This window comes from Perognathus longimembris, chromosome 28 (genome assembly GCF_023159225.1).
Source record: "Perognathus longimembris pacificus isolate PPM17 chromosome 28, ASM2315922v1, whole genome shotgun sequence".
Lineage (NCBI taxonomy): Eukaryota > Metazoa > Chordata > Mammalia > Rodentia > Heteromyidae > Perognathus > Perognathus longimembris.
Genome location: NC_063188.1, coordinates 102,016,581 through 102,160,759, shown reverse-complemented (window position 1 = coordinate 102,160,759; position 144,179 = coordinate 102,016,581). Strand labels below are relative to the sequence as shown.

Genomic DNA, 144,179 nt, shown 5'->3' with positions numbered 1-144,179 from the left:
GGAGTTGTAGGATATGTGCCCTTGAAGAGGCTATTAGGATCCTATCCCTTTCCTGGTGTATTTGCTTTTGTTTTTGCCTTTTAGTTGCCATTAAGTGAACAGCTCACTGAGGCAACAGGCCAAGTGATGGTAGACTGAAGACTATAAACCATGAGCCAAAATAGGTATTTTCACCTGTGATTATTTTGTCACAGAAACAAAAAGCTGAATAATAGACCAGTCCCTCCAGCATTCTCTATACAGCCCCTACTTCTCACTGTCCTTTCCTTTCTCAACATAGAAGGCCTAGTTCTCTCTGTTTAGGAATCATCTCTACATCATATCTGATTTTTGCCTAGTTTTTATTCTGTGTGTGTGTATGTGTGTGTGTGTGTGTGTGTGTTTATCATACTGGGGTTTGAACTGATAGTTTGCGTGCTTGGATTGCATTCTATCACTTGAGCTCTGCCTTCAGTCTGGCCTTTTGTTGCTTCTTTTTTTTTTGAGACAGTCTCATGGACTTTCTGCCTGGTCTACTCTCAAATCCTCTAGATCTCAGCCTCCTGAGTAGCTAGAGCTACACACATGAGCCATCCACACCTGGCTCAATTTATTTTCAATGTAAATATTTGTATACATATATATATTCCTATATATTTATTCTCTTAATATATTCTCTTTATAATTTCCAAAAGTTCAATTCAAATATCACTTCCTCAATGAAACTTTCCCTCTTTTCTATATTACGTTAAGATCTTTGATTATATTTTTTCCTACTGTCTACATTTTTCTCCTTAAGAATCTACTCAATTATATTAATACTTTATGTTTTCTAGAACACCCTAAGCATTTTTAGTGTGGCAACATGCTTGTCTCTTTCACTATCCTTATTACCCAGCCTTGTCTTGGCAACTTGTAAGTCAATAAGTATCTTATGAAGAGAATGATTGACATTGCTTATCTCCATTAGGGCCAAAATAAGGTGATTCTAAGTTCCTATTTGTAAAGTCTGATCTAGGTCAACAAGTTTGTCTTCTACTAGTTAAATTGTACACTACTTCTTTTCTTTTGTTTAAATACTTTAAAATATTTTTTTGTTTTTTTGCCAGTCCTGGGGCTTGAACTCAGGGCCTTGAACTCAGGGCCTGAGCACTGTCCTTGGCTTCTTTTTTGTTCAAGGCTAGCACTCTGCCACTTGAGCCACAGAGCCACTTCTGGCCATTTTTTAATCTATGTGGTGCTGAGGAATCGAACCCAGGGCTTCATGTACAGGAGGCAAGCACTCTTGCCACTAGGCCATATTCCCAGCCCAAAATATTTTCTTTGCATAATAACTCATAGATTATACAATAGATTCATTTAAAACACAATTTGGTGATTTTCAGTTTACTGTATTCATAGTTATCCACCAACCATTACAATCAATTTTAGAACACCACTGAGTCTACAATAAGAGCCTAAATTATCCATTCCTCCATTTGGCCACCATTGTTTTCATTTTCTTATTTGTTTTTTAGCTCAGTGTCATACTTCTTTTCCTTTATGACTCCTATTGCTAAATTTCTGCTATGTTTTTTGGAGATTCTCTTTTGTTTGTATGAAGGAAAAAGTTGTTTTTGTTTTTTGGGGTTTTCTTTTTTGCCAGTCCTGGGCCTTGAACTCAGGGCCTGGGCACTGTCCCTGGGTTCTTTTTGCTCAAGGCTAGCACTCTACCACTTGAGCCACAGTGCTACTTCTGGCCATTTTCTATACATATGGGGTTGAGGAATCGAACCTAGGGCTTCCTGTGTATGAGGCAAGCACTGTTGCCACTAGGCCATGTTCCCAGTCCTGAAGGAAAAAGTTTTATGGTTGGTTTCATCTTGCCACTTTTATCTCAAGATTTTACTAAATATTCTTGGGTCTTCTTAGGTTTTATGTATTATTTACAACCGAGAAAAATAATTATCATTTAATCATCTTTTCCTAAATATAACAGTAGGTTTATAGTTAAGTTTTCCCCAAGTTTGAAAAAGAAAAGTTAAATGCTCCAGCTGAAGAAATACATAAAGACATACAATAGATGATATTCAAGGATAGTAATGGAGATAATTCAACTTAAAGAAAGAATGGTGTTCTAACACATAACAGATAGCCAGTTTGCTATACATTACTTGAAAGGAAATTCTGGCATCAGCAGTAAAGCACTTGCCTAGCCTGTGCAATGCCTTGTGATCCATCTTCAGCACCTCAAATACATACACCACATACCACACACACATTGTGTGTGTGTGTGTGGTGTGTGTGTTGGTCTAGGTACCCTGGTCGCTGTTAACACCTGAACAACACCTCAACCCCTTGTTCTTTAAATGGTTAATTGGAGATAAGAGTTTCACAGGACTTTCCTGCTCAGTCTGGCTTCACATTGTGATCCTCAGATCTCAGATCTCAGATCTCAGCCTTCTGAGTAGAAAGTATTACAAGCATGAGCTACTTGTGCCCAGCTATTTGTTGTTGTTGTTCGTTGTGGGGCTTGAATCACAGCCTGGGCACTGTCCCTGAGCTCTTTTCACTCAATGGTAGCATTCTACCACTTTGAGTCATGGCTCTAGTTCTGGTTTTCTGGTGGTTAATTGTAGATAAGAGTCTCACAGACTTTCCTGCCAGGGCTGTCTTTGAACCACGATCTTCAGATCTCAGGCTCCAGAGTAGCTAGAATTACAGGTGTGAGCCACCAGCGCCCGGCTCTAGTTTTTTTTAAAGAAAAAAAGTTTGGTGGGCTGAGAATATGGCCTAGTGGTAGAGTGCTTGCCTTGTATACATGAAGCCCTGGGTTCAATTCCTCAGTACCACATATACAGAAAAAGCCAGAAGTGACACTGTGGCTCAAGTGCTAGCCTTGAGCAAAAAGAAACCAGGGACAGTGCTCAGACCCTGAGTTCAAGCTCCAGGACTGGCAAAAATACGAAAAAAGTTTGGAGGTTCAGGATTAGTGAAAGGCATTTCAGTATACCCATGATTTTGTGAGCTACTCAAATGTATATCATTTATTTCATAATATATACGATGTTTGTGGAAAATATTCTATTTGGGGAAATCAAATGTTTTAAAGGATTACATACTAAATCATTCCTTATTGAATCAAATCATAGAGTTTAGTAAGTATTTTCAATAATGAATACCAATGTTAGGATACCACACTAGAAAACATTCTGATTGAATTGGCCCAGGATGAGACCATGCCATTGGGAAGTTTTGTAAAGGTCCCAGGTGGTTCTAATTGGCAGCCAAGATTGAGAATCCCTATCATAATGTTACATTTAGCATTTTATTAATACTCCAGAGAATCTACTAAATATATTAGCCCCTTAAGATGACAATGAATAGCAAAAATTGTAAAGTACCTAGACATGTTTGAAGAAACACAATAGTCATAAGGATAAGATTTTGGCCAGGTTTTCAAATGTTTTATACCCTTTTTTCAACCTGTGCAATGCCTTGAAGAGCAAAAAAAGCTATGAAACTTGAAGTTAAATACTGAAAAAAAGATAGTATGTTGTCAGAAATTTTTTAAGTCCAAGATTATCCACAATCAGAATGTAAGCATGTCCAGTTATTTGTCAGGCTGCATGAGCCTTCTACAACAAAATCCTATAGGTGTGTATTTGTTAATACAGGAATCAAAATACATACTTTCTGGGAAAACTGTGTCTCTGGAGTACAAATTAAAACCAATAATATAATTGTAGATCTCTAAAATATTTCAACAAGTAAGCCCCCTCCCTACACACAAGGGCTTGTTTGCAATGGGAACTTAGAGATTATTAGATGTATAAATTACTCTTTTAATAAGTGGATCCTATTGAATAAAAGATCTCTGGAGATCTCTTCAAATTTGATTTAATTATTAAATGTATTTAAAATAATATAGATATATGTTCTAACATAGTTTATATTAATAATATATTACATAAATATGTATGCAACTGTTTGGGGTGCAAATAAACCTAGCTATACAAAAATTTAGAAGAAAAAAACTTTAGAAGTTCAGAAACCGACTTTAGACAATGCTAGATCTAGGGACTCAAACATTGTTATCACAAGTTTGTTTTGTTCTTTCTACTTTTCTTCTGTTTTTCCTCCAAGTAAACTTCATTCCTGGGATGATTATCTCTCTGTGGTAACAAAATGGCTGAAGTAGCTAGCTCTAGGTTTTCCTGCAACTGTTTAGCAATCTCAGCAAAATACTCTTCTATCTTATTCATGAGCGCAAGCAAAAATCATGGAATTGTGTCTTACTGACCCAGATTGACATGACTTTGATTATGTACCAATGTTTGAATCAGTCTCCATATCTACTGTGATCCAATATTCTGATTGGACAGGCCTGCTGTCACATGACCATTCCTCGAACTGGGGTGGGGCTACTGTGCCTGGATTACCTGACTGAAGTTTGAAGAGAGAGCCATTTACCCAAGCAGAAGTTGCTATTGGAAAAATTTTGGAGTGGATACTGAGGGATAAAAAACAAGAGATTCACCCCACTTCAGAAGAAATATTTCAGATTATCCTACCTGGTTGTTCTTGCTTCCAACTTCCCTTTAGCCATAACAACGAGGCTTTATGATACTTTAGGTTGGCTTGGGTAAGAGCCATTCATAAAATTTGGTATATTACCTCTTTATTTGCCTGAACTACAGCTACATTTCATTTAATATTAGAAATGTATGTTTGTATAGAATGGAACGATATAGCTAAAGATACTGCTTTCTAAAAATGCTTTATCCATACAATAAATAAAAAGTAATGTCCGAGTTTCCTGTGAACCAAAAGCAGCTATCTTAAAAATTGTCAAACCAGAAACTGGAACTCCCTGAATGGATGAAGATATAAATATATCCCACTACAGAAACACCATTATCTTCCTAGCTTCCACAGTTCTAAGGTGGGCTGTTAGAAGCAAGTTAGTGACTAGTATTGAAAGAGTTCACAGTTTGTATTGTTGTTAGTCCCAGTCGTCATGGCAACCCACTGGCTCTACATAAAGCCTGAAGCCAGCAGACATGTAATGGAATACATTCCTCTGAGTGAGTCAAAGTCTTGTTGAAAAGGAAGCAATCACAGTGTTATGGAAATAAATTAAAAACTCCTATGAACAGCTCAGGATTGAAATAAGCAACTTCTTTGGAATCACATTTCTCCCTCCCACATATTTTTGATGATAAGTAACTTGATTATGTCTTATTTTGGATGGGTAGGCCAATCACATCTGTAAGAAGTGTCAGGACAAACCCACAGCCTACCTGTCTACCTCATAAGGATCCAGTAAGGATCTGATGAGAAAATTGTGTGACAGAACTGTGAAAACTTAATGAGCTGTAGTAATATGGCTAGTGCTGTTTTCATTAGGAGACCTTAATTCTCAGCAATGAAAGTTCCAGATCTGATTTTAACCCACCCCTGAGCTGTTAGAGACTACTTCCGATGACAACATACTAATACTTTGCTCAGATTTAAAGTCTAAGTGATGAAACTGTGCCTAGTCTCCTGGGACGTCCTACTCTACCACTGAGGAAGGTTATGCCAGTAGAATATAATGTTAAATCACTTGGATTTTGGAATCAAACCAATCCCAATTCAAGTTTCAGCTCTGTTTTGTAGCTATGGGAACTTGGGCATGTTAAAGTCTTTGCATTTCAATTCCCAATAACAAAGGGGAGGTATTGGTATCTACCTCGTAGATCTGTGAGGATAATTCAATAATATAAGGACATTCATGAATGCACTTAATAGTCTCTGGAACACAGGAAGTGGTAAATAAGTGTTAGGTATTCTTGTCATTAGCTTGATTTACTTTGAGGAACCATTGGCATGATTTTCTTGCTAGTTCTTTTTTTTGTTTTGTTTTGTTTTTGCCAGTCCTGGGCCTTGGACTCAGGGCCTGAGCACTGTCCCTGGCTTCTTCCCGCTCAAGGCTAGCACTCTGCCACTTGAGCCACAGCGCCGCTTCTGGCCGTTTTCTGTATATGTGGTGCTGGGGAATCGAACCTAGGGCCTCGTGTATCCGAGGCAGGCACTCTTGCCACTAGGCTATATCCCCAGCCCATTTCTTGCTAGTTCTTATTGAAGTTATATGCTAATATATTAAATTCTTCTTTAATTCTTGATTAACTCTTTTGCTTCCAAATACTACTTTGCTCTCTTAACTTTTACTTCTTGTTATCATTCTTATTGAATAAGAGAGACTATTTATTGGTCAGTAAATAACAATTTAGTTCCATATTGTTCAATGTCATCATTGATACTGCTGGCATATGCTGACACCCCCCCCCCCCCCAATTCCTGACTGTGTTCTCAGGAGGCCTCGTTAGCTTAGAAATGAGAATGTTCTTGAAGGATCAATGGGAGAGCCCATTCTTCCAGGTCAGATAGTTGAGGGTCAGCCATGACAGTCATATCTGTTCCCTGACACCCCCACCTGGCCAGAATCATGGGTAGTCCACAAAAGTTATAGAACTTTAGCAGCAAGTGTTGTCCAGTATTGCTTCACTAATTGGGCAAAGTGGTTAAATTCCTGAAGTTCAAGCCTATCTATGCCCCTCCCCCAATTCACCAGTTCCTGCTTCTGGAAATATTCCTTTAGAGAAGAACAGAAATGTTTTCAGACTATCAAATGCTCTTTTTCCACTCCTGAACTGGTGAGGCTCTTAAACATATTCTTCCAATAGCCTCAGAAGGCCAGTATTTGGAGCTACAGATTTGCATAGGATCTGTTTTTCCAGGAAATATAGTTTTCTCTTAGGATAATTTATTTGGAATAGTTAGCCTTCCCTTCTACCTGTCCAGAGTTGTTCTCTCCATCTTTTTAGAGATTGTCTTTAAAATAGTTTCTCTAGCACCGTCCATTCCAAAGATTTACTATTTCTTTCCAACATCATTATTTTAATGCCAGGCTGATTTTTCTTTGCTACAAAAGGTTTTCAGAGTCTTTATGAGCTTCTTTCTTTCTTTTCTTTTTCTTTTTTATATTTTTGGTAAGTCATGCGGCTTGAACTCTAGGCCTGGGTGCTGTCCCTGAGCTCTTCAGCTCAAGCCTTGTGCTCAACCACTTGAGCCGTAGTGCCACTTCCAGTTTTCTTCTGGTTAATTGAAGATAAGAGACTCGTGGACTTTCTTGCACAGGCTGGCTTTGAGCTACAATCCTCAGATCTCAGCCTCCTGAGCAGCTAGGATTAGAGGGGTGAGCCACCAGTGCCCAGCTTTAATAAGAGTTTCTTGATTTCTACTGAACTTGCTTCTCCAGCACAGAGGAAAACTGAACAAGAGGGAGTCTTATGAGCACATCATATTCCTTAGTGACAAACCAGATAAATAACACACTCTCTTGGTCTCTTTGTTCACCAGAAAACCTCAATCATTGGGGAAGCGTACAATTGCCAATTCCCAGAACAGATATTTTTCTCCTTACTCAAAGACACCTTGAAGACCTCATGTTCAAACCAGAACTATTTTGGGTTGAAATGAAATGAGACATTTGATACCTTTGTGTCTGGTAAAAAAAATCTTTCCCAAATAACACTAGATTCTCTTCTCTTCTTTGCAATTGCTAATGGTAAAGATGCTAATTATACCCCCTTGTTTTGCTCCCCATTCTGAATTGGAGACCACTTCCTTTCAGGCTAAGCATCTCTTAAATTGAAACCACAATCTGAAGGGAAAATACTTTTGATTAGACAGGCAATTTTTTAAAGACCTCATGTGCTCTAAAACTATTTAATTTTGCCCAACTAGCCTGGTTTCTATTTTGAAAAAAAAATCGATTACATATGCCAATAAACTTGCCATTTTCAAAAATGCCACAAATTCTGATGTTTAGTGAGTGATTTATACTGCAACCAAGAAACTAGGGATTCCTAACTTAATTGGAGTGTGGTTTTAAAATTGTGAAGCTATAAACATAATTTAACACTAACTTCCTCACTAATGGAGCTTTAATTTCATACAGAGAAAAAGTTTCTCAACCTTCTCACTACTAGCATTTGGGTCAGATCATTCTTTGTTCAGAGACAGGAGAAGGACTGTCCTATATATTGTGAGGTAATTAAAGAACCCAGTTCCCTCCCCACTAGATGCCAGTAGAATTCTCATTCCAACTGTGACAGCCAAAAATGTCTCTAGACATTGCCAAATGTCCCCTGGGAATACATCCACCCCCTGGTTGAGACACACTGGTGTCTTGCTTTTCTAGACTATAAAAATCTTAGAGACCAATGAAAAAAGAAGAACATTAGGCCTTGGAGTATACTACTTGGAGTCTATTTTTTTTCTAATCCTTTCCTTTTCTCACTTGAGATTTTTAGAAAGACAATTAAATGTCCAAATATAGTTACAATATATAAACATCCATCGCTTGCAGGACTTACCTTTCTGCTGATGGGTCAGTATAAACAAGAACTTTTCAGGAAGTTTTCCAAAAGTTCGTAGGGCCCCTCTCTGGCCTAGTTCACTGAGGGCCAGGGTAAAACTACTCATTATCTGAGTGACTAATCCACAGGCCCATTAGCTGAAATAGTCAGAGAGGGGAAAAGGAGTGTCATGTTTCCTGTGTACTGTTTTCTCTTTTTAAGCATAATACCCAGTACTCTAATGAGTGGCTCCAGCCAAATTGGTTGGACAAATTGGCGAGCTTGGGCTTTGCTGTCCAGTACTTGCTTTTGACCCCACACAGTGCAACCAACCATCGCGTCCACTCCCTGTATCTCAGCATTCATCAATGGAGTCGCAACTAGAAACAAATAGTACATTCAAAATCGATTGCAGAAAGTTTCATGAGGAGAGAATTCACAGGGGTTGTCAGACTTTAAAGAAATCCCAAAGAGTACAATATGGCAGAGCAAGTTGCTGGTACCAGTTCTAAGCCTAAAAGAGCAAAGCAAAGAATGGTAACTGGGAACCTAGAGAGAAGCTGTGGAGGCAGCCATCTTATGGGAGCTAATTTTTGCATCATAAAAAAAACCACCAAGCCATGTTGACCTAGCAAACAGGGGACTTAGAAAATAAGTAGCCCAACTTCACTCTCCCCTGCCCTCCAACTTCCTTCTACTAGCTTGCATTGGCCAAACACAACCAGAAGAGGAAGGACAAGGGAACCTGATGATGCCATCTATGTACAGGACAGCCTCGCTGGGGATAGAGCGGAGTGGGAAAGAATGGAGAATGGACGTGAGGAGCAACCTAGATAGAATCAGCCCACACTGGAACATCAGATTCCATGAGAGTAAGGAAGAATGTTATCTGACTCTCCCCTAGTAACTCCCCCATGTCCCACGGGGCTGAAATGAGCTAGCAAAGCACACTGAACATTTCATAGTTTTCTAATCACCTCCATGGGATTCCATTGCTGAACCACCAAGCCAGACACACATGCTACAATCACGGTTCCATTCTATGCTTTGTCTGCTAACCCATGGCTCTTCTGACATGTGCCTGAGTCCACAGGACAATTGTGTGCCAGTTTGTGTTGTACTCTGTCTGGTGATTGCAGTCATTTCAACTGTATATGATGATTCTATATAAAACAAATACTGTCTTCAGCTTTCTTGAGGTATCATTGACAAAACACAAATATTTCCACTTCCACTTGATAGAAGAAGCCATGAATGTTCCCAGCATGCTTCCAGCATAGGCTGGAGGAAAATGAATTTTTTTAGAATGAGAGGTGGGCAGAAATTAGAGTTAGATTGAATGGAAGGCAAAGCAATGACTTAGGATTTTCACAATCCCATCCTGCTTCTTAGAAAAGTGTGGGCATTACAAGCACTTGAACAAGCATGATAAAAGCTTCTTGGGGTTTTGTTGGTTGTTGGGTTGAGGGGGCATTATTTGGCTTTTTTTTTACTAACATGAAGTCACACTGCCTACCAGAAAAGCTATTATCTAAATCAGTAATACTACAAAAATATGAAACCCTAAAGAACAAAGGGATTCCATTTGGTTTGAATGCCCATTTAAATGTGAAAAGGCATCTGTGAAAATGTCCCATCACTTAAAGATATGAATGACAATATAATTTATGGTTGATGTTATTTCTAAGCTATTTTTTCTTGAATAAGCAGAACCGGTAAATCTCACAAAGAAAATGAAAGTGCTATCTGTATCGTCAAAACACAATTGAGAAGAAAAATTAGGGAGTTGTACAAACTAATCTCCAGTTGACAAAGGCACTTAGTTTGTAATTGTTACATCTAGGATAAGTCCTTAGGGTCCTTTAATAAGTAAAGCATTTATTTCATAGGCTGGCTCAAATTTCACAGCTATTATGTATAAAGCAAGAAGCAAAGTTTAAATAGATTTGATTCTTTGGCTGGGAATATGGCCTACTGGTACAGTGTTTGCCTAGCAGGCATGAAGCCCTGGGTTCTATTCCTCAGCACCACATATACAGAAAAATCCGGAAATGGAGCTGTGGTTCAAGTGGTAGAATGCTAGCCTTGAGCAAAAAGAAGCCAGGGACAGTGCTCAGGCCCTGAGTTCAAGCCCCAGGACTAGAAAAAAAACAGATCTGATTCTTTTAATTGTAAATGAATTCAAATGAACAAGTAATCCTTTTCTATTGGAAGGGATCTGGAAAGCTCATTTATCCTTAGATGCTAATAAATAATGGGCCACATTATAATCTGTTCTTGTGATATTTCCATTTTTGAAAGAAGATAACAAAACCCTCTATGGCCAGCTAAAATGAAGAGAAGTATTTATTGAAGAATCCTAGGGACAGTTTCAAAATCTTGGTTCTTATGACATTAATAGTTCATAAAGAAAATGTTCTCGATTTGGCATTTCTCTTATCTTCCCCTAAGACTAGATTAGGGTCACAGATTGTCCATGGATGCATTATATAAGCTATGTCTCCTCCTTGGAGTGGTGTACTTAGAAGGCCATATGTTCATTACTTCTCACTGTGAACATTAACTTTGACCACCCAGAAAAGACATGGATTTTTCCACTGCATACTGGGGATATAGCCTAGTGGCAAGAGTGCCTGCCTCGGATACACGAGGCCCTAGGTTCGATTCCCCAGCACCACATATACAGAAAACGGCCAGAAGCAGCGCTGTGGCTCAAGTGGCGGAGTGCTAGCCTTGAGCGGGAAGAAGCCAGGGACAGTGCTCAGGCCCTGAGTCCAAGGCCCAGGACTGGCCAAAAAAAAAAAAAAAAAAAAAAAGACAGGTCCCACTATGTGCCCAAAGCTGAAACTCCCAATAGCCTAGATTGGTCTTAAACTTGTGATCTTCCTGTCTCAGCCCCCTGCATGCTGAGCATACAGGCGTGTGCCAGTGTGCTTGGCATAATCACCATTTCTTGACCTTGATGATTGTATTGTTGTTTCATAAGGGAGTGTCCTTGTTTATAAGAAATGAATGTTGAATTATTCAAAATGAAAGGTCATCATGTCTACAACTTATTCTCAAATGGTTCATTAAAAGTTACAAACATGGAGGGGAAAACAAGTAAAATTGTGGCAAATGTTAGCGATATGTGAAACTATGTGAATGGCATAGAAACGGGTTTTTGTCATGTTGTTCTTGTAACTTTTCTGTAGATGTTAAATTTTTCTAAATAAGAAGTTTGAAAAATGAAGAAAAGTAACTTTCCAATAAAATCAAGTTGTGCTTGATTGATTGTGCACAAAATCATAGTTTTTGGGGGGGCAATGTGTAAAAAGAATGACAGAATTTTAATTTCTAACAGATTTATTACTCATTTCATTTTATCACAACACTGGAAAACTATCTTTTCTTGTTTATAGTTAGTATGGTCTATCTACTGAATTTAATAGGAAGGCTTGCTCTATTGGGACCAATTGTAGTTTTCGTAGAATACAACAAAATGTTCTATTATGAAGCATTCAGGGAAGATTTTCAGTCTCATGATCCTTGTTGTCTTATCAATGTTCTAGGAAGGTGGTCAGACTTTATAGGGTACATAATGGACACTTGGTCTCAAAGACAAGGGCTCCAGCATTAGCAGAGTCTCATGATCCAAATGTGTCTTAGAAGCACCAGACTTGTTGGTCATGAAAGGAAGCTAGGACCTGGGATGGAAAAGATTTAGAAACTGAAGTCAACTTTCCTTCAGAATGGGTGCCTCCAAATGGAATTTTAAGTCAAAATAAATAACAAAATCTGATTTTAATGTGTGATTTTTTTTAAAAATCAGAGTCATTTCCATTCCATTAAGCAACATGGATTGAAATGCATGATAGGCTAAGTATTTTATATTGTCGCATTTTATCCTTACAACAATAATACGACTTAGGTAAAATAATTCTCATATTATAAATGGGAAGTGAAGCTTAAAAGAATTGCTTACCTGAAATCACACTGCAAATAGCTAGAGTCAGCATTTGAGCCAGGCAGCATGATTTCTAGGCTTTTAACTCCTCTGCCATGTTTGTGGGTAGTTCCTTACCTTACCTTAAGGCCAGACCTCCCCTCCCCCACTGCAATTCCTACCTCTAGCCCCATGCCTGTGGAACAAGGTCTATGGTTTATTAAAGGAAGATGCTATTCTCTAGTGTGACAGAAGTGGAAGTAGTCTATCCAGGCAAAACAAAACACAGGAAAATCACTCCTTCCATCTTTTCCAATAGGCAGCCAGACTTTCCATATTGCAGATGACTAAAAGATGAGCTGATTGTGCCCAGGAGGGTGGGACTCTCCTGCCAAATTTCCTGGCTGGTGATGTTCTCATCTCCTGCAAAGAGTGAGATTCTTCCAAACACTGGTGTTCTCCATTCCCCCTGTGGATGTGTAACTTAGTCAGGTGAGCTTGCCAAAGTCCGATCCAGAGCCTCATCCAGTGCTCAGATAGAAAGCTAGTCCTGCTCTAACAGCAGTCTGTGAAACATAATTCATTGCAGATTCCTTCTGGAGCTGCTTAAGCTCCTTGATGTCTGAAATGCACGGCCAGCATACAGCTTGCCCTGGCACTGAGGAGCTTGGAGAGGAGGTCCAGATGTCAGAAACCAAGGGCATCAATTCAGACAGAGCTTAAGCTTTCCCAAGACTTGGTGGAGTAGGATCACATACATGAATGAGGCTTCAGGGAGCTTACCCTTTCAACAGATCCAAACCACATCGATCACAAAATTCTATGAGAAGTAATGTCTTCCTCATGAGCGGACTAAACTTTAGCAATACTCTCTGTTTGACTCAATGGTACCTGGGTGGGGAAGTGATATGAAGCGCTTTTTCTCTCAGTACAAAAAGGAGGGCAATGTGGTCAGCAAAAAAAATATGTCCATTATTCTAAAAGATAAGGCTTTCCTCAATTAGCATTTGCTTTCTGTCCAGAGAAGAATCACGGGCTTTGGTTCTGCTACTGTAATGTTTACAATTAATTGGCTATTCTCAAATCACAAAACTAATGTGGATAGTGCTACCTCTAAACTTGATTCCTTGGCAAAACTCTAAGAGGTAGCTGTTAAATAACTCATTTTCAGACATAGCAAAGTTAATAGTCCTAAATCAATATAGTTGTGATCAAGGTCAAATCCGATAACATAGATGAATCCCACTGGTGTTAAATCAAGTGAAAAAAGCCGGACAAGAAAGAGCACAAAGAAGAAGCAAAACTTCTGTGAGGCTCACAATGACTAGAAAGAGGCATGAAAGACCTTTCAGGAATGTGTTGGGTATTGAACTCGGGACCTTGCACATGGTAAATATATGCTGTACCACTGAGGTGAACTCCCAGTCCAGAAATCTTAAAGAAAATTTCCAAAGCTATTTTAAAGCTATTTTCTGCACATTTACATAAAATTGTCTTTAAAAATGCTGGAGTCCATTGGCTTATTCTGTAGTCCCAGATACAGTAAGTGAAAGTGAAAAAGGTCATGTTCCAAGGCCAGCTGGGCAAAAGCATGAAAACTTAAGTGAAGACAAACTAAAAGCAAAAGGGGTAAAGGTGTGATTCAAGTGGTAAAGCCTAGGAAATGTGAGGCCTTGAGTTCAACCCCCAGTAGTGTGTATGTATTTGCAGGGGGTGGAGGTTGGGGTGGGTGTTATGAATGAGGAGGTTGGTAAAAGCCAAGTTCAAGTTCTAACTCTTTGAACTTCATTTGCTACTTTTTTCTTTATGACCCTCACCTAGTTGGTGGTAGTGGACACTTCCATTTGTATTTCCTTTCATTCTTTTCCAAATCTGTAAAAGATGGCAGGGTTAGAGAAAGAGTAAATTTACAAGAGTAAATTGGGGAAAGAAGTAGATGAAGAACAGGAGGAAGATGTGGAGATGAAGAAGATGATTAACCTGGAGTAAAGGTGCAGAACACCAGAGGAGGAGAAAAGTTAATCCTTAATGATTACTGCCTGGGTGTAAATAGGGAAATCAAAGGCCTGAACAATATGTCAGAAGACTCAGAGTTTCTGACTATGGCTAATGAGAAATGAAGTCTACTGGCTCAGCTCCACAACTTAAATTAATGTTGAAAGTTGGAATTTAATGACAATATTATTTTAGAAGGCTTTAATGTCCTAGCAGAGAAAGATCCAAATCTTACTTACATACCTCACTCTAGTGGAAACAATATCAAAGATCTCGGGAGAGATAAAAAAATCTCAAAAGTTTCAAAAGACTTGTTTAACTATGCAGTCAAAAACCTGAAGGATTTCAGAGAAAGCATTTCTGAACTGCCCTAACACATCACATAATGACATCAATTTGGTCAGGTGGATAATGAAACAGCAGACTTGGAACAGGAGGATAAAGATAGAGATGATGATCATATTATATGTAGAAACATTTTTCATTAATCCTCTCTCATTGGGAACTTCTCTAGCAATGTACTTGAAATCTTAATTTTTCTAGTCCAAGCTCACTTTATTAGGCATTTTTAGCCCATAAAGCATGATCACTCTTGGAAGTGGCACTGTGGCTCAAAGGGCTACAGCACTAGCCTTGAGCTCAAGAGCTCAGGGACAGCGCCCAGGCCCAGAGTTCAAGCCCCAGAACCAACAAACAACAAAGCAAACAAAGAACAACAACAACAAGAAACAAAGCATGATCACTCTTACACAGGTATGGTTTGGTTCATTACATCAATAAGGTTTTAAAGTTATTAATTGAAAATAACCAATGTGAAAAAGAGCTATTGGGGTCCCTTAAGTGATTGAGCACCTGCCTAGCAAGTATGGGTTCAACCCCAGTACTGCCAGCAAAAACGGAGACATTTAAAAGGCAAATATTATGATGACATAGATTCACTTGGGGCCAGTTGTAGTGACACTTGCTGTGATCCCAGATACTTGGGAGGCAGAAGTATATGGTTCATAGCTTGAAATCAGTTTAGACAAAAACCATGAGACCCTAGCTGAAGGACAAACTAAAGCTAAAAGGAATGGAGTCCTGGCTTAAGTGGTAGGGCACCTGACTACCAAGTGTAAGGCCCTGAATTCAAACCCCAGTACTGACAAAAAAAGAGAAAAGAAAAAGATGTGCTTCAGTGTAATAAAATTAAATATTAGCAGAAAAAGGAGGCCTTTTTCCCAAGCCCCCAAATTTTTCTCATCTAGAAGCTTAAAACCACATTTCTCATTAATTCTTGGTTTAGAGAAGACCTCAAAGTGGAAACAGTCTGTTTCTAAGTGGACAGGAATGCTACAGAGCAAAATCTATGGGCTATGGGCCAAGAGGACAGTTTTAATAAAGCACAACATTAAAACAACTGGGATTGCATCAAACTGAAACTAACAGGCCTCTATATAGCAAAGGAAATAGTCACTAGGGTAAAGAGACAATCTACAGACTGGGAGAAAATCTTTTCCAGCTCTAATCTGACTAAATATTAGTAACCAGAATTCACAGGAAGCTTAAAAAATATCTTCAACTCTCAAAGAATCAACAATCCACTACATGGGCAAATAAATGAACTGGATATACAATTCTCAAAAGAAGTAAAAGTAGCCAACAAACACATGAAGAAATGCTCAACAACTCTGGCAATAAAGGAAATACAAATCCAAACAACATTGAGACTTCATTTCCCTCTAGATAAAATGGCCATCAATAAGACTACAAACAAAAACAAATGCTAGCAAGGATGTGAGGACAAAGAAACTCCAACACACTGTTCATGGAAATGTAAACTAGTGCAACTACTATGGAAGTCAGTATGGAGGTTCCTCAAACACCTGAAATTAGAGTTACTCTATGATCCACTCCTTGGCATATATCTAAAGGAGTATAAGTCAGGATATAGTAGAGGCTCTTCTACACTCATGTTCACTTGCTACACTACTCATAGTAGTCAAGCTATGAAACAGCCCAGATGCCTCACAACTGATGAATAGACCAAGAAAACGAAGTGCTATTCAGCCATATATATGTATATATGTATATGAAATTGCATGTGTGTATATATATAAAATGATATTTATAACTGTGGGAATGTTTTTTTGCGTACAGGGAGGAAAAGAGGATGTGAGGTAAGCAGTACCAAAATCCATTGCATCTGTGAATGAAGATTGCAAAACAAAACACTGCAAGCTGTTGAACAATAGGGGTAATGAGGATGGGGAAACAGGGAGTAACCTAGAGGGTCGAGATGATTAAAGTGCTATATATGAATGTGTGAAATATCAGAATCCAACTCCTTTGAACAATTAACATACACTAAAAATAATGAATGACAAGAATGTAAAACAGATGTCTGGATAGAAGGTTCTAGTCGGGGGAGGGAGGGCAGATGGAGAGGATGAATATGATCAAAATACTTTAAGTGAAATTGGAACAATGAAGCTTGTTGAGAGTAGGCTAGAAATTGGAAGGAGAGGTAGGAAGAGGGAAAGTGATGGATGGGGTGAGTTTGACCGAGGTACATTGTATGGATAGGAGGACATGTTAAAATTAAACTCCTTTATCCTGGTGCTGATGGCTCATGCCTATAATCCTAGCTACTTAAGGAAGCTGAGATCAGAGGATCATGGTTTGAAGCCAGCCTGGGCAGGAAAGTCCGTGAGATTCTTATCTCCAATTAATCAACCCAAAAAGCCAGAAATGGAGCTGTGGCTCAAGTGGTAGAGTGCTAGCCTCGAGCACAAAAGCTCAGGGACATTACTCGGGCCTTGAGGCCCAGGACCAGTTTACAAAATAAATTAAACCCCCTTGTGAGAGGTATGGCTTAGTGGTAGAATGCTTGACAAGTATATATGAGAGTCTATGTTCTATCTGAGAGAGGGAGAGAGAAAGAGAGAGAGAGAAAGAGAGAGAGAGAGAATTTTTTCTTTTTTCTTGATCGTGGAGCTTGAACTCAGGGCCTGAGCACTGACCTGAGCTTTTCTGAGCCACAGCACCACTTCCCAGAGAGATTTTATACCTTAGCAGAGGTAAAATATTTCTAGTTTTCCTGAAGAAATATAGAAAGCAGTAAAAGTTGAACACAACAAAAGAGGAAATAAACTGAAAATTCAAAACACAAAAAAACTAGGTCTGTGGAAATCCAAACACATGTGATGAAATAAGTCTGCACTAGCATTGCACTGCAGTAGTGATACAAGTATTCCAATTGTATCCGTTATAACACTTTCAATTGCAAAGAAGAAAATCCACCTGGTTTAAAAAAGATATAGAAACAAGGTAACAAACAGTACAAGAAATGTATCCAGGGGCTGGGGATATGGCCTAGTGGCAAGAGTGCTTGTCTCCTATACATGAGGCCCTAGGTTCGATTCCCCAGCACCACATATACAGAAAATGGCCAGAAGTGGCGCTGTGGCTCAAGTGTGGCAGAGTGCTAGCCTTGAGCAAAAAGGAAGCCAGGGACAGTGCTCAGGCCCTGAGTTCAAGCCCCAGGACTGGCCAAAAAAAAAAAAAAAGAAAGAAAAGAAATGTATCCAATGCCTAACGTATGAAACTGTAACCTCTCTGTACATCAGTTTGATAATAAAAATTTGAAAAAAAAAAGATACAGAAAGTATGTTTGCCTTATGTATTCTGGAATATATCTTTATATAGATTTATGTTTATCTTAAGACTTATGGACATGATTATAGAAACTGGCAAGTCCACAATCTGAAGGGTTGGCCAGCATCTAGGAAAGAGCCAATGTTACCTTTCAAGTGTAAAGAGCAGCTGTTGCAAACTAGTCCCTCTGGCTTGGTGGGAGAGGGCCAATCTTTCCTCTACTCAGGCTTTTAGCAGATTGGACAATGTCCACCTACATCACAGAGGATACTCTGTTTTGTTTCAACTCCACTGGTTTAAATGTAAATCGCATCCCAAAGCATCCTTGCATAAACATCCAGAATATTCCACCAACTATTTGAGCACAATGTCACACACAAGTTCACATACAAAAATCTTTTGTGAACTTGGTCCACATACCCATCTCTTTAAGTTGTCCTTAGTCTCCAAATGACAAGGTCATGACCCTGCTAACATGAAATAACCATTCTATACAAAACTGAAACATCACTAATCCTGGACTCAGAAGAGTAACATCTTCAGTATTTACTTTGCTCCTACATGTTAAATACTGTAATATAAAGTTAAGAATGCTTATTTACTATGGATATAAAGTCAACACATCTGATGTTGCATGATAACAGAAGGAATAAAATAAAGATAGTTTGTCTACACACATACTATTTTGAATAAAACTCTTGAGTATTTTTCTGTCTATTTAGCTGATGGCTCCTATCTCAGCAACCACAAACCAGATGTGCAAACAGTGACAGAAATCCACCTGCCAGAATCCCTCACCACCATGTCACCTTGTAAGTGTGACTTCCATGACACAATGACAAGGTGAAAGTTCACGTGCTTTCAGTATATACATCCTCAACCTAGACCAAGCAACCATAGAGGGGCAAACAACAGTCTTCCATTCCAGAATCTAGAGTTTGTTGATCTAGAGTTGAAAAAGTTGTGACACCGAGTTCGTGTAGGGTTAAAGCACAACATATGTGCTGCCTGGACTTTTTTGTTGCCAGTCTTGGGGCTTGAACTCAGGGCCTGAGCACTGTCTTTGGCTTCTTTTTGCTCAAGGCTAGCACTCTACCACTTGAGCCACAGCACCACTTCCGGCTTTTTCTGTGTATGTGGTGCTGAGGAATGGAACCCAGGGCTTCATGCATGCAAGGCAAGCACTCTACCACTAGGCCACCTTCTCAACCCTGCCTGGATTTTTTTGGCAATCTCCCCTGTAAGGTGATGAGGCAGCTGTGGGTGAGAAGCAGGACTGGAGCACTTGGGCCTTGGCAAAGTTCTAGAAGCTGCCAAAAGTTGAACCTCCAGAGAATGAGAGTGACTAATGACAGAGACCATGAATGCCAGGGCCTTGCACACCCATTTTTATTTTTAAATAAGCTTATGACCAGGAAGTAGGGCATTTTGTAACTTCCTTGGGAATCAAAGCCAAGTGGCCCCAAAAGCTTCCAGATTGGCAAATGACACAGCCCACAGGCCCGGCCCGGCCTAGCAGGGGCGAGATTCCTGTCCTCCTCCAGGAAGCCCTCATCGGACTCCACCATTGGAGTTGTCTTTGGGGGTTTAGGTTTTTACTTCAAAACAAAATGCCAATTTCCTTGCCCAAAACAAAAGGTATCAATGGAGACAAGGTCTAAAGGAATAGTGTGACCTGTGAAGTTCAGGGCAGTCAGAAAGAGTGACTAGATAGGACAGAAAATTCAGATTTCCCTCCACAGAGATCTGTAGACTGGGAATGTGGAAGTAAGCGGGGAGAGCCTGTGGGGACCCATTAAATACAGCATGGCTGCCTGGGGCAAGGCACAGGACAGTCGGAAGCAGCCAATTAGGACCAGAAAGAGCAGGCTGGAGGCTTGAAGGCAACAATGATCTCATGGGTATCAGAACCTCACCATCTCCCTGGTTCAGCCTTGGGCAGAGTGGAAAAGGTCTTTTCTAGGATGAACCCCAAAGCACCCAAAAAGCAACTTCCTCAAACTTCTCTGCACGATCATGCCATTTCATGTAAAAAACTAAAATTAAGTTACAGAACAATTACGTTCCTAAAATAGTGGCAGTGATTTGGGAAAGCATAATCAAACCTCATTTCTTCATGAATTGTGTTCTTCTTTTAAAACTCTGCTAAATGTTCCTGTCTCTTAATTCACTGACTTCAATCTCAATTGGAAGGCATTTTAAAGTACCCTCAGTTTTTCAGTCTTAATTGTAATTTCCTCTGAGTTTCACCCTATTTGTCAAACTGTAAGATAAACTGTAAGGAAAAAGCTTTAAAATAATACTTTTTATTTATATTTTTAGTGCTTGTCTTCTTCTTTCCATTCATTAATCTTCTAGGCATATTTATTTGTTATTGAACCTATTTACTAAATATGTATGGAATTCATATCTGCTACTAAAGTAGGCTGAGGATATGAAAAAAAAACGCCTTTTCTGTTTTTCTTCCTCAAGAGGATCTGCCAGTGGTGGCAAAAAAAATGTTCAAACAAGTTATTAAAATACAAAGAATAAAGTCTGGCACTGGTGGCTCATGCTTGTAATCCTAATTACTCAGAAATCTGAGATCTGAAGATCTTGGTTCAGCCAACCCAGGCAGGAAAAAAAAAAACTCTCTGAGATTCTTATCTCCAATTGACCTCCAAAAAGCTAGAAGTGGAGATGTGGCTCACGGGGTAAAATAACAGCTTTGAGCAGAAAAATCACCCAAGTGGCTTTAAGTTCAAGCCTCAGTACCAACACACTGGAAAAAAAAAAGTAAAGAATGAGCACAATAAGTTATATTAAAAGCCCTAAAAATACACTTAAAAGTTAGTTTGTACTTTCATTTAGAAAAGAAATAGCAAGTTCATTATGTTAATATTTGTCTTTTTTTTAATATCAAGAAAATTTGACTGACATAGGCAACTTCTTCCATTTCTTATGTTAAAATGCCATTCAAAGCCAGGCACTGGTGGCTCGTGCCTGTAATTCTAGCTACTCAGGAGGCTGAGATCCGAGAATCACATGGTTCTAAGACAGCCCAAGCAGAAAAGCCCATGAGACTCTTATATCCAATAAACCACCAGAAAACCAGCAATGGAGCTTTGGCTCAAAGAGGTAGAGCACTTCTAGCCTTGAGCAAAAAGAGCTCAGCGACAGCCCAGGCCCTGAGTTCAAGCCCCACGACCGACAAAAATAGATAAGTGTGGGGCTGGGAGTATGGCCTAGTGGCAAGAGTGCTTGCCTTGTATACATGAGGCCCTGGGTTCGATTCCCCAGCACCACATATATAGAAAATGGCCAGAAGTGGCGCTGTGGCTCAAGTGGCAGAGTGCTAGCCTTGAGCAAAAAAGAAGCCAGGGACAGTGCTCAGGCCCTGAGTTCACGGCCTAGGACTGGCAAAAAAAAAAACAAACAAAAAAAATAGATAAGTGTACAAATAAATGAATAAGATACCATTTCATCCAATTTTCACACAATACAGTGAACTTTTTCCAATTTTCATGTTGGATGTCATCTGGTGGAAACATTATATGAGTAGTGCTCAGCTTTCTCATTTCCTGTGTTACACTGCTCTCATGTGGTGATTATGGGTCATTACAAGGCATTTTTTTCCCATTTCTTTGTCAAAGTGATATACAGGGAGGTTAGTTTCATACTTAAGGCAGTGTGTACATTTCTTATCCAACTTGTTACTTCCTCCCTCATTTTCCCCCTGCCTCCCCTCCCCATTTCCTCCCCTCATGAGTTGTACATTGGTTTATACCATATAGTTTTGTAAGTATTGCTGTTGCATTGGTTTGTCTTTTTATCCTTTGTCTCTCGATTTTGGTATTCCCTTTCCCTTCCCTCGTTCCAATACACATATAGACAATATCCAGGGTACTAAAATCAGTTACAGTGGTATCAAAGGGTAAAACCATGGGAAGAAAAGGCAAATGAAAAAGGGCATAATTTCACATGATATGTTGAAAATAACAGTGATAAGCCATTTGTTTCCATAACGTGGGCATTTTATTTCCTGTGTTTTACTGTCATCTTACAACATTTTCTGTAATTGCAGAATCTATTCTTTTTTCCATTTTCTTAAGGTTGACTTGTCACCCTGTGGATGTTTTGAGTAACTGCAAGATAGTTGTTTGTTTGTTTGTTAGTTAATGTTAGAATGCCCCTTGTGGAATTTTTGTGTAATTATAGACCAAATCGTTTTACTATGAATAGATAATAGTACCGATACAAATGTCATACAACTGTACATATATTTTAATTCTTACTCTAGTAACAGTGCTTACCAGCGGCATTTGCTTGTAAATGCACATCAGAGAAATGTTTCCTGTTACCCAGGTGAGAGTATCACCTGTCATAGTCTATGTCATCACAAATCAATTATGTTTTTCCTATTATTCATGTTAGATGCCACCTGGTGAATTATAAATGTAATTACTTTTTTTTTTTTTTTGGCCAGTCCTGGTCCTTGGACTCAGGGCCTGAGCACTGTCCCTGGCTTCTTTTTGCTCAAGGCTAGCACTCTACCACTTGAGCCACAGCGCCACTTCTGGCCATTTTCTATATATGTGGTGCTGGGGAATCGAACCCAGGGCTTCATGTATACGAGGCGAGCACTCTTGCCACTAGGCCATATTCCCAGCCCAATGTAATTACTTTTCACACATGCTTTCCCTACTATAGTTAGAATGCCACTGAGTGGAATTATGTTTTTTCCAGTGGAGATACTCTTTACCTTATTACCTATACAACATAAGTTAAACATGCCATAATGTATTTAGTACATGTGACCTACTAAATAGCCTACCTTAGCAAAACTGTACACTGTAGGATATACGTTACATAGATGCCTGTGAGCTGTGGTTGCTGTAACTAGCCAGTATCAACTACCCAGTATCATAACAGTGTAGATTACTAGCTCAGAAATAGATCAAGGCACCGGGTCCCAGTGGCTCACACCTGTAATCTTAGCTACTCAGGGGGCTGAGATATGAAGATCGTGGTTCAAAGCCAGCCCAGGAAGGAAAGTCCATGAGACTCTTATCTCCAATTAACCCCCAGAAAACTGGAAGTAGCGCTGTGGCTCAAAGCGGTAGAGCTCTAGCCTTGAGGGGAGGAGCTCAGGGATAGCACCCAGGGCCCATGACCGAGTTAAAAAGAACAGAAAAGAAAAAGAAATAGATCAAGCGTTGCAACATGGCTTCTACTAAATCCATATTGATTTTGTGCTGTTATAAATGCAAAAAGTCATAAGCCAATCCATGCTAACTTGACCCCTCTGTACTAGGTTGAGAATTCCACCTGGTGAAATCTCCTGCTATTACAGAACAGGTAGTATTAGAGTAAGATTATCCCGGAATTGCTCAATATGGTGTTCCATTTGAATAATTAATCAATGCTACCTAGTACGTGCAGTTGTCCTTTGTTATAAAGTATGCCTGTGGTTACCAAACTTGGCATCCAAATTACCTGGAGTGCATATTAAAATAAATAGATTCTTATTTTAGGAGGCTTAGGAGAGGGGTCTGTTGAGGATCTGCCTTTGTCTGTCCCTGTTGGTGGTGAGTCTGCTGCACTACACAACTCCTCCTGAAATGTTAGCTTCACACATAACTGTTTTTTGTTTTTTGTTTTTGGCCAGTCCTGGGCCTTGGACTCAGGGCCTGAGCACTGTCCCTGGCTTCTTCCGCTCAAGGCTAGCACTCTGCCACTTGAGCCACAGCGCCCCTTCTGGCCGTTTTCCATATATGTGGTGCTGGGGAATGGAACCGAGACCTTCATGTATATGAGGCAAGCACTCTTGCCACTAGGCCATATTCCCAGCCCCATAACTGTTTTTTTTTAAATATAATTTCTAAAATCATTTCACTTTTGAAGAACTGTAGAGATTTCAAAGAATTCTGTATTTGACCTTTGGGCCAAATGAGGCAGATTTCTTTTGTTTTGTGTTCTTCACCAGTGTTCCCATATAAGGCTGGGAGCCTGAGACTCCTTCTAGCCAGCCCCGTATCTGAACCACTCATGTCACCAACTAGACATTATTCCTAACTCTTACTTCTTCAGTGAGTTACTCCATTCTGTGGTGCAAATTTAGATAGGATATTTGCAAGCTTCTAAAATATGAGCTTCTGATTAGAGGCCTAAAAAGGATGGTGGGTGGTGCTCATAAACTGCATTTTAACAAGCACTTGCCATCAATTGTGATGGCGTCCACCTCTAATCCCAGCATTCAGGTGGCTGGGGTGGGAAGATCACCAGTTCCAGGCTTGTCTGTGCTACAGCAAGACCCTGGCTCAAAACCGAAAAGTACAAGGCCCAGAGATGGTGAGGATGCACCATAGTGAAGGATCAACTTGATTTTTAAGTCAAGTGTGGCTAGGACAACTATTGTTTGGACTCGCTTGATGGTCTCAAAACCAGCAGCAGTAACACTAGAAAGACTGGAATGGGACATGACCCTCATCTTTGCTTAAAATTTCTAGGTAGGAACAGATAAATGGGGCTGGCATTCTTTCCCTTAGCCTCCAGCTCTGCTCAGTTTCTCAGCTCAGCCCTGAACACACTAACAAGGATTAGCCTGGCTCCAAGGCCAGCCCCTGCCACAAATGACAGTGGTGCACGTTATAGAACCATAACTGGGTGATGTGATGACAAGTGGAAGAGATAGTCAATTAAAACCCATGCAGCGGGGCTGGGAATATGGCCTAGTGGTAGAGTGCTTGCCTTGTATACGTGAAGCCCTGGGTTCAATTCCTCAGTACCAAATAAACAGAAAGAGCCAGAAGTGGGGCTGTGGCTCAAGTGGCAGAGTGCTAGCCTTGAGCAAAAGGAAGCCAGGGACAGTGCTCAGGCCCTGAGTTCAAGCCCCAGGACTGGCAAAAAAAAAGAAAAAAGGAAAACATGCAGCTTCATGTTTTGTTCTGGTTTTGAAAGAGGGAGGGGGCATTAGAGGTTAGTTTGGGCTGAGGATGGGGTCAATCACCTCCCTCCTAGCACGAACAAGGTTAGTATTGGTGATTAAGTCCTAGGATTGAAATGAAAAAATGATTTCAGGAGGAAGGGCACATGAAAGGAGGGAAGGAGGGTGAGCAAAGGCAGTCATTGGATTCAATGTACAGTATGTAAAAATTGAACTATGTAACTGAGGGTAGGAATAGTAGGGGGAGGGGAAATGGGGAGAATGCTAGAAGGGGTGACATTGACCAAGAAGCATTGTACTCATAACCTGACTTATGGAATCGTAACCTCTTTATACAAGTTACTCTAGTGATAATGATAATAATAATATGAAGAAGAAGAAGAAGAAGAAGAAGAAGAAGAAGAAGAAGAAGAAGAAGAAGAAGAAGAAGAAGAAGGAGAGAAGAAGAAGGAGAAGAAGTCATTTCCATACCAGATTTGTGGCCCAACAAACCTGTAAATTGACCACTAGCTACGTGAAGCAATGCTCTAGTTCACCAGCAGGGGTCACTAGCATGCCGAAAGAAACCTCACTGGAAACCCTCTACAACCTAAAGCCTAACTGTACCCCCCCAAATCTATAGGTAATATAATCTACAAATACATGTAAGTTGAGATTTTAAAAGGCTGTAACATGTACAATAGGTGAAAATCACTTGTTACTGACAAATGTGTGTGCTCAGACAGGATTCACACCAGAGCCATGGGGGTGGTGAGTTGTACAGAAGCAAAGAATTGCTGTGAGTACAACAGCTGCCATGTAGACTGAACTGGAGTATTAGTTGGTGACTCATACCATCAGAAGTATTGCTGTTGGTGATAGGATTCTTTTCTGCAATGGTAAATAATTCCTAGAAGAGCCTAGAACAAAGCCCATTGTTGACATAATCTTTCTTCCATTTACTTAGCGTGCACCTTTGTCTTCCTAGCTAACCCATAGCAACTGGGTTGAGATCATTAGGTACAGATTGGAGACAGACTTTCTCACCTCTGAGAAAATCCAAGGGCACATTTGAAAGTCACAGGAGATTTATGCTTGGTTTCACTGCCCAGGTTAGCTGGCTTAACTCTGCCAATGGAAGCCCAAAGTGGTTTTATCATTGTGATAGTTCCCCCCGCCCACCCCCCCAAATCCCTTACCTGTAGAAATGGCTTCTGTGGTTTAAGAGCAGACAATGAAGCCAGCTATCACTTTGGCTTCCTTCTTCTTAGCCTGTTGGCACTCTATCACTGGAGCCACAACTCCATTTCTGTTTTTGTGGTGGTTGTTGTTGTTCATTTGTTTTCTGGTGATTATATGGATAGAAGAGTCTCACAGACTTTCCTGCTTCAACTGCCTTCTGACTTAGATCTTCAGATATTAGCCTCTGGAGTAGTTAGGATTAGAGGCATAAGCTCGGGACACCCAATGCTCACATGGCCCCCCAATTATAGTAGTTGAATCTGCCAAATGCCCAACTTCTCAAAAACCATGTAAACGACAGAGGTTTGTAAACTTGGCTTTACTCAGGAGGGTACCATGAGGATTTTTTGGGGGTGCATATTTATTTATGGTCACAAAATTCTAAGAGTATTTATTAAGGGTCAAATGCTAGGCTTGACAAACATTAACCCAAACCATCTTCATGATAGTGCTATGAGAGGGAAACTACCATTCTCATGTTTAAAGGTGAGGAAATGTCCAGAGGAAAGACCAGAGAGACCTTGGTTGACCTTGGCCTACTTGCCAACTAGTAAGTGATTTCCAAAGCCCAGATAGTAGGCTGCTTTAGGAGGACCAGTCCAGAAAATGAGCTATGAACATCAGGCCAGACAAATCAGCCATAAGCCATGTGACTGGAAGCCAGGCCTGACTGAGAGAACTGCAGTGGCAGGAAGTCCTAGGTCTGCCTGAATGGCAGCCAGGGTGGCGGAACCCACACACAGATGGAAAGATTCTGCGCTGCTCTTGGCAGGGAGTGAACAATGGGCCAAAAGTCATACCATGGCTGAGCAAGTAAGAAAGCCCTTACCGGACACAAAGTGCTATTGGCCTTCCAGACTCCAGAACTGAAAAATAAATATATATCCAGCACATATTAAGACACCCCCCCCCAGCCCCTCGCCTTCCTTACACAACTGAAACCTACTAATTATAATAACAGATGTAATGTATCTCCTTTTTGTGTGTGCTGGTACATGGGCTTGAACTCAGGGTCTGAATGCTGTCCCTTAGCATTTTTTCCCCAAGGCTGGTGCTCTACCACTTGAGCCACACACAACTCTTCCGGCATTTTAGTGGTTAATTGGAGATAAGAGTCTCATGCACTTTTCTGCCTGGGCTGGCTTTGAACTACAATCCTCAGATCTCAGCCTCCTGAGTAGCTAGGATTACAGGTGTGAGCCACTAGTCCCTGGCAATAAAACCCTTTTCATATATGATTTTCCCCCACTTCTTGCCTTTTCTTTTTTAATCTTACAATTTGTTTAATAAAAACCAACAGTATATATGCAATGTTCCTGCCAGTTTTCATTGCGAAGGCTGTGGCCTGTAAGCCCATAGGAAAGATAGAAGAAAGTGATTTGTAGATGACGCGATGTTATCTCCTAGGTCTTTCCAGAGGAGATAATTATGAGGGGTGTGTGTGTGTGTGTGTGTGTGTGTGTGTGTGTGTGTGAGAGAGAGAGAGAGAGAGAGAGAGAGAGAAATATGTACATATGTAAGTGACAACCTAAAAGATGCTTTCACTGGACCCTGTGAATTCCTCCAGCTTTGCACCTGTGCCCTTTGATCTGAGCTATTCTCTGCTGTAGTCCCTTTGTAAGCACTTTGGACTCCAAGAAAGACCTGAATTATCGATAAAAAAAAAAAAATCTTGTGTGCAAGACCAACTACTGCTCCGATAGGCAAGGCCTGCTTTTTAGCCTCTCTTTTGAAGAATTCTCCTTAGGGAGGTGTACAAAAGTGTTTCAGTTCAACACATCAGTTTGTGAATACAATACAGTTTGCTCAATGTCTCAGCTTTCTTATCATCTTAAAGGAAACAATAAAAACTCCAGGATCATTGTTAGGTTTTTAAATTAAGTAGCCGGTAAAGGAGAACGCCACGTGGTATTCAGGCAGGAGAGAACGTTTATTACCGAACTGCTGGCCTGTGGCCAAGATGATCCATGGCCAGAGAGAAGGGAGAGAGAGAGAGCGACCCCCACCCAGCCCTGCTTTATTTAGGGCAGGGGCAAGGGGTGTGGCCAGGTGGATTAGGAGGTGACCTCAGGGAAAGGGGAGGTAACTGCCTCCAGGTCTGCAGGTTACCCAGGTAACTGGGTGGAGACTTAATGAGGTGGGGGCATCTGCATGTAGCCCTCAGGGAGAGGACCTAACAATCATCTTGTTCCTGTTGCCATTCCAGTGGCAAACTGATGTCAATTCTGTCCTCCTCAAGGACAAAAGTGGAGGCAACAGTGCTTTGGGAATGGTTTAACGATGCATAAGCATTCTCATTTCCTGCCCCCAATTCTCTTTAACAGGAATCCAATGTCCATCTCTAAAAGCAACTAAGGATGTGCTGAAGTGATATTTTCCCATGGTTGCTATGCAATCAATCTCCTTTCTCTTCCCTTCACCACGTCTCTTTATTTGGTATGGAGGGGAGAGTGGTCGGACCTAACTTGGAATGCATGGAGTTTGGTCCTAGGGTCTAAAAACCTGGTTTCATACATATGTACATACATTTATATATGCGAGATGAATATATATAGCGAGAATGAGAAATATGTGTGTATATGTATATATACACAGAAAAATAGAGATGGCCATTTCTCTGTATCTATGTATGTGTAAATGATAAAGCATTGATTCTTTTATTTTCAGTTCAAATTCAGTACAACTAGGCTTTGACTTATTGGACTTTTTGTTTGTCTGTCTTTTATGCTGAAGATCATGGTTCATAATAAGGTTAAAATAATCATATAGCCAGGCATCAGTGACCCATGCCTTTAATTCTTGGCTACTCAGAAGGCTGAGATCTGAGGATCATGAAAAGTTAGAAGTGGAGCTGTAGCTTAAATGGTAGAGCTCTAGCTTTGAGTGAAAAAGCTAAGGGGCCACACCCAGGCCCTGAATGCAAGCCCCAGGACTTGCAAAAAATGAAAAAAAATTGTCTATTCATTTTGGGAAGGGGTTATGTATGTGTTTGTGATTTCAGATAATTGTAACACGGATTGGACTACGGTGGTCCTGAGTTCAATCTCCAGCATTGAAAATGATACAAGAACACTGCAAACAATTGAACTTTTTTTGGCAGTTCATTTTGTCCTGAGGATCTATCCCACTGAGGAGACATGGGTGCATTCCTGGGGTGTTAAGTAACTTGAGGTCATTCTCTGTGGGTTATGCCAATAACTTGATTTATAATTTAATTGGTTTGTTGTATTTCGCTTTGACTTCTGTTGTAGTTTGTGTGATAGTTATACAAAACATTTTAAATGTCTCAAAGTCAAAAAGGCCTTAAGCCAGAATCCTTTATCAAAGACATTCACAAATATCTACCACCTTTTATAACAAATATAGGATCCTTCTATTTTAATTCATCTGGGGGGAGAGTTGTCAGGAGTTCCTACTAAGTAAACAAAAGGTGTGTTGAAGGTCATAATTTGCTTTAAAGTTCAGTTTGATTAATGTGTGTGTGTGTGTGTGTGTGTGTGTGTGTGTGTGTGTGTGTGTGTGTCGGTACTGAGCTTGAACTCAAGACCTGGGAACTATCCTTTAGCTTTTTCACTCAAAGCTGGTGTTCTCCCACTTGGGCGACAGCTCCACTTCTAGCATTTTGCTGGTTAACTGGAGATAAGAATTGAAGAATTGCTTGGATGTGTCTGCTCATTGGCTTCCAAACATGATCCTCAGATCTCCTGGGTAGCTAGAATTACAGGCACGAGACACCAATGCCTGACTTGACTGGATTATTTTTATCTTGATGAAGATCAAAAGGTGTCATATGTGATTCCTTAATCTAACTAAATCCTCCTGCTTCACCATAAACTGGTGAGTGTTGGAGGGTAGAGAGGAAGAGTTGACATAAGAGGTAGCAGTCTTCATCAGACTTTCTCTTTTTGGGGTCCCTGCCTTATGCAATTCTTTCTTAATCTCCCTGGCTTTCCCTTCCTTTGGAAATGTTTTAGTACACATAACATCACTAGGGCCCATAGTAAATAAGCTATCAGGACCCAACATAGTCTGAAGCATCCTTCACTTTCAAGGCTGTTGGCAATTCTGGCTTTGAAATTTTCTTCAAAATATCAGTGCAAAGTATATCATAGTCATTAGAAATGGATTCCTTTATTTTTTTGCTGCAAAACTACCACTGTAACCTTTGTAATTAATAACTTTCTTGTTAGGAGATCTTTTAAGATCATAGAAATATCTTGCTTCTTGTCATACTTTTGTCAACTTCTTTTAGTCTTTGTTGGGAAATTCTTACATGCAACAATGACTGTGGTCTTTGCCAAATGATGTTTTTTTTTGCCAGTCCTATCATCACTTCTGCATCTATTAATTCGAAGGAAATCAGTTAATTTTCTGTAAGGAAAAGTTCTTTCTTCCTGATCTATTTTTAAAATTATGTATTTATGACTTTTTATTTTCTCACAGCTATTTATCACTATCTGCATTTATTTTCTCTTCATTGTTATCATGAGGTCCTGCATCTTAAGTCTCTGGGTAAGGGGGGGGGGGTCACACAGGAGGTGTAGGATTCTTTTTCCAAGTAAAATTTGCATAAAGTAGCTTATATCTAATATGTTCTCTGCAACAGTTGCCCTATCCTAAGAAGCAAAAGCTAACATAATGTGGGTTCGGGTGGCTCACATCTGTAATCCTAGCTACTCAGCACACTGAGATTTAAGGGTCTGTTTAAAGCCAGCCCAGCAAAGAAAGTCCCCAATATTCCATCTCCAATTTACTGGAAAAAAAGCAGTGCTAGAGGCATGGATCAAATAGTACAGCAGCCAAAGCAAGCTCCAGTATAACACCCAAACTTCAAAGCACAAATGAAGCCCTAAGACTAAGCTCTAGTTTCTGTATAATCCTCATTCTCAGTGTTTAGTTGGGAAATCCGTTTTTAGATTCTCACTCAAGTACACAAGGTCAGTGGTTCCCAACTTTCACGTGGTCTTTTAAAGCCGGGAAGAACTATTTTTAGAAACTAGATGGCCCATAGTTTGGCATTACCCTGTGCCTAATTTTCATCGTTTCATGTACAGAACCAAGACTATACATACGCACCGCACCATAGGACCAGGGGAAATGTAGGACAGCGTGCAGGACTCCCCCTAGAGCTGGAGGTGAGAAGTGCAAGCTAATTCTTCCTCCCCCTCCCTACTTTCTTACGCCGGAGTCCTCAATGTCCCGCCTCCTCACGTGGTGTCGTACGGGCCTCAGTTCCGCCCTCTCGGGCGCTAATCCGTAACGAAAATCAGCGGGACCCCCCTTCAGGTGGGCGGGAAAAGCTCTAAGCGACGTCCTGATAGGTCGGCAGATTGGCGCTGGAGCATGAGGTCACTGCGACTCCTTTAGTGCGTCGAGGGCGTGGCGTCGGCTCAGGGCGCCTGAAGGAGACTTGGGACCTATCAAGCCTTTCTTTTCTAGAGGTTTCGAGTCGCTCCACCAGCCGCTACCGGCGCTCCATGAGGAAGATGCTCGCCGCCGTCTCCCGCGTGTTGTTGGGCGTTGCCCAGAAGCCGGTGAGACCCTGAGCGTGCCGGCGGGAATGGGGCCCGGACCGGGGCGAGGGAGGGACGGTGAGGCCTCCCAGTGGGAAGCGGGGCGCGGCCGCGGCCTTTTTTTTTTTTTTTTTTTGGTCCGCTTTTTCGCCGCGCATTCCGCGCCGGGAGGGGCGGCGTGGAGCGGCCGCTCCTGCCTGAGAAACCCGATACCGGCTAGGTCCGCGGAGGGGAGGGGGAGGGGAGGGCTCGGTCGCCCCCCCCTCATCCCAGGGTTCAGCTCTGCACCTGGCGGGCTACCGAGGTGTGTGGCCTCGCCCGCTGGCGCCCAGGAGAGGTGGGGCTTCTACCTGTTTCCCCGGGCCTCCCGCTCATTTTCAATCGTCCTAATGTCATTACTGTTGAGCTAGAGGCTGTGTAGTACGTTCTAGTAAAAAAAGGGGCTGGGAATCCCGAAACCCACTTAGACATAGCTTCGTCATTGACTCGCCCTTAAGTACAAGAAAAGAAGCGTGTGTGTGTGTGTGTGTGTGTGTGTGTGCCTGTGCGTGTGCGCGCGCGCGCACACGCCGCTCTTGAGGTGAGCCCTTTTTGCTCAAGACTAGAGCCCTACCACTTTGAGCCCCCCAGCTCCACTTTTTTATTTTGAGGTAAAAGCCTCATGGACTTTTCTGCCCGAGCTGCATTCCCAACCATGATTCTGATCTCAGCCTCCCGAGTAGTTAGGACGTCCTTCGGCCCAGGCTCCTCATCTCTGAAATAGAGATTAAGAGGATCTATTTAACTCGTGGTGTTAGCGTGATGATCCCAAGACTGGTATGTGTTAGAAACTTTACAAATAAATAGTACCTGGAACCTCATAGGTGCCCTGTGTATCTGGAGAGTGTTTCTGGTTTTTATACTGTTAAGCATTTGTTGCACACTTGTGCTCGGCTTTGGATTTGGGTTCAGATGGGGTGAGGCACTCTAAAAACAAACTTTTTCCCTCCCTCCAACATCTGAGCTTTTCTTGGCAGTCAGCTTTATAGCAGTCAAGTAGAACCTGGAGTAAACTGCCTTCATCCTTAAGCATACACAGGCTTAGGTTGAAAGTAGCTTAGGAAAACCCTGACCTTAGGGTTGGTGTTAGAGCATAGGACTATGATTGCAGCTTTTGAATGTACCATGATGCCTAGGCATCGAGGATTCGGAACTCTGGTCACACTCAGATGGTATTGGTTTTTTTCTGCTGCTCAGCCTTGACTTGTAATTCTGGTTCTAGCAATTCCCCCAGGACTTGATGCAACTCTGATAGGGGCAAAGCTTTTCAAAAGGTAGGGAGTGTTTTGCCTTAGGGGTTCTATTGATTTAGGGAAAAGCTAGCATTCATCAGATAACATATTAGCATTTGACTTGTAACTAAAACACATTTCCTGTTAACTCATTTCTGTGTGCATTCTTGGTATAGCCAACATATGTACCAGCCACTAGACTAGATATGTAGAATATCAGTTCTTATTTGAACATGAGTAATAGCGATATATTTAAACTTACACACTTCAACAGTGGAAAGGAACAAGCACCCCACAGATGCTACAGAACATCAAGGAGAAAACACTCAGGAGGAGCCAACACAAGATTTAGGCTGGGGGCTGGGGATATGGCCTAGTGGCAAGAGTGCCTGCCTCAGATACATGAGGCCCTGGGTTCGATTCCCCAGCACCACATATACAGAAAACGGCCAGAAGCGGCGCTGTGGCTCAAGTGGCAGAGTGCTAGCCTTGAGCAAAAAGAAGCCAGGGACAGTGCTCAGGCCCTGAGTCCAAGGCCCAGGACTGGCAAAAAAAAAAAAAAAAGATTTAGGCCGCTCAAATTTAAAATGGCTGACTAAAATCCATTGTTTTAAGTCTTCCATTGCTTCCATCTTATATGTTTCTTGCTAATGTGTTTAATTCATACTCTGAGTGATAAAAAAGTATCCTCCTAGATCTACGTCATAGAATAATAAAATTTGCCCCAAGTAGAGATTAACTGACAGTTTTGTTTGAAGTGTAATTTTGAAAGTTGTTCAAATAAATGCTATCAGGTTACAACCAAGAATAATAAAGCCTACAGATTATCTGTTCTTTTTCCTTTGGCTATTCATTTTATTACATTATCACTATAATGTCTTTGAAAACTGAGTGGCCATGTGGATAGATTTGGTTTTTGTCACTTTTCTCGTTCCCTCAGATAGGGGTATGGTTTATATTTCATTGGCCAAAGCATTAATTCATTTTACATGACTAGGAAGATACCAGCATAGTGAACGGAGCAGGAGAGAAGCTTGCAAACCTTCTGGGGCCTTACTAACTTTCCATGACTTCATAGTAGAGACTTTCTGAAACTGACATAAAAAAAAACTTACCTGTTTGCATATTTTGTTTTCCTAGGCAACCAGAGTGCTAGTGGCATCACGTAATTTTGCGAATGATGCTACTTTTGAAATTAAGGTAAGAGATATTTTATCTTTTTCCATAGGTACACTATAATACATATTTTGCCTTTAGAACATTTTGATATTGGTATTTTAAAATCATTTTCTTCTCAATGTTCCACAGCCAAAGGCTCAGAGAAGTTTAGCAAAAATAAATTACTCTTAGCAGTTTGCTGGTAGTTTAGAAAAAAAGTGGAGATTTACAAAAAAAAAATGAATGGAATATACTCCAATACTGAGGACATTATTCAGCTAAACATTTGATTGGGTTTTTGTTTGTTTGTTTGTTTTTTTAACGGTTTTTTTGTTTGTTTAGTACCAGAGATCAAACCCAGGATGTTGCACTTGCTAGGCAAATGCTTTGCCACTGAGCCTTCAGCTAAATATTTGAGTAAGAAGGTTCTTTGGGGGTTTTGCTTTTGAAAATTCATTTTTCAATCTATAATTACTCAGTTGACCTCTAAGGGTTTTCAGTGAAAATCATCTCAGAAAATTTCCTTCAATACCATATCCCTTTGTATAATGAGATTTCTAGACTTAAGGAGTTAGCAGCATTTGTAGCATTGCTGATGTATTCCTTGTCTGTTTTGCAAGCTATTTGTGAAATTTGGATCTTAGATTGAGTCAGCAGTTTGTGATGGAGTAACTACAGCATGACTACCTTCATTTCAGAAGTGTGACCTTCACCGGCTGGATGAAGGCCCTCCCGTTACAACTGTGCTCACCAGAGAGGATGGGCTCAAATACTATAGGATGATGCAGACTGTGCGCCGGATGGAGTTAAAAGCTGATCAGCTGTATAAACAGAAAATTATTCGTGGTTTCTGTCACCTATGTGATGGTCAGGTGAGGATAGATTTGTAATAAAACCATGTATATTTAGGTATTTGCATATACTTCCTATTTAAGGATTTTACCCTGCCTTTTATGCCACCAGGATTCGAAAACTAGAATGCCAAAACCTACTGTGAAGCTTAAGCTAAAGTATTCATTCACTGAGAGCATTGCTGATTTCATGTATTTATTTTTTAAAAATAGGTCGCCCAGGCTTGATTCCAGCTGGTTAGTATCACGTGGAAGTACGTCTAGGGTTTCCTATTGTTTTTCTAGAAGATTCAAGTTTCATATGATATTCTCTCAAGGTGGTTGGGTTTTTTTTTTTTTTTTTTTTCCTTTTTCTGGTACTACTGTTGGAACTTGCTAGGCGGGTGTTTTATCACTTGAAACACACTTCCCAGTCCTTTCCCTCGATATTTTAATGTTGACATGACGTGGATTTTGTTGGTATCATTATACAGGTTAAAGGAAATAACACATCGGTGTGTTCTTAGTTTGTGGCTTCTGGTTTGAGTCTCCACTCTGTTTTTGGTGAAGAATGGCTACGTTCTGTGGTTACTAACGACTAAGTTCTGTTAGCCAATGTTGCATAGCACTGGCTCTAATAGAAATTTTCTTTTTAATCCAGAAATGTGTACTGTGTTACCTCATGATTTCTTCCTTCACCACAGGAAGCTTGCTGTGTGGGCCTCGAGGCTGGCATAAACCCTACAGACCATCTCATCACAGCCTACCGGGCTCATGGCTTCACCTTCACTCGGGGTCTTTCTGTTCGTGAAATTCTCGCAGAGCTAACAGGTTTGCTGTGGATTTACAGAAAGGGGGAATGAGTGGATTGGATGTGCAAATAACTCCCATTAAGATCCTAATCCTTATGAAAGTTAAAAACTTTTCTCAGTTTTAATCCCTCTGTTTGATGCTCTGGCACATTTTATATTTTTGAGTAACCCGAGTGTTTATGTGGCCATCTGGTCCTTATGGTAAAAATTCTTAAAAAGTTAGGCGCTGACTAAACAGAATAAGGTTTGTTATTCCTCAAGTATGTCTCGTAGTAGTATATTCTAAGATAATCTTTTTACTAGTCCCTTCTTCTGTGTCTTCCTCTGTGTAGTGTGCCAGTGTGGATGTCAGGTGTGTAGAACTGACCAAAAACAAAAAAATCTAGGATTCCACACCAACATCTTGATGGCAACTAAATGAAAGGAGAGCAAGGTCAGGAAAAGGACTTGGAGATAAGGAAAAGGGTTCAGTAGAAGGACAGATACTTAAGACAGTTGAACTAGTCTCAGAGTAAAAGCTTGGGGTGTGGTTTTGTTTGCTTTGTGTAGTTGGCCTTTGATGTGTACATGTGCACTGCCATTTCCAGGACGAAGAGGAGGTTGTGCTAAAGGGAAAGGAGGATCTATGCACATGTATGCCAAGAACTTCTATGGGGGCAATGGCATCGTTGGAGCTCAGGTAGTGAACAATGAAAAACATGTTTCCATAGATTTGGTCCTGGCCCATGTCTTTGTAAACTAGCACGCTCAGAGAACTTTTCTCCGAAGGATTTCAGTTGGGGCAGAGGGTGTACTTGGTTTAAAGACTTAATTTCTCTTGCTATTTGAGAAATTAACAAGTCGGTTGGATAGATGGTTGTTAAGTTTTGTAAGTAAACAAGAGCCTTTAAGACTGTACTTTCACCTTTTAATTTAATTCCAGTACATTAATTACTACCTCTACATGCTCCTGGGATATGCTAACTCTGGGGCCAGATTAGAAGATAGGGACAGTCAGGATTATCTAAAGTTGGCTTCAATCAGTACACAGTCTTGCTCTCACCAATTGGTGAATGGTGAATGGAACATTATATCTAATTTAGTAGGACTCTGTTAATACATATTTTTTACCTAAGTTTCTTCTTCTTTGACTCTTAAGTTTCATTGTTTGGATCTTCGGGTGCAGAAATGTCATTGCCCTCTGGACAAAGTGGAATAGTCTATTTCCTCATGTTACTTTCCTGACTTGTTAAAATAGCCTGTTGTGTGAGTAGAGACAGGGTTAAGGCAGGAGGAATCAGTAGCAGTAGTGAAATTTCCATCTCCAGTTCTGTCCAAGAATTGAAGTTACCAGCATCACTCGGATTTCTGTGGTTTGTTTCTTGGTCGTCCTTAATGTTAGGTACCCCTGGGAGCTGGGATCGCCCTGGCCTGTAAGTATAATGGAAAAGATGAAGTCTGTTTGACACTATATGGTGATGGCGCTGCTAATCAGGTAAGTGTGTCTCTTACCCTCTAGTAGTAATTGTTGGGTTTCCTAAGTGTTGAATAGTTGTAGTTGAATTTGTGAAGAAAGGCTGTGTTGCACTGACCATGGTGGTTCACACTTGTAACCCTAGCTACTGGAAAGGGACTAGGAATGGAAGTGAGATAGATTGGGAGGACTGTGGTTTCAGGTCAGTTGGGGCAAAAAGTTATAGAAACCCCATCTCAACCAATAAAAACTTAATGTGATGGTGTGCACTTGTCGTTCTAGCTGTACGCCAAAACAGATTGGGAGTATGGCTCAAGTGGTAGAGTATCTGCATAGCAGGACTGAGTTTAAGACTCTAGAGCTGAAGAAAAAGATTTTTGGTTTTTTAGTTGAAAGAGCATTTCATATAGCAAGTGAACTTTGGTTTCACAAACATGTTAGCATGTTGCATGTGACACGTTTACCAGTCTTACAAACATTCCTGAAGAAGCTCCTTTGTTCTATTTGCAAGTTACAAGTACTCTGTGACAGATGACTTGTTCCCCCTAATTTCAATTTCTAACCCATTCCAAACCAGTATTGAACTATACAGATCCATTCTTTTAGATACTCAGGCAGTATCAAATTTGTATAATAGCATCTGAGCCCTGACTCTTCATTTTTTGTCCTCTCTTGGTCTGAGTAGTTAGCAGTCTACAGAAGGCACTTGGTAAGGCCCTGTATTTGGTAGTGATTCTTACATGCTGGTCCACCTTGATTAGCCACTGGATCTGATAGATTTTTTTCTTAAAGGCATAATGTAGCCAGGTATCAGTGGCTCACACTGATAATCCTAGGGACTCAGGAGTTAGATCTGCGGAATGCAGTTCAAAGCCAGCCCTGGCTAAAAAGTCCATGAGAAGACTCTTATCTCCAATTAAATACCAAAACAACTGGAAGTGGAACTATAGTTCAAATGGTAGAGTACTAGCCTTGAGCAAAAAGCTCAGGGACAGCATTCAAGCCCTGAGTTCAAGCCTCTGACAGCACAAAAATAATAGTAAGGCATAACAGTAATAGCTACATATTTACATGTTGAACCTCTTTCAGTGCACTAAATAGTACTAATGGGGCCCTACAAAAAACAGGTTAATAGGATTTGATTTGTAAGTTTCTTTATTTATTTTTTTCTTTATTTATTTTTTTGGCCAGTCCTGGGTCTTGGACTCAGGGCCTGAGCACTGTCCCTGGCTTCTTCTTGCTCAAGGCTAGCACTCTGCCACTTGAGCCACAGTGCCACTTCTGGCCATTTTCTATATACGTGGTGCTGGGGAATCGAACCTAGGGCCTCATGTATATGAGGCAAGCACTCTTGCCACTAGGCCATATCCCCAGCCCCTGTAAGTTTCTTTAGTTGCAAGAATATGATGCCTGCTTCTTCCTACCACTCCCAACGCACAGGTCATTCACATCAGAAATTTTGAGAGTCTTTGCCCTTTATGAAAGCTCTCTGTAACCGTGGATAATGATGAAGTCTAAAGAAATAAGCAAATGGAACCTCATGAACTTTTTATAAATACTTGTAGGGTCAGATATTTGAAGCCTACAATATGGCAGCATTATGGAAATTACCGTGTATTTTCATCTGTGAGAATAACCGCTATGGAATGGGAACGTCTGTTGAGAGAGCAGCGGCCAGTACTGACTACTACAAGAGAGGAGACTTTATCCCTGGGCTGAGGGTAAGGACAACTGGGATAGCCCTATCAGCTAGGTGCCCTTCTTCGTGCTGTTGAGCTGCTTGACAAAATTGAATTTGATCAGATCATGTAATGTAAAATGTGAGGGCCAGGAGTAGAATGCTTTCCTAGCATGTGCAAGGTTCCAAGTTTGTTCTCCAGACCTAGAAACGAAGGAAAATTTATGTTTTGCCCCTTCCACCTTTATCCACAGGTAGATGGAATGGATATCTTGTGTGTCCGAGAGGCCACAAAGTTTGCAGCCGCCTATTGTAGATCTGGGAAGGTAAGCCACTCCAAAGACTTTGTCTTCTCCTGACAGTAGGTTTGAACTGCAAGCAAATAGGCTCCCTCATGAATACCATGACCATGGTAGCTCACCTCCTACATCTTTTTCTCTAGTGTTCTCTTACATTTGCCTCGCCATGACAATCTGTTTTTCCCTTTTGTTTGATTATGTGTCCCTTCCTGTTATTTATCCTATGACTCTTGAGTTAGGAGATTGGGCTTCCCCCACAGTACCCAGCCAAGACCTGTGCTTATATAATAGGCACTTGATAGATTGTACACAAATAAACAGCAAGGTTGAAGTGTATAATCTTAGTCTTGTCACTTTGGTCTCAAGGATCTTTTTACTATACATATGGCAATGAGGAAGAGGGGAGCAGTGAGATTGGCCTAAAAAGTTAACTTTCATCACTAGGATAACTTTAGTGGTATTCCTCCCTAAACCAGAAAGCATACCCTGTGGCTTACCTTTCTTAAATTTATTAAGAATGAGAAGGATGAAACAAATAGCTGTTAAGAATCAGTTAACCAACAAAAGCATCTGTGAGACTCACTTGACAGTATGTTGAAAATGAACTATACAACTTGTGGGTGGAGATGGCAGAGATAAACTGGGAGAGCAAGGGACATTATCCAAAAAGAAAGTACTTATTACCTATGTAACTAACCCCTCTGTACAATAATGAAAAAAATTAATAAGAGAATCAGTTTATCAATAAATTCTTGACAATTCATTCCATTTATATATCTGATAAGACTATACTGAATGCTGTAAGGGTCTCCATTTGAGACTGGGGGGTGTCGGTGCTCTACTCCCTCTTATCTTCTCTAACCACTTGTGGGTTCATTTTAGGGACCTATCCTGATGGAGCTGCAGACTTACCGTTACCATGGACACAGCATGAGTGACCCTGGAGTCAGGTAAGGTCCCGGGTCACCTGGGATTCCAAAGTGGATAGGCTTGGATTAGTGCTATATGCATGAAGAGGCAGAGCATTTCAGTGTTTACTTTTGAAGTCAGATACATGTTCATTTGATTCATCAAATTAGTCTCGCTGGTATCAAGTACTTAATTTGACTTGCCTTAAAGCTTTCTTCTAATAAATTGCTTCCAATATAGAAAGCATTCTGAAAATCCCCTACAAATACCTAGTGTGTTGACCTGACATTTTACACCTGGCCTATAAGTAAACCACAGAGAGAAATTATCAACTTAAAACAAGTCTGATGATAGATGAGCATATTGTGGCATTTAGTTTATGGTAGACATTGCCCTAAATTCATGGAGAGGTCTGGGGTTGGCAAAGTTCTGGGTGACACGTGGATTGTTCAGTAAATCAAGATACATCAATCAGAAGAGCTAAGTGACATAGGCAGGTGTGAGCTTTCCTTTTTCACTTAGCTCTAGCACATAATTCTGCAGTTGCTGGTGTGGTAAAATTGAAAGAAGTCTATTTAGAAATAAGCCTTTGTAGAATGAGCTAAGGTAAACATATGTACAAAAGGGCATTTTGTGTAATTCTGTCTTAAAAATGGTAGAGCTTTGTATGGCCCTCCCCCAAGAGGGCTCCATGCAGACACCCGCACCTGTTTGTCTGCGCCCAGTATCTGAGTTACCAGGTGATCTTAGAATTGCTTCAAGGGAGATTAACTGACTCCACCCACCATGTAGCCAAGATGGTGAATTTCTGAACAAGTCATGGTGCTCAGAGTGCTTAGGTCACTGATTGCCAATTATTTTGTTTTTAGATCAAACCCAGAATGGCTAGCCTTTGAGGGGGAACCTACAGGGGGGTCCCTGGAACCCAGCCTGCATTGCACTCTTGAGGGCACAAGCCAAAAGGTTGGGCCTTTGAGACTGATTTTCTAGCCTATGAGGCGTTCTGACTTTATGGAGTAGTCTAGTGAGGACATAGGTGTCCATAAGAACGTAGATGGGGGTCCACAAGGACATAGATGGGGGTGGGGAGTCCACAAGGACATAGAGTCAAATTCTTGATTCAGGTATCCCTGCAATAAGAACAGACTGGCCATAAAAACATAAGGGGTCCCTCTGGTGTGGTCTGACAAAACAGAGGACTTGTAGACGGGAGTCACTCACCAGACATAGAGAGATGGTGTGCTGGGTGTGTAGCCTAGCCAGCAGTGGTAAAGGCGAGAGAGAAGTCCCAGGTGAGTTTCCTCTGGCTTTCGGCAGTCTGGTCTAAGGAGGGGCAGTCAAGAAGGTGGGTTAGCCCTCAGAAAAGAGGGAGGAGGGGATCCAGCGACTCCTGACTCTGTCCCCTCCAGTCAGGCACCAGGTGTAAGGTTCATGGGAAAGGAAACCAGCCACATGGTTCAGGCAGAAAGGAGTTGATTGGCGGGGAACGCAAACTGCCAACCCACACAAGATGGAGGCGTGGGGAGACAAGACAGGAAAGAAGAAGGGAAAAAGAAAAGAGCAAGAGAAAGGGAAAGAGTGGGGACTGTTGAGCCCGATTATATAGGGGAAAAGGTGGGAGGTATGGCCAGGTGGATTGGATGTGACTTCAGAGAAGGGGGAGCTAACTGCCTCCAGGTGTGCCGGGTTACCTAGGTAACTCAGGTACGGGGCGCAGACTTAAACAGGTGGGGGGCATCTGCATGGAGCCCTCCGGGGAGGGCACAGTAGGAAAAGAATGTGATAGAATCAAGAGGCAGAAAATGAGGGAAAAAATATGTAACAGTATCAAGAGGCAGAAAATCTGGTATCTAAGTTTTTGCTAGCCATTCTTCTTTGGGGTCTTAGAAAGGCAAGAAGGCATGTGTATTTTTCTGCTGATGTTCTGATGCCTCAAAGTCTATTATTCTCATTGTTGTCCTCCCACTTGTGTAAAAATAGGAGTGTCAAGTGGTCCGATGGCTTCTTTCATACCCCACTTCTAGATTGAAGCAACAAACCAAGACTTGAGCCTTCTTGTCAGAAAGCTGGAGAAGCCCTGTATATTAGTGTGGTTTCCATAAAAGATGCAAGAAGTTCTTACAGGCCCTTACGTGTTTCCTTGCCATTCCCACAGTAATTACTACCAGTATTGATGTGCCCTTCCCTATAGAAACATACTCTTGTATTTCACTAAGCAGTCTGTGCCACACAAACTCTTCTCACCCATCTCTAACCTCATCTCCTTCCCCATAGTTACCGTACACGAGAAGAAATTCAGGAAGTAAGAAGTAAGAGTGACCCTATTATGCTTCTCAAGGATAGAATGGTCAACAGCAATCTGGCCAGTGTCGAAGAACTAAAGGTATAGTTGCTCTAGTGGGTTGAAGTCTGGCTTTAAAAAACGAGTTCTCCTTTCTCAGCAATCAAGTTTTCTCCCACACAGAGCATCCCCACCATTGCATGGCCACAGTTCTAGGTGAGTTAGTCCAAGCTCAGAAAGTGATGAGATGGAGAGTTAATTCATGAATCTTACAGGACTGTTGTAAGACTTGGTGGGCAGTGACTTGAGTCAGTGGGAAAGCATGTGCTCTTAAAAGATGTAAATCGGAGTCTTCACCCTCCTCTCCCAGTTTTCTTAAAAGCATTTTCCTAAAAATGGGCTTTGGGTTTTTAATTCATAGGTGTCCCTAGAGTATCTTATAGTCTTTAAAATCAGCAGCAGTTACTATTACTTAAGTGACACTGACAACAGGTTTAGGTAGAACTAATTGGTGCAGAAGCTGCTTGTTGACTCAAAACTCTCTTGCAATTATAATCTGATATTCAGGAAATTGATGTTGAAGTGAGGAAAGAAATTGAGGATGCCGCCCAGTTTGCCACCGCTGATCCTGAGCCGCCTTTGGAGGAGCTCGGCTATCACATCTACAGCAGCGATCCACCGTTTGAAGTGCGTGGGGCCAACCAGTGGATCAAGTTTAAGTCAGTCAGTTAATGGGAGACTGTAACCGATGGGCTGTTTATCTGCGACTGTAAGGAAATCAGTATTGTCAACTTTAAGGGAGACTAATAAGGAATATATCCAGAAAGAAAATGAGCACCTAGGAGACTTCCATTATGACTAAATAGCATGTAAATTAAAGGGAGAATAATGCATGTCAGTTGTACATTGTTGCATTAGAGGAAGTTACTGAGTACTTAAATATTCTGTGTGACTATTATACTGTTGGATTTGTTTGTATAGGTCTAAAATAATTCTACCAAATTATACCCTGCCCCCTTTTCTGAGATTGCTGTCTCCGCAGAGGCATAATGAGATAAAGCCATGGCCCACCTACATAGGATAGCAACCACTCCATTAATTTCTCCATAGTAAGACACAATATTTATTTTTATAACAAAGTAAAAGTTGAAAATATTTACCATTCAAAAATAAGACAACAGTCATTTCTAATGCAAAATAACTTAGTTCTGTCTCCATTTGTACAGTCAACATAGAAATGACATTATTTTCACAAGTTACATTTCCATCACATGTAAGTGCAAGGCACATTTGTATCAATTTTACCTTTCAAATCTAAGCACTAAACTGGTAAATAACTTCTACCCTAGAACAGTGACACCTAGCCTGTTATTTAACCACACTTTGGTTTATCTTTCCAGCAAGTGCTTTAAGGTGTATTGATAATGAAATAAAAATAATGAATGTAATGAAATGAAATTGTTTTTTTTAAGAGTTTTCTAATACTCTGGGATATCAAAACTAAGGCTCACTATTCACATTACATACAGTTCTATAAATCTTTAAGACATTTATAAATAACAGGTTGAAAACTTCAGTAAGAACAGTCTTTGAACAACAGTGGGTCTTCCATTTTTTTCTTGTGTAAACTCCAAACCACAAACATGTATGGTATTTGCCTGCTCTGTGCTCAGGCTTAGCTGTCAGTGATTAAGCCTCATCTGCAGTGGTTGAGGATTTCTGAGCCTGTCTTCTGTGCTGGGAGACGGCATGCCAAATCCTACAGAGGACTCCACCACTGCAGAACAAACAAGAATTAGCCAGGGAAAACTGAGTTTCAAATCAACCAGTCCAAACAATTCTACAGAAGTCATGTGGCAAAAGGGAACGTATAGCATTCTAGATTGGCCATCTACTCAGAATGCAGTCTTAATCAGAATTCCAGATTTCAGAAGGAGGAGTAGGGTGTTGTAAAATAAATATAGGAAACAAATTTCAGGGAGCCAGGAGCGGGCACTTTTATCTTGTACATCATTTTAAAGGTTATTCACAGGAAAAAATATGCCAGCTGTTCCGTAGATCTTACCGTAGTTTAAGGTATCTTAAGTCTTCCTTAGTGATATCATTAAGAATATGAGAAAGTGTATAATCCTCTTCAATAATCTGAAATGGAGATTGGATATGATATATAAGAGAGAAAGCTTGTAAACAATACCATAAAATTGTATGTGGTTATAATTTTACCCTTTCAATTGTATTTGCATCCACTCCTTGTAGTTGCAACCAGTCTATAAGCTCCTTATCTGTTCCTCGCCCCTGAGAGGGTTCTGGATTCTCAGTGTTACCTGTATTGATGAAAAATTTGTTTTGTTTTAACCTGTAGCCATAAAATGCTTCAAATGTAAGGTTGTGATGTGCAGATGAATTAAATTAAACCTTTATCATTCAACTGTTTCAATAAGTGTGGCACAATTCATAGGCATCGAATTTATTTTGTGGAGAATAGAATCCTTCTTACCCTAAATGTGTAAACTCAGCTCTTTTCCTACTGAATACGAATATATCCCTGGCTGCACCAGACATCTAATGAGGAAATGGGTTGTAGTAAGGTGTTGCATTACAGTTTGTCCATTCCACAGTCCAAGGGGGAGCTGTAGCCCTTTTCTAAGGTGCATGCAGTAAATAGGATAGCTTGCTAAGGCATAATTTAAGCAGTAAATAGCGCATTTGAAGTGTATGTGTATGTATTCATATATATGAATTGGGGGACAACTGAATTTGTTTTGGATTCAAATCTCAGTATTAGTTCTGCCTCTGCCTCCCAAGTACTGGGGTTATAGGTATGTACTACTGCACCCAACTCTCAGGTATATGGTTGACACACACAGTCATGCACTACTTACTATCAAAACACAAGCATTTTATTTTCCATTATCCTGAAAGGTTCTCATTGGTGTCCTTTCATAGTTTCCCCCCTCATCCTATTCAGATTTGCTTTCTGTCACAATAGTTTTTTCCATGTGAATGGAATAAGAGTATGCAGCTTTTTTGTTTGTTTTTACAATACTGGAGATTGTACCCAGGGCCTAAAGCATGCTGAACAAGCACTCTACCACCTGTGTTCCCACCCCACCCCTGCCCAAGGTAACCTTTTTAAAAATATTACTGCTTATTAAATATAAAATTATCTGGGTGCTGGTGGCTCATGCCTGTAATCCTAGCTACTCAGGAGGCCGAGCTGAGATCTGAGGAGCTGGGTTTGAAGCCATCTTAGGCCAAAAGTTTGTGAGATACCGCTAATTAAACAGCAGAAAGTTGTGCAAGTGATAGAGCCCCAGTCTTGGTTGAAAAAGCCAAGTGTGAACAGAGGCTCACTTTGTAAACACCCCTCCCCCTTCCTCTTCCCTAAGAATCCCTATTGGTTCCTTCACTTAGTGAACTGCATTTCCAATTTCTCCATGCTATCAATAATAAGACGACTTGCGTAGTATCCCACAGCACCGGGCTAACAGTATAGCCCAGCTGCTGCTTTGAATCTAACTAGAATATTCAATTTTTAGTTTGTCCAAGCAACTAGAATATTCAATTTTTAGTTTGTCCAAGCAAATGGAAAATGACTCACCATCAGATTTGAATTGTGACTTAAGGCGATATAATTCTTGGGTTTTCTGTTCTAGATCTAGCTGTAGAAGTTTCTGGTACTCTCTTTCTTTTTGAAGTAGGTGTTCCAAAAGTCTTTAAAGGAAAAAGAAACAGCTATTCAGAGAGAACTCAACACTATGCAGTTACTGAACATAATGAGCCCACAGATGGTACACAGGTGTCATTGCAGCCTGGATAGACAAACTTCCCTTAGGTTTTTTTCCTCCTCTTGGCAACAAAGACCAGTGCTCAGTATATTTTTGCAATGCACTGAATAGATGTGTCCCCCTGAAATTACATGCAAACTCCAAGGTAATGTAGCAGGTTGGGGCTTGTGGGAAGTGATTCAAGTGATTAGTGCCCTTCAAGAAGCCAGGTGCTGCGGCTCATGCCTGGAATCCTAGCTACTCAGGAGGCTGAGATCTGAGGATGGTGGTTTGAAGCCAACCAGAGCAGAAAAGTCTAAGACTCCTGTCTTAAGCCATTAGTCTAGAAATGGCACTGTGGCTCAAAATGGTAGTGTTCTAGCCTTGAGTGAAAAAGCTCAGAGGTGGTGCCCAGCCCCATGCCTGCCAAAAGAGAGAGAGAGAGAGAGACCAGGAATCTCCCTCCTTCCTCCCAGTGGGAGTTAAACCAAGGAGATTGCTTCTGAGCCAGGAGCTGGGGGCAGAGAAGCAAAGGGGCTGAGTAGTTAAGGCAGAAGCAGGACTGTGCTCCTTGCCGTCAGTGGGCTGTGTCATTTCAGCCTCATCACACTTCTCAGTAAACACCATTCTCTTCGAAGCCTAGTTTTCAAGCTGACATAACAGGACCTAAATAATGAGTTCACCTAGAGTGGCAGGCTGACCTGGAGTGCACCCTCGGGACAGTCTCCTGACATCTTTCCTCATGGTCATGTGGGGACAGAAAAGTAGGTCTTGGCACAGTTGAGCCTCTCCAGTTGTGTCCCCACCCCCAACCTCCCGTGCCAGCTCTGGTTGCGCAGCTAGGGGATAGGGTTGGCAGATCAGACCCATAGCTTTTATTTTTTTCCTTTTTGCATGTACCTAGTATAAAAATCAATTTGTTCTAACTGCATGCCCTTTTAATTCATTTATATTATTTGTGCTGGCGAAGTAGGAAATACAGCACTCAATTTTAAATGACTGAAGTTAATTATTGACCTTGCCCTGACAAAAATCACTACAATAATATGTAAACAGATGAGAACATGGGTTCTCCTGGGGTTATTCAATGGCCAAAATGGCTGGCCTTGGACTTCGCATCTAAAGAGACTGTGCCTGATCTGTGCAAATGGTTCTGGTGTGTCCCTCACTACAGACCAGTTATTCCCTTGCACCATTCTGTGAATCAGAGCCATGCTTCAGCTCTGTCCCCAAGCAGACAGCCAAGGCCTCTCCCTGCACAGGGACACAAAGGCTCCATGTTTACTAGCCATTCGCATTCACGTGCTGACTGATGTTTAACCAACTACTGAGATGAGAAAATAAATGAACGGTGCAGAGGAATGACCTTTGAATCCATCCATAACATGGCAGGAATTGGGTAATTACGAATGATACTGGGAAGTTTTGAAAGATGGCCAAGTTTTACCACCCACTTTCATAGTTGTCATCTGTTAAAATTTTAAAAAATGTTTGCTGCCACTACCTCTTAATTAAAATTCTACATCTCTACAAAAGATCTGCCTACGATTAAACTTAAGACATCCTAGAGGGTATATGTAACTTTTCATCCAGACGTTCAGCCAAAGGTTAATCCAGAATCTGCTAAATAAAAATCAGCGTGACCAGTGATATTAAAGCTACATCATTATTTGGACTAAGCACCAACTAGTTTGCTATAATTGTGGACTACATATTTTTTAAGCTCATTGGTGATAATGTGACTCTCAGTGCAAATATTTAAATGAGTTCCTACTACATACCAAGAAGTGAACAAAACAGGCCAGTGTACTTGGGAAAACATTATGTTGGTGCCAGGAAAGCAATCTATTGGTTGGTTAGGAAAGCAATCTATTAACACCCATCTAGGGATCATGGCAAACAGGAAGCCATGCTGAACAGGCAAGACTTCCTTAAAGTTAGGAATCTGGGCCATACTGCCATGCACAAAAGTGCTAATTTGTCCCTCAGACTGCTACTTCTGCAGGAACCCCATCTTCATGAAGGCAAAACTCAGAAGTGAGTGCTGGTTCTGTGACTTGAACTCAGGGCCTCACGTTCTCCCTTAGCTTTTTTGCTGAAGTCTTGCATTCTACTACTTGAGCCACAGCTCCACTTCTGCATTTGCCTTTCAAATGGCAGATTTCTGTTTGGCCTTGTGCAAGGCACTCTAACCCCTGGTTCCTCTTATTAAAAACAAACAAACAAAAAACATTCCTGGTTGTTGCTCCAGCCTGTAATCCTAGCTACTCAGGAGGCAGAGATCTGAGGATTTCTGAAGCCAGCCTGGGCAGGAAAGCCCATGAGACTCTTACCCGCAACTGACTTTCAAAAGGCTGGAAGTGGAGCTGTGGCTCAAGTGGTAGAGCACTAGCCTTGAGAAAAAAGCTCAGATAGTGCCCAGATCCTGAGTTGAAGGCTCAGGACCAGCACAAAAAACCCAACAATTCATCATTATAATTTTATAGCCCCACAGACAATATCTTTCAGATGTTGAGGTAAATTGATGGTCATTTCATGCATTTGTTCAGCTAATAGATGTGGGCATAGCATAGGGTTGATGTTAGGAAAAGTTAATGAGCATGGAGATTCATTTAGCAGGAGCAAAGAGTAATATATCCAAGTGGCTCTTCTAATCAAAGGAATAATGGGTTGAAAGGTATAAGAAAGTAACAAGTGTAAAAAGTTCAAAGATGAAAGGGATTTTGAGCAGTCTATGTGATCAGAAAAATTATGTAGATTATTGAATAAGTTATTAAATATGTGGTTAAAAAGTTCATCACTTTGTACTGGGTAAAACTAATTAAAGACAAATTCATTTTTCATTTTTTTAGTAAGAGAATCATTTCCCTTTTCTCAATTCTTACATTATAATAATATATAAACTGTTTTGAAAGTAAAAGCAAAATGAGAAGATGAAGAAGAAAGCATTCCCTTAGTCCCCCAGTTGAAGCTAGCAATACACCAATGGACCCTTCCTGTTTATTTGTGGTGCGGAGCCTTTTTTCCCCCAGTTGATTTGGGCTCTTAGCCAGCATCTTCTGGTTCCCATCCTCCCCCTGCTCCTCCGAGTGGAGTGGGCGAAGGTCCTCACCTGTGGCTCTCCTGCCTGAGGTTGCTCAGCTGGAGGCGCAGGTGTTGGAGGTGGGATTGGGTCACCTGGACCACCATTGAACAAGGTCTGCTTCCCCTGGAGGCCTCATGCTCGGCTCCGCTGGGCGTGTCCTCCGGAGGGTAGTCTCCTCCCACTTCCTCTGGGTCCTTCTCTACTTCCGTCTCAGAGGCAGACTCAAAGTGGGCTCGGAGCTCTGAAATCAGACCACAGATAGCAAGGTCACATTTCAACAACGGCCCAGGCCTAGTGTAGCTCTCCTCCCAGGCGGGCCTGACCGCTGCCACACTTTGTTCAGCGGATTAGTGACGTTATAAAAGGAGAGGGCATCATTTCACCTGGATCTGAGGCTTGGAAAGATGATATCACGCACACACACGCACACACCTGCTCCCAATTTACACATGAAAACACTGAGAATTAAAGATGGAAGGTGCCTAAAGATAGTTTTACACAAGTACAACCTGTGACTCAGGAAGCATTCAGGAGAGAATGCAGAACATCTGACTCCTACAGGAGCCAGAGACAATGTCCACAGAGGTTCTAAAACCTCCCTTCACAGGAAGAGGACCCTCTCTCTCTGCAAGAGAAGCTACTGGAACATTTCAGAAAGCAAACAGAAACCCCCAAGATTAAGTAAGGCTGGACGTGGAGTTGGTAGGTACTCTGTGGTAAGCAAGCACAAGACCCTGGGTTGGACTTGATCCATAGTCCTTTCTCCCTTAAGTTCTTTTTTGGAAGGGTCTCCACATGCTTGGTGAGGCTCACCTCAAACCACAATGTTCCCAATCTGACACCCTAGTACCTGGTATTACAGGCGTGAACTGCAGAGCTGGGGCCCAAAAGGCCCAAGGTTTCTGTAAGTAGTGAAAGGTGATTCTGAGAGAAAGCAGACATGCAACTATAACTGTCTTGTAAATGTGTGCACTGATATGGGTCCCGGAGGACTGGGCCAATGCCTGCCCTCAAGCTAGGCACTCTCTTTCTAGATCAGCCACCTTCACTAATATCCCTGGGGTCATCATGACTTTTTCTTACCACAGACATCCCCACAAGATATTTATGATGGCATCCACTTGACTGCAGGGAAGTCTAAAGCCAAGACAGAAAAGAAAAGGCAACATTTTTTTTGTGTGTATGTGTCAGTACAAGGGCATGAACTCAGGGCTTTGGACTCTGGCTTGGCTTTCTTACTCAAGGCTGCCACTCTACCACTTGAGAGCCGTATCTCCACTTCTGGCTTTTCTCCCCTGACTGGGCTGGCTCTCAACTCAGTCCTCAGATCTCAGCCTCCTGAGTGGCTCGAATTACAAGCATGAGCCAGTGGGTACCTGGCTACACTTCCATCTTTTGCTGGTTGAGTCCTAATGCACTTTCCTGCCTGGGCTGGCTTCAAAGAGCGATCCTCAGATCTCAGCCACCTGAGTAGCTAGGATTCCAGGCGTGAGCCACCAGTGCCCAGCTGAGAAAGCAACAATGAGTGAGTTATCGAATGGTTTGGGCGGGCATGTACCTGGGATGAGGATGGTGACTGCGGCCTGCACTGCTCTGCGGATGATGTTGTCCATTGCAAACATCCAGTGGGGCCTAATCAAGTGGTTCCTCAAAATTTTATTTACCTAAAAATCATAAAAACTCAGATTATTCTATTGTTACACTTTTAAGAAACACGAGTTCTTAATTGGAATTTGTTGAGGCTCAATCTCGCTGAGATTAAGTTTTACCTGGGCTGCCCTGGATTTATGCCTCGTGTGTTTCTTCTAAATGAGACACATTCTAGTTTGACTCGCAGCCACGCTGCCATCTAAAAGATGGGCGCAGCAATGGGACTGACCTCACTGGGCATCTTTGATTTTATTCTTTTTTTTTTTTTTTTTGGCTCAAATCTGGAATCTACCACTTGAGCCATGGCCACAATGACCATCTATTGAGCATCTGTTACATGACAGACATGACAACTTAGAACATAAAGCCGAACCAACCATGCCCGGAGGAGCTCACATCTGGGCAGACAATTGGCCCATTCACCCAGATGTGCTCCCTGTAGCTACAGACTCAGTGTTTAGAAAGAGCTGCTGAAATTCAGAGTTCAGGGGTCAACCTAAGAAAACGTGGGAGTGCCGGAGAATATGGTGGGTGGACACTAGCATGTACTTGAAGGCCGGGTTGAGCACTTACAGCATCCTGGAATCCAAACAGGACCAGGTGAATCTGACTGATGGACGAGCTGTCAAAATCCAAGTCCATCTTTAGCTTTGATATGGTGCATGCCATCACCTTGTGCTCCGGGGAGCGGATAAAGTCCCTCAGGATCCCAATTATTTGCTTGATGTGGCCAATTGAGAGATGCAACTCTTCTGAACTCTGATCGAAAACAGACACAATAAACATTGAGTCATTTGCATCGAGTGAATTGGGGGGCAGCGGGTAGAAAATTTAAAAACGCATTGTGGGAAACTAGGCTGTCCATTTACTAATGGAATTGTAGGATTCCTCCAGGGAGAAAAGCCCTGTTTCTGGGATTCCCTCTATATTCTTCCTTATGGGGATCTTTGGGTCCGTTGCTCCTAGTGGGCACCCACCCTCGGCATTAAGCCCCCCGTGAATGGTTTAACCCCTCATTAGCCCTCATCTATGACATTGTCAGAAGCCATAAAAGGGCAGTGGCTTCTAAAATGATTTTTCCCCTCCAGAGGAAGAGGGACCAATTTGCCACTATCATGTCCCAGTTAAAACTCAAAATGTTTTCCTTTGTAACTATGTTCTTTGAATTGGGTGTTCTCCCAGCTTCTGAGAGCAACCCTAGTCAGTCCCGTAACTCGGGATTCACTCAGCCCTCAGACTCAAAATAGATAAGGCAAGAGGAAGCCAGAGGTGGACAGGCTTTTGGCTTCCTGCTGCCATTTGGCCTGCATTCCACCAGGGGGCAGCACCACCCCACCTATGCCTGAAAACCCCCTCTGCAGATTCATGTTTCAATGGAGTTGGGTTTTTGGGGTTTTTTTGCTTTGTATTTTCTTTTGTTTTGTTGGGGAAGGAAGGATGTGGGGAAATACTAGTGGTTATTACTGCAACTGGGCAAATATTTCAGAATGGGTGTATGGAACTTTGTGGTCCCTAAAGACCTCAGGAGAACCTGGGTATAGGTGTGGGGGGAGGGGGGCTGGAGCTTTCTCTAGGCCAGTACCTGGGCCACACACAGTACCTGGGCCACACACTCCTGCAGGTTGGACGCCACCTGGTCCTGCTCCTCCAAGAGGATTTTGTACAGGATGGACCTGCGCTCACTGTCCTTGCGCAGCAGGAAGAGCCCTGGGTCCCTGTCTTCAGGGCAGGAAGCTGAGTTCCGCTCTTCCAAGGCCGAGTTCTCATCTGGAACGCTGTGGACAACATCCGTGACAAGCCCTTCATGCGTGTCTGTCCCGCACCATGCTGTGGGAAAGGGGCAGGGAGGACGACCCACACTCCCCACGCTCCAGAGAAGAAAATGGCGAGAAGGGGCTAGTGCACCAAGATAGCATGTTTGGGGAGGGCAAGAGAAAGGAGGAGGAGGAAGGAGACGTGAGGGAAGGAGAAGTTACAAAAGGGAGGAAGGAGAATAAGCAGGGAGAGGCAGGGGATGGGGGGAAGGGGGAGGGAGGAAGCAGAGGGGAGATGGGGGAGGAGGGAGGACCAGAAAGGAGAATGCACAGCTAGGAACAGCCTCCTCGCTTGCCTCTGGCCACCTGCTGCCCTGCAGAAAGCAAGCGGAGGCCTTCCCTAGTCATCAGGATTCTGCCATGAGAAACACGGCCCCCCTCGTGGGCCCGTGACAGAAGGACGCCATACCTGAGCAGGTGGCTGAGCTGGGGCCGGGACACCTGGCCCTTCTCAAAAAACGCATCGGGCTGCGCATCGGAGTCGGGGGAGATGGAGCCGTGTTCACTGCTGCTGCTGCCCGCCGGCTCCCCTGGCGAGGGCAAGGCGAGGACACTGGCGGGGCCCCTGACATCCTCTGTGGGAAGAGAGCCAGACAGGAAGTGGGGAGGCTCGGAGAGGAACCCGACATCCACTCCGGGGCTTGCCAAGCCTGTGCTGCTCTAAGGGAGGGCACAGAGCCCCAGGTGGAATCCTGGTGAAAATGTTGGCGTGGAAAGGGCCCCGTAGGCACCCTCAATGCAAAGAGCCTAGGCCTAAGCTCCTCAGAGCAAGTCGCAGAGCCAGGCTGCGTGGCCTCTAACCTCGTGCACACTAGAGGGAAAGAAGCTTCCTTTCCAGAGGCTGCTCATGGCATCGTCATGTGGTGTGGAGGTCAGATCTGGCCAGCGCCATCATTGGCCACAGGGCGAGTTGTACTATCTGGCATCTTGTTTCGATGAGTGTGCACTTGGCCTATAGGTTACTGAACCTGTCAGTCAAGTGCCTGGGTCTGGGAGCTTCCTGTGACCCAGCCCCCTGACCTGACCCTACTTAGGGTCAGGCCAGCTCAGGGGCCATTACACCCCACATATCTCCACGTTCGTGTCCTGTCTCCTGGCTCATCTCCAGGCACCAGGGCATCCCAAGTCAGCTCTCCATCGGAGCGGAATTGGTTTCTTCTCTGGTCCATTTCCTGACTGTGTTCAGGTTATTTGCAGGCTGCAGGCCTTTGTAACAACTGGCTGCCGGCAGCCTGCTAATAAAGCCTCCAACATTCCATCCTTCAAAACGTGGCTTCTTGGATAATTTACTATAGAACAATCAACTTGGATGTAACCGCTCCAGAAGGTGGCACTGGGATTTGGTTGTTCACAGGACAATCACCACAGGAAAACCTCCCTAACACCATCCTTTAATCAAGGTCAAGATCAGCCCAGGATGACAGGCCAACCCCCCCAAACTAAGCCCCCAGCTCTGCATGAGGGAAAGATACAAAACCTCAGGCACTAGACTTCTTGCTAGCACCTTCCTCACAGTCCTCAAGGTTTTTAACAAGGTGGCAGGGGGGCAGAGGCACCTGGGAGGCTCTCTGGGACACCGTCAGAAGGTGGAGGGACATTTAGTAGTCCCTTCGAGCCTGCTGCACCACTCTTACCACTCTTCACAAATGGGCCTGACGTGGGATATTCGGAAAGCTGGAGAGCTGGGTCTGAAGAGAGAAGCCCCAGAGTGTCTCCCCCGCCCCAAATCAAATAGGTAGGTCGTACCTGATGGCTTGAAAGCAATTCGGCTCTTCTTGCCTTTGTTCACCTGCCTTAAGAAATTCTGTCTGAGTAGGTCATCGGCGGTGGCCCGCTTGTGGGGATCGGGCTCAAAACAGCATAAGATGAAGGCTTTGGCCTCGGCTGACAGGGATTCTGGAATCTCAGGGTGAATCTTAAACATCCCCACCTACAGTGGATGCAGAGGTAATGGCTCAGTGCGCTTCAAGTGAAGTCAGGGGCACACATCCAGAACAGAAAGCTCCTATACTGATCATCCCCCGAGGAGCGGGAGCACACGAGCCCCCGGATGCTCCTCTGTGCAAGCCTTTGCTCCCCACATCCATAGGGAGGGCCCACTTCCTCATCCCAGAGCCTTGTCGGTGACTTCGCTTTGTTCCACACTTGGTGGCAGCATTCTACTCATTTCCCCTGTTCATTCTTCTACCCCTCTCCTATTGAATGCCGCCCCCCCCCCCCCGCGAGTATTCATTTCCTAGGACTCATTTTGTTAGGCTGTGACTTAGTCTTTCTAAACAATTACACTATTTGTATTCTCCATAGATTCTATTATACTTCAGTTAATTCATTTATACCGCTTGGGCACCACCCAGGGTGCTTACTTGTAGATTTATAGGCAAGAATGCACTGCATATGCCACAGAGCTGAGAAAAATAAGGGAAGGGGTGGGTGGAAGGGAGGTGAAGATGTTACAGGGAAGACACTGTTAAGGACGCACTGTGTACGTACATTGCCTCATTAAATGGCAGGAAAAAAAGTCCTAAAAATTAAGAAAAGTGAGGGAAGGAGTGGGTTGGGAGGGGTGGGTGAGAATGTTGAAAGGGATGACATGGATCAAGAGGCAGTGTATTCATAAAGTGCTCACTTGAATGGCAACTCCTTTGTACAACTATCTAAAGGAAATAAAATATATTTTTTAAAAAGATTGTGGCAGGAGATCTATTGTGAGGCTCTCAGAGCCTCAGCTTTAAGAGGCCTTAAAGCCATGGCTGGGGTCTGCATGGAGCCCAGAGATCACCGTGCAGTCCAAGGAAACTGGGATAGATGAGTGGAGAGAGCAGCCCCTCGCTGCTGCCCCACCGCCATGAGAAGGGGCTCTGTCAGACAGTCCTGCACCTGCCAAGCTACCATGTGGATGCGCCCAGATGAGGGAGCCCAGGCAAGACTGCCAAAGGGCTAATGGTCAACTCAGAACTGAGGAATGACCGTCATTGTTTACACCTTTGGAGCAGTACAGTGGTTTTTGTCATGCGCAGGAGAGAAATGAGAGGGATTTCAGCTTGGGATAGGAAAGCCTTGCACTGAATATCTACTGTCTATTTCCTGACACCAGGTCTCCAAGAGACCTCCACAGATTTCTCCTGATCTCTATGCATCCACAGCCCGGACCACCAACCTCTAGCTCTAACTCACAAGCCAGTGATCAGACAAATCTGATCACTCACAGTAACTTCTGGTCTCCTCCCAACAAGGTACAGTGGCCCATCGCCTTCCCATGAGGACTTGCTAGAATGGCTGTGTCAATTCCCTCCTCTAGCCAGCTAATTACTGTCCTGCTCTCCATCCTTGTGACCCATAGCGGAGCAAGAGTGGGTTCCCAGATGCCATATCTCACGGGGACATGGAAATGCTTCCAGGACAAAACTTGCCAAATCCCTTCCTGTGTAATTGTTCCCACCAGAGGTGGCTCACTCACCTTTTTAGGGGGTTTCATCTTAAAAATGCATGGCTCTACCTGTGTCTTTTCCAAGACCACTAGAGAACCCAGCGGTAGAAGACATTCTGTCTTCTAGACCCCTGCTCACTGCCAGCCCCCATAGCCGGGGAGGGCTCGGCTTCCCTTGCCGCACTATGTGAGATCTAGAGGCTGCAGAGATTTCCCATTCCTGTTTCCCAAATGTCCTTCACTAGGTGGGCACATCTCATTCCCAGGACACTGCTCACAGTCAGAATGCATAGCCCGAGACTGGTGTGTTCTGAGAACACTAAATGCTGGATGGAATCCAGTCACCAGGACTTGAAATTCAGGGCACTCCCCCCCACACACACACACCTGAGTGGAAGGCAGACATGTTCACAGGACCCACCTGTACTAGGGTACACAGAGACAGAAAGGGGACAGAGGTAGCTTCCTCGCTGGCTCTCAGAGAAAGAAGAGAGCAGATGTGGTCAGCACCCTGCAAGTACATCGTTTCTTTTTTGCCCGTCAGTACTGGAGTATGCAATCAGGGTCTCATAGTTGCTTGGCTTACTTGCTCAGCTGGGGGTCTGTCCCTTGAACCATGCCACCAGCCCTCCTTTCTGCTACTTATTTTAGAAATAGAGCCTAAGCAAACGTCTGTCTGGATTGGCCCCAGATCTCAGCCACTGACACCTGGCAGGTGTCTGACTTTGAAAGGTGCTTTGCTGTTACTCCAAAGCTCCTGCCTCAATCATGTGGCCCTGTTGTTAAAAAAAACACCGCAGAAATGAACAACAGGAATGGATTGTCTCGCAGTTCTAGAGGCTGCAAGTCAGAAGTCAGAGTGTTGCAGGGGCCAGATTCCCAGATTCCACCTGACATGTGTAGGGAATCTTTCCATGCTCCTTCCATGCCACTGCTTGTTGCAAGTCCATCTCTGGTGTTCCTTGGCTCTCACCCCAATCCCCTACTTTCATTTGGCATTCTTCCTGGATGCCTTCACATAGTCATCTCCCTGTGTCTATCTGTCTCTCTGTCCAAGTTTAAGTGATTTTTGAAACAAAAGTCTTACTAAATTTGTCTCTAATGTTCAATCTTCCTGCTTCAGCCTTCTAAATAGCTGGGATCTCAGTCTCTTGCCATGCTATGTTAGCGCCCACACCATTGGCCTAATTTTGAATTGATTGTCCCTATAAACACCATATTTCCACACTCTGCCTTACTGGGAGTTCGGAGTTTCACATACCATTTTGAGTGACACAAACCCATAATAGTCCCCCTTAGGTAAGAGCAAGTGTCAGACACTGCCCAGGAGTTTACTAAATTTTTCTGAAGGATTCTAGGATCCCAGAAATAGCACAGAGATCATTTTTAATATTATTTCTTGTTAGCAAGAAAAACTGACATTATATGTCACCAAAAAATACATTTATGTATTTTCAGAGAATTCACACAGCTAATTAGCTAACACCAAACAGGAGACAGAAGAGGAGATGGGAGTGAGTCATGCCCTGTGGCTGAATTAAAGTCACAGCCTTATTTATCTGGTTTCCTGAATTTCACAGGAAACCAAGCGAACACAGAGCAGACAGCCATGACTCTCAGGTGGGTGCTATGATTTCCCCTGTACCAGCTGCTATTGATCCCAAGGCCTGTGATGAAAACTACAGGTATGATCTTCAATGGTCCTAACTGGATGGCTCATGGATAGTCATTGATGTGCTGGGGGAGTCTGTTGCTGACCTCTAGCCCTTGTATTTGGGTTCTGTTGGGAATTCTAGAGATCAGAAAACCTTTGTTTACCTGAGATCTTGGCCTTGGAGTTACCTTGACCTTGGCAGTTGACTTGAGGGTAGAGCCCACTGAATGCTATACTCATCTTAACAGCACAATCCTGCATTCACCACTGGGGCTCTTGTGCCAACATCTAAACCACCTAAATGACCAAATACACCTTACTTTGAACATCGCAGCACGTGGATCACCGAGCTCATGGAATGGGGGCCTACTGGTGGCCATTTCTATGATGGTGCAGCCTAGGGACCAGATATCAGCTGGGGCACCATAACCCCGAGGTCCTTGATCGATAATCTCTGGTGCCATGTACTGCAGAGTACCTATATGAAAAACAAACAAATGAAGATTAGGAATGTTATACTGCTTAAAATCTAAGTAGACCATTAAGAACATGAGTGTGTGGACTTAACTGTCTCATTAGTGGTAGATGAAGCCTTGTCTTATGCATGAATAATGTGGTCGCATCACTTTTCTCTCTGTGTGTGTGTGTGTGTGTGTGTGTGTGTGTGTGTGTGCGTGCGCATGCGCCAGTGCCAGACTTGAACCTAGAACCTGGGCACTGGCTCAGAGCTTTTGTGCGAAAGGCTGGCTCTCTACTAGTTGAGCCACACTCCATTTCTGGCTGGTTTGGCTTTTTTTTTGGTAGTTCATCAGGGATAAGAATCTCTTAGAGACTTTCCTGCCCAGGCTGGCTTTGAACCATGATCCTCAGATCTCAGCCTCCTGAGTAGCTAGGAGTACAGGCACAAACCACTGGCACATAGTTCTGTATCACTTTTTGATCAAACATAAGCACATTAAGAGAGGGTTCCTTGATCCTTCAAAAGATGAATGAACCCAATTGAATTCAATAAGCATGTTTTAGTATGTACCAAATACAGGACAACTGGAATATGGCCCTGATCACAGGATCTAGTGGAGATCACAGAAACAATGGTGTCAACAGTGATGGCTAGATGTGCTTAGTCCTGTGATAGAGACACACACAGAGGGCTGAAAGGACAGATGGAGAAGGCTAGATTCTTCCTGGTCTGAGCCAGGAAAAAAATGTATGGCTGTGTCAATTTTGGTCTCTGAGAGGTAAACACTAAGACAAGACTGGGTGTGCAAGGTATATATTGGGAAGAAGTCTCTATGAAAGCTAAAGGAAGAAGGAGCATGGAGAATGTTAGAGTGTAATGCAGGTGTAAACTCTGGGAAAGGGGAGGGAAATAATAGGGTATATGAAGCATCTCAGATGGCACTATTCTGAGAATACCTGGCCAAAATTTGTCTCCTGGAAACAACAGTTTCACACTGGTTCTAGTCCTCTTGTGGGTGCATGGGTTGGGAGCAGCCTGGGGAAAGTATGAACTTGACATGAATATGATGCAAAGGAGCAGTAACTGGTACTTCAGTGAAGTAGCTTTCAGCTGTGAGGGTTAAAGGGGTACAAAAAGAGATGGGAGGACATCTAGCTGAAGGGAAGAGATTGAGTGAAGCATACCAGTGTGCAGCACAGATAGAGTCCAGGAAACAGCAAGTGATCATTTTTACCTGGGTCAGAGTGCAGGAAAAATTAACTAGAGTATCAAGGGTACAGTCCAAAGAGCAAGCTGTGCGCTCTGAGGGCTCTGGCTTTGCACTTTGTCCTGCGGGTCACGAATCACCAGGGGCTGCCACCAGGAAGGTAGTAACCAGTATGACAGCAGGAAGGATTGTTTGAGGGCAAGATTTGAAGGGGAAGGTATTAAGAAAGGTCAATATATGGATCTGGGAGCAAAATCTTTGGTCTTTCTTGAAATGAGGCATGAAGGAGAAAAAGAGAAAAGTAGAGATGACAGAAGCAGATGTGTAGGGTTGAGAATAAGCCAGCAAACTCAGAGATGACCTTAGCCAAAGCATGAATCCAACACTCCTATCCAGGGAAATCAAAGGGTCTGTTTCAATAGCATACAACCAAAGGTTTCCTGGGGTTGGTTTTTTGTTTTGTTTTGTTTTGCTACTCCTGGGGCTTGAACTCAGGACCTGAGCACTGTCCCTGGCTTCTTTTTGCTCAAGGCCAGCACTCTACCCCTTGAGCCACAGCGCTACTTCTGGCTTTTTCTATATATGTGGTGCTGAGGAATCGAACCCAGGGCTTCATGTATGTGAGGCAAGCACTCTACCACTTGGCCATATTCCCAGCCCCCATGGTTGTTTTTTAACTCAGGGCCTTATGCTGTCCCTTAGCTTTCTCTCTTAGCCTTTTGATTCAAGGCTAGTGCTCTACCACATGAGCCACAGGTGCATCTCCAGCTTTTTGCTGGGCAGATTTGTCTGCCCAGGTAGCTTTGAACATTGATCTGAAGATCTCAACCTCCTGAGTAACTAACCTCACCTCCTAGCTACAGGCATGACCACCAGAGCCCAGATTGGTTTTCTGAGTTTTAATCACAGGAAACAAAATGTTCTTCAGGTTTTTTTTTTCATCCAAGGTTATTTCCTTTGTGTTATCTTTAGATAGCTGTACAAGAGACTTGTCATTTAACAAAGCAGATTATGAATACAATATCCTTTGATCAATGCCATCCCTTTCAACATCCTCACCCAATCTTCCCCTACCTACTCCTTCCTTCTCTCAAGCTTACACGCTATATATTAGATTCTTGCTGCATTTCTCTCTTCTTCTCTTCTTCATTCCTTCCTCAAAGAGCTAAGTGTTATTAGCAGTTTTCATTTCTATGGTCATTTTAAAGACTGATTGTTTGAAAGACACCAGGACAGCTGTGACTAATACAATGCTCTGTAATAATGGAAATGTATTCTGTGGAGTCCAGTATAATCCAAAACCGTCCAATAAATCGGCCACATGACTACAGAGTTATTGAAATGTGGCTACTGAGATCAAAGAAGTGAAATTTAAATTATTTTAACGTGTAATTAATTGCACTTATTTTCAACTGATTCAAGGTTAAATATTAATCGGCTTGTATTAGTAAACAAAATAGATCAGTGAGACACAAATGATGGCTTGGGCTTCACAACGGAAAGCCTGATAGGGAAGTGTTTCAGTTGGTTGCAAAATTGAGCAAGATGGAGGTGCGTGCACTTGCACGTGCAGTGTGAAGAAATCCCAGAGCCCAAGCAAGGGAACTTCCGGTGACACAATATCTCCTACAGGCTGTTGCTGCTGTGAACAACAGAGGGAGTGGCGTTGGCAGGGAACGTGCTTTCTGACAAATCCATAATTAATTAATTAAAGATTTGGCACTGCTGTTTATTTAAACTCTCATCTCCCAACTTTGCTCTATGATGCTGGCTGGCTTTGAGATTAGAAACCCCATTTCAGTTCACCTGCAACTGTTAGGCTCTCTCACTAGGGGGCACTAGAGAGGTCCTGGAGGGCAGGGAGGAGCTTGCTGTTCCTATGCACTGGCTGTTCTGTGGCCTTCAGCTGGCTCCAGTCTTAAGAGGGTGTGTGTGTGTGTGTGTGTGTGTGTGTGTGTGTGTGTGTGTGTGTGTGTGTGTGTGTGTGTGTGTGTGTGTGTGTGTGTGTGTGTGTGTGTGTGTGTGTGTGTGTGTGTGTGTGTGTGTGTGTGTGTGTGTGTGTGTGTGTGTGTGTGTGTGTGTGTGTGTGTGTGTGTGTCCCTCAGCTTGCTGTTCCTATGCACTGGCTGTTCTGTGGCCTTCAGCTGGCTCCAGTCTTAAGAGGGTGTGTGTGTGTGTGTGTGTGTGTGTGTGTGTGTGTGTGTGTGTGTGTGTGTGTGTGTGTGTGTGTGTGTGTGTGTGTGTGTGTGTGTGTGTGTGTGTGTGTGTGTGTGTGTGTGTGTGTGTCCCTCAGCTTGCTGTTCCTATGCACTGGCTGTTCTGTGGCCTTCAGCTGGCTCCAGTCTTAAGAGGGTGTGTGTGTGTGTGTGTGTGTGTGTGTGTGTGTGTGTGTGTCCCTCAGCTTGCTGTTCCTATGCACTGGCTGTTCTGTGGCCTTCAGCTGGCTCCAGTCTTAAGAGGGTGTGTGTGTGTGTGTGTGTGTGTGTGTGTGTGTGTCCCTCAGCTGGCTCATCTTCAAAGGGGTGTGTGTGTCCCTCAGCTGGCTCGTCTTCAGAGGGGTGTGTGTGTGTGTGTGTGTGTGTGTGTGTGTCCCTCAGCTGGCTTGTCTTCAGAGGGGTGTGTGTCTGTGTGTGTGTGTGTGTGTGTGTCTTGGGGCTTTTTAAAGTCATTCTGTATGTGTGAGTGTGTGTGTGTGTTTTGGGGCTTTTTAAAGTCATTCTGTGTGTGAGAGAGGGTGTGTGTGTGTGTGTGTGTGTGTGTGTGTGTGTGTGTGTGTGTGTGTGTCTTGGGGCTTTTTAAAGTCATTCTGTACTCCCAGAGCCAGTTTTACCTTTCCATTCACAGGTTCTTGCTCAAAGTTCTAATTCTGCTTCCTGATACCTCAGTACCTCCTTCCTGTCTTTTCAGGTTCAGTATTCAGGAAAGTGTTCTTTCTCCCACACTCTCTGATAATAATGGGGGGAGAGGTGATTTCTGCTTTCCTGCCTAGACTTTAACCAATCGATTACCAAAACAAGTTCTTAGATGAACAAAAGAATAAATTTGCATTATCCAGTAGTAGAAAAGAAAACAAATGACTTAGTATAATTGTCTCATAGTTGGTGCCTATTTGGTCTTCTTAATGATAAATTCGGAGATTTTCCTTTCTATGGGATCATAACAAATATTGCTTTAAAAACAAGGATGTAGCGATGACATTCATATTAGTTATGGCTGTGTAATAAATTGTTATCACATTTACTAGCTTAAAAGGAACAACAAGTAGAGGGCTTGCCTAGCATGTGCTGCAAGAAAAAGTCATTATGATCTCACACAGTGTCTAAGAGTGGGAATCTAGGACTAGTCAGCTGGGTGGATTTGGCTTAGTTTCCCTCAACACTGCAGTCACAATGGCCTGGGGCTGCCTCATCTGAAAGCTAGACTGGGGCTGTTTCGTGAGCTTCAATGCTCACTCACTTGGGCTGGGATCAGCAGGAGGTTTTAGTTTCTTGCCACATGGAATCCTCCACAAGGATGTCCGAGACATGGCTTCCCTCAGAAAGAATGATCTGGGAGAGAAAAAGAGATGCTCTGCTTTGCCTCTTAGGACCAAATTTCCAGGCCACATAGCGTCACTTCTACTTATTACAGTCACTAAAATTGAGTCACCAAGTCTAGTCCTCATTCACAGGTGAGGAGTATACAACCGAAAAATTACCAGGAGGCAGGGACCATCCTGGAGACTGACTCCCTCACCTGACTTTTGGTTAGCACTGAATGGCTTATAGAGTATCTCCATGTATTATCCATCTGACTTTCACAATTGTATGCTGTTTGGAGAGGAGGCACTATGCACTGGAAACAGATGTGAAAAACCAAAGGAGTCGCTGGACTACATACTATAACCTGATTCCTCAATGTAACAGATCAAGAAATGTGCTGAAGAAAAACCTGCCTCAATAAGATTAGCTGAAATAAGTTTCCAAAGTTTCTTCACATATAATTGTAGGTAAAGGGGGCTGGGAATGTGCCTTAGTGGTAGAGTGCTTGCCTAGCATGCACAAAGCCCTGGGTTCGATTCCTTAGCACCACATAATGACACATAGAAACTCAATTCCTTCAAAGATTCCCTCTGGCTTCAATAACTGTGACTTCTAAGTGCACATTAGTATTTATTATTATATTTATAGGATTAACAAATGCCTCAAATTCAGGATCTAGGTAACAAAGCACTTTGTATTAACCTATTTAATCCTTAAAACCTTATTCAGGGGCTCGGGATATGGCCTAGTGGCAAGAGTGCTTGCCTCGAATACATGAAGCCCTGGGTTCAATTCCTCAGCACCACATACATAGAAAACGGCCAGAAGTGGCGCTGTGGCTCAAGTGATGGAGTGCTAGCCTTGAGCAAGGAGGAGGAGGAGGAGGGGGAGGGAGAGGGGGAGGGGGAGGAGGGGGAGGGGGAGGAGGAGGACCTTGAAAACATCACACTAAGTAAAAGAAACTAGATGCTAAAACCCCCCAAATGAACAACAAGAACCCCAAAACACCTCCCAAAACATATTGTAGCATTCATGTGTGTGGAATACTCAAAGCACTCAAATCCACCCACTTAGGAAGTTGATCAGTGGTTGGCTAAGGCAGGGTGAGAATAGGGATTGACTGTAATGACAGCATGGGGATCTTTGGAGGGTGCGAGAAATGTTCAAAAAACTGGGTTGTACCAATGGCTTCATGATGCAGTAAATTCATTAGAAACCACTGAGTTGTTGGGGTGCTTTTATGACATGTCAGTTATACTTCAAGAAAGCTATTAAAAGTGCCACAAAAAGAGCAAAGATTGGAGGTGTGGCTCAGTGGGAGGGCGTTTGTTTAGCATGCTTAAGGCCGGGGGTTTATCCCTAGCACACAAACAAATTAACAAATACAACTTACACAAAAACACCTTGTTCCAGGCAGTTTAGCATGCCTATGGCAAAAGTCCTTCATAGGAACTCAGGAGGGGAGGGAACTAGGCCAAGAAGTTGCCTGGAGCACTTGGCTGTCCTTTCAAAGTGCACATGGCCTCAGAAAATTTATGGAGCAAAGTTCCATGAGATTCACCTGACCTAGAGTTCTGTACCAACCAGCTCAGACTTCTTTACAAAGCTGCTCCGGTTTGTAAAGAGTAATTATATGCAGGGGAACTTCCTAATCAAAATGAGACATCCCCCCTACTTTACTATCCCCCAAACACCCCTGCATTACTTTACAATGCTAAATTCATGCCTCTTCAAGCCAATTACTTGGGAAACATGATATGTGATAATGAATTATACATGTGTTTTCTTTGTGAGTTTTTCCCTCCTAATTATGAGATAAATTGTTGAGGGTTTTATGTTTTTGAAATAACTCCTTGTCATTTCAAGGCCCCTTTACTATGTATTGCCAAGCTAATTGGTGACTTCCAAACAGGAGGATAGATATAAGTCATTTTCAATTAGGATTGTAAAATGCTGAGAGAAAAAGGGCCAGTGCTCCATATATTTTCATATATACATATCCATACACATACATGTATACCAGAAATGACCAAATGAAGATACAGCACACTCTTTCTGTGGGACAGGGTGATGGATCCCTTCCATGAGATATTCCCATTTTGAGACACATAACCTCCTTTTGTCCTATAACTAAAAATTCATTTTTGGTGAAGTAAATTTCTCTTCTTCTGATGGGGAGTGGGTACCTAATGGTTGACACACAAGAACTCACTTGTTGAAGTAAAGTTCTTCAAAGCTAAGGCATTATCCCCCCAAAATAAGAACCAAACTCACACCTGTAATCCTAGCTACTCAGGAGGCTGAGATCTGTGGTTTGAAGCCATCCTGGGCAGGAAACACCATGAAACTCTTATCTCCAATTAACCACTAGAAAACTAGAAGTGGAGCTGTGGCTCAGAGTGGTAGAGTGCTAGCCTTGGGGAAAAATGATGGAAGAGATAACAAGTTGGATAAGAAATGTACACACTGCCTTACATATGGAACAGTAACCCCTCGGTACATCACTTTGACAAATAAATAATTTTTTTTAAAGCACAGGGACAGGGCTGGGGATATGGCCTAGTGGCAAGAGTGCCTGCCTCATATACATGAGGCCCTGGGTTCGATTCCCCAGCACCACATATACAGAAAATGGCCAGAAGTGGCGCTGTGGCTCAAGTGGCAGAGTGCTAGCCTTGAGCAAAAAAGAAGCCAGGGACAGTGCTCAGGCCCTGAATCCAAGGCCCCAGGACTAGCAAAAAAAAAAAAAAAGCACAGGGACAGCACACAGGCCCTAAGTTCATGCCCTACCACTGACAAAAATAAAGAAATAAATACATAAATAAACAAAAATTCCCAAGCTCTCTACTCTACAGCTTTGGTCATTTCAGGGATAGAGAAAAGCTTTTTCTATACTTTATTACAGAGCTACTCAATTATGAGAGCTATTACATAAGTCTATCAAGTAACCTTGGGAATCTTTGTTTCTTCTTAAGAGAACAAAAACTTTTGTCTATTAAAAAGTCAGTATGGCTTTCCAAGGATTAAAATTTTGGCTACATTTGCTTTTCCCTTTTCTTTTTTCTTTTTTTTTTTTTTGGTGCTAGTCCTGGGGCTTGAACTCAGGGCCTGGGCACTGTCCCAGGGCTTTTTATACTCAAGGTTAGTGCTCTACTAACTTGAGCCACAACTCCATTCCCAGATTTTTAGTGAATTTCCAGCTTTAAAAAATTTCTTGTCCAGGGGGCTGGGGATATGGCCTAGTGGCAAGAGTGCCTGCCTCATATACATGAGGCCCTGGGTTCGATTCCCCAGCACCATATATACAGAAAATGGCCAGAAGTGGCGCTGTGGCTCAAGTGGCAGAGTGCTAGCCTTGAGCAAAAAGAAGACAGGGACAGTGCTCAGGCCCTGAGTCCAAGCCCCAGGACTGGCAAAAAAAAAAAAAAATTTCTTGTCCAGGTTGGCTTTGAACCACAATCCTCAGATCTCATCTCTGTGTAGCTAGGCATGAACCACTGGCACCCAGCTTTAGTTGCTTTTTAAGTTACTTTTGAATGACCACAGCTTGGGCAGGAAGTTTAAATTCAACATGGCTATTGTGCAGCCTGCTTCTGCTCTGCTTACCCATAAAGGTCTCCGTGTATGCATTCACTCCTGCAAGGCGCTTAGAGGTCCCAAAATCAGAGATCTTCACCACTCCACTATAGGTGTTTACCAGAACATTATCACCCTGGGGAGAAGGAACAGTATCAAGTACTTCAAGACAGATTTAAGCAACCTAACATCATGCAGTTTGGGACCTTGAAAACCTGTCTCAAGAAAGACTGGGCTTAGCCACTGAGGTGGGGACATCTTGCTAAACCATCTCCCTCTGTGAACAAGGTACTCAGTACATATTCCATTGACAGCTCTTGTGACTGATATGAGAAAAATGTCACCCACGTAGCTTAGAAATACCAATACCTTTATGTCCCTGTGCACTATCTGGTTTTCATGGAGATACTTCAGGCCTTCTAGGATCTGTTTGGTATAAAATTTGATAGTGGGCTCCTTCATAGGTCCCCATTTGGATCGTAAGAGAGCAGAAAGGCTTCCTGGAAAGGGACACAATGGGAAAAAAATCTCACCAGTATGACAAAGATTCAATTGTAAGAATTCAGCAAAGTAAAGCAAGATGACTTTGTGTGTGTGTGTGTGTGTGTGTGTGTGTGTGTGTGTGTGCCTGTACTAGGGTTTGAACTCAGGGCCTAGGCACTGTCTCTTAGCTTTTTCATTCAAGGCTGATGCTCTACCATTTGAGTCAGGCAATAATTACTTAACTTAAAGTCTTATGAATTTTATTGTGTCAATAATTACAGGATTCAATTACAAGATTCTTGCTGTCGGGTACCATTTGAGGAGCTGTAAATAGATTATCTCATTTAACCCACCGAAATAGTTACCAAGATTTCAATAATTATTACTCTAATCATTACAGTAACCATTATTCCTCCAACTTAAAGTTCACTTATGATACCAGAAAATTGAGGGCACAAAGTAAAATAATTTGCCAGAGTTCACAGCTTGTAGATAGACAGGCCAATTCTAACCAGACAGTCTAGATTAAGGCAAGTCTTACCACTTAAATTCTGTGGCTTACTGGTAGGGAGTTTTGAATAAAACACTTGCATGTGATTTCAGTAACAACATATTATGCTCCAATGTCACTTTTAAAATCTGTATCTCTTCTTCCCTTTTCTAAAGTGCCTTTAAACCCCTAGACTGCAAAGTCCTCAACTCAAGGCCAGAAACGTTCCTTTCCTTTTCTCTTTATCTCCAATGCTGGCATTTAGTAGATAGTCAATAAGTATTTGTGGGTGGAATAAACAGACCAGAAATAAACTGTTTATGTGTCATTTGGAAGGTTTATAGCCAACCCATCTAAGGAGATCATGGTTTTCAACCTCCAAAAGGAAGGTCTGTCATTTTTTTCAAATGGTGTGAAAAATTTATTTTGTGCCAGTTCTGGGGTTTGAACTCAGAACCTGCACAGTGTCCTTAAGGCTTTGTGCCCAAGGCTACTGCTATAACAGCCGAGCCACAGCTCCACTTCTGACTTTTTTGGTGGTTAAATGCAGATAAGAGTCTCATAGACTTTGCTGCCTGCACTGGCTTTGAACCATGGTCCTCAGATCCCAGCTTCCTATGTAGCTAGGATACAGGCATGAACCACTGGTGCTAGCCCTGATAGGGCAATTTTGATGTCCATTTGATTTTCATGAGTGATTTTCAGAATGTGAGACTAGAAAACAACACTCTACTCACCTCCCGGTACCTGTTCCATAAATATCTTAATGTAGCCATTCTCTGAAACAGAGCCCAGGTACTGGACAATATTGCGGTGTTTGAGGTACTTGTGCAGGGCTATCTCTTCATGCAGAGGCTGAGAGTTCCTATTGTGGGGGGGAAAAACCTGGCATCATCTGTCAAATCCTAGGAGCTCTAGGGCCTCAGAGCAGTACCCACCAATACCCACCCCTGCTAGCCATCTTTTCCAGAAATTCTCTCTCCTTTGGTTTTCATGAATCTATTCAACTTGCCATCTAACAGGGACAGGCTATGCATCCCTAATCTGAAAAATCAACATGATCCAAATTCCAAAAGTATTTGACTGCCAGCCTGACACCCAAAGTAGGAAATGCCACACATGACTTTGTATGATAGGTTTCAGTCAAAATGCAGGCACATTGAAGTATTGTCTAAAACTATTTTTGTATTAAAACTTGAGTTCCATCTCCAACATACCTTATTAAATATATGCAAAACAATTCAAAATGTGGAACACTTCTAATCCAAGGCATTCCAGATAAGAAATATTTAACCTGTAATAATACCAGCCATGTAGGGATGCTGGGGTCCAAAGTACCTGGTGTTTCCAGGCACCAATGGAGAATCTGGGGTGCGGTTAAGGGTTAGTGACTGACTACTTCTATTGCTACTGTCTCTAGTGTTGGGGCCTGAACTCACTAGCTGGTTTTACGTCTCTCAGCAATTCCTCTTCTCACCCTCCCATGAAGGGTAGTATTCTAGAAGTTTCTGTGCTCAACTGCCTTCTAGTCTTATTCTCTAGACTCAATCTAGACCTAATGAAATGGCCACCCCCAGTATGTAGACCTGTTAATTTATGCTCCCTCCCTAAGGATTATCTCCTTTTCAAAAATCACACATTTCACAATGCCACTTCCTTCCATAAATGCTATACAAAAATCATATTGCTTAATATGGCACAAAAGATCCTTCTAAACCAGGCCAGATAACATTTTAATATAACCATTTCTACTTTTTTTTTTTTGGCCAGTCCTGGGCCTTGGACTCAGGGCCTGAGCACTGTCCCTGGCTTCTTCCCGCTCAAGGCTAGCACTCTGCCACTTGAGCCACAGTGCCACTTCTGGCCATTTTCTGTGTATGTGGTGCTGAGGAATCGAACCCAGGGCTTCATGTATACGTGGCAAGCATTCTTGCCACTAGGCCATATTCCCAGTCCTTTAATATAACCATTTCTATTATTTAATTGGCACTATCTAAGGTAGAGGGAAAATCCTTAATTTATACAATTTTTATATTGTATTTTTATCTGTAAGTATTTGTACAAAGGCACTACCCATCAATATGTCCATTTATGAGTATAATGCATCTTGATCACCTTTACCCTTTTATCCTTCTCCTGCATCCTGTCCAACCCTATCCATCTTCTTAATTTACCTAGTTTCATAGGCTATGCATTGAATATAATTCTCCCCCCATCTTTGTTTTTGCCTCAAGAGCTCTCTACTACTCCATATTCTACACTCAAGCCATAAAAAGGGATTTGTTCTTTTCTGAATGTATTTTGTTTTTAAACAACTGTTTGTTTCCTCAGGTAGGCCTCCTTATTTTCCCTGTCAAGCATATTCCTATTCAACTCTCAAACCAGTTTAAAGATGGTTTATTTTCTCAGACTTGCTGAAACTCACCCAGGAAAATTTCGTACTCCCAGAACTTCAATGTACCCTTCTATTATGGCACTTGTCACTTTGACTCACAGGCACACAGAACCTGCGTTCCCCACCACACTGGTAGTATCTTAAGATCTTAGCAATTTCCTAGTCACCTTTCAGTCCCTAGCACCAGCCAAAAATCTTGGAAAAGATGGCTACTCTTCATAAATTTAGGGAAGTTGGGCAAAATGATATCTAAAGTCCTTCTAGTTCTAAAATTCCAGGAATTGCTATGGGCAATGAAAATTGTAAATTGCTAGTGCTATCGAATGAAGGAGGTAATACAGGTACAAACCAAAAATTTCCCATATCTAGACAATTGTAACACCTTATCTATCACAAAAATAGGAGGCAGAATACTGGATGAGGGACTCAAGAGCCCAGCCTCCTAGTCTTGTTTCTGCACGCCCCTGAGAGAAGTCATTTAATCTTCTTTCAGTTTTGGTTCTCATAACATAAAGAAATTAGACTAGTTCATTTCTAGTCTTGGCTTATGATTACATAATCACAATATGTTATTCCACTGCAGATGAATGAATGGCCTTATAGTTGGTAGAAATCATGTGTAACCTATCCCTACTCCCTCAGGTAATATCACTTAGATAAAGCCATGTGTGCACGTATCCATCAGTACCCAGTGCTAGAGACAGTGCTACAGCTGTGGCTTTCATGTCTGCAGTCCACGGACATGGTAGCCATGACTGCATATGTAGCTCCTCTGCAGAAAACACTCAACAATAAACACTGCTATACTGTTGTTTAGATTTAGATGGGATATACATTTTCTAAGAAGCAAACGATTAATAAGCTTTAAAAATGTTGAAGAAATAAATTCACAGTAATGACGATTAGAAAAATAGCCCCAAATCCATGGGAAAGGTTGAAGGGCTGAGTATTTAAAAAAAGAAAAAGTCTGTATTGGTCTGATTTTGTTTGTATTCACAATCTTTTTCTCTTCTTTTTCCAAAATTTGGATTTTTAAACTGCATTTAATTTCTGTAATGACAATCCAAGCAAATCATAACCATTATCAATTGTTATAATGTGATCAGGGCTAGGAGTGTAGATCGACAGTAGAGTGCTTGCCTAGCCCTATGTTTGATCTCCAGTACTGAAGAAAAAGAATGAAAAGTTGCTCAGTCACACTTTTAAACATTTGCAAACAACCAAAATAAAGTGAAAAACACTTTAGACATAGTTTATAGGTAGAAATACAGTATATTTTGTCATATAGTCCTCTGTAATCTATAAATCCATGAAATTTTTCTATTTTCATTAATCTATTTATAGTATATGGAAAACCAAAGCCCTGTTATTATAAAAGAATTATAAGTTTTGTGACAATGTAAGGTCACATATAGTTCTGTGAGCACAGCTTAAATCTCTAAACCCTCTGAGTGGTCAGTAGTGGGCCTGGGATATGGAGTGTTGGATTGATAAAGGCAGAATTTGAAAGACAGTCCCAACTCACTTGATGATTTTCTCCGGGATTTCTTTGATGGCTATTCTCACTTGATTGCTCAGATCTCGGCCTGCATACACAACCCCATGGGTGCCTTTCCCCAAGACAATCCTCTCTCCATTTGCATCAAGGTCATACTCATACTAAAGAAAGGAGGAAAAACAATACAGGATAAAAAAAAGTGTGCAATTGGTGCTTAAAAAGCCCTTGAAAAGCCCGAACTTGAGCTGATGACGGCAGTAATAGGAAGTGCCATCAAAGGTGAGAACTGATGTTTATGTGCTGAACTGAGTGAATTTCTTAACATGGGTGCTGCCTGAAGATGGCTAGTCTGAACTGATGTCTGAATTACACTCACCAAGACAGAAATTATCTTAGCGACCAGGACACAAAATGTTCTTAGTGAGAAAGGTCAACACATCCAGGAATTGACTACAGTAGTTGAGAAGAGGTTTGGCTTCCTTGAGGGCTAAAAAGTCACCAAGAGGACTATGTGTCACGGTGCAGGCAGAGTCTCTACATTACAAAATCCTGGAGGGCTTGTTGGGCCGAGGGCCTGCTATGGTGTGTTGCAGTTCATTATGGAGAATGGGGTAAAGGCCATGAGCTTGCCGTTTCTGGGACACTCCAAGTAGAGAGGATTAAGTCCATGAAGTTTGTGGATGACCCGATGATCCATAGTGGGGATTCTGTTAACTACTTTTTCAGTAAAACCGATCTAGCACATGATTATAACAATTTGGATTTATAATTAATATTGCTATTCCCCTCAATATACCATCAAAAGAGCTGTTGCAGCCAGATGTACTACTAGATCTAGCTGTAACACCAGCATTAAAAAAGCAGAGGCAGTTGGGGGGTGGGGAGTGGGAGGTGGTAAGCAAGAGAAAATAGGGGAGGGGATAACAATGTTTGAAGAGAAATGTACTCATTACCTTACTTTTGTAACTGTAACCCCCCGTTCATCAACCTTACAATAAATTTAAAAAAGCAGAGGCAGGAAAGATCATGTCTCGAAAGAAAAAGAAAGAGAGGGGGACAGGGAGAAAGGAAGAGAGGGAGGGAAGGAGGAAGGGAGGGAGGGAGGGAGGGAGGGAGGGAGGGAGGGAGGAAGGAAGGAAGGAAGGAAGGAAGGAAGGAAGGAAGGAAGGAAGGAAGGAAGGAATAGCCTACAGTGGATTTTGAATTGATTTGTCCTTATGATGAATCAAAGGTGACTGTGGGTTGAGCAACACTTATTTAAAGCAGAGAGAAAATAATGTATACCTCTGTTGTTTTTCATGCTTCACTGTGTCTACTTATAAAGTAATTAATACACCAAACTCTCCTGCTATGTGTGTGTGTGTGTGTGTGTGTGTGTGTGTGTGTGTGTGTGTTCTTGCCCATATACTTCTAGGGATGCTCATGAATATTAAGATAAATAGAGTGTCTTCATCACTGTCTGATTTTACTATAAATCAGCCTGCTCCATAAAGGACTTTTTAAAAAACCTTTCTCTGTTGCCTCAACCGTATCTCACGGTTTATTTCTACAACAAATTTTGATTGTAAGGTAATAATTCTAGTACCTGATTCAATTATTAAAATGAATCCCTTTGATGTTTTCTGAAGTAAAGCTCAAGAAAATTATTTCAATGTCATTTAAAAGTATAATAAAGTCTCCCTACATTGTAATCAATGAATGAACCTGATTTAGTGGCAAATGTGAAAAAATGTGCAATATTTAAACATTCATAAAGTGGTGTGGTAACTGTGGCCTACAAGTGTGTTGTCCTAAACAGCTAATGATCTGACTTTTCTAACAATTTAAAATTTGTTAACATTTAATATATGATACAAAAGTAGATATAGTTAGGGTCTGCATCCAGCTGGCTAATTATTTCTCTTAGAGTCTCATAAATACTGCTAATTAGCTTAGAAAAAAACCTTATCGTAGATGGTACACAAAAGGAAAATATAGTCTGGTCATGGCCAAATTTTTGTTAAATATTTTGGGAGGAAGCCAAGGTCATAAGCTATTTCTATGGAGGCACATTAAACAATCTCTGAGAGCAATGGCTGGTGACAGCTGTCTAGTTCAAAAGTAGTTTTAAAGATACTCAACAGAAGATTTTCACATAAAATTGGAACATTTTTCTTTAGTTAATAAAAAATGACATAGTAAAGAACTTTTAATTTCTGAGCTTTCTGTGACTCACCTCTAAGGTGTCTCCATCCGCCTCCCCCTCCAGCTCCATAGAGCTGCCCACTCCATTGGTTAACATCTCTTTGACCAAAGAGCAAAACCTACAATAGGAAACATCACAAAGATGGTGTCTATTAGGATCACTCTTGCTTCTTTTAACTTCGTCTCATTTCATTAAATTGTACTTAACCCAACCTTTATAACATGGAACAATCAATTATTCAACTCCTTGCTTTGATGTGATACTTCAGTAATGCATTTCTAATAATCACCTGAATCCTTTCTATATAGTATCTCCACCAACTGACTGGCCTACTGATTCCTAATCAGCTCTTGCAACAATTTTGGATAAAATATACACAGTAATTCTCAATATTTTTCAAAATTATTTTTTTCCATTGGGAAAAGGATTTGAACAGATATTTCTTCACAGAAGATATACAAATGGCAAGCAAACACATGAGAAGATGCTCTGAAGTTTGACTCAGGGAAATGCAAGGCAAAACCACAATGAGATCTCACCTCATATCTATTAGGATGGGTCTAATCAAAAGGACAGACAACAGGCAAGAAGGTAGACAACTTAAAGCACTCATATATTGCCAAACAAAAATTATCTTAAGACCTAGCATTTTGAAGAAAAAAAATCAAGCATATTTCCTCACAAATACTTACTTAGGAATATCCACAGAAGCTAAATTCATAATAGCCCCAAAGTAAAAGCATCCCAACCTATCAAAAACTGATGAAAAGATGAACAAAACATGGCAAAATAGTATTTAGTTACAAAAAGCAATGAAGTATTGATATACACTACACTATGGGTAAATCTGGAAAACACTATGCTAGGTAGAAGAAGCTAGTCACAAAAGACCAAACAGTATATATAGCTCCATACATATGAAATGTCCAAAATAAGCAAATTCATAGAAAGTAGACAGATGGTTGCATAGGGCTGGTAGATAATAATTGCAAATTTAGATTGTGGTGACAGTGGCAAAACTCTAAGTATACTAAAAATATTATACACTTTTAATGATGATGAGGTATGGGAATCATATCCTAAAGCTATACAAATAATTTTCTGCCAGTTAAAATTTCAAAAAAAATAATAAAGCAAATAGGTTTCATAACAAAAACCCTTTAAAAATGATTTGCCATAGTTACTTTTCAAATATCTGAATGAGCTGTAACTCACCTTCTACACTGGTCTTCAGTTGAGAAGTAGATTTGAAAGTCATCAGAATTATCATGGACATAAAGAAAACAACACCGCTCATCAAACTTGGATATGCTATAAAATTTCAAAACATAAGATGAATTTTATAAAGTATAATACAAATTTGAAGCATTTTGGAAAATCTATGAACAGATCTTTCTATGGTTTTACAAAATATCAATTCATTAATCTCTTTATTTTTTGCCAGTCCTGGGCCTTGAACTCAGGGCCTGAACACTGTTCCTGGCTTCTTTTCACTCAAGGCTAGCTAGCACTCTACCACTTGAGCCATAGCGCCACTTCTGTTTTTTTTTTTTTGTTTTTTTTCTATATATGTGGTGTGGTGCTGAGGAATCGAACCCAGGGCTTCATGTATACAAGGCAAGCACTCTACTACTAGGCCATATTCCCAGCCCCTATTCATCTCTTTTGTTAATGTGTGTATGCCAGCACCGAGTCTTGAACTCAGGGCCTAGATGCTGTCCTTAAACTCTTTGGCTCAAAACTGGCACTCTACCATTTGATCCATGGCTCCACTTCTAGCTTTTTGGTGGTTAATTGGAGATATGAGCGTCTCGAGGGTTTGTCTGTCTGGGCTGGCTTCAAACTGTAATCCTCAGAACTCAGCCTCCTGAGTAGCTAGGATTACAGGCATGAGCCACCAGTGCCCAATAAAAAGCACTATTATAATGAGCCAAGAAGTTCTTACTAACCACATATAATGAACTTCAAATAGGAAGAAAAAAATGAAAGCAGTTTATTTTGAGTTTTGGTAAAAAATGTGAATAACATCTCATGAATATGTGGCAACTTTAAAGTGCACAAACTATTATTATTTATATTTAAACAAGTTATATCTTGTGTTCTTACCTTATTCCCTTAATAGAGGGGGCTGTAAAGTTCCATTCATGGATTTGTTTCTGCAAGTATCAAAGAAAGAATTCAGTAGCTAAAATTTTCTAAGTAAAAGATCATTTTTGGTTTTGTTCTACTGTCTATTTTATTTTGAATAGCACTTGGGGGTTAGAGCAATACACTTTACATAACTTGGAGCTCCCAGTATGTTTTCTAATATAGTATAAAACTCATTTGTATTTCTAATCCAGTTTAGAGCAAATAATTTAAACATGAAATAAATAATTTGAAATAGAAATAATAAACACACAATAAATATATAGTCTTTCATCTTCTGTCAACATAGTAGGTAAACTCTAAAACAGCTTTGAAACATCTACATTGAATGATTTGTAAAAAAAAAAATGTTTGGAGCTAGAAAAGTGGCTCACACCTATAATCCCAGTTTCTTGGCAGGTAGAGATCACAAGGAGCAAGGCCAGCTTGGGCAAAAAGTTGGCAGAGACTCTATCTCAACTAATAAAATCTGGGCATGGTAGCATACACCTGTCATTTCAGCTATGGTGGGAAGAGTAAATAGGAGGGCTACAGTCTAAGCCAGATGTGAGAAATAAATGTGAGATCTTATTTAAAGAATAACTTAACAACAAAAATAAGCCAAGGTGTGGCTCAAGTGATAGAATACATGCCTAGCAAGCATGAGGCCTTGAGTTCAAATTCTAGCACTACAAAAAAATCTTTGGAGAAGCAAGACTGTGGCAGCATTCATTAGTCTTTATTTTCATTTTCTCCCTTGCAGTTAGATAGGGCTATATGAAAGAGGTCTGACCAATGGGATGTGAACAGACGTGATAATCACCATCTTCAGTTATGACCCATGAACATTTCTATGGTCATCCTCTACCTTTTATTCCCCCAGGCACTGACAGATGGAATGGGGCCTCCTGCCAATCTTTTAGATGATATGAGGCATAGACAAACTTCTATCGTGTTAAGTTGTTGAGATTGTGAACTGCTTGTTTTAGCAGCTGGGCTCTCATGATAAAGAAAACAATTAACTGGCGTTTCAATGTGTGTCAAGATGGACTTTTAAAAAATGACTCTCTCCCCTTCCTATACCACAATGTCATGCCCTTAAACTGCACAAAGCTAAGCTTTAGAAGAAATGTCTAAAATCCAGTTTCAGATAACTTAAGGGGCCCCAACAACAAAATATCATAACTGCTGAAAATCATTTTTTGTGCCCATCCTGGGGCTTGAATTCAAGGCCTGGGTGCTGTCCCTCGTTTCCTTCCTCAAGGATAGCACTCTGTCACTTGAGCCACACCTCTATTTCCAGTTTTTTAATGGTTAAGTAGAGATAAGGGTCGTAGGGACTTTCCTGCTCAGGTTGGCTTCAAACTGATCCTCAGATCTCAGACTCCTAAGTAGCCAAGATTACAGGTGTGAGCCACTGGCACCTGGATTTCTATTGCTTTCCCCCCCCCTTTTTTTTTTGCCAGTCCTGGACCTTGGACTCCGGGCCTGAGCACTGTCCCTGGCTTCTTTTTGCTCAAGGCTAGCACTCTGCCACGTGAGCCACAGTGCCACTTCTGGCCATTTTCTATATATGTGGTGCTGGGGAATCGAACCCAGGGCTTCATGTATATGAGACAAGCGCTCTTGCCACGAGGCCATATTCCCAGCCCCTCTATTGCTTTTTAACAACGCATTTTTAATGTTCTTTATATTTACTCTAGGAAAGACTGTATATAAGCCACTGACACCCAGCTTTACAGAAAATAAATTTAAGTAGGAAAATACACTTGGTTGGCCTGAACTTCCTTGAAATTTTTATTGGGAGTATTTACATTGTTGAAATCAGCTAATTGAAAATTAGTCTGCAATGTAAGGAGTTGTTGAACATTTTGCAGCATGCTACAGCCACCTTAGTTCCAGGGAGTTCGTAAATCCTTGAAGTAACTAAACCAGGAACTTCAGTCTCATTTGATAGTGATGCTACATGAAGTTGTACACATGTGAATGTGTATATTCTTTACACCATCCATATACAACCCATCAGGGAAGAAAATGCAACCATGTAGAAAAATGCCATTTCACTCTTAAGCAAAGCTGCTTGTTTTTCACAATCTGCAGAGTTTTAAAATTATAAATGAAAGCAAATATATAAAGGATTCATCTTAAAAGTAATTTCTACTCCTCTCAGACGTTTTTACTGATAACCATAAGCACTTGTACAAAACATTTCAGTCAAGAAAAACTAGTATTTGCATGTATATAGTCCTTTCCCATTTCCTATCATAGACTATATATTAAAAAATACTACAAAAATACAACTAGCACATATGTACCAATGAGAAATTCTATTAAGAGCCACTAACTATGGTAGGATTCAAATGAGGTGGGCCCCAATGGTAAAATTTCATTAACTCAAAGGCATTTTTCAAGTTTGAGCTGGTAGCTCAAACATGTAATCTTAGCTTTTAAGGAGACAAACAAGAAGGACTGCAGTTCAAGGCCAGCCCAGGCAGGAAAATTTGCAAGACCTTATCTAAAAAATAACCACCAAAATCAGGGCTAGAGGCATGGATCAAGTAGTAGAGAGCTAGCCTAGAAAATATGAGGCCCTGAATTCACACACCAGTACTGAATAACTTTTAGTAGTTTCTGATACCTACTTGTTGACATATGATATATTTTGCAACAATATTAAAGAAATGGTAAGAGTACAGAGTGACAGTGGCAACAATGGCACAAAGGAAATAAGTATGGTTGGTTTCTGGCACAGAAAATTTCAAACTGAGGACAAGGGGCTCCATGGTATGGATATAGACAAGGAATAGCATCTGCTCATCTTGTCAAAAGCCATCAGACTATACATTTCTGATTTATACACTTTTCTATGTGTATGTCACACAGATTGACTATTCCTTGACTGAAATGCTTGGGACCAGAAGCATCTCAAAGTATGTAGACTTTCAGATTCTTCAATAATCCACAGACTCTATTGGCTGAACATCTTTGATCTGAAAACATGAAATTCAAAATGCTTTGAAATCTGAAATTTTTAACCACTAACTCAAAAGAATTTTAGATTTGGGAGCATTTCAGACTTTCAGATTAGGGAGAGTCAACCTGTACTTCAATAACAAGTTTCAAAAAATAAAACAAAAACAAGAGAATACTCAAATTAAAGAAAAAATAAGCTAGGCGGATGGCTCATGCCTATAATCTTAGCTACTCAGGAGGCAGAGATCTGAGGATTGTGATTCAAAGGCAACATAGGCAGGAAAATACGAGAGACTCGTATCTCCAATTACCAAAAACATTGGAAGCAGTGGTGTGGCTCAAGTGGTAGAGTGCTAACTTTGAGCAAAAAAGCTCTGAGGCAGTGTCCAAGCCCTGAGTTCAAGTCCCAGGACCAGCACAAAAGTAAAAATTAATTTGCCCTTTTCAAATGAGATATAGCTGTATGAAATCCATGTATATACTTCATTTTAACTTGCTTTACTCATTCTTGCAGTCAAATATTTAATGTACACATTGCAAGAAAAAAATGCAAGCACATCATGGCAGCCCATCTTCCCTAATGGCTGTTGACTCTACTTTGAGTGATAAGAAGAACTGCTCTAATGGTAAATATTGGACAAGGTTACTGGCCTTCACTTGAGATAGTATCACTGTATCTGATAAGGTGTTTCTAGTATGGATGTGAATCTGTTTGTTCTATGATGTTACATTATATTTGCAAAGATAGTGCTTATTTTTTACCTGCTTAGAACGTAATCATTCACACTCTTGCTTTCAGGAAGAAAAATAATCTTTCTTTGTCAAGTTAATGGCACAAGTCTTTTCATACTCCATGGTAACACATGCAAAGCAAATAACTATCTAACACACTTGCCAAAGGTGCTGTGTTTCTTTACTATTGCAAAATTTATGAAAGAAAAAAAAAACCTGATGAAGTACTTTAGATAAAGAAATGACAATAGCTCCATTACCATAAGACATCAAGCCCAGACCACTTTCAGCAATCTCTTTAATGAGTAACTACAATCTCATACTTCCTGTATTGTTGGTATAAGTACAAATTAGAACAGTATAAATTTGATAGTAATTATCAAAGTTTTAAACAGACATGCCCTTCAATCAAACAAGCCTATTTCTAGGAATCTCTGCTCCTACTGTGGCAGTGCAGAGCTGCTAGGATGCACTGATAAGAGTGAAAAAAGTGAGCTTTCATATGCATCAGTAAGGAAAAGGTGAAATAATTGGGCATGGTAATGCACACCTGTGATTCCAGTACCCAGGAAGATGAAGCAGGAGGATTATAAGTTTGAGACCAGTCTGGGCTATATAGTGTAACCCTGTTTCAAAAGAAAAGACATAAGTTCATCTAGACCTGGAGATCTTAATTGGAAAACTAGGAATTATGACATTTTAAAATCAGGTAGATCAGGGTGTGGTATGGGAAAAACTTCCCATGATGTTACAGAGAGTTAAAAATATTTTGCAAAACAATTCAGGGCTGGGAATATGGTCTAGTGGTAAAGTGCTCGCCTCATATACGTGAAGCCCTGGGTTCGATTCCTCAGCACCACATATATAGTAAAAAGCCGGAAGTGGCACTGTGGCTCAAGTGGTAGAGTGCTAGCCTTGAGCAAAAAGAAGCCAGGGACAGTGCTCAAACCCTGAGTTCAAGCCCCAGGACTGGCAACAAAACCCCACAAAACAACAAATACATGCTGTATTATCACATTATAATGTAAATAATTGTGTATAAACATATATTATACATATGTACATTAAGCATAAATAATTGAATACAGAGAAAGGCTCCAGAGATAGCCAATGTATCACTGGGGATGAAGATGAGGATGGAATATTGATAATGTCTGGGAAATATGAATATTTCTTTGAATATTTCCTACCTAATTCCTTATAGTTTAACTTTTGAAGGACAAAACTTCACTTTATGTAATACACATGCATACACATACTTACATACCACATGTAGTCTCCTATATACATAAAACATACATACACATGTACATACATACATATATACATACATACATACAAATAGAGAAATCTCTTTTTTTTTCTTTTTTGTGCTGGTCCTGGGACTTGAATTCAGGGCCTGGGCTTCATTTGCTCAAGGCTAGTGTTCCACCACTTGAGCCACATTGCCATTTCTGGCATTTTCTGAGTAGTTCATTTGAGATAAGAGTTTCACTGACTTACATGCTTGACTTTTGAACCATGATCCTCAGATCTCAGCCTCCTGAATAGCTAGGATTACAGGCATGAGCCACTAGCCACCAACCTTTTCTTTTTTTCATCTATGATTATACCTTCTTGTATAGTCTTAACATTCAGAAGTCAATTGAGCATGGGCACTTTTCTTTCCAATCCTACCATATAGACTTAGAAATGGAATCCTTAATGGATAATGCAGAAGAAAGAGCTATTTACAACTTTTCCCTCTTACCATTTCTGTAGGTGAGACATGCCACAAAGAAACCACTCTCTCATCGACTTCATTGTTGACAGAAACATAAGAAGGCTGGTAGACCTTGGTTGGTTCTATCACCAGAACCTAAAATAAGAACAGATTTGTATAACTCATGGGGATACGAAACTGGAACTCTGCCAGTGAGAAAGTGGGAAGATTTGTACTTAACAAACACTTATGGAGGACCAACTATGCCAAGCATTGCTCTGGGAGCCAGGGCTTCAGCAGGGCACACCGCCTATAAGAGGGCTGGTCTCTAATGAGGCAGACACAGCAACCAAGCTGTGAAATTCAGTGCCATGTAACACTCAAGAGAATAAGACAGAAGGGGGGCCCTTTTTGCCTGACAGGGTGGCTTAAGAAAAGCCTATCTGAGGAAAATACAGAAGAAAGGGGGAGGTTATAATTTTATTTGTTTTCAATTTGTGCCATCCTGGGGCTTGAACTCAGGGCCTAAATAAATATGGGCAGAGTGATCCCTTAGGCTCAAGGCTAGTGCTCCACCACCAGAGCCACAGCTCCACTTTTGACTTTTTTGGGAAGTTTACTGGAGATAAGAGTCTCATTGACTTTCCTGCCTAGGCTGGCTTCAAACAATGATCCTCAGATTTCAAGCCTCCTGAGTAGCTAGGATTATAGGTGTGAGCCAAAAGTGTCTGGCTAAGGTAATAATTTTTAAGAGAAATAAGGAAGTAAACTGGATAGTCAACAGGTATAAATTTGTGTGGACATGGAAAGAGATGAAAGGCGAGTGATGTTTCCATTAGAAAGGTGGCATTTGGTTAAGAGAGAAAGGGGAGAGAAGGAAGAGAAGGAGAGAAAGAGAGAAGGTAGAGAGATGGAGAGGGTGAGACAGAGATGAGAGGAGAAGGAATAAATTTCCAAAACAAATAAAGCACTATGTTTAGCGTTGCTAAACCTGAATAGCTTACACAAGCATCTGTTTTGTTATTGGTTTGTGCCTTGTAAGTTTGAAGTATTTCATAATTAAAAGGAGATTTTAAAATGTATTACCCAGGAACAAAATAATTATTATTTCCAACAATTCCATCTTTTATTAGATGTTTAGCGAAATTCTTAAAAACTGCATGCTCACAAAATCTTGTGACATAAATATGAAGCAAAATTACTGAAGCATAATTTCCAAAGCATTCAGAGAGCTTAGCAATGACTCCTTTAAGATGATCATTGAAACAAAAACTCAATGCAAAGCTAAAAGCAATTCTTCCTTTTCAATAAAGATTTAATATTGATTAGTGACACTAATCAACATTAAGAGGCAAATCAAAGTTTAATAGAAGACAGCTTTAGAAAACTTTTTCACTATGAGTGCAAGATTTTTTTTTTTGATCAGTCTTGAAGCTTGACCTCAGGGCCTGGGCGCTGTCCCTGGAGCTCCACCATCTGAGCCACTTCCATGGTTTTTTTTTGATAGTTTACTGGAGACAATAGTCTTGTGGGGATTTTCCTGCCCAGGCTAGCTTTAAACCAGAATCTTCAGATCTCAGCCTCTTGAGTAGCTAGGATTACAAACATGAGCCATTGACACCTGGGTCCTACTAGATTTTTTAGAGAAGTTTCTCCACCTTGGGCCTATTTGCATTCCTTATTATCCTATGCACTGTGGGATGTTTAGCAACCTCTCCAGTCTCTCCAGCTAGTAGCACACCATCTCCTGTCCCAGTTATGACAACTCAAAATGTCTTCAGACATTACCAAGTGTCCCTTGGGGGACAAAATCAGCCTCAATTGACAGCTACTATTTGAGAGGATATGGCTATTTCCCAGGGAGTTAAGACATGGCTTGCTGAGTCTCCATAGGTTATCTTCCATGGTTATCCTCACATAAATTTCTCTACAACTTTCTTCCTTTCTAAACATTAATAATACAACAGCACTAATCCATATTTCTTTGGTCTAACTTAAAGAATTTGGGACTGGACACGTATCTCAGTAGTCTATCATCTGCCTAGTATGTATAAGGCTACAGGTTTGATCCCCAGCACCTCAAAACAATCAAACAAATAAAACAGATTTAGAATATCTTACTGGAAATCTGAGTCCATGAGTAATTTCATTGGTTGCTTCAAAAATGATATCTAGCCAGAAGTTAAGTCGTTCCTGCTTGGGAGAATGTTCAGTATTGGATTTCTTATAGCGTTGAATTAATAACAAGTTCTGAACTAATGATCTCAAGTACCTGGAAAAAAATCACAAACCCTATGTTAGATTCTTAAAGAAACTGAATTCAAGTCTACTTGCTTTAAAAGAAACTTTTAAACTTTTATTAATTTCATATTATGGCATGATTGCCTCATAAACAATCATTTGCAGCCACACAATTAAAAGAAATCCATACAGTAGGCAAAGCAAGTCCAACAGAATTACAAAGCATGGAATTTGGCCAACAGCAGACTCAATCTGTTTTAGTATACATGGCCTAAATCACAGTGATTGCAAAGTATATGCTAAATGGTTTATATTGCTGTTGTTGTTTTTGTGGGCCAGTCCTGGGGCCTGAATTCAGGGCCAGGGCACTGTCCCAGGGGTAGCATTCTACCCCTTGCGACACAGCTCCACTTCCAGCTTTTTCCGTAGTTATTGGAGGTAAAAAAATCTCATGGACTCTCCTGTCCAAGTTGCCTTCAAACTGAGATCCTCAGATCTCAGCGTCCTGAGAGCTAGGACCATAGGTATGAGCCTCCAGTGCCTCTGAGCTCATATGCTAAATGTTTTCAATAACAAAGCCAAGAAGCTTAAAAGTAAAAGTGATTACAAAATGGCAATATTTCAAACCCATTCTCGTTTCTTTAATGAAACTTTTAATTTGAGGTATTTTTAGATTTATATGAAGTTGTAAGGAAAAAAATACTGAGAGAACTCATATATCCTTGATCTAGTTAACCATGCTGGCAAGATTGTATCTACACTACACCATAACATGATGTTGCTGCTGATACAAAGTAGAGAACATTTCTATCAGCACAAAGTCCCTCATGTGGTCCTTCTATCGTCCCACCTACCTCCTCCTATTTGCACCGTCTCCTTTATTCCTGCCAATCACTAATCTGAAATTTGTTGTCTTATTATTTATTTAGTATGATAATCTGGCCAGGTAGACTTTAACATTATGAAGCCTTGACTCTGCCCATACCTTTGATGTTCTTGAGAACTTTCTGAATAATTGCTGCCAGGAAGTGGTATTCCTTCCTCTCTGTTACTTAAATGGGAATGATTCCCATGAATGTACCATAGTATTTTATTTGCTCTTTGAAGATGAAGTCTAGAGTTACCATGGAAAGGCAGACTAGCTAGACTCCAAGCTAACTTGCTTCGTGTACTCAGCAGTCTCCAAAGAAAGGTCTGGCCCTTGATTGGGTACTGAAACACTGCCTCTATGTCCCTGGAATGTCCTTCCTGCTAAAAGTTATAGTTGTTTACTACAAGCCTTGGGCTATGCTAGACAGTTTATACATATAATATGACTCAAGGTGGAGGCTTTGGGCCACACACATTCTATCAGTTTGACCTCTGGAGATGCTAGATACTGAGGTATTAAGATCAGCCACAGGTGCTGTGGCTCAAGTGGCAGAGTGCTAGCCTTGAGCAGGAAGAAGCCAGGGACAGTGCTCAGGCCCTGAGTCCAAGCCCCAGGACTGGCCAAAAAAAAAAAAAAAAAAAAAAAAGAAGAAGAAAAGGGGAAATGAAAAAGGCCTATACTGGAGGGTTGTCAGGTGGTTAAAAAAAAATGGGGCTGGGGATATAGCCTAGTGGCAAGAGTGCCTGCCTCGGATACAAGAGGCCCTAGGTTCGATTCCCCAGCACCACATATACAGAAAACGGCCAGAAGCGGCGCTGTGGCTCAAGTGGCAGAGTGCTAGCCTTGAGCGGGAAGAAGCCAGGGACAGTGCTGAGGCCCTGAGTCCAAGGCCCAGGACTGGACAAAAAAAAAAAAAGATCAGCCACAGGGCTCACACCTGTAATCCTAACCTATTCAGGAAGCTGAGATCTGTGGATCATGGTTAGAAGCCAGCAAGGGCAAGAAAGTCCATGAGACTCTTATTTACAATTAAGCAGCATAAGAGCCAGAAATAGAGTGGTGGCTCAAGTGGTAAAGCAATGGCCTTGAGCTTGCTAAGGGACAGTACCCAGGCCCTGCGTTCAAGACCCAGGACTAGACAAAAAAAGGTGTCAGCCACATGAACATTCCATAGCCACCTACTAAAACTAGACACGTGAGTGTAGCCTCAGCAATCTGTGCTTAAATCAACACAAGCAATTCTGATGTATAATAAAGACTGAGAGCCACTGATAAGGAAAATGTATCCTGCAACTGGCCTTTCTTATTCTATAATAAAGCATGAACACACTTCTATCTCTTTTAAGTGTCCTATCCTGCACATTTAAATGGCTGCATAATGGCTACCCTAGAGCTGTGTCATCATTTTATTAACCATACTGTGTTATTAGCCTTTTAATTCCTAGTTTTTGTAAGAGGCATTGTTTTCTTGGTGTGCTTTTTTTATAGCTCTACCACAGGCTTTCTAAAAGATGCATAATAAATACCAGTACAAGCGAGTATTTTGCTTTTGAGGACTTAAGACAAGCTGAAGAAAATAACAAGATTGATAGTCTAATTTCAGGAATAGAAAGCACAGGGCCATTATTCTGTGCTGTGTGCATCTTTCTCTCCGTTCACATGAAAGCAACAAGCCCCTTGGAGCCATTATGTCTGTTGTAACTGCTTTAATGAAGAAGTCAGAAGGAGAAATATAGCAGTTGTTATTCTTTTGTAAATGCCTACTTTTTGTCCTTCAGAACAAGGTCAGATATGGAGATGGGACTTACCAGACGGGCGGTTTCAGTTTGAACAATCTCTCTGCTGCCTGGACTGCCTTCCCAACATCACTGGCCAACATGCTGACGGTGAAGAACTGACCCACATCCCAGTAATTGTCCATTTTCTCCAAGCTCCCTTTTCTTCCCAGGAGACTGTTCAGACGAACACCTTAAGAATTGGAATTTTAGATAAGTCAGGAAGATCTTTATGTCACACTATGCAAGCCTTTAGGTGGAGAATTAGCATATGTTTTATTTGGGCTACTGTCCAGAAAGTAACTCTTCCGTTGAAAAATAGTTATTTATGTATACTTTTTAATGTTAAGTTAGTGTAACTCAAGTATGAACACTGGCAATAACGAACAGTGTTACCTATTTTCCTCAGTTCAATGGAAGTTTCAAATTGTTGACCAGCAACTATCAGCAAAACTGCAAGGTTAATTCCTGAATAAAGAGACGACTGGAGTTCAAATCCTTTGCGATACCTGTAATTACAAAACCACCACTTTTTATCAGATTTTATTGTAGTATGATGTATAATGGTACAAAATATGTGCAAACTACCTTCTCATCAGCATACATATTACTCTAATTTATTGTTTCACAGTTCTCTCCTTTACACTTCTATGAACAGTCATATACAACTCTCAAATAATGTCATTGTTGTTGTTGGTGGTGGTGGTGGTGGTGTGTGCGCACACACACACGTGCTAAAACTGGGGCTTGAGCCCAGGGGTCTCATGCTTTAACTTGGCCTTTTCACTCAAAGCTGGCACTTGAGTCACATCCCACTTCTGGCTTTTTGGTGGTTAATCGGAGATAAGAGTCTCTCAGATTTTTCTGCCTGGACTCACTTCAAACCACTACCCTCAGATCTTAGCCTCTTGAGTAACTAGGACTACAGGTATGAGCTACCAGCACTTGGATAAAATAACTTTTTTAATGTTGTATAGACACATTTAAAAACACTAGGGAGTTATATATTCTTTTTAAGGCTTATGTTTTTTTATTAGAAAAGCCACAATGAATGTAGAGAGATCATATTAAAGCATACAAGAGACTTTTAAAATACAATCCTATTCCCAAAAGATGATCATAGCTTTATGTGCAATTCCCATTTTAAAATCTAGAATACTAACAATCCAGATGCCCCAAAATAGATATGTGGATCCAAAAACTATACAATGGAATTTTACACAGCCTTAAGAAAGAATAATGTCATTTGGAGGGAAATGGATAGAACTAGAACAAATCATGTTAAGCTAGGTAAGCCAAGATCAGAGAGACAAATGGCACTTGTTCTCTCTGATATGGGGAAGTCAGATCTAAAACGCACTGGAATATGATAAATTACACAGGATTCTAGATACTCACTTACAGTGAGACCGAAAGTTTTAGGAGAGCATCACAAAGATGCAATACCCAAGTATCTCTTCATATGTATATAAAATATACATCCTGGAATGAACTCCAAATATATGGAAATAAAAGGCTTTTTTTGCCAGTCCTGGGCCTTGAACTCAGGGCCTGAGCACTGTCCCTGGCTTCTTTTTGCTCAAGGCTAGCACTTTAGCTCTTGAGCCACAGTGCCACTTCTGGCTTTTTCTGTTTATGTGGTGCTGAGGAACTGAACCCAGGGCTTCATGCATGCTAGACAAGCACTCTACCACTAGGCCACATTCCCAGCCCAGGATTTTTTTCTTAATTTGCTTTTTCTTTCTGATGATTCTGTATTATTTACCTTATATACAATGTATTCATGTGCATATCTGTGAGAGGGTGAGGGGAGGGCACATATTCTGAGGGAAAAGGGTAAAAAGTGCAGTAGTGGAGTGCACTGGACATTGGCGAAAGAGAACTATACAACTAATTGTTAGAGATGGGAGGGAGGATCTGGGAGAACATAAGGGAACAGATGACACTGTAAGAAAGGAAAAGTACTTATTACCTGATATATGTAAATATAACCCTTCTGTTTATCACCTCTATAATAACAATAAAGTAAATTTATTTTTAAAAATTTACACTACTGTTGCGCAGTAAATATTTTAATACATAGGAATGGCATCATTGTCTTTTTGCATGCAATTTCACAGTGTAACATCAGTTCTTCATGCACAAAGCCCTAATACTAGCATCTCAGACTTCAAATAGCTATCTGGACAGTGGTAGATAGAGAGGAAAGGGGTAGGGATATATCACATCAGGATAAAGAATAAAATATGAAACAGGGAATGTAGTCTAGGCATGATGGTACATGCATATAATACCAGCAATCAGGAGACAGGCAGAAGGATCACAAGTTCCAGTCCCGCCTGGGTTACACAAGGCAATCCTGTCTCAAAAAAAAATCCAAAACAAAACAAAAATTCCCCCATATAGGAGTGTCATTTTTATACCAAAAAGCTTACAGCTTCATTTTATTTTTGTTTTTTTTTTTCTTTTTCAGTACTGGAGATTGAACTCAGGATGTTGCACTTGCTAGGCAAGCACTTTGCCACTGAGCTACATCCCAGCCTACAGCCTCATTTTGTTGTTGTTGTTGTTTGCCAGTCCTGGGCCTTGGACTCAGGGCCTGAGCACTGTGCCTGGCTTCTTTTTGCTCAAGGCTAGCACTCTGCCACTTAAGCCACAGCGTCACTTCTGGCCATTTTCTATATATGTGGTGCTGGGGAATCGAAGCCAAAGGCTTCATGCATAGGAGGCACTCTTGCCACTAGGCCATATCCCCAGCCCTACAGCTTCATTTTAACTCTCAATTCTTTCCTACACATAAAAATTTCTCCTCTATGAGGAAGTATGACTATTGTGATAAGAAAAAATGATTCAATCAACTAAATAATAAAACTAAAGTACCTTTAAGTGACACAGTTAGAACTAAGGACTTGCTAGCCGGGAGTAATTTATCATGCATTTGACAAGAGAATTCTACAATAAAATATTAGTTCTTGAAGGGAAAAGTTAAGTCAGCTAACATGTGACTAACATGAATTTTGGTGTATAACACAAATGCCATCCAGCAGATCAGAGGACAAACCTTTCCCCCACCTCACCCCCATACAGTACATTCTGAGAATTCCTTATTGTAATGGATTTTTTTTTTCATTTTTTCACAATGAAGTTATACTGAGCTGTGCCTGCCTGGGCTTCTCACCATGTCTTCTCCCAGAACTTTCAGAATGAAGCAGTTTTTGGCCAAGAAACGAAAACAAAATCTCCCCATTCCCCAGTGGATTCAGATGAAAACTGGTAACAAAACCAGGTACCACTCCAAGAGAAGACACTGGAGGAGAATCAAGCTAGGTCCGTAAGGAATTGCACCAGTGCCCACATATTTATGCTGTACCATGAACCAGTCAAGTTGGAACATCAATACTGCCTGGATTGACAGTTGGGCATTTTCAAACTGATTTTTCTTTGATTATTTTAAGAATAGGCACAGTAATAAATATGTGAAAACTTACATTTGAAAAAAAAGTTTTACTGAGAAGGCAAAGGGGGTTCCTTCTCCATAAGTCACACAGTACTCACTCAGGGGCAGAAATCATTTCATCTCCAATAGGAGTATAGCTCTAGATTTGCCATTAACCATCCTTGTAACCTTGGACCACCCACCCACCTCCTTGGGCTGCATACTCCACATCTGTACTTGAGGGTCTGGGCTCAAGGATCTCCAGGGTATCATCCAGAGCAAAAGTGCCACAATCAGAAGGCAAAGCTGCCTTTGTTCCTGTACCTACCACCACTACCTTCAGAGCAGGTGGGGAGAAACTCATATGACTTTTGTGAAGGAGCCACAGATAGTGATTTCCTGACCTGGATGTTGAATTCTTGGCCACTGAAATGGGAACACAGCTTACTTCTTTAGCTGTATCAAACACTGACTTCCATTCAAAACCCTAAGTGCCTTGGCTCGATCATATAGTGCTTTAGGTACTACTAGATAATAAGAATAAAATAAGGTCTTAGCTTTCCAAGAAGATATACTATGAAGGAAGGAATAAGGTACATATACAATGAGGGAAAATATAAGGAAGAATGAGAGAAGGATCCTAAAACCACAAAAATCCAAATACAGAGAAGTTCACAGGGAGACCCTAAAACTGGAGATATAAGAACTCCAGAAACTGGAAACATGTATGACATGAAGATCGTCAGAAATGTACTAACAATGATGTAGAAAGAGAATCTGTGAAAAAATAATTGCAGTAGCTGAGCTTTGGGAAATCCTAAGGAAACATATACCAAGCAGCAGAAAACAGGTCTGAAGGTGGATTCGAGAAAATTTTCAAGTCATTTAGAATGGTGATCTCAAAGTGTGACTTTCATATAATAGGGAATGGAGCTCCATGTGGGGTATTGAGTTTTTAGAGGAAGAAGCTATAAATAATCTATAAGAATGGACTGAAGACACACCAAATATAAAAGTGTGTGTGTGTGTGTGTGTGTGTGTGTGTGTGAGTGATACTATTAGAATATTTCCAGTAAGAGATGGCAGTGACAAGGGCAGGTGGTAGTGATGAGAAAAGATTGGAAAGGAGTAAGGGAAGAATCACAGGGCTAGAAGTGGGAACTGACTATATGGGGAGGCAAGTGAGTTAGAGGAAGCAAGCATTAACTGAATGTTTAAGCCTGGGCAGGTGATCAATAACAGTCAGATAGCAAGACATTGGAAGCTCTGCCTTGTGGAGAGGAGGAAATGACTTCAGTTTTCACCAATGCAATTCTTCAATATATATCCAGATCATTTGAGATAGAACTGGTGGGCAAAGAAGGGGGATATGTAGAGCCATGACTTAGTAGAGAGCTTGGGCTAGAGATCTCCAGGTAAGGGTACCAAGGCATGGGAGTAGCCAGAAAACATGTGTAGATAGACAAAGGGTGGCAGAGCACAGAGTGACACACTTGGAAGAAGAGAAAAGTGGAGGGAGAGAAGAGGAGGCAAAAGGAGAGGAGAGGAAGAGGGAGAAGGAGTGCAAACAATTAGAACTGAGAGCCAAAAAAGGGTAATACCAAGAGTTCTGAGAGAAATTGATGATGTGAGCTGTTGGCTCCACTATCAAAACATATCCTTGGGCTGGGAATATGGCCTAGTGGTAGAGTGCTTGCCTTGTATACATGAAGCCCTGGGTTCAATTCCTCAGCACCACATATTATAGAAAAAGCCAGAAGTGGCGCTGTGGCTCAAGTGGTAAAGTGCTAGCCTTGAACAACAAAGCCAGGGACAGTGCTCAGGCCCTGAGTTCAAGCCCCAGGACTGGCAATAAAAACAACAACAATAAACATATCCTATCTGTATATACATGTATATGTGTATATGTATGATAATTATATTAATTACATATATTATATAAGACATATATGATAAGGTATATATAGTATCATTAATATACAGGTTTAGGTCACCAGCAAAACTGAATTACTGCCATTCTCTCTTGTTCTTGCTCCTGTGGCAGACTGTTTAGTGGACACAAATTTCTTCCATCTCAATATGACTTTGAAGTTCTAATCCTAGAGATGGAGTGTATTTCTCTACTCTTTCGCTTAGGCAGGACATGTGATTCAGTTTGATCGCTAGCATGCAACCGAAATAACTTCCTATGAGTTGTGAAGCCTCTGCCCCAGAAGGAGCCTCCTGGCTCCAACCTTCACACTCTGCCTACCAGGAAAGAAAGCTGGTCTACTGGGACCTGAGGCATATCACCAGTTAACACCAACTACCAAATGTCTATGAGGCCATCTTGGATCGTTTCAGCTCTACCTATTCCTCTGGATGATAGCAAATTTAGAAGTGAGCTTAGGCAAAGCCAGCAGAGGAACTGTCTAGAAACTCCACAATCTCATGAGGAACTATGGTTTGAAGCCATTGACTTTTAGGGTTGTTAGGCAGCAAGCCATAGCTAAGACACTTCAAAGACATCCTTTGCACAACAGTAAGACTACCCCTGCTAAAATGCATGGTAGATCCTGTCAGTCCTCTGCTTAGAGTCCTCCAGAAATGGTTCCTTCCTGCTCAGGCACAAAAAGACCTTTCTTCCCTCCTGTTTCTAGCTGATCTTCCTTTACATCCTTTGCATAATCCTCACCATCTATATGTGTGTCCTGTATGCTTTCTCCTTGGTGTCTTTTGTCCCTGCTGTTTTCTCTGTCTAGAACATTATAGTCACCTACAAAGCCCACTACCTCACTAACTTTATTATTATTATTACTACTACTACTACTATTATTATTATTATTATTATTATTATTATTATACTGGTCCTGGGGCTTGAACTCAGGGCCTGAGTGTGATCCCTTAGCTGTCCCTTCACTGAAGGCTGGCTCTCTACCACTTGAGCCATATCTCCACTTCTGGCTTTTTTTTTTTTTGGTGGTTAATTGGTGATAAAAGTCTCAATGACTTTCTCACCTGGGCTGGGTTCAAACTGCCATGAACCACTGGTGCCTAGCTTTAACTTCACATTGATTCACTTTTACTGACCACCCTGTTTAAAACTGCCAGCTGCCTGCTTAACTTCTCTCCATAAGCTTCATCATCAGCTGGAAATTATTTTTGCTTTCTTAAAACATAATTTTATTGTTATTGTTAAGGTAAACAGAGAGGGCTATCATTTCATAAGAAATTCTATACATTTTACTTTATTTGCTTGGCTGACTTGCCTCACCAGGAGTGCAAGGGATCTCTAAGTCTGTTAAGACTGACTTCTATCCCCATCTAGAAAATTCTCTGGCACAAAGAAAGCCCTCACTAAGGATTTGTTGAAGGAACGAAGGAATGAATAAAGGACTGAGCAACTCACTGGAAGGATAACGCCCTAATGGTGGTAGATTCTTGAAGGTGTAGCTGAGAGAGATCATGCTGAGTCTCTTTCCTGCCTCATAAATGAGTAGACGGGAAGAGTGAATGGAAGCAAACCCTGATTTTCATGGTTTTCTCTCAGAAAAGGGAATCTGGAAATTCCTCAAACACATTTATTGTAATATGTTACTAGGAAAAAGTCCTGGATGCTCAGTCTATGTGATTCTGTATTGCTGCATTTGCTATTTACCATGCAATGGCACTGTCTCGGCTTTCATAATCTTCATAGTCCGAATCCAGGAAGATGTCCTTATAGATCCTCCCACACAGGCAGAACATGTCAGGGGCTGGGTGGTCACAGCTCTGTATAACCTGGAGCATAACCTGAAGAGCCTTCTCCCGGTCACCTTCAGCATTTCTCCTGAAAGACAAATGGTATTAGACTAAATATCTGAATCAAGACCAAGGAATAATATGGTCTCCCTTATAGGGAATAATTAGCACAGGTTTAGGCAAGTCACAGCAGAGGATCACAGGAGCCCAACAGCTATACCCTTATGAACACATAAGATGATGATGCTAAGTGAAATGAACTCCATGTTATGGAAACGATTTGTTATGTCACTGTTGTAACTACTTTCAACGTGCCATATGTAAATGTAGCCTCTATTATTGATGATATTCCTGTATCACCTTCCTGTGGTTGTACCTACACTATCTCTGTATCTTATCTGAGTATATTGGAAACCAGATATACTGGTATTAGAACCAGGAAATTGGAAGGGAATACCAAAATCGAGAGACACAGGGTAAAAAAAGACAAACAACTACAAAAGCAATACTTACAAACTGTTTGGTGAAAATGAACTGAACAACTGAACAACTCATGGGGGGGGGGAGGGAAAGGGGGAGGGGGAGGGGGGAATGAGGGATGAGGTAACAAACAGTACAACAAATGTATCCAATGCCTAATGTATGAAACTGTAACCTCTCTGTAATTCAGTTTGATTATATATACATATATATATATATAGACCAAGGAATATACATGTGTATTTGTTCTGCTTAAATACTAGCTACAAGGTTGCACTGTACTAGGAAAAGGTTCCAAATAAGATTTCCTTTTCCATTATCAACTGTAGCAAGTGTTTAAGATCTGTGCCAGTAAATCTCACATATATGTTCTCAGTACCCGCCTGATTTTATCTTTAACAAATATATCATAGAAATGATAAATAAGACAAGAAAGGGAAAGTGATATAACAAAAAATACTTGAAAATCATAACAACTGAAGGCAATGTTTGTACTATCTTGATTATGAGTTAGTTGTATAACTCGTAAAATTAATAAAAAAAGAAATGAAAAAAGAGAAAATATAAACACTGACATAAGGAACTATCATTAATTTTTAGGTATGACACCATAGCTATGATTGATTTATAAAAGTGTCTTTAAGAGAGACATACTGAAATATCTGTGACTCATTGCTGGAGTGTGAGGGGATAGAAGCATTAGGGGAAACAATGACATGAAGTGATAATTATCCAAGTGAATATGAGTACATGGAGTTTATTATAGCAATGGTTAATGGTATGTGTCAACTTGATTAGGCTAATGGATGTGCCCAGATAGTTGTTAAATATTTTTTCTGGATACATCTATGAAATTCACATTGAATCATTAGATTAAGATCATCCCTCTGCCAAGGTATGCTGTATTTCTCTACTCTTTCTTCTCTCTCTCCCTTCCCTTATCCCCTTCTTTGTCTCCCTCCTTTTTCTGCCCCCCTTCTTCCTTACTTCCTTCTCTCTCCTTGAGGTGAGACAATCCATCTTTTCCTGTCCCTACCCTCAAATTCCAGGACTCAAACCAATGTCACCCCAAGTTCTCAGGCCTTTGGACTCAGTCGTGTGCCACTGGCTTGCCTGGGTATCCAACTTGTACTCATCGGACTTCTCAGCCTCCAGAATGGCATAAACCAATTTCATAATAACTTACTATATCTCTCTGTTGATCTCTGTTACAAAGAAACTTGCCTACAATTACACTATTTTCTACTTTTAAATATATTTGAAATTTTACATGATAAAACAAAAAATGTAATAGGCACCATCCTGACTCAATAATCCCCCTTCTAGAATCTGTACAATTGATTTTTTTTTTTGGTGGCACTGGGGTTTGAACTCAGGGCCTGGCATTTATTAGGCAGGTGCTTTTACCATTTGAGACATACACATCAAGCCCATTTTGCTTTAGTTGTATTTGTCTGGAGTAGCTCATGTTTTGCTCAGATCATGAACTTCCTAGATATCCTTCCACACAGCTGGGAACATAGGGGCACACCACCACATCTGCCCTGTTGGTTGAAATAAGGTTTTGCTAACTTTTTGCTCAGGCTGACCTAGAGCCATGATTCTTCACATCCCCACCTCCTAAGTAGTTAGAATTACAGTATGTGCCACCATGCCTGATCTAGAGGCATTTTTCCATTTTTTTTTGAACAAGATGTTTGTTATGGCACTGCTTGTAAAAGTGAGGAACTGGATATAATGCAAATGTTCATTAACAGAAAAATATCAATGTATGTGTCTTTTAACAACCAGACTATGGCATACAGTGCAGCCTTTAGAAAGGAGATACATACGTAGTTACATAGAACAATGTCCATAGCATTATATGGAAAAAGGACTGCTGAACTAAATAAATACAATCCTATAATTTGAAATGCTTATAACACATACATTTATGTATGCAGACAAAAGTCTAGAAGGATACACATTAAAATGCTCAAAAATATCCTGCTAGGATATATACAAAATAGTCTTGTGCATATGCTGCTAATAACTACTCTAGTAACTAAATGAAGAAATATCCATTTGAATGTTTTGGTAATTATACCAATAGAATTTCTTACACTTTCTTTCCTGAAGGCATGTACTTCAAAAAGACAGAGTAATACCTAAAACAGACATTCTTAACCAGGGTTCCACAACAGAATTAAACCATAAGGAAATGTATTTGATTATTTGAGTAACTACTGTCTTAATTTCCAAAGATGCTACATCTAGCTCCACTCTACACACAAGAGAAGGTTGTTCGTTTTATACCATGGATGCCATAGTGCATTAGAGCTCAATTCTCTTGTTGGAAGTGAGTTCTGGCTGAGAAGGGCTAATCTAGACACTTGGCATCCTTTTAGAAGCTTGCAATAATTAACCCTGCATTTTGACTGGAGCCTTTTCCATTTTCTACTTTGAGTTCATTAATTGTATAAAGAATATTTCGGGGCTGGGGATATAGCCTAGTGGCAAGAGTGTCTGCCTCGGATACACGAGGCCCTAAGTTCGATTCCCCAGCACCACATATACAGAAAACGGCCAGAAGCGGCGCTGTGGCTCAAGTGGCAGAGTGCTAGCCTTGAGCGGGAAGAAGCCAGGGACAGTGCTCAGGCCCTGAGTCCAAGGCCCAGGACTGGCCAAAAAAAAAAAAAAAAAGAATATTTCATTGTGACATTTCCATCCATACATACAGTGTATCCCAATCAATCTCATCATTTCTCCATTGTCCCACTCTCCCTTTCTCTATTAAAAATTAGCTTGCACTAGTTATAGAGGGGATTTCTTTGCTACAATATGTTCCAATCAATCATACCCCCACTATCAACGCTTCCTTCCCCTTGTTCCCCATTCCCCAAATAATTTCAATGTTTCCTTGTTCAATTTTCATAGTTGCAAGCAACCTATTTCCACTCCCCATTTCTTAAAACAATTTTGAAATGTTTCAATGTTCTATTTTTATAGACGCAAATAAACCACTTTAGTCATATTTACCCTTATTCACTTTCTCCATTAGCTTTCCCCTATCCCCTTGCTACCTTTCCCCCACAAGAGAGCCTGTTTGACTTTCCTGTTATTCATATTTTTTTTTTTTTTTTTTTTGGCCAGTCCTGGGCCTTGGACTCAGGGCCTGAGCACTGTCCCTGGCTTCTTCCCGCTCAAGGCTAGCACTCTGCCACTTGAGCCACAGCGCCGCTTCTGGCCGTTTTCTGTATATGTGGTGCTGGGGAATTGAACCTAGGGCCTCGTGTATCCGAGGCAGGCACTCTTGCCACTAGGCTATATCCCCAGCCCCCCTGTTATTCATATTTTAATACATATTAGTTGTACTAAGGATACTGCTTGGATATAGCTGATTTTTCACTTTGTCATATAGAACCTAACCAGCGTAAAAAACCAGATATCTTTTTTCATGGCCTACCCATGATATTCTTTATTTCTTTTTTCTACCAGTCCTAGGGTTTGAACTTGACCTGGGCACTGTCCCTGAGCTTTTTTGCTCATGACTAGTGCTCTACCACCTGAGCCACAGCTCCACCTCTGGCTTTTTTCTATAGTTAATTGGCGATAAGATCTCAGACTTTTCCTGCCCAGGCTGGCTTTGAACCATGATCCTCAGATCTCAGCCTCCTGAGTATCTAGGATTACAGACATGAGCTACAGGTGCTTGGCTTTATTGTTTAACTTTTTAAAAAGCTAACAGATATCAACCCAACTCAAATTTACTAAAACAGTCAAATGACTTCTACTGTCTGTGGTAAGAATACAAAAAAGATTGAAATTTTAATTTTAAAATTTCGACACCTGTTATTAGTCAACTTTTGAAGTGTGAATTATTGAGGATTCTCCAAAGAATGTACCTAACTCACTTAAATGTTTGATTATTGATGTGATTTCAAGTTGTATCTTTTCCTTTCTCTTTTCTATGGACATCAAATTTCCCTTAAAGGCTAGAGGTATGGCTCAGTGACAGAGTGCCAGCCTAGCAGGCATGAGGCCCTGAGTTCAAACCCCAGTACTGCCAAGAAAAAAAATTGTGAAGGAGAGTAAACATAGTTAAAATACTTTATATACATGTGTGAAAATAGAATAATGAAGTTTGCTGAAATTGGGAAAATGAGAGAGTAACAGAGGAGGTGAATCAGATCAGGGAACATTTTATACATATATGGACATATCAAAATGAAATCCCCTTGTAGAAAAACTTGATACTAATAAAACTGTAAGAAGAGATTTTCCTTTAAAGTGTTTTATTAGCTTGAGACTTGTTACTCAAAAGAAAAGGTCTTTGGAGTATACATAAAATGAGGTAAAAATCAAATACCTGAAAAAAATGAAAAGCAAAGAGATTTTCAGCTTAAAGGCCACTTTAAGGCAGGTGCTAAATAGCTAATCCTTTTAGTGGTTAATAATCAGCTTTCAGGTCTGCTCATCATTTTTAGATGCTATACGTAAAAAGTCTTATGTTTATTCAGTCAGCAGCATCTGTTTCTAACAATAAGGTCTTTACACACTGAAGAGAAAGAAATGATGACTGTGAACCTGAGCTTTAGCTGCGTAGTTGAAGCACATAGGGGCCAGAAGCAACCCAAGACTAATTAAACATAAATCTCTAAAGGTGGGACTCAGACACTCATGCTACTTATCTTTCATAATCTAATTTAGTAGGTCTGCATCATTGCTAAAACCACTGAACAATGCTTAATCCTTGCCCTGTTGGACCTGTGCCTGACATGACAACTCTGTACTCATTTTTCTTTAGGTTATCTTCTTCATTTGACTTTCATATGATAATCAGAGATTAGGGTTCGAATAAATGGTTGCTTTCAATGTTTTCTAATTTTTCACATAAGAATATAATAACTATATAATAAAATAATACAATATATACTATATAATAAAATATATAATGTAAAATAGTATACTATGTTATATTTTATATTTAACATAAATATATAATTCGTATTCTTGTATAACATAGATTTTTTTTACACGAATAGAAACAGAACACTAGCTGAAAATGGTGGGTTCTTGGCTATAGCCCTAGCTACTCCAGAGGCAAAGATCAGGAGTGAAGGATTGACCACCTACCCTATTGTCCCAGCCACAAACAGGCACCAGATAAAACCTCAGGTATGTGAAAACTTGCTTTGATATGCAGGCAAGGCAATTGACCTAGGCCCAGCTGTAAACAGCCTTTTGTGGTCCCAAGGAAAAGTCACCAACTTCCTAGACCTAGTGGCTCTTTCATTAACCTCTGTCTTCTTAGTCAGATCCCTTATAAACCTGGTCCCAAATTCACCCCTTCGCACAAAGCCCCTCGCTGTTCCTCAATAAACAGTCCTCCCCTATTCCTTTTCCATTCTCCTCCATTTTTCCAACAAGAGGACTTTAGCTTCAAGTAGCCCCCCAAAAGTTAGCAAAGCTCCATCTCAATAAATAATCCGGCCATAGTAGTTCACACTTGTGAGGACAGCCAGGTTGGGGCTCCTAGGCCTAGAGGTGAGAAAAGCCATCCTTTGCATTGCAGATGCCTAGCTCAATGGGTTAGTGCCAGGAGGCCCTACTTTTGGGGAATATGTAGATACAATTTGCTTAGCCCCAGGGGAGCCCTGTTCCTAGTGTTGTACTTATGTATGATGCTTTGCTGAGGCTTGGTCTACACCCAACATGTAGCTGTTGTCTTTAAAGCTTGAGGCAAGCTGTTGGGGGCCGCAGGTCTTTGTAATTGGCTGCCTGACTGCTAGCGTCCCAATAAAGACTCCAGAATTCAACCTCTCATGGTAAAGAGCCTACCTTCAACATGAGACTCTAACATTTACAAAACCCAGTACTGCCAACTCGCCCTTCATAAACCTCAGAATAATGGACTAGGAACTATCTAGTCATAGATCCTGGTTATTCTCACAGCATTTATCATACATGTTATGAGCAAGTCTCTTTCCCTCTTCTGTGCCCTCAGTTCTTTATCGGTAACGTAGGTTTGATTGCTAACCTCACAGCATCAATGAGCTAAAGGTCTGCCCCAGCACAGACTTGTCTGCCTACCCATCTTTTCTATATTGTGTGCTCTTTGAAGAACAGGGTGGAGATAGGGTTCCTTTCTTCAGGGCAGGGAACTGGCCTAGCTGGAATCTGAGACCTGAAGTTAGAAGTTAGCCCAAGCAGAAAGGTTTGTGAGTCTCTTATTACCAATTAAGTGGCAATAAGCCAGAAGTAGAAGTGTGGCTCAAGTGTTTAAGCACCAAATTGAGGGAAAAAAGCCAAGTGAAAATGCAGGTGCTAAGTTCAAGCCCCAACAAAAATAATAAAAATTTTAAAGATACTTTTCTTCTTCTGGGTGCTGGTGATTCATGCTTGTAAACCAACTATTGAGAGGCTGAGATCTGAAGATCACAGTTTGGAAGTAGAGCTATGGCTCAACTCAGAGACAGCATCCAGGCCCTGAGTGCACACATATGAACACACATACATGCATGCACATGTGCACACACACACACACACACGTTCTTCTAAAGACAGTCCTGAGCATCACTAGCAATCAAGATGTCTCATTAGACAAGGATTCATTCTAGGAAAAACTTTATCTTGAATCACTTATTACAAATGTCACAAGATACTTCTGCTTCCATGAGAATGTAGACAAATGTGAGTGGTGTGTGGTAATAGTCAAAACCCAGACAACTGAATAAGAGAGCTGTGATAGCTTCCATACTTGCTTACCTGGTCAAAGTATTGATGATTAGAGGACAATGCCTTTGATATAAATGGAAGTTTAAGAGGCAAGTGGGTAAAATTAGCCAATGTTCAGACAACAGCATGGTCTGACCAGAAAGAATGTAATCTTGAAGAATCTCTTAAGAGGAAAAAATTATTTGGCCTAACAATTCTCTTGCCCTATACCTACACCCTGACTTTAGCCAAAAAAAAAAGTCAGGGTGAAAGGACAGCTTAGCACAGCACTTGGATTCTAGTCTCTGTGTGAACTGAATCCAAATATAGCAGAAACAGCAATCCTGTTCCTACTCAAATATTGACAAGACCCAAAATAAAACAGCAAAGGGACAGAAGGTGGGGGTTGGGCTAATCATAGTTGAACTGGACCTAATTAAAAATGCAGTCCATTCTCAACTCAGTTATTCTCTAGGAGAGTTACACAAAACAAGTCAGTCATACGTGTTAATCATCAGGCCTCGGAAAGGGTTCTGATAGTCATACTAACAAAATAAAATTAAAATCATACTTCAGTCTCCAGTTCTTTTAAATAAAATGTCCACTATATGATACAATTATGATATACAAGAGGAAAATGTGATCCAATAATCAAGTAAAACACATGATCCATGAAATGCAGAAAAGACTATTGAACTGAGCAAAGAACTTGGAAAGCAGCAAATATAAACAAGGTTTCTAGAAATACAGTGAGAATGTCTGTCTCTTTTGCCATGTGTCTGAGAGACTGAGACAGAGAGATAGAGAATGCGTGAGTGCAGATATTTCATGAGAAATGAACACTTAAGACACTAATGCAAAAACTAAAATGAAAAAATACAGAAAAATATCATCACCAAATGAGAAAAACAGAAGTTTAGACATTATGATTGATTTCATAGTGAGGAACTAGAATGCAGGTCAATCAAAACCATCCATATTGATGCTGAATGGTGAGGAGAACGACTAGGATGTGGCACCGGGGGACTTTCTGGGATAATCTTTGTCTTGGTAATGGTAGTTTGCATGCATATATTTGGCATATATCACAATGTGCTCATATAAAAATACATAGAAACAACAAATGTTGATGAGGATATGTAGAAAAAGGAACCCTTCTGTATTTGTTGTTGGGGAAGTAAATTACTGTAGTCACTACAGAAGTGCTACAGAAGTCATCATAGAGATTCTTCAAAAAACTAAAAATAGCATAGGAACCAGTGATGCTACTCTTGGGCATTTTGGCTACCTATGCTTCTAGCAGCATTATTCACAACAGCAAAACTATAGAATCAGTTTAATTGTTCATTAAATGATAAATGAAGAAAATTTGACATATGTTTATTCATACATATAACACAAGTATACATATCACATTATATATGTGTAACACATGTATCACATATATACATATATGTACACTCACACACATACATACATATACATTGACATACAACATTCAGTCATAAAAAAGAATGAACACTCAGCTTTAAAGAAGAATTCAGGGGGGGCATGAGGGACAAGGTAACAAACAGTACAAGAAATGTATCCAATGCCCAACGTATGAAACTGTAACCTCTCTGTACATCAGTTTGATAATAAAAATTTGAGAAAAAAAAAGAATTCAGTAATTTGAAGGCAAACAGATGCACCTGGAGGTCATCATGGCAAATGAAATAAGATAGCCTGAGAAAGACAAGGATCTCATGTTCTTTCTCTTATTCAGAATCTAGATAGACCTAAAAAATTTAATGACATTAGTGTAAAATGGATGGGGAACTTTCTAGGGGATGAGAGTCAGTAGGTGAAAGGTAGGTGAAGGAGAGAGTAAGGGGGATATAAATACGATCAAAGTACAAAATAACTGTATATGTGCATTGTGAAACTGGAATAGTGAAGTTTGTTGAGTCTGGTATGGGAAGGGGGCAGGGGAGACAAAATGATAAAGAGGTTGACTGATCAAGATACATTATATGCATAAACAGACATGTTAAAAATAAAACTTCCTTATACAACTAATTGATGCTAATAGAAGTTATTTTTAAATGGGAGAGGGGAGATAAACAATAACAGGTAGAGATGTCGACTAAAATACATTATATGTATGTATGGAAATTTCACAATAAAATTAATCTCTACTATTTATATATGCTAATAAAAAGAGGGAAAGTGGGAATGGTGGAGCAATCCCATAATCCTAGTTACTTGGGAAGTGGAGATTGGCGGATTGTGGTTTGTGATCAGCCCAGGTATAATAAACACTCCAAAGACTGAGTGCAGTGGGGTCATCTTCAGCCATATGGGGAAGCACAAGTAGAAGAATCACAGGCCAGATTAGCCTGGACCTAAAGTGAAGCCTTAACTTCAGAGCGAGCAGAGCGAGCAGCTTGCTACTGCTGCTAATACCTGTGGTATCTCACAGATTGGTTTGGCTCCTTAGAACTATCACTTGTGCAACCAATTTCTTGTATTCAATCTCCTCTATTTTAGACACATGACAGGCCCAAAGTGCTCCTGCCCTGGCTCTGCTTGCCCCCCCCCCCCCCGAAGGTTAGAGTTGGGTTTATAGCAGGCCTATCATGACAGAGTTGTGACCAAGACTTACTCCAAGGTTAAAAGCATCAGAGTTGTGTTTGGTGGCCACAGGGTTGCATTGAGGTAGCATTGGTGTCTTTCCCCCTCCATGTCTCAGAAACTGTTGTGGCTGCTGCAGAGAGCAGACTTGGTTGGCCTTTGGTCTGTGTGGATTTTGTGACTAGGAAGATGGTTAAAGTCCCAAGCCTTCTAAAATCTTTTTAAAGTTGTCATCCTGCTTAAACCAGTAGGGCACCAGCCTACAAAAGCCAGAGTACTCAGAGTAAGCAACTAGGGAATACTGGGAGATTTCAAATGTCTTTAACCAGTCTGTATAGAAATTTGCAGGCAACCCAGCAGGAAGTGTGACAATCTATCCAGCAGACTGAGATGCCACTACAGCCTCACCCAGATCCAACCCATCTCTCCTGCCTGCCTCCATCACACATGACTAACGAAGCCTGCTGATTCAGGATGGAAGACACAGCCACTTCGGATCTGCTGAAGCTGAGAATTTTACATTGTCCTGACCCTTTGCCCTCTTGATTGTTATTCATTTGTGCTCTCTCCCACCTGCCAGTAAGGTTAAATGATATGATTTGATTTGATGGCACTTGGATCTCATTCAGTCTGCTGTTCTCTAAGTGTTACAGTAGAACTCTGGCAAGTATTTGTTGGTCAATTCTCAACAAGTTACAGGTAAGCTCTACTCCTATTGTTCTCCTGTTGCTTTAATTGGAAATAAAAAGGGCTTTTATGGCTAAGACTCCTTGGATTACAGTTTGAAGCCCGCCCGGGCAGAAAAAATATCCCTCTAAAACTCCATCTCCCAACTAACCAGCAAAGAGCCAGACTGGAAGTTTGGCTCAAGAGAACCAGCCAAATGCTGAAAGCGGCACCGTGGCTCAAGTGGTAGAGCACTAGCCTCGAGCAGAAGTGCTCAGGGAACAGTGCCCAGGCCTTGAGTTCAAGCCCCATGAATGCCAACTGGGACAAGTTATCCAAGCAATGAGCACCTAGACCTTCAGGACGAGGTCAATCCTGACAACGAGGAACCATGGAGAGGAGTAAGAGGAAATGAAGTCTCATCTTAAACGGAGTCAATTTAAACTTGTCCTTTCAAAATTAATCAGAGCCGGGAGATCAAGAGGAATAGTTGTTTACCCACCTAATGTCCATACCTGTCCATTTTCCATCTGGACAGAAACTTGCATTCTTGCCTTTGTTACTTGCTATATATATGCGCCTCTGACTGGTTACTCCCAACCAGTCCACTATCCCTAAATACTTCCTTCCTGCCCACAGTCCAGTTATTCCTCCTTCCTTGTAATGGGCCACAGTTGGGTTTATGTTCCAAATGTAACTTTTCTGGCTTGTGCCTAGGGTGAGTTCTCCCATGTTGTTCATGTTAACTGGTCCTGTGTACTTGTCAGTCTTTTGCCTGACCTTTTCAAAAGTCTCTTTTAACAGGATGACATCCCTCACCCAGGACACTACCTGGGAACTTGTAGTTCAAGGCCATCCTCTAACTACACTGCTCTGCCCAGCGCAGATCTGGATTCTGAAGACCCCAGCCCCAGGGACTCCTTGATGTGCCCAAGCTGCAGGAGGTAGCCAGAGGAGACCATGACACCCATTGGTCCTGATAACCATTCTCATGGAAATGATGAGGACCTTTACCAACCAAACTGTCAAACAAATACTTCAGTACCATGCCAAATGATGAATCAGGGACCCCTGACTACTTCGCCCCTTTACAGTAGCTCCAGAAGAAACAACCTTAGCCCATACTCCCAGCCTGGTACCCCTCCTCTGTTATTAATAAACAACAAATGGGGGAATGTTAGCATTTCCCTAGCCTCAGGTCCTCAGCTCCTCCCACTAGCCCCCAGATCCTCCCCTACCTAATGGCCACTCCTACTCACTACCTACCTACTTCCCCTTTACCCCCAGAGAGAGAAGCTGCCACCTGGATAAGGTGCAATCGCCATGTAGCTCCCTCTCCCGTGGGAACTATGGCCCCACTAATAAACCTCCTTATAAACCTTCTTCTCCTGTCTGTGATTATCTCCGCATGGTCCCCTGGGATGGCTGGGACATATCCTTTCAGAAGTAGTTTCTGTTACATGACTGGACTCTATGACAGATACATTCCTGACACAAGCAATCAGGTGCCCTCCTCTGGCCAGATGCTTCATATTTATAGAAAACTTAAGACAACAATTAGCGGTAACCTGTGCTTTCCTGTGAACATTGTCCAGAGCCAAAAAAAAAAAAAACCACAAACCAGAATGATTATTTTCTTACTCTTCGAATGGGCAAATGCCTTATGAAACTATTCTGCCTAAGCTCCCATCATTCTGACATTGCATAGTCTCCTGAGATCTTAGAACACTTTCTGAGAAGTCTGGCTTGTACAGTGGCCAGCACGTGCTGTGACATAGCTGCACATTTCAGGGCTGACTTTCTAGCTCATACAGTGGCAAAAGGAGTTAAAGAGTAGTTCTGCCTGAACTCTTGGTCCTGCTCTATGACATATTCCCAGGGATGTTCACACGGATGGGTCCAGTCAAACTCTGCTCCTTATCTGAGAGTTGTAGCAGGATCACATCACCAAACCCCATGTCCTTTCCCTACTGGGCACTCAGCCAAACCCCATTTCTGACTTCTCTTGCAGTTAGATGGGGCCATGCAAATTTGCATCACTTACTCATGCAAATCTCCCTCCTATGGTCCGAAAATTCAAACAATTCAAATATACCCACCAACTGATGAAATGATCCATACAAGAGAATGGTATGCAATAAACAGAATTAAGTTCTTATATATATGCTACAGCATAGATGAATGTTGAAAATATTATGCTATGTGAAACAATCTACACACAGGATATCACATACTATAGGACTCCATTTATAGGAAGTAGCCAGAATAGACAAAGCCATAGAGATAGAAAAGAAACTCTAGGCCTCATGCTCTGGCTTGTCATTTGGTGGTGAAGTAAATAATAAGAATGGCTTTCAGTTAGCCTGTGTTCTCCTGACAAAATCTTTTGTTTAAATAAAACATTGTTTAATATAATGTGTTACTATAAAACAATTGAAATCTCATGTGTAGGCTTTACCCTCTCTGGAATAGTGATACAATTGTGTTTATATGATCTATGATCATGACTGAGATTGCTGATAAAATAAAGGATCTAATCTAAAGACAAGGTTTCAAGAAATTTGTCTATGCTCCACTGAATTAATAAAATGCCTCAATTTACAGGCACAGATAATTTTAGAAAAGAAAGCAATACTCCAACATCATATAGCCCAATTCCTTTAAAAAAATGACAGCAATGTCCAGAAAAATTTGGAGACCTGTTGAAGGCCAAGGTTATGCAGGTAGTAACAGAGTTGGGACCTGGCTCATATTAGTTTCTTGCTCACATAACCTTCTGCAACTCCATAGTGTCTACAGAACAAAACCCAAATTCTTTAATCAGTTAAAAATCCTCAACCACTGGGGCTAATCTTCCTCCTCAGACATCTGTTCTCTATTTTTAAATGGATCCTTCATCCAAGTCTAACTGAACTAGCTGATCGTTATAATCAGAACCAACCTTACTCTCTCCTTGTCAAGCATTAATCACTAGTACACCTGAGGTGACACCAGGTGATCTTGTAACTCAGCACCTTGACTACAAATAAAAAACAAATTCACACATAAAAACTTGCTAACATCCCACATTCCTTTTTAGTTCTGATCTTTATCCTGTCTGCTTCTAATTTGCAGGATGTCAAATTACTTGTACACAGATACCCACTGAGGTTGAAGCAAATCAGGGCTAGTATCCAGGATATCCAACTCCCAAATCAATACAGTACCCATCACACAAAGGCCTTCCTTAACACATCCTTTAACACCTTTCCATATTGCTGAAATAAGAGCTAGAATATCTCTGCAAAGTATGCATCCACACATACTCAAACGTAACTATTCTGAATCTGATACTATTTAATTTAAAACAAAATGTAAATCACTACCTTGGACTTTGGAAGTGTTGATTTGGTGGCCCTCATGTGCCTTCAGAAATTTGTCTTGGGCTGGACACCGGTGGCTTACACCTATACTCTTAGCTATTTAGACAGCTAAGGTCTTAAAAACATCACAGTTCAAAGCCAGGCTAAGAAGACGAATCTGAAAAATTTGCACCTCCAATTAACCAGAAAAAAAGCTGGAAGTAGAGGTATGTCTTAAGTGGTAGACTGCTAGCCAAAAATGAAAAAGCCAAGCAAGAAGGAAGCCCTGAGTTTAAGCTCTAGTACTATAGAAAAGAAATTTGTCCTGGAAAATCTGAAAGGCTACCCAGTTGCTTCTTGATCAATGCCCTAATTCCAAGACAAGAATGAAGTCATGTGAGGCACACACACACACACACACACACACACACACACACACACACACACACACACACACACACACACACACACACTGCATGGCATAGGAGGCTGAATATACAAAAACTTCCCAACAAATATTTCTAAAATGGAATCAAGGCTTTTTCCATATGCAACCAGGACATGAGTTTTCGGGGGGGGGGGGGGGCATGGGGTGGGGCGACATGCACGTGCATGTACAAGCATGTGCAGGGGCTTGAATTCAGGGCCTCATGCTCCCTCTCTTGGCTTTTTTTTCTCGGTCATGGGGTTTGAACTCAGAGCCTGGGTGCTGTCCCTGAGCTTTGTTCAAGGCTAGCCCCTTGAGTCACAGTACCATTTCTGGTTTTCCAGTAGTTAGTTGGAGAAAAGAATCTCAAGGGTTTTCCTGTCTGGGCTGTCTTTGAACCATGATCCTCAGATCTCAGCCTCCTGAATAACTAGGATTACAGGTGTGAGTCACTAGTGCCCAGCTCCCCCTTGGATTTTACGCTCAAGGTTAGCACTCTACCATTTGAACCACACCTCCACTTCTGGCTTTTTGCCAGTTAATTGGTGATAAGACTAAAATTTTCACTTAAAATGTTCTCATTTAATTTGTAGAGCCCCGTAATTCCTATTATCCTTATTTATTACACAGCAAGGCAGTCCATGGCTTTGTGGGTTATAACAGCACAATGATTTTGAAATATTTCTCAAACCATTCCCAAGTTAAATGTTCTCTGGATAAGCAATGGTTCTGTGAGATCTATGGGCAGCTTTTTGGGTTAAGGAACAGATCATTTTTCTTATCTATTTTAAACAACCATAATTCCTATAGATTAAGATACTAGTTTTGGTATACCACCAATTTGAGCTACCAAGTGTAAATGGGGGATAGATGAAAGATGAATCAAGTTTCTGAACTGCTTTCCAGATGGCTATGCAGGGCATTTGCATACGACATATCTTATTCAATCCTCACTGTAGGCATTATCATCCTGGTTTACAGAAAAGCAAACTCAGTGTAATTACCTAGTCAATATCCTGTCGCCAGTAGGCAATTCAAATACCAAAGTGTATGATCTTCCCGTGCCCTAAAAAGCTTCCTGCTAAAGTAATGGTCTCAACCAGAAATGATGTTGTCCTCTGTGGGACATGTGCCAATATCTGCAGAAATTTTCAATTGTTACATTTGGGAGGCAGGATGCCATTGGCATCTAGTGGATAGAAACCAGGGACAGGCCCCAGAACAGAGAATTATTTAGTCCCAAATGTCAATAGTGCCAAGGTTGAGAAATATGCTGTAAAGTAATTAACTGTGAAATCCCCAAATACTATTCACTTTTCCTACAACTATCAGCATTCCAATAAACCCTGTTCCATTCATCTCAGAGGGTACACACTTATTCCAACAATGTTCTTATGCTAATAACATATCCATGAGCTTCTCTTCATGAATTTTCTCCAGAGCCAAAGGTACATTATGATAAATATCTTATATGATATTGATCTCTACATTTTATTAGCCATTTCGATATTTGGAGATGATCAAAAGTTATCCCTCCAACCTGACAAAAATATGAGTGATCAAATTATACACTAATAGTAACACCTCTCTAAACACCTGCATTGTGACATGGGTATCCAAAGTAATAGAGATGGAGCATTTCTGATCCCCAAATTAAAAGGCTCCTAATTCTAAATCTTTGTGTGTGTGTGTGTGTGTGTGTGTGTGTGTGTGTGTGTGTGTGTGTGTGGGCACACACATGCTCACACATGCGTAAGTACAGGGATTTGAACTCAGGACCTTGTGCTCTCACATGGCTAGCTTGCTCATGGTTAGTGCTCTGCTACTTGACCCACAACCAGCATTTTGTTGGTTAACTGGAGATGAAGTCTCATGAATCTTTTTACCCAGACTTGCTTCAAACTGCAATCCTCAGATCTCAAACCTCTGGGTAGCTAGGATTGCAGATGTGAACCACAGGCACCTGGCTCTAAAATTTCCTGAATGTCCTATTGGGGCATTTTGGAATTCATATTTCCTTATGGGGTGATTATCTGGCAAAGTGAGTAAATTTCGAAATTCAAAAAATTTCTAAAAATTTCTAAATCTGAAACACTTCTGATCTCAGACATTTTACATAAGAGGTACTCAACCTACACTTAACACTTGGTAGCTGCTGTTATTCTTAATAGATGAGGAAGGTGATGTTTTATAAAGTTATGTCGTTTGCCCATGTTCATAACACATATACTTAAGGATAGACGCTGAAATTCAAACTCAGATCTGTGTGCCTACAAAACCCACTGGAATGATATTAATTTTCCATGTGCCTTGCAAGTTGACTCTTAAGAAAATTCCAAAGAAATAATCACATCTCCCTGATGACACCATAATATTCTGAATAACAGCACCACTGTCAAAATGAATGCAAATTATTGTAGTACAATTAGTTTGAAGAGAATAAGTTTGCTTGTCTGTGGAAGTTCAAATGTGTGTGAGAATGTGGCTTAGTGGTAGAGTGCTTGCCTTGCATACATGAAGCCCTGGCTTCGATTCCTCAGCACCATACAAGCAGAAAAGGCCAGGAGTGGTGCCGTGGCTCAGTGGTATATAGTGTTAGCCTTGAGCAAAAAAAGGGCAGGGACAGTGCTCAGGCCCTGAGTCCAAGGCCCAAGACTGGCAAAAAAAAAGTATGTGTGTGTGTGTGTGTGAGAGAGAGAGAGAGAGAGAGACAGAGACAGAGACAGAGACAGAGACAGAGACACCGAGAGACAGAGAGAGATTTGTAATAAAGACATTTGGAATATTTTTTTAAATTACTCACTAACTGAAGTCACCCTTCATGATACCTTCCCTCCTCTATATACAAGAGGCACAAATAAGCCAGTAAATAAAGAATAAAAGGAGAGAAACAGAGGGAAGAAGACATAAAAGATGATATTGTAGGCTCCACAAGGCCAGTGAAAAAGGGATGGAGACAGACAGGAGTAAATATCCTGTAAAAAAAATGTATTTTTGGCAATGTCGCTGTTTAGAACATAACAAGAGCATTCATTTCTCAGAAAAACATTGCATACCTGGCCCTTTGCTATAAAAATGTATGTTAGGGCAATGATTTAATACATAAGACACCAGAAGCAAGGCAGGAACTGTTGACTATGGGGGACTCTTGGGAACAGATTAAATGCATTTTGTATTCAAAAGGATGTTATAGGGCTAACAGCAAACTGTTACCATTTGAAAATGGGATGGTCCCCAGAGCCTCATGTACTTGGGGCTTGGTTACCAGCTGATGGGCTTTGGGAAAAATGATCAGACCCTGAAATCAATCACTTGATGTATTCGTAACATGTCGTATTATTGGGAGGTAGAGAAATCTCAGAGGTTAAGTCTAATTGGTGGAAGTAGATCACTGGGGGCATGAACTGGAAAGACATATTTTGCTCTCTGATCCTTTCTCTCCCTCTGCCGTCTGCTTGCCACCAGGTGAGGTGCTTTGTTCTACCACATGCTCTCCACCATGATATTCTGTCTCACCACAGGCCCAGAAGCAATGGAGCCAAGGACTATGAACTAAAATCTCTGAAACTATGCACCAAAATAAACCATTCTCACAAAAAAATTACAAAAATGAAAAACTGACAAAAACATCAATCTTTCTACCTGCTGGCTGGGTCCCTGGTCAGAAGTGTCTGCCTATATTAGTACACATAATAAAGCCCCATCTATAAAAGCAACAGCAAATTAAAAAATGCACATAAAGGGTTCTATGCCACTGAGAGACCAGCCGTTAAACTGCTCAGTGGAAACTTGAAGTAGCTTTGAATGGGCTTCTGAAAGCAGTGAAGTGAAAGATACCAGGAAAAGCCAGCTGGCTAAAACCGGTTTTCCCACTGACAGGGAGCCTTTGCTATCTGAGGGTCAAACATCATTCATTCCTGCCAACCTTTAGTAACTAATTTATGGCAAGATTTGCTCCACTTCCTAAGAGTTAAAGGTCAACTGTCATGCAGTAAAACTCATTTTTGCCCCTCAGTATTTCCCCTTATAGGTATAAGGTTGTGCTGCAAGCTTAATCAAACCTGTACATAAGGCCAAGTCTTACTGAAAGCATGCCGACAGCTGGCTAAGTTGAACATAAGGCAAAAGTGTGAAATTCAGGATTGTACTGCAAATACACATAAAGCAATTATATAGAAAACCCCTTGTTGGTAAAAATGAGGCTTTTGGCATTGAGGACCATGCTTGACCTAGGATACAGAGACATTATCTAATAGGAGACAAATGACAAAGAGAAAGGTAACTCTGGTATACAGCCCTGCCAATTTTGTTTCCAAACTGGAAATTATGTATCTATCTCAGGATTGCCTCATTCTGCCACATCTACTTCAAGCCCTGTTTGACTCTTGTGTTTCTTTGAATTGATAGTAATCAATTTTTTCATTCTGTTTAACAACAGTTACCTTTATTCTTTCTGTGAAAAAAAAAGACATGATTGTGAGCAAATTTAAGGCCTTCACTCTTTATTTATTTATTTTTTATTTTTGCTAGTCTTGGGGCATGGAACTCAGGGCCTGAGCACTGTCCCTGGCTTCTTTGTGCTCAAAGCTAGCACTCTACCTCTTGAGCCACAGTGCTACTTCCGTTTTTTTCTGTTCATGTGGTGCTTCGGAATCGAATCCAGGGCTCTACACATGCTAAGCAAGCACTCTACCGCTAAGCCATATTCCTAGCTAGGCCTTCATTTTTTATTTAACATGTCATTTTTTTGCCAGTTCCAGTACTTGAATTCCTCTTGCTTAGCTTGCTTGCTTGGCTCGTATTCTACCACTTGATCCATGCCTCCAGCATAATTTTGGCTAATTTTGGCTAATTAAGTGGATATCAAGTCTTGTGAACTGTTCTGCACAGGCTGGCTTTGAACAACAATCCTCCAAATCTCAGCCTCCTGAGTAGGCATGTGATACTGCCCCACTTAGCATACCAATTGTTTTTATAGCATTTAGTATGCCATTCTCCCATGAATCTCATGAATGATAACACATTTAATCTTTATGAATCAAGAGCCATGGTTCAATTTCTACCACTGAAGAAAAACCCCATCAATCAAATACATAACTGAAAATGGAGCCCAGTAGGCAGGGGATCAGAGTTATACTACTTTTGAGGCTACTTAAATATTGGCCTTTAGTCTTGAAAATGTGCCCCTGCTTAGGAAGCCAATTGTAAATGTAACTAGGGAGAACCACACTCATTGTCAGACTGTGAATCCTTATCTCCAAAATGAATCAAAATCTTATCATTGATTACTGATTTCTACTACATATACATATACATCCAACAGGAATGTATGAACATATATGTACAAAACATGCACAACAATGTTTATAGAAGCATTATTCTTATCTACAAAGTGGAAACAATGTAAATGTCCCTCATCAGTAAGATGAACAGGTGAATTGTGGCATATCCATACACTAGGATACACTGTAGCAATAAAAATGAACTACTGATACACACAACAATATATACAATGTCCATGTGTATGATGCTGAAGGTGAGGAAGTTGCTTTAAAGAAAATCGTTTGCCCTAGACTTCCTCTTCTTCCTCCCCATCCCTGACCCTGAGTTGCAGACAGTAGCAGTGACCCAGCCTAAATAATGATTAAAAAGCTACAAAGTACTTGGATGCTAAGTCCCAAAACAATTATTGGAGCAGTATTGTGCTACTTAGCCTGTTAGACAAAAGAGAGTTTTCAATCTTAATTGAAATCATTGCTTTTTAGGTTGTGATAGTATCTTAGCTAATAATACCCCTACCACTTAAGCTTTTGAAGCTTGTAGTCTGCAGGCAGGAATTTCCAAGCTTCACATAGTGTAATTAGCCCATCACTTTGAATTTGTAAATTCAGACTGTACTAGTATATAAAGACACCACTCTCTTCCCTTATATTACAATGTTGATCTTACTGCTTAAATTAGTTCTTCACAATTTAGAAGAAATTATCAATTCCTTGTTTCTACAAGGATTCTTTGTTTGCACAAAATTCTTTCAAGACATGATCCTAATCCTCCATGCTTAGCCTCTTTGAGTGGATTTGCTTCACCTGTATCTTGTGTTCTAGTTGCACAGGATGTTCCCTGAATGTACTGGACACAAAGGTACATTCTCACACTATCTTCCCACTTTACCCTCTCCCATTCATGATGCAATTCTTACTAATACTCTAAATCCCTCTAAAACCCTGAGCAGAATAACTCCCTCCCTGCTATACTTCTGTATTTTTGGAGAGACTTTCATTCAACCATTTATTATCCTAAGCTATTAGAATTCATTTATGTGTCTGACAATATCATGTCTACATATGTAAAGAACATTGTGGGACCCTTTGACGGGATTGAATGAGAGGTGATTGAGGGGAGAGGATGATAGAGGGTGAACAACACTTTGCCTCTGTGAATAAAGACAGAGTGATGGAGTGGGTGAGTCTGATCAAGACACACTGCATGTATATATGGACATGTCAAAAGAAAATCTCTTTGCATAACTAATTGATGCTAATAAAAACATAAGAAAACTTACTTATGGTTTTGATCTCACAGCTAGAATATATATTCTAAAGACTAAGTCCTGGAGGACAAGCTGTCCCTTGCCCACCTTGATAAGCATGACATCTAGCATATGACCTGGCTCATCGTTAATGAATGCTAAACATAAGAAAATCAGAATTCAACAGATGGCATATTTCAAAACCCTAGACATAATCATTCTTACCTATTCAGTGCAAATGCATAGTGGAACTTAATATTATGCTGATCAGCCAAATCACATGTAGGTAACATCTCCAGTGTTTCTACCAGCCTGACCATGGCATCATAGTCCTGTTGGAACAAGGTTTCTGAGTGAGAAAGAGAAGAAACACAGATCTCACATACTTGTGCAAATAGCTATAAATATAAGGCAACCTCCAAATCGAAAGATAAGCCTTTTTTGTGCTGCAATGATGCTTTTGCACTCCAGTGGTTCACATCTGGAATATCAGTTACTTGGGAGGTAGAGATAGGAAGATCATAGTATGAGGCCAACCTGGGGGGAAAATGTGAGGTCCTATTTGAAAAATAAATCCAAAAAGGCTTATTAGGCAAGCACTGAGAACTGCCATAAGAAAAGGAAAAATGAGATGCATCAGGAAAAGGATGGAAGGAAGCTAGAAGCTCAAGGGAAGAAAGGCTTCAAGAAAGGGCAATCCCATTCTCTTGTCAAATGGGGCATGCTTCAGTCATTATCATAATCCCTAATACCAACTTATTAAAATACATCTGTTTGTCCCTAGGAACATAAGACCCATGCTGTTTGTCTCTGGTCAGGTCATAAATGGATGCATCCAGTATTTTGATGTATTAATGTGTGCTAGTATGGGGATTGGAACCAGGGCCTCATGCTCTTGTTTGGACTTTTTGCTGGTACTCTACCACTTGAGTCACATGTCTAGTCTGGCTTTCTTTTACTGGTAAATTGAAAATAGAGTCAAGCCCCACAACTGACCAAAAAAAAATAACTTGGAGCAAGGCTTAGCATAAAATGTGTAGTGTATATATACTAGTTATATCATTAGTTCCTACTAGTCCTGTATATGTAATCCCTCTTGGAGCACTCACATCTGTTCCTACTATGACAAAATCTTACCAAAACTGCCAAAAGAGATAAACTGGATTGTCTATGACCGGGAAACTGAAATCAGAAGATCACCGTTTGATACCAATCAGGGCAGGAAAATCTGTGAGACAATTATCTCCAATTAACAACCAAAAGCCAGAAGTTGGACCATGGTTCAAGTGGTAGAGCACAAAAGTTCAGGGACTGTGCCCAGGCCCTGAGTTCGAGCTGGCATACACAAAATAAAATAAATGAATTATCTTCCTCCCCACATAGCTCATGTAAGAGGAGAATGATAGAAGGGATGGCATTGATCAAGATGCATTATATTCTTTTATTTCATTTTTTGTTGAATATTTTTGTTAGTAAATATAGTTATACAAGGGGGAAGATGCATTATACTCTTAAATTAACATGTTGAATTCAAACTCTTTGGTACAACTACTTAAAGATAACAATAGTAATAATAATAATTACATCATATGAAGAGTTCCTTATGCCAAGGAAAACTTTTCAGTATATGCCAGCCTCAAGTAGGCACAATTCATACCTGGATATCACGGTAAGACAGCAGTAAGTTAATGATGATGTCTGAGGTCAGAACCTCAATGTTATCCATGCGAAGTTTAATCCGAGCCAGCTCCCTAGCCAGTTCATCACCTTGGTATTTTTCTCTGGCTCTACGGATGTCATGTAATAAGATTTCTTTGTAATAAACACTGGAAAGGGAAACATAAACATCTCTAGTCATATACACATGTGTATATATATATATATATATATATATATATGTGCACAGGAATCTTCTTTAGTGCTCAAGCAAACACGGCTCTCATTGACATGACTTGGGCTAACACATAGAAATCATGGCCAGACCTAAACCTCCCTACACCAGCAATGGAGGACACCTTGACTTCTTGTTCACATACTGCAGAAATGGACCAGGAAGTGATAACAAATAAAAGTCAATTTGAGTGGTGCTGTGGCTCAGAGTGGTAGAGCACTAGCTTTGTGATGAAGAGCTTAGGGACCAGAGTTCAAGTCCCATGACCGAAAACAATTGTATTAAATACTAGAAACAGATTATCATAATGCCAAAGAAAAATGCCAAAGGCTCTGAAACATAGGTAAGTTCATCTTAAAATCACTTGTCTATAAATGAGTTCCAATTTAGTAATCATGAAGCTATACCCAATTAAAGGATAGTTGGAAACTGATGTATTTCTGAGCAATAAAAAGTGGGATGCACAGAAGCCAGGCTAGGAAATTCATAGACAACTTTGCCTTTTACCCCTTTGCTGTCCTCATATTCAGCTGCCAGAATGCTTTTATAAGATAAAATACAGCCAGGTGCACTGGTGGCTCATGCCTATAATCCTAGCCACTCAGGAGGCTGAAATCTGAGGATAGTGCTTTAAAGACACCCTGGGTAGGAAAGTTTGTGACACTTTTATCTCCAATTTATCATAGAAAAAGCCAGAAATGGTGCTATAGCTCAAATGGTAGAGTTCTAGCCTTGAGCAAAAGGGACAGCATCTAGGCCCAGAGTTCAAAACCCAGGATCAGCAATAACAAGCAGTACTTACTCTAAATAATTATAAAACTATGCTACATAAATATGCATACAGTATAACCTGATCCAATGCTCATAATAAGACCTCAATTGACATTGGAAGATAAAGTGCTATCCCACCAAAACAGTCCTGAAAAAGAAATATCAGTGCATTGCTTCCATTTTTTTATTTCCTTATTTGCCAATTGCTATTATTGCAATAACAAGCAAATTAGCACATTCTGCTAGGTTTTAAAATTCTGTCATTAATTGAATGAGTCATTAAATTGGGTGACAGCCATTGCCCATTTGGCAGACTTTAAAGGCACCAGAGCTATTAAAGTGTTGTGACTTTAGCCTGATGAGTAAAACACGTTATGCTTCAGTCTTATTTTCAAGGACAAGTCTGAAAAATCGTTTTAATAAACAAGGAACTATAAGGCAAGCACTCTTGCCACTAGGCCATATTCCCAGCCCTAAACAAGGAACTATAAGAATAGAGAAACTTTTAAGTAAATGAAACACTGCCTTAATTATGGATTAGGGACATCAGGTACATAATACACATGCAGCCATTTCTGCCTCTAGTAAACAGGGAAGATGGTGCTGATAAATATGGACTTGGAAATGGCTTCAAAGCACTTTTTAGCACTGGATTCAAGATAGACTTTATAAATCTGACAGGAGGCACTTGGACTAAAATCTCATCTGTCATCCCTGTTGTAAATATACTTAAACATAAGCATCATTTCCTCTCAGTACCCATTGCCACCCATGGGGTAGAATCCACCAACGAGTGTTTGAACCCCTTGGAAATTAAACCAAATTAAAAACGTTACTTTTGTTCTGATATACAGTCACACCAATGGAGAAGATTTATATATCAAAGTTACAAGAAGAATCAGAGCCCAATTTTGAGCCCCTAGCTGCAGTTCTATTCTCTCTTGGCTTGACCTCAGTGACTCGGCTTAGTGAGATGATAAAGGAGTAATAAGAGATTCGGGATAATTGTTTTTCAAGGACTGGCCAATGTTCTCCATTCTCTGGGAATCCTGGTCATCTCTGCAACTGAAGGGAAAGTTCTGCAAGGTGCTAGAAGGGTCTGATGGAAATTACCATGAGGTGATGTGGATGTCCTTAAGGAGGCTAATGAGCTTGTCCACCAGGGGCATGCACAGAGGGCCCAGGATGGTGTCCCAGTTGGGCTGCATATACTCAGAAGCTCGTCTTTGGGCATCACTTTCACAGCAAAAATAATCCGCGCATGGTGTCATGATGTAGGGGATGAAATAATAATTTCCACTAGATGCCTGAAAAAAAAGAAACAAAAATGTTCTCAAAAATCATTGATGTGGAAGCATAGCCCTAGCTTTGGATAGGTGGGACCTGGTGGGACCAGAAAGGAAAAGATACCTGAAATATTACTACAAATCTCTTAGGAACAAACCAGAAAAACACTCAATTTGAAAAAAACTCTACTACATAAATAATAAGTAAAAAGACTTTAAATGCTGAACTGATCTGTATTTTCCTCTAAACTTCATTGGCAAAAATGTTAAAGAGCTTTAAGTCTCAGAAATCACATTGATTTTTATTACCCTTACACCAAAAAGAAGTTAAGCCCCTTGATAACCAAAGATTATAATGTGGCATGTTGTTTTTAATTTCAGCATAGATGAAAAAGCTATATTACTTGATAATTTAATACAGGTGAACTATAAAAATTTTTATAAATACCAATTAATAATAATTACAGGTGATCACATCGATAATGCTAGTTACTTAGGAGGTTGAGATCTGAAAATTGAGGTTTGGAGCCAGCTCAGGGAGAAAAATTCAGGAGACTCTTATCTCTAATACACCAACAAAAATCTGAAAGTGAAAATGTGGCTCAAGAGGTAGACTGCCAGCCATGAGTGAAATAGCAAAGTGAGAGTATGAGGCCCTAAATTCAAGCTCCCATACTAGTGCACATGCTTGCGCACAAGTGCACGCACGCACACACACACACAAACTGTTTTGTAGGAAACATATATTAGTAAATATGATTCATTTTAGAAGTTTTTTTCAGTGCTGGAGATGGAACTCCTCCAACAAAAAAGCAACATCTAACTTCTCATCAAAAACAATAAAGGCCACGGGATAACATATTCAAAGTGCTGAGGAAAAAGTCAACAGAGTGCACTGGATGAAGAGGAATATGCCTTGAATCCCAGTACTCCTGAAGTTGAGGCAAGAGGATCTAAAGTGTGGGGCCAGCCTGAATGTAGCTTAAAAGCGAAGTGCTTGCTTAGCATTCACCAGGCACTATGTTCTATCCCTAGCACTGCAAAAGAAAAAAAACTAACAACTATTTCATACCTAACCAAACTACCTTTCAAATAGAACAAAGGTACATAAAAATAAAAACATGTTCAGGTTAACCAAATCTGGTATAATCTGATATGATAGCAGAGCTATCTTATAAAAACATTTAAGTATTTCAGGCTGAAAGCAAGTAATATCAGACAAGAATTTGAATATACACGATAAAGCTAAAGAATGCTAAGAAAACTTTCAACATGCCATGTGAAACCGTATCTTCTATTGTTGATGATCCTCTTGTATCCCCTTCCTGTGGTTGTCCCCGCGCTATCACTGTATCTCATCTGAGTACATTGGAAACTGTATATACTGGTATTAAAACTAGGAAAGTGAAAGGGAATGCCAAAATCGAGAGACACAGGATAAAAAGACAAACAACTACAAAAGCAATACTTGTAAAACTGTTTGGTGTAAACCAACTGAACAACTCATGGGGGGAGAGAGAAAGGGGGAGGGGGAGGGGGGGAATGAGGGAGGAGGTAACAAACAGTACAAGAAATATATCCAATGCCTAACGTATGAAACTGTAACCTCTCTGTACATCACTTTGACAATAAATAAGAAAAAAAAAAGAATGCTAAGAAAGGGAAGTATATAGGCAATTACAAAAGATAGTATGGTTGCAACTTTTCTCCTTTCATCTCCTGATTCAAAAGTGAATCACACACATTTACTTTGTCTCGTTAAAACACTTTCTTTTGCAAGTATCACAACATTGTGTGTGTACATACACTTAAAAGCATTTATAAACATTTCAACTATGTCTCTAGAACAGGTACGTAAATGGAAGGTGTCCACAGTTTAACCTATTTGTATAGAATTGTTAGGTCTTAAAACTGTCAACAACTATTTCTGCTAAAATCTGATTTAAATTGTCCCTTTAGCAAACATCATCCTCCCAAATAGCAGAAGACTCTACTCAAATCCTAATAATAAGATGTGGAAACTAGGTTTTTGGCAAGCATGATATATGCTTCGATTGATTCTTGTAGTAGCAGAGATGGATGAAAGCTTCCCTGCAGTTAGGAGACTACAGATGAATGAGGAGGAAGAGAGGAAATGCATGAACTCAGAAACCAGCTGAGTGGATTTAATAAACAAGACTAAAGAAAGAGCAGGAATCTGGAGACTAAAGAAGGTAAAAAATACATCCTTGGAGACAAACCTTTCAGAAAACTATACAAAACTCTGAAGAAATCTGACCAAAAGAAATTGGAACTAATGGCTACATTTAAAAAAGCAATTCATCAACTCTACATGAAAGCACGAGCTTTTGAGTGCAGTAATTTTGTTCTTACAAAGAGGAAGAATAGGTCCAAACATCTTCAAATGATGGAATACATTCAGATTTTTGTTGACAGAGAAATCAGAAATTAAAAAGAAAAACAATGATTAGCATAATACATGTTCAATAGTGTACTAGGATCAGCTATTTCTAATTGTTACATTTATAAATGGAACTATCTCAAGAATCTAGCTCATTAAAACAAATTTAACAAAGGCTGCTTAGTTTCCTCCATAAACAGGCATTAGAACCAGCACATTAGAGCCACATTAATATGGAAGCCATAATTCTAAGCACTCTTCAATATTTCCAAAAGGATGATTTGGCTATAGTAAATAAGATCAAGAGGAAGAGTAAAAGCCAATGGTCTCTGACACTGAGGGTTAGGAAGTAAAGTTTTTAGTTCTTTTTTTTTTTTTGCCAGTCCTGAGCACTGTCCCTGGCTTTTTTTTTTTGCTCAAGGCTAGCACTCTGCCACTTGAGTCACAGCGCCACTTCTGGCCTTTTCTATATATGTGATGCTGAGGAATCAAACCCAGGGCTTCATGTATACGCTGGCAAGTACTCTTGCCACTAGGCCATATTCCCAGCAAAATTTTAGTTCTTTAACCAAGAAATTTTCCAGAACTGCTACAATGTACAAATATCAACACCATGTAGACTGCTCTATATCATCATCACAAAACAGCAGGTGTTTTTCATAAGCACTCATTACAAAAGTTTAATTATATAGTCTTAAATGCCATGTTTTTAATGTCTGCCTGAATATACCATCTAATAAATATATGTACTTAACCATTCTCTTATTGCTATACACAGTTAGATTTGAAATTTTAGAAAGTGGAGGTGTGGCTCAAGTGGTAGAGTGCCAGCCTTGAGTAGAAAAAGCCAAGCAAGAGTGAGAGACCCTGTCAAGTCTCAGTAGTAACATACAACCTGGATTTTTAAAGGTATCACTTTGAGATGAATATCTCTGCATAAGGCATCTTTTCACTGTGGTCTTTTCCTAAAGATAGCCTCCCAGGAGTGAAATTACTGGAAAAAGTTTAAGGTCTTAATGTGTGTAGCTATGGCTATCAATAAAACATGAAGCAATTTACATGCCCATCAGCAGAGCATGAAGACTTGCTGGTCTCATTCCCCTCTCAGCTGCGCTGAGCTGTGTTTTGTAAAGCTGAGCAAATAAGAAACAAGATATCAGGCTGATGCCTACCTGAACTCAGGCACAACAACATGGCAAAGAATTTCCAGAGCCAACAATCGAGTCCCAGCTCCACCCCAAGCTAAATGAGTGACCCTGAAAAAAGGTTGCTCATCTTTAGAATGGTACAATAACTGTCAACTGGTAGCCCAAGCTTATATATGGTCACTTTACTAAAATGCTTTATACATAAGGCACAGCCAACAAACATTAGCTCTGAGTAATAGTTCTAAACTAGACCAAGAGTTCTGAATATAGGGTCTATTGATTCTTAGAAGCCTGTTAAGTTGAGAGAAAAAGAATCACCTTTGTTATCATTTGTCTTCCATGAAATGTTCTTTCAGCTAGGAGTGTAGGTAATATACTCTTGAGAGAAAAAAAAATCATCTTTGTTGTCATTTGTCTTCCATTGAAATGTAACGGTTCTTTCCTCTAGGAGTATAGGTAATATACTCTAGTAGTATTAGCAAGACTGGAAACTTTTTCATTAATATAAACTATACTTTTTATATCATATTACAAGTCTTACAGACGCCTCAAAATAACATTTACAGCCATGACTACTCCAGAATTGTGACTTTCTAGACTTGCTATTTAATCTTCTTATTCAAGACATTAATTAGTTAAAATAGTTACCTTAAAAGCAGTTTGATAGGCTGGGAATGTGGCTTAGTGGTAGAGTGCTTGCCTAGCATGCATGACGCCCTGGATTCAATTCCTTAGCACCACATAAACTGAGAAAGCCGGAAGTGGCACTGTGGCTCAAGTGGCAGAGTGCTATCCTTGAGCAAAAAGAAGCTAGGGACAGTGCTCAGGCCCCAGGACTGGCAAAAAAAATTGTTTGTTAACTATTTTCAGTGTAATTGGTCTTTGTAACCCTTTGTATTTATTTAAGCATACCAAGGCATATTCTCAAAACCCATAGTCCATAAGGCTCTTCTAGACAGACAAAGGGGTTCATGTACCACAAAGGCTAATAACTGACACTTAGGACTTTGCAGATACAACATGCAGAATGTCCGAGCTGTGTTCCTCAATATCAGTGTCTCTCTAGTGGCTTTCAACATTTAAAGCTTTCTGTGAATACAGGACAGTTCCCATTCACAAAATAGTTGCCTCAATTGCCCAGAATGGCCCAGGCAAGCAGAGAATGTGGAGGCCTCTACTCAGTTGTCTTTCTGGTTCAATCACAACCACTAACTAAGAACACCTAGAATTTGTTCTCTGCCCGGTTCTGCTATGGATATTCCATACAAGGCGGCCAAAGGTCCAAGACGACCAGGATGGAAACACTAGGCAAGGGGCCTCATTTTACCAGCATGTACTTTTATTTATGACCAGCAGCAGGTGGCAAAGGTAGTTAATGGCAACACAGGGTTTACAAATTAATTCTTTGGAACAAATATAACAGGTAAGAGTTTATCTCAGCAGACTTCATAATGAGACTTTCAGCTTAATCTTCCAGAGAATATTTTAATTCTGATATAAATATTTAATCAGTCAACATATGGCCTAGTCAGAAGAGGAAAATAAGAAAAAAAAAAGGCAGATGGACAGTAGTTTAGCATAACCCAGGATGAATTGGGTTCTGAGCACTTTCAGAAGAATGCATGGACTTGTATCTTGTAGGGTAAATGGGTCATAAAATCTTAACATAAATCAAAACTGCAAAAGCCCAGAAGACTGTTGCCAAGAAAAAATAGCACGCGAATGAAAAAGGGACAATATTTAAAAAATATTGTTACCATATATGAAAAAGTCAATTTATTTCAGAAAAAAAATCCAAGATGATATTATTCCAAAAAGAATGACTACAAGACTTAAGCTTCATAAATGCCTTTGTCTCATTATTTAGGAGAAAAATCTCAAATTAGCAAATATGCATGTCCAGAAAAAAATACAGGTTGGTTTTTGTTTTTTAAAAATTAATGTAAAAAGCATTCCATATTGCTACTTTCCTATATTTATCTGGTCCTAGGAGGAACAAATATATAGAAGCTATAAACAATTTCAACAGGAGAACGATGCTATTGTGCTGCTTCAACGTAAATACAAATATCCCTACTAGAAACCTGTCTCAGTGTTGGCACAAATCTCAGAAGTCATCTCATTAATCGTCTCATTTTATAGAAGAGGGACCTGAGACCCAGGGAGGTTAGCCAATTTGCTCACAGATGATTACAAAGCCAGATAAATCTCAGGCAATTTCTGTCCCTTCCCAGGAGTTTCATTTGTCACTGTCATTTCATCTTCATTCTAAAATATTTTTAAATAAATAAAGCTAAATAAAATGGCCAACACCCATGAGAAAAAAGTGAATTTTATGACATGTGAGTTATGTCTTGATTGAAAGGAAATCGGTGCTTGTCTTGAATTCAAAAGACTTATTCAACTGGGAGGCAGAATTTAATGCTGATCACAAGGTTCTGACATGGGCCCCATGCCCTCTGACATTATCCCTGTGCATATTCAAGTGGTACAGAGAAAAGATGTATAGATTGCATCTCCCAAGGTGCAAACAGAAGCAAGACCACAAGCATGCAAGAAAAAAATGTAGAAAGACTAGCAGGGAATTTTAAAGTGAAGCAGAAATAATAGAAAACATACATAAATGAAATTCTTAATGGACAGAGGATTCATGTTCTGTATATAAAATCTCCAATATTGAAGACAATGTTCTAGTATTGCCAATGTCTGTGTATAAAAGAATTTCCAATTTATTGGGATTACAAAGATAACCATTTAAATAAGAACAATGAGTTTCTCTTAAATCTCATTGACTTTCCAGAAAAAAATCACCTAGTCCAGAGGTCAAGAACCAGATTAGTTTTTTAATAAAATGGTTTTTTAATAAGGTAGTTTTTAATAATGTGATCAGAGCTTGGAAGTTTAACTCTGCTTTAAAAAAAAACAACTGTGAACTCTGGCTTTAGGACATGACAAATGAAATTAAGGTGTAGTGTTGTTTAAACAAGTCCTTCTACAAGTATTGTGCAGAATGCCTCTAATGCAGTCAAAAATTCCAAGCATATCCTAAAAAATTAAGAAAAATGAGGGAAGGGTTGGGCTCAGAGGGTGACATTGATCAAGATACATTGCATTCGTAAACTGCATTGTTGAATGACAACTCCTTTGTACAACTACTTAAAGATAATAAAAATATATTTGAAAAGAACAGCAATATATTACTGAGTTTCATCACAAATGTATCATATGGGAAGTGGATAATAGTTATGCATATATGGGGAATTGCAGGAAATTTCCCTACCTGCCTCTCAATTTCACTGTAAGCAAACTTCAAATTACAGTCAATTTAAAATACCAAAAAATAAGTGGTAAATTCTGATAAGGGACTTGCTTCCATTATATATATATATATATCTTAGATGGGCACTTGTGGCTCCCACCTGTATTCATAGCTACTCAGGAAGTTTTAATCTAGAGGCTGATGGTTGAAAGCTGACCCCAGCAGAAAAGTCCAAGAGACTCTAGCTACATTAATCAGTATAAAGCTGGATTGGAGGTTTGGAGCAGATGATAGAGTGCCAACTATGAGCACAAAGTTGAGCAAGAGTGCAAGGTCCTGAGAAATACTTGAATAGAAATTTCACCAAAATGATTGTGGATGTCTAATATAAAAAGATACTCAAAATCACTGGCTGCGAGAGAAATCAAATTACAACTACATGTGAGCTATCATTTCATATTCATTAGGATGGCTGCAATGAAAGGCAGAAACCACAAAGAATACATGCTGATATGAAGAAACTGCATGTCTCAATGTTGCAGATATTAAACATTATAGCCATTTTTGAATTATGTGGGCAGTTTCTTAAGAACTTAAAATAATATTTACCATATAACCCAGTAATTCTATTCCAAGAGGAATAAAAATGTCTACATAAGTCTTGTAATTCAATGTTCAGAGAAGTATTATTCATAGTAGTAAAATGAGAAAAACACCTTAATATTCATCACTGGGGGAATGGATAAATAAAAAGTGGGATATACATACAGTAGAATGCCACGCAACAACAAAAGTACTGCTTGGGTGAATTTCAAAAACATCATGCTAAATACAGAAGACAGAGAAAGAGTTTGTTTCATATAGTTCTATTCATAGGAAAAGCCCTGAAAATGCAAAGGAAACCCAAATGATCGAGTGGCCCAGCCTGTAGTCCAAAGGTCCACTTCCCATCCCGTACATCTCCATTAAGCAACTGCTCCTAGAAAAGGAGACAAACATGCTCATTCCCTACTGAATGAAACTAAATTCAATACATCAGCTCTAGTAAATGACTCCCTGCATACAGACCTCAGAGCACCTTGCGTTTTTACATATTCACAAATCACTTCAAACATATGGCTACATGTTCAGGGTGTGACATTTGATCTGTAGCAGTCTCAGCTTGCAAAACATTCGAATTCACTAATTATCACTATGTTTTGCCCATGCACATGTGCGCACATATGTGTGTTTTTAATGTCTCCAATGATTACGAATCAACAGTCCCATCAGATTATCCCTCAGATTCTCTGGGCTCATTCAACCTAGGCCTCCAATTTCAGTTTTAGTCCAATTCACATATAGAAGGCAACTGAGTAAACTCTCCTAAAAGTCCACCAATTTACTTTGACATTCTTTTTTAATGTTTAATCACCATTAGCCGCAAGCTGTCCATTCTGCTGATGCAAACTATTCTTGTTTGCCCTACTTCCATCCCATCTGGAGTAGAAAAAGTAACTGTCTCCTTACTTCCTGAAAAAACATAATGTTGGGGGATGACCATGAATAGTACTTCATATGTTTATTTCCTTTCAGCCTTTCCTGGTTGGTGCTAACTTTTATCTTTCATGTCACCTGGGGTCCTTTTCTTAATTCTTCAGAATGCTCTAATACTTCACACCTTGTCCAGCATGATAACCAATACCGGGCACTGAATTCTAATGTAGTGCCAAGTACAGCAGAGACTGCAGTTGCCAAATCATGTAGAATAAATTCATTCTCAACAAAAAATGAACAAACAAAAAACCCAGGAAGAATGATGCCAAGGTATGCTCAGGATTATTTTGAATGTTAGAGGAATTACTGGGTGTTTAGGAGAAGTGAGAATGTTCCAGAAGGGAGAATACATACTGAATTACAACAGAATTCACTACTTAGTGTTACGGCATTAGAATTATAATACTACTCAGTGTTGATTTATAATTCTTAGTCCCCAGGAGGATAGGAATGTCTCTAAGTGTGTATATATCTAACAGTCTCCCTTGCTCCTTGCTGTAATGTAGCTCTTATTTCAAGGAATAAGTGTTTCAGAGGTATTTCTTGCATTAAATCTGAGTTACACCTTCTTGTTTGTGCAATAAATACAGAATGCCAGATGCTGAATGCTGGAATATATCCACAAACAACAGGCAGAGTTCAACATTTCTCATTTTACTGATGCAACCCAGACAGGGGTAGAACAACTACGCACTGTGACTTAGAAACAAGAATAGAACCACAACTGTACCTCCTGGTCTTCAGGTCCTATCTCCATTTCTCCATGAAGGAGATCATCTGAAAAACTAAGATCTAGAAAGAACAGGGAAGGTATTCATACATGGGCCATACCAGTATGTCAGTGGGACAAAATGAGATCGCATCTAGTTCCATTTCATCTCTGAGAGGAACTTGAAACCACCCTCATGTTGTATTTTATAAACCCCTTGTTAATCTGTGCTCTAGTGGTAACCACATGATCTATACCAACTGCTGTTTCTAGAAATTCATACTCTGTTAGGGGAAGAGGGTTGAGGCTTTCACCTCGGGTGAGGAGTTCAATGGGAGTCTTGAGCCCCTCAACTGTAGAGGGCAGTAGGGAAGGGACTTGGGCAAAAGTGTAAAATCATAAGAAGCTCCTACTGTCCTGGAGTGGGTCCCCTGCTGAGAATCTCTCCTCCTGGATCCTTTACTTCCTGAACTTCTAGAATCACCAAATGGAACATGAGAAGTGGTAGGAATGCTTCCCTTCTAGAAGATTTAGTGGAAAAGAAACTGAAGACCAAAGGTTCAGCAAGAGTTTGCTCTAAGTCTAAGTCATGGTTACCAAAACCACAGAGCCATCAGTCTGGGGATGGTGGCTAGCAGCCTGGGGGTGTATCTAAAGATACAGGTAACTTTGGCATAATTTCTAAGGATATGATCTATGTAGATGTTCTAGGGTGTTGATTTCAAATCAACATGATAAAACTATCCAACTAGGATTTTTTTAAGCCACATGACGAGACTTCAATATATAAGAAAGGAATAGGAAGGAATAGGAAGGAACTGGAATTCCATTCTACTTGTCTTTAGCTTGTGACAAAGCTTCAGGCTTAGCCCCCATATTAACTGGGATACAAGTTCATGTTCTTCCGTTGTCAAGGAAACTCTGATAGGCAGGTATGGGAGGATAGTGGCTCCAGCAAAAAGACCTAGTAGTCCCTGGGAACACAAACCTAGCTCAGGAGGAAACACTCTGATGGTTCATCGTCCTAGTGAATAATGAAGAACATACACTTAGGGTTAGTGATGCAGCTCAGTGGGAAAATGCCTACCTAACATACAAGACTCTGGGTGCCATCCTCTGGCACAGAAAAAAGACTAGTTGTCTGAGCTTGCCTTCTGCCCCACACTTTTCTTAATGGCCAAATCGGACATGAGCTAGATTGTGGGTTGAGGGACATACCTGTCCTTACAAATACAAGCAGCAGGCATGATTAAAATTCACTCAGTGATCTGTGTGATTTTTTTCCAGGCAAATGCCATACAAATTTACATTACAAGACTAAAAGTTAAAAATGCAATACTTACTATGTTTTTCTGAGATACCATATCCTGAAAAAGAGAATGGAAACATTCAACATATTTTTAATCTTAATTCCCATAAAAATGAGTCAGCATTCCCCCCTCCTCCTATCTAGTGCCACCTTATAGCAAGAATGAATCATTACAACACCTTTCTGAAAGCGAAATAGAATGAACTTCTGTAAAAACCCACCTTCAATTGATTAGTTTTAGATCTACTGGAGAACATTTCTGTTTATAAGAATTTTCTTATAGCAATGTCTTTGCCCAAAAGATATTCTGAGATTCAACATGAGGGTGTTAAACACTCTGTCTCTACCCTTCTCAAAGAAGAATGTCAAGGACAGTAAGAAAGATCCTGGGCAGCACTGGGTTAAGATGCTTGTGTTTGGAATCATTTCTTGAATGAATCAGTGTGAAGGCTTCAGGCTACACAGTGAGCCATCATACAGAAGGGTTACTTGTCAGCATCTTCCTGACACCACAGTACAACTATCTAGGCATGTTCCAAGTCCAATAACAACTTTAGTCAGTTAACTTGGCGTGATGGTTATGCAGGCATTGACTATATCATGTTTGCACTGAAAAACAATATTGCTAAAAAAGGAAAATGTAATTAAATAGATTCCTTTTAAAATATGTTTTATGTATGCTGACATTTCTATTTTCTGATAAGTTGCAGACTGCTGTTTCTGGTGTTAGGTCTAACTTGACTAGTCACTCTCGTTTTAGGAAATATTTGTATCATTGAAAATTAAAATCTTTCAATTCCTCACACTTTGAAAAATTAAAAACCTCTTCTGGGTCATAGAACTTTGTAGAAAGTTTGACTAAAGCATAGGTGAAAAACATTTATTTTGAATGGGGGAAACACATTTGAATTTCATGCTTCTCATTTAAATGTAGGCTAACAATTTTACTTTCATAGTTCCCAAATTTGATTTCTATCACAATTTCTTTAATAAAAAATGGTAAAAGAAGTTAATACTTAAATATTTAAAGTAATTTAGGGCTGGGAATATGGCCTAGTGGTAAAGTGCTCGCCTCGTATACATGAAGCCCTGGGTTCAACTCCTCAGCACCACATATATAGATAAAAGCCACAAGTGGCGCTGTGGCTCAAGTAGAGTGCTAGCCTTGAGCAAAAAAGAAGCCGGGGCAGCGCTCAGGCCCTGAGTCTACGCCCCAGGACTGGCAACAAAAACAAAACAAATAAACAAATATTTAAAGTAATTTAAATTGTTGTATAGTCTTTGGTAAATGACAGTGTAGAGTACAACAATAAAACAGTATCTATTTTCACTGTCCTGAGTGACTAATTAAATATAGAAGTTAAGCTATAATTACAGAGCACAGGTCTATGTAAATTACATCTGAAGCAGGAAATAATCTCAAATCACTACAGAAAAATCTGGTTAATATTAAATCTCAAAAACACAAATATCCAATTTTGTCATAAAATTGTACTCGATTCTCACCTCTGTTTGCACATTTGGGAGGCTAAAAAATTCCCATGCCTGGGCCTTGCCCCCAGAAATTGTTATGTAATTGGTCTATATGTAGCCTGGGTCTTCAGATATTTACAAGCTCTTTGAGTGACTTTAAAAGGCAGTCAAGGGCCAACTGTCAATATCTCATGGCTATAATCCTAGCTACTCAGGAAGCCAAGATCTGAAGACCATGGTTTGAAGCAAGCCTAGGAAGATCCATTATTGAGACTCTTATCTCCAATTATCCAGCAAAACGCCAGAAGTAGAGGTGTGGCTCAAATGGTAGAGGTCCAGCCTTGAGCAAAAAAGCCAAGCAAGAGTGCAGGGCCCTGAGTTGAAGCCCCAGTGTTGGCTCAAGCACACATATGCACACACATACACACATACTCACACATATGCAGTGAAGGTTGAAAAACACTACTCTAAACAAACCAATCTATCATTCCTAAAATGATTTACCACAGACCAGGATTTCCTGAATAGTAAGTACTAAGATATTCAAGAGTATTAGTATTAAGTGAATTTTGAAATAACTCACATTAGCCATTTATACTTTACAAACATAAACATGTTTAAAAGCATTATGCTATTTGAAAAAGCTTATATTAAGCTTGTAAAATGCCTTTTAGAAATTCTTAGTGATTACTCAGTTTTACAGGAATATATGTTTTCAATATTGCTTTGCTTTCTTACTCAAGGAAAATAAGTACTATTTGTCTATGTAAAAAATGTCTAGTCATTTTGGTAACTGCTCATTTGGTAAATGATAAGAATATCATTATTCGGGGCTGGGGATATGGCCTAGTGGCAAGAGTGCCTGACTCGGATACAGGAGGCCCTGGGTTCGATTCCCCAGCACCACATATACAGAAAACGGCCAGAAGTGGCGCTGGGGCTCAAGTGGCAGAGTGCTAGCCTTGAGCGGGAAGAAGCCAGGGACAGTGCTCAGGCCCTGAGTCCAAAGCCCAGGACTGGCAAAAAAAAAAAAAAAAAAAAAGAATATCATTATTCAAGTTGAGAAGTGATTTTTATAATGTATAGGTTTGGATGAAATTGTCCACGAAGGGATTCAGAGTGGTATGTTTGCATCAATAGAAACACAGTTCTTACCTTCTGGTCCCTAATAAGCCTGAAATACTCAGGTTTTGTACAAAAGCACACTATAGCAAGGAAGTCATCAGTGACAGCTAAAAGTCGTGGTGTAAAGGAAGAAACTGCCCAAGCAATTCCTTACTACTTTTCTCCAAAGTCCTGTACTACAGTTACAGTTAAGCTTAATGTATAATTTGATTTTTCCAAAATGAAATATGCAGGAGAAGTTGAACACTGCCCTTTACCTTCAGTGACAGAGCAGTGTCGGCATCGGTGTCATAGTACAGAATCACGTTATTGGACATGTCAAAGCTTTCTCGGACTCCAAGATGGTAGAAAAGAGAAGGCTGTCTGGAGATGTCACTCATGTCAACCACAGCAACATCTGAAATGCACAAGCAGAAAATAAAGTAAGGCAAGAGTCAGTTTACTTAATCTGCTTGTTCCTGATTACCAAGAAGGAGCTATAACAATTTTTATTACTCATTTAAACTAGAAAATGGGGAATGATTTAATTTTTAATTGTTATTTTAATAATTATGTAATTACTTAATTTTAAATTTATTATTAAATTAATTATGAAGCGTAGAAGAAAAGCAGTAAGAAATAAAAAAGAAATAAAACAACAAAAAGCCCCCTCTTTTGAAGTGGTAGGAATACAGCCTCATCTAGAAATTACCAATAGATTTATTTCCAATGTTGTCGTTATTATGAACTATACCATATATTCAAAGCATGTATAAAGTATAAAGTATAATGACATGAAACCTATGTACCTCCACGTGAGCCAAATTCATAGAGCCTCATGAATGAAATTCATGTCCTTATTAAAAGAGGCCTCAGAGAGGTGACTTGTCCCTTCCATCATATGAGACACAGGGAAAAGGCCTCATCTATGAACTAGGAAGTTGGCCCGCATCACCAATCTGTTCATACCGGTCAATACCTCCAGAACTGTGAAAATATAATTCTGTTGGTTATAGGCCATCTAGGCTCTGGTTTTCTGTCATAGCCGACTAAACAGACCAAGATAATATGTATAAATATGTTACAGGCACAAACTCCTAAACAGTATGTCATTTGGTTTCACATGTCTTTGAACTTTATATCAATAGTTTTACATTTTCTATATGCTTTGATTTGTTTTTTATGCAACTCAGTCAATTTGTGTGTCTAGCTCTAATCTCCACACTTTTACAGAGAATCTCACTGTATGGTAAATGGATCACAATTTTTTATGTACCTCGTCTGTGGAGATTTTGTTCTCTTTTTTTCTATTTCAAGCTGCTACAATAACAATTCCTGAGAAACCACTCTTAGCTCATATGCTCATTCTTAACTTGACATTAAAAAAAGGCCCCTGAAGTTGTTGTACTCTGTAGTAGGGACCTACTTAAATCAGAAGAGCAACTTACTGTATCAAAAGCAAGCATATTGAAATATGCCTGGTACACTGGATGCCTTTTCAAAATGTATTATTCTCAAATGGATGGAAACTTCCTGACCAGGCAGTACATAGATGCAGAGACGTGTGTGCAAACTTATACTTGCACTCCTGTGACAGAAAGTCCTTGAGAATTCCAATGAAAGATAATGAAGGAGAGAAGTATAGTGGGCACAAGGAAACAAGGCAACAGGATGAAGCCACAACAGCACCAAGCACTACTGGCATGTATGCACATATTGGACAGAAGGCCAAGTGTCACTAAGCCCTAGGATGGGCTTTTAATGATCTTATATATGGATTGCCAGCTGTATAATGATCGTTGTCCTGCATGCCAAGGATAGAAGTATGAATGAGATATAATTACTTTCCTGAAAAAAAATACAACTTCTCCCCAAACCCAGAGTTACACCTCCAGTCTTGGCTTCTTATTGATTAATTGGAAATAAGGATCTCATGGATTTGTCTGCCCACGCTAACTATGAACTATGATCCTCAGATCTCTGCCTTGAGTAACTAAAATTATCAGTGTGAGCCACTGACACCTAGATAGTAATGCCGTTTGTGACCAGAGGATCTGTAAGAGTCAAGGAGGTAAATCAGACTGAGGATGGCAGGATAGAACAAGAAGGGAAGAGTGCAGTAGGAAGACAAGAAAGCAAGTCAAAGGGAGTAAGATGAGGTATAAGCGCTAATTTTATGACTAGAATACCAAAAGAGATGAATCTGGAGGGGTTAGTAGTGGTAAAGGGATCTCAAGAGGACTGGACTCTACCTTGAATGGATAGGAAACGTATGGTAGGACTTTTTGTTTGGTTTGATTGGTTGTGGGGCTTGAACTCGGGGCCTGGACACTGTCTCTGAGCTCTTTTGCTCAAAGCTAGCACCCTATCACTTTGAGGCACAGCTCCAATTTTGGTTTTTATGTGGTTAGCTGGTGATGAGCCTTACGGGGACTTTTCTCCCCAGGCCGGCTTTGAACTATGATCCTCAGATCTAAGCCTCCTGAGTAGCTAGGATTACAGGTATGAGCCACCGGTGCCCAGTTGTTCTTGTTTTAAACTTCTTATTATGGAGAACTACAAATATACATAAAATAGACAGAAGAGTATAATGAAACTCCTGTGTCCTCTACCTCGATGACTATCATCTCATGAGCAGCTTTATTATAGCTCCACTGCCATGTACACGAGCCCTTTCTAATTATTTTGAAGCAACAACAGACACCATCAGATTTTCTTCCCAAGTATTTCAGGATGTGTCACTAAAAGATGAGAACTCAAAGAAAAATAGAACAATAGTGTCAATGCCTTGCCAAAAGCTATTCTTCAGTAACCATGAGATTTTACCCAGGAGACTGTCAGATTCATATCCACCCTTTAGAGGTTATTGCTAATGAAAGGACAAATGTGTATGCTGAAGAAACACTTTACAACTCAACTGAGATAATTTATACCTCAAATGGGGAAGTCTGCTTCCTATAGACATCTGCTCAGAGTAAAAAATAACATTGCAGCTGAGCAAATTAATGTTCTGTCCATATGATTGTTCCCTGGACTCTATTACCTACCCAAATGAAAATAAGTATTTCATGGTGAAGCTATTAGAAAATGGCAACACAGACAACAACTCCATGGCCATTGAAGGAAAGGAAGCAGATGGAAGAAGACAAAGGAGTGGTGGAAAGGGCAGCGAACAGAGATGAAGGACAATAGCCTCCAATTCACACAAACCATTTCTGAAGGCAATAGAACTTGCTAAAGAAACTTGGTGCTAAGAAAATGAGGTTTGTGCCTGGTGACACAAATTCCTTCTCTTTTGTACCCTCTGTACTTTCTGGGATAGGGTGTGTGTACCACCTCCAGAAAGAACCTCTGCTCTGGCTCTACCCAGATCAGGGGTGGAGGCTTTCCAATATCAGTTGAAGCAGGAAAGATGCTGAGCAACGGTAGCTCACAGCTCGAATCCTAGCTACTCAGGTGGCTGAGATCTTAGGATTGTAGTTTGGAGTCAGCCCAGGCAAGAATGTCTATAAGATTCTTATCTCCAATTAAGCATCAAAAAGAAAGAAAGAAAAACAGCCGGAAGTGGGGGTAGGGCTCAAGTGGTAGAGCACTACTCTTGAAAACAAAACTCAGAGACAGCACCCTGGCCCTGGGTTCTATTGCAAGGAATGGCACAAGAAAATAAAGAACCAGATAGGACGAATGAATGAGTGGGGTTGGGAGACATGAAGGAGAATGCTGGAAGGGTGACACTGATCAATAAAATCATATTTATAAACTGCCATGTTGAACTGAAACTACTCTGTACAACTACTTAAGAGATATTATATAAAAATAAATATTAAAAAGAAAGTTAAAAAAACAAACCAGGAAGGATAAACACTGATGTTGAAAATTATTCAGACTCCAGAAGTAGAGGTAGGAGAATTGAGCTTAGGATCAGCCTGGGCTAAATAGCAAGTTCACAGTCAATTTGAAGTACATAGCTATGCCTTCTGTCAGAAAATAAAGGGAAATTTTGCAGCAATTCATGTTCAATAGGAAAACTGTCTCAAACTTCAAATGGAAAAATCTACCTGACATTTGTCTCTCAGGCATGCAGACTGAGCTCACTTGGAGGACAGACATCCAAACAGACACCCAAATGGCTTAAGACAATAATTCAGAATTAGGTTTCCTTCCTTCCTTCCTTCCTTCTTTCCTTCCTTCCTGTCCTAGGGTTTCAACTCAAGCCCTGAGCACTGTCCCTGGCTTCCTTTTGCTCAAGGCTAGCACTCTACCACTTGAGCCACAGCACCACTTCCGGCTTTTTCTGTGTATGTGGTGCTGAGGAATTGAACCCAGGGCTTCATACATGCTAGACAAGCACTCTACCACTAAGCCACATTCCCAGCCCTCGGCATTAGATTTCTAGATGCTCATTCTAATAAGACATGGACCAGATTGGTTTTTTATTATATACAAAGTATTGAGGGTTTTTTTTTCTCCTAAAAACACCACCAATCCCCTAAAAGCTCTTAGTCAGGATGTTCCCATACTTTGTTGTGTATGAATGAAATCCTGCAGCTGTCTCAGCTGAATTTCAGAAACCCCATAGGAAGCAGGCAGGGCAAGTGATAGCTTCATTTCAAAGGTGAGGGAATGAAGCACAGACAGATTAATAGATTCTCTATAGGTAATTCAGGTAGAGAAGGACAGAGGCAATGCATGAACTTCTTTTTCTAACCCAAAGTTCCAGACTCCCCAGGATTCAGATGAGCTTTACTACTTTCCTGACTGACTTTCTAAAATAGAGCCTCCACGGAAGGAAACAATTTCTATATCAGGATAAATCTTAGGTAAACAGATCACAGGTTAAAGAAGAGCTAAAATTCAGGTTTTCATTCCTAAATACACCCTGTGCTCCTAGCAACCATTACTTTCCAGTTAGTTTCTAGGGCTAGACAGAGAAGGGGAGTTGTGAAGAATAACCCATCTCCCATCCTTCTTGCTTGTAAGGCAGGCACACCTTCCCCCACTACCTGGCATGGTTTATTAACAAACTTTAAAATACAATAGCCCATTAGAAACTGCAAAAGTCCCAAATTCCACTTAAAATCTACACTTAGCAGGAAAATGTCTGAATTTACATCAAAGTACCCATCAAACAAGTGATGAATTGTACCAATATCAAATCATGCTAGTGTGAAATATATAGGGATTTATCTTCTTCATCTATACATTGTTCTTCTAGCTAACAATACAGGGGGGGGAACAAAGCAAGGCACTGGTGGCTCACCTGTTAATCCTAGCTACTCAAGAGTCTGAGATCAGAGGATCATGGTTCAAAACCAGCCTAGGCGGAAAGTGAATGGGACACATATCTCCAATTAACCATCAAAAATATGGAAATAGAGCTGTGTGACTCAAGTGGTAGAGCACAAGTGTTGAGGCACAAAAGCTCAAATACAGTACCCAGGGCCTGAGTTCAAATTCCAGAACTGGTACGTGTGCACGCAGCACGCACACGCACTCGTACACACACGCACACATCAAATTATATAGACACGACTGAGTCATTCAGCTTAAATGCTATCCTTGTCATCATCCTCACAGTGGCACACCTCACAATGTCAACTGTCATGTTCCCTGGCAGCTTTTGAACATATTACCTTGATATTCTATCATCACTTGTTCTATCATCATTTGAAGGTTCTTCAGCTTTCTTCTGTTTTAGAGACATATCAAAGTGATCCTTTTCTAAAACAGTAGAAGAAAGCTAAAGTGTCTCTTTAGCAAAAAAGAAAATTGAAACATGTCTTAGCCTTTTCAGAGCGGTAAATAATCTCTTCTTTCAAACAATCTGTGCAATATATCACCTTTGAGCTATGTGTGATTTTGGAGCCAAGTAGGGTTTCATGTACCACTACTGCTACTGCCTTGCTTTTACAGTGACAAAAATCACAGGAATATTTCTATCTTAAAATAGATCTTGGGTTACCCAGAGTCAGTCATGTTTCAAAGTTGTACAGGTACAATTTGTGCATTTCAATGTACAGACTTTTCTTTTCTTTTTTTTTTTTTTTTTTTTGGCCAGTCCTGGGCCTTGGACTCAGGGCCTGAGCACTGTCCCTGGCTTCTTCCCGCTCAAGGCTAGCACTCTGCCACTTGAGCCACAGCGCCGCTTCTGGCCGTTTTCTGTCTATGTGGTGCTGGGGAATCGAACCTAGGGCCTCGTGTATCCGAGGCAGGCACTCTTGCCACTAGGCTATATCCCCAGCCCTGTACAGACTTTTCTTAACATTAAAAATGTTTAAGCCAGGCACTGGTAGCCCATACCTGTAATCCTAAATATTCAGAAGGGTGAAATCTGAGGATTGAGAATCAAAGCCAGCCTGGACAGGAAAGTCTATGCGACTCTTATCTCCAATGAACTACCAAAAAGCCAGAAGTGGAGCTGTGGTTCAAGTGGTAGAGCACTTGCCTTGAGGCAAAAAGGCTCAGGGACCAAGTTCAGGCCCTGAGTTCAAGCCCCAGGACTGGCACATACACACACAAAAATGCTAAAGTTTGATAATACTCAGGCTGAGGAGGGGAGGAAGATCTGATAGAAGTGAAGAGTTAAGAATGACAGCATGTTAATAATTGTTGAAGCTGGGTAATGTACATACTTGAAATTTTCCATAAGGGAAAACATTTTGGAGGGAATAAAAGGCATCTGCATCAAATGTACCTTCCCTTTCCCTTCCCTATCCGTGTGTCCAATTCTGCCTGGTCCTGGCCTGGGTTGTTCTCACACAGACCCCAATCCCAAATAAGCTCTACTTCCTGCCAAAAGTTGCCAAAGTTGTATGTCCCACCTATTTTCAGAGAGTTCTGGGAAATGTAGTCCCCATATTCCAGCAACAACTTAACACAATTTTTTAGTGATCATCCAGTTCTCCTCACTACAGTTTCTATCCCCCATATGAATCCTTAGCAAGACAGCCAGAAAAGGGTAACAGGATGGAGGAAACCCAGTTGCCTAACATGGACACTGAAGCTCTCTAGCCTTGGGCTTTTTACTAGTGGTCAGGAAGTATAAAAATTCTCTATTACAGGCAGCAAAACTTCACACATTTTAAGATTTCTTGTAAATACAACTAAAGGAAAAAAGGTCAGAAACAAGGCTCCTAAGTCAAGACAGTTACATTTCAGGTGGGAGGAGGGGGAGAGGTCATACTAGGCTTTGAACTCAGGGCTTTGAGTTAGTTATGTTCTTGTCAACTGAGTAGTTAATGGTAACTCCAGAAGGCTTCTAATTAGCATCTAGTGGAAGGATCTCACTTAGATTGGTCATTAACTACCAAACTAACTGGAGAGTAGATCTGAATCAATACATAGTATACACCTAGGAGATAATACATTGTATTCTGCCAGCCTTGGTGTGCTAGATTTTAACATTTGCTACTACAATGTTACTCCTGGGAGAATAGAAACTCCTTGAACAAAATGGTTGGGTCACCCAAGACAAAGTCTCACAGGTTGCCTTCCTGTAGGATGTCTTGGTCTTTAATGTGCTGGAAAGCACCAAGAAACTCCAGGAGGTACAACCTGCATTAGGAAAACGTAGAGAAGACCGTTTAGCAAAATTCAGTCTGAATATAGAGTGCATTGGCTTAAGTCATAGCTAGGAATTGTGTTAAAGGGATGGGTGAGCAAACCAAAGGGGTCAAGGCATGCACAGAAGAAGGGGTTTCTCCTGGGAAAAGAAAAAGGCTATGTTTTGTGCTCCCAATACTGGCAGTTACCAGGCAATTGACACTTCTGCTGAATTCAGGACTCCTTTGGACAACCGTTGGCTATCGATCATAGATGCTGAAAATAATTTTTTTTTTAAATCTAGTCATGGGGTTGGAGGCATGGCTCGGTTGGTAGAATACTAGCCAATGAGGTGCTGATTTCAAGTCCTGGTCTCAGCCTTAGAAAAAAATAAGTGTTGAGCTCCTAATCTTTCTAGGAGCTAAACACACAGAGAAATAGTTACCAATTCCGCTAAAAAAGCAAATGGAATATTCCTCAAATGATGAAACACAGCCAGGCACTGGTGGCTCATGAATGTAATTCTAGCTACTCAGGAGGTTAAGTGTTTTGAAGCCAGCCTGGGCAGGAAAGTCTGAGACTATTATCTCTAATTAATGACCAAAAAGCCAGAAGTTAAGTGTGGTTCAAGTGGTAGTGTACTGGCCTTGAGCAAAAGAGCTTAGGGACAGTACCCAGGCCCAGAGTTCAAGCCCCACGACCAACAAAATAAATCTTTAGAGGTGCCAGTGTATAACATTTATACTTCTAGATACTTATACTTAACAAGCTGAGATCTACGGAATCACAGTTTGAAGCCAGCCTGGGAAGAAAAACCCAAGAAACTCCATCTCCAAAATAACTAGCAAAAAGCAGGGCCAGGCAAGCAATGTGAACAAACTTGAGTCCTTGTGTTCAAGTCCTAGTACCAGCAAATAATAAGTAAGTGAGTGAATAAATAAGCAAGCAAACAAGCCCAGCAATGATGGTTCACGCCTGTAATCCTAGCTACTCAAGAGGCTGAGATCTGAGGATCTCAGTTCAAAGCTAGCCCAGGCAGAAAAGTCCATGAGATTCTTATTTCCAATTAACCACAAAAATCTGGAAGTAAAGCTGTGGCTCAAGTGGTAGAGCACCTGCATTGAGCACAAAAGCTCAAGAACCCAGACCCAGAGTTCAAGCCCCAGGGCTGGAAAAAATAAATATTTTTTTAAAATTTGTCAGTCATAGGGCTGGAACTCAGGGCCTGGGTGGGATCCCTGAGCTTTTTTGCTCAAGCCTTGTGCTGTACAACTTTGAGCCACAGCTCCACTTCCAATTTATGGTGGTTAATTGGAGTTGAGAATCTCACAGACGGGCACTGAGCCCAGGCACAAAAGTCCCCGTGAGGTCTCAGCCTTCTGAGCAGAGCAGCAAGAGCCACTAGCACCCAGCTTTACTACTTTTGTTTTTTGTTTTGGTTTTTTTTTTTTTTTTGGCCAGTCCTAGGCCGTGAACTCAGGGCCTGAGCACTGTCCCTGGCTTCTTTTGCTTCAAGGCTAGCACTCTGCCACCTGAGCCACAGCGCCACTTCTGGCCATTTTCTGTATATGTGGTGCTGAGGAATCGAACGCAGGGCCTCATGTATACGAGGCAAGCACTCTTGCCACTAGGCCATATTCCCAGCCCCCCAGCTTTACTACTTTTGATAAAAGTTTTGGAGATAGATATTAGTGATAGCTGCATAAAATGTGGATATATTTAATATCATGAAAATGCACACTTCCAAGTGATTAAAATGGGTGGGGCTGGTGGAGGCAGACTACCAGTTCAAGGCCAACTTGAACTACATACCAAGACCCTATCTCAAAAAAAAAAAAAGCCAGATGCCAGTGGCTCAGTCTGCAATCTTACCTCCTCAGGAGACTAAGATCCAGAAGCTTAGTTTGAAGACAGCCCAGAAAGAAACAAAACAAAACTTGCTACATACACTCCATCTTCAAATACAATCAACAAAAAGTCACGCTGGAGGCGTAGCTTACCTGGCAAAATGTCATCTGTGAGCCAGCAAGCTAAGCTAGCACGAGTCCTTGGCTTCAAGCCTCAGTATGGGCAAGGGGGTGGAGAGAGGTGTTAAACAGTACATTTTGTTGTGCACATTCCACCACAATTTTAAAAGAGCCAATGGAAGTGTCATGCTCCTTGAGACCCAGAGGCACTTTATTTCCCAACAATAGTGTCCACTTGTTGGAAAGGCTGTCAGTGGCTTCCCACAGCTCATCAGATCAACCCCAGTACTGGTAACACCTCACCTCAGATTCACACCCTGTCACACACATAGGACCACATAAAACAGTACCAGGTGAGTGGAAGAAGCATTGGAATCCAACCTTGGTATGCTATGAGAACAGGAGACTGGAAGCCAGAAGTGCCCCAGTGCCAGTAATTTCCCCCAGCACACAGAGATGGTTCCCACACTTGCCCTTGGGGCTCAACAGGACCGTGTGCAGTAAGGGGGAAAATGAGGAGCTAGCTGGGCCTCCTGAGCACTTCAAATGTGATTAGCGCAACTAAAGAGCTATCTTATTTCACTGTATGCTAACTCATTGGAATGTGATACCTACATGATGCTACAAGTTACCAAGTTGGACAGCATGGTTTTAGAGATTTTACAAAACAGCCAAGTGACACATTTGTACCTTTTTGGTGGGAATGCCCAAACCAAAAAAAAAAAAAAAAACCCTGGGGGTGGTGATTAGGAAGCCAGCAGAGGATGGGTGGTGGGGAAATCAGTTTATTCTAGAAGCTCATGTGTTACATCTATTGTTTCCCAAGTCTCTAACAACTATACGGGGGTATTGAGAAATGATTCATTCAAGACCAGGGCATCAAATGGGGGTTCGTGGTACAGCCAAGACACAAGGCAATTTGGATCTATCATAGTATGCAAAGTGATGAGCTTGATGGAAAGGGACCCCTGCCAGGCACCAGTGGCTCATGCCTGCAATTAAAGCTACTCAGAAGGCTGATGTCTGAAGATTAAGGTTCAAAGCCAGTCCCGAGTCCCTGGGACACACCTATCTCCAATTAACCACCAGAAAACTGGAAGAGGCGCTGTGGCTCAAAGAAAAGCACTAGCCTTGAGTGAAGAACTCAAGGACAGTTCAAGTTCTATGACTGGGGGAAAGAAAGAAAAGGAAAAGGGATATTGAGCTATTCCAAAGAGTTTGTTCACAGTTCAGTTGGGAGCAGAAGGAACAGAAGTTGAGCACCCAGAGTGCTTGTAAGTGGAGTGGGCTGCAGAACTTCTCTGAAAAGAGGTGGCATTGGCTCATCCAAGTCAAGAGAGTGTTGTAGAGTGAGTGGTCCAGTTGCCACTTGCTTGCCCTTCCAGCCCCTGGGGAAAGGGGGAATTGGCTCTGTGAAAAAGCCAGACTGGGCTGCCTCTAGTAAAGCAGGGACTGTAGTTGCTGGGGTGGCACACAGTGGCAGAACCCTTTCCGAGCAGGCAAAACAGTAATAAGCTTCGCTTACTGTCATAGCATGCTACACCCAGTGTTTGAAGGTGGCTCCTTTAGTTTCTTATATGCTTTTAGGTTTCAGGTAAGCACTGCTGCTGCCTTTTGACCCAAGGGGAAATTAAGGCACAAGCATTTTCAGGCAATTATATCTCACATATATTGCTAATGAATGTCACCCAAGTGCCAAAGGCTTGTCACCAAAGGGAGTATGAGGAAATCAGCCAAACCATTCTACAACTGGAGAAACACTTGTTGACCCAAAGTAGCATCTTGAAAGCTGGATTTTTTTTTTTAGCCTGCAATCTACAGTGGGCTTATAATCTAGTATGGAACTCTAGCCATGGAAGCTCGAACCCTGAATGCTTGTGAATTACTGGGGGACATCTATATGTTCCATAGTGGTATAGCTCCCATCACACTGTCAAGGTGTGGGGGGGAGGGGGTGGATCGTAGCATGCAGGAGAACATGGGGGAGGTAGAGGCATCACTCAAAGAGTAGAGCACCTGCCTAGCAATGACCAGGTCTTAAATTCAAACCCCAGTAACACACACACACACACACATACACACACACAGGATAGCTTTAAAATGAGAAAACACACTGTGTGAGCAGAATAATGGATTCATGTGGGAAGCATCAAATACCTCCCTCCCCCCAGGCCTCCATGCCATTGAGTGTTGGGAGCCAAGACAGGAAGAAGCATGGTACAAGTCAGAGAGCAAAAATAGATTAACTGGGAGCGGGAAGGGGGCTCAGCATCATCTGACTTACACTTTGCTCCTTGGGATATCCGACATATCATTCCATGCATTTTTGCATTAACTTATGTACAGCGTATTTATTTATTATTTACTTATTTGCCCCACTCCCTAGCCAGGTGCTCTACCACTTGAACCACACATCTAGACCCTTTTATATGCTGGGGAAGGTGATTCATTTTTACTTCATTTATTTGTATGTAGAGTTCCACAGTGTTTTGTTCTGGCAGCTTCAGCCTCCCATTGTCCTATCAATGGCTGTGAGTTCACCAAGATACATAGTAATTGGGTGAGCTGGGGAGGTTTGATTTGGTGCCCATCATGGGGCTTGAACTCAGGGCCTACAAACTCACACTGTCTCAGAGCTTTTTTTGCTCAAGGCTAGCGCTCTACCACCAGAGCCATAGCTCCACTGTGGGCTCTCTCTCTCTCTCTCTCTCTCTCGCTCTCTCTCTCTCTCTCAGAGTCACTGGAAATATGAGATTGTTGAAGGGGGAGACACAGATTAAGATAAATTCTATTCATATATTACTCTGTTAAATAAAGCACCTCCCTTATACAATTACTTATAGAAGTAGTGGTAGTAATAATAACAGTAATAGTAATAATAGTCATAATCATAATAGAGTCTCATCAAGTTTTCCTGCCCGGGCTGGCTTTGAACCATGATCTTCCAATCTCAGTCTCCTGAGTGGCTGAGATTACAGGTGTGAGCCCCCGCATCTAGAAGATTCTCACTGACTTTGGACCAGGGCTCCCCTCAAATCCCCCTTCTCCAGAGGAGTTCGTGAGTCTGGCTAGTGGGCTATTTAAAACGTCTTCAGAATAAAGGGGTCTACCTGGTGGTGGCCTCTTCCCCGTACAAGAGCACGACAGTCCTACGAGCCGGGAGTGGGGGGCTGAGCGGGGATGGAGGGGCGGCGGACAGGGGGTGCCATGGCTGCTGAGGTAAGGAAAGCCAGAGTAAGGCAGGGACGACGCGGGCCACCCGCCCTCACCTGCATCGTAGAAGGTATCGAGCACCGCGGTCTCCCCGAAGTCGAGCTCCCCAAAAGACACCGACGTGAGGTGAGCCCCCTCCGCCTCACACGCCCGAAGGAGGCAGCTGAGGGCCCCCGCCTCCGGGCCGCCGGCGGCCCCGCCCTGGGAGCTCTCGCTGCGAACGTATACAACCCTCAGAGCCCGCTGCAGCCGGTCCTCGCCGGCGCCCTCGCCGGCGCCCCAGCCCGTCCCGGCCGCGTCGGCCGCCATGAGCTCGGGCTCCGCCAGCTCCTCCAGGCCCTCTTCCCCCGGAGGCAACGGGCGCTCGCCCGCCTCCCCGAGCGCCTCCGCCGACGGGCTTCGCTCCCTGGGCTCCATGGGACGGCGTCGCCGGGAGCCGGCCACACGCTGAAGGCGCGCCGCGCAGTCCGAGCACCTGATCCCTGAGGCGCGGGCCGAGAGCCAAAGGGGGTGAGAGGGGGGGGACTCGCCCCAGTGCTCCGCGGGCCCCCGCGAGCCGTTAACTAACGCTCGCGGCCCGCTGCCCTTTGAAGACCCGCGAGAAAAAGGGGCGGGGCCTGGGGGACGTAGGGCGAGCACGGGGGGCGCCTGGGAAGGGCGGCGGGGCAGGAGTCGGGAGAGCGCCCCCTGCAGCCACGCTCGGGTAGCGCCGGGAGACGGACACGGAAGAAATCAGCAATTGAGGGATTCCCCCCCCCCA

The 144,179-nt window shown here is 41.0% G+C and overlaps 3 protein-coding genes and 1 non-coding gene across 4 annotated transcripts; 3 read left to right on the top strand and 1 right to left on the bottom strand.

Annotated features, from left to right (window-relative positions):
• Positions 1 to 31,425: 31,425 nt before the first annotated feature.
• On the top strand, positions 31,426 to 44,727 carry Pdha1 (pyruvate dehydrogenase E1 subunit alpha 1). The gene is made up of 11 exons (XM_048335675.1): positions 31,426 to 31,599; positions 33,990 to 34,049; positions 34,706 to 34,879; positions 35,542 to 35,668; positions 36,237 to 36,328; positions 37,031 to 37,123; positions 38,668 to 38,823; positions 39,035 to 39,106; positions 39,962 to 40,029; positions 42,263 to 42,371; positions 42,837 to 44,727. Exons 1-11 carry the CDS (start codon positions 31,543 to 31,545, stop codon positions 42,999 to 43,001), a joined length of 1,173 nt encoding a protein of 390 aa, XP_048191632.1. The 5' UTR covers positions 31,426 to 31,542; the 3' UTR covers positions 43,002 to 44,727.
• Positions 43,829 to 143,866, bottom strand: Map3k15 (mitogen-activated protein kinase kinase kinase 15). Its single transcript, XM_048335677.1, has 29 exons — positions 143,476 to 143,866; positions 130,976 to 131,115; positions 128,155 to 128,178; positions 117,586 to 117,779; positions 115,468 to 115,636; positions 114,036 to 114,142; positions 92,976 to 93,146; positions 86,299 to 86,411; positions 85,936 to 86,095; positions 83,137 to 83,287; positions 81,064 to 81,171; positions 75,588 to 75,637; positions 74,697 to 74,792; positions 73,512 to 73,599; positions 71,324 to 71,457; positions 68,141 to 68,268; positions 66,800 to 66,930; positions 66,461 to 66,566; positions 57,987 to 58,144; positions 54,332 to 54,515; positions 52,995 to 53,160; positions 52,372 to 52,546; positions 51,345 to 51,530; positions 50,680 to 50,785; positions 49,149 to 49,362; positions 45,871 to 45,983; positions 44,493 to 44,593; positions 44,335 to 44,411; positions 43,829 to 44,046 (listed from the first exon to the last, which is right to left on the bottom strand). The coding sequence occupies exons 1-29, from the start codon at positions 143,834 to 143,836 to the stop codon at positions 43,959 to 43,961; spliced, it is 3,999 nt and encodes a 1,332-aa protein (XP_048191634.1). The 5' UTR covers positions 143,837 to 143,866; the 3' UTR covers positions 43,829 to 43,958.
• Positions 71,538 to 71,607, top strand: LOC125344398. Its single transcript, XR_007209521.1, has one exon. It is a non-coding gene; the product is annotated as a small nucleolar RNA SNORD49 (small nucleolar RNA).
• On the top strand, positions 89,082 to 92,709 carry LOC125344048 (60S ribosomal protein L39-like). Its single transcript, XM_048336652.1, has 2 exons — positions 89,082 to 89,233; positions 92,646 to 92,709. Exons 1-2 carry the CDS (start codon positions 89,082 to 89,084, stop codon positions 92,707 to 92,709), a joined length of 216 nt encoding a protein of 71 aa, XP_048192609.1.
• Positions 143,867 to 144,179: the final 313 nt, after the last annotated feature.

Bases quoted from the DNA above. Each gene is read 5' to 3' on its own strand.
- Map3k15 (XM_048335677.1), bottom strand. From the start codon at position 143,836: ATGGAGCCCAGGGAGCGAAGCCCGTCGGCGGAGGCGCTCGGGGAGGCG. The intron at 74,793-75,587 runs GTAAGAACACAA...GAAATTTTATAG, and splicing joins CCCTCTATTAAGGGAATAAG to CATATCCAAGTTTGATGAGC. The intron at 66,931-68,140 runs GTGAGTAGAGTG...GTCCCTTTCCAG, and splicing joins TATGGAACAGGTACCGGGAG to GAAGCCTTTCTGCTCTCTTA.
- LOC125344048 (XM_048336652.1), top strand. From the start codon at position 89,082: ATGTCTTCTCCCAGAACTTTCAGAATGAAGCAGTTTTTGGCCAAGAAA. The intron at 89,234-92,645 runs GTAAGGAATTGC...ATCCCCATCTAG, and splicing joins AGGAGAATCAAGCTAGGTCC to AAAATTCTCTGGCACAAAGA.
- Pdha1 (XM_048335675.1), top strand. From the start codon at position 31,543: ATGAGGAAGATGCTCGCCGCCGTCTCCCGCGTGTTGTTGGGCGTTGCC. The intron at 37,124-38,667 runs GTAAGTGTGTCT...AAATACTTGTAG, and splicing joins GTGATGGCGCTGCTAATCAG to GGTCAGATATTTGAAGCCTA. The intron at 40,030-42,262 runs GTAAGGTCCCGG...CCTTCCCCATAG, and splicing joins ATGAGTGACCCTGGAGTCAG to TTACCGTACACGAGAAGAAA.